Source organism: Antennarius striatus, chromosome 23 (assembly GCF_040054535.1).
Source record: "Antennarius striatus isolate MH-2024 chromosome 23, ASM4005453v1, whole genome shotgun sequence".
Taxonomy (NCBI): Eukaryota; Metazoa; Chordata; class Actinopteri; order Lophiiformes; family Antennariidae; genus Antennarius; species Antennarius striatus.
Genome location: NC_090798.1, coordinates 4566030 through 4709329, shown reverse-complemented (window position 1 = coordinate 4709329; position 143300 = coordinate 4566030). Strand labels below are relative to the sequence as shown.

The window sequence follows — 143300 nt, the reverse complement described above, 5'->3', positions numbered from 1 at the left end:
TCACTGAATTACCCACTTTTGCATGAGCAAGACAGGTGTAGTCATGGTCAGGAAAATCATTATGCATTTTGGATTAAAAAGGTTTGGACTGGTTGCTTTAAGAATTCTGATGGAAAAAAATGTCGCCATGATCCCATTTTTGATTGTCATTCCCTTCTTTTGTTGTAGTAAAGGAAAATGTGTTTTAACCATACACACTGGTTTTAATTAGAATTTAAAAATCAATCAAAAATTACCTGCTTATTAACTGATCAGTTCTAAAAACAGTAAGTGGTAATGAAATACAATTTTATTTAGATACCGTGACAACTGGTGGATGTAATCTACCAGTACAGGTATATTATATAGACAACACACATAGACCAAGACACACACACACGCACGCACACACGCACGCATGCACGCACGCACGCACGCACGCACGCACGCACGCACGCACGCACGCACGCACGCACACACACACACACACACACACGCACAAACTTCAAACACAATCCATGTCTTACATTTCCTTTTTATTTGGATACATTCTTAAGGACATTTCCCACTAAAATCCATCTTGTATGAATACATAAATTACTACTGTATAGTGTACATACTCTTTGGTTGCAGTTCAGTGTATTTCATTTTCATTCATATTATATTCCAACAAGTTTGAAATGGATGTCTTGTTAAACCAACCATTCCAAAGTTTTACAAATCCAAACAGTTATACAGCTGATATTGACCATTTGAACAACTATTTTTATACTTGTTTACATTCATTAATGTCTTCCTTAAAGCAAATGAATATTTAGTCAATACTTTTATAAATATTTACTGTTTTTGGCCTCTGCCAATGGGACCCTACCGGGCTCAGTACAAGAGGACGATGTGAGTCCGGCCTCCAGTGGACTCACCACCGGCTGAGGGAACCTGAAGTGACAGGTGCAGTATGCACTAGGCAGCAGTCAATGGCGAGGGGCTCAAAGATCAAAGAGGCACAGGTTGAGGGTTACAGTCTAGATATAGTCAGGTGACATGATTAGGCTGTGGAACAAACAGCTGAGTTGCCATATTGAGTCAGCAAGAGGAACAACAGGGTTGAATCCCTGCTCGTTTGAGTCAGGGACAAGCGTCACACTACTATTTGAGCCTACAGGCTAAACAGCGTTGCAGAGTACCTGGCCCTCTTGGACTCCTGGGGAGGGGCACAAGATAGTGCATCAACTGTGGGCAATGAAATTGAGAACCTGGATCCTCCCCGATCTGAACTCTAGTGAAGTTCTGATAGTGACCTTCTGTGCTAGTCACAGTTTATCCAAAAGTTTCCATTTCACCAGGAAACCCCCGGCCAGGTCTGTCGTAGTGAAGATGGAGCTGAGCCAAAAGGCAAAGCCCTCAGTTTACAAGTAAATCTACAGTCTTTCTCTTACCTATGGACATGAGCTTTGGGTTATGACTCACGATTCCCTTAATAGAGCAAATGAGGGTGTTTGGGGAGATGGAAGTATGGCTATCCCTGCTTAGATTGTTGCCTCTGCAGTACAGCCCATCATGAGCGGTAGAAGATGAGCAGATGATGAATGGTGCAAAGTTTGATAGAGCCAAATTTCATAGAAAAACAAAAAGATTGGTCCAAGGTCATTAGGGAGCAGAAGAGAGAATCAAGAACTTATGAGATTAACAGTTCAGCAATGATTCAACAATCGCATGACCTGATATTTCATGGTCTGATTTTTTGGAATGTCCTGGTCAGCCAGAGGAAAGTGATGCTGTTGAGATGGACATTTGAAATACCCATTTTAGCCTCCTGACCCCAAATAAGCAAAGACAAAAAACTGAATGGATTTCATTCACGAAAGTGTTTTTGATTTATTTGATGTTACAACATGGGAATACTGCTGCTCTGTGTAAAAACATCATAGGTAACATCAGAGTGGAAGGGAGATTCATAAATATTGCACTAAAGATTACCTCACAACTAATATCGAATGATGTAATAAAAAGAAGAAACCAAACAATGTTAAAAACACACCGCAACCACAACACTCCCATCATAACTGCAATGGTGTAAGAGACCCTTTTTTTTGACTGAGTAGCCCTGTCCCTGTCTCCACCTTTTTCCCCTGGCCCTGGACGAATCAGGAGGCAGATCACAGAAAGGCCGCAGAAGGAGATGACGAGTAAGGAGACAATCAAAACGAATGATTGAATTCCAAAAAAAATATGAGGCACAAATTTTGAGAGAATTGTTCCTACACAGCAATAAATCCAAACACAACCAATGATGATATTTCTGATTCCAATCCCCCTCTGTCCTCTCAGGCTCCGATAGGTGATGGGATGGACGGCAGCCAAGTAGGGCTCCAAACAGGCCAGGACATGAAAGCACGTCTCACCATACCAGCAGAAATAGGTAAGATGTTGCCCAAGGTCTGCTAAAACAGCATCAGCTTTGTATATACCACAGGAAGTGATGATGGAGCCTAGGACAGTTGACAGCTCCATGGTAACCATGTGGTAGGTGAAGGCGTCTGAATGACTCAACATTTCTGAAGCAGAATTGGAGCGCCATCGCTGGAGACCCAGGTAGAGGATGAAGATCCAGAGCGGAAAAAGGAGGACAGTGCAAACAACACTGATGACTATATAGATTGTGGAGAATGGCCTGATGAAAAAGCACTCGATCATGAAGGAATGGGGGGAGTCAGGATGAAGAAGGGGGTCATAGGAGGAGTTGGAGGAATTGTTTAGTGACATATCTGGAAGAGAAAAGACAGAACAATGTTGAAAATGTAGAAATTACATGTCAAACCAGAAGAGGGAGCTGGGCTTCTCTGTTTCCTAAAGTTTCAGATTTCAAAGTGGACACTTCTTTCAATTCATTGTCTGCCATTGATGTCTATAGACTTTTATACTAGAATACTGATCAACTGATCCACTGTAGATGGCAGCAGTGCTGTTTTTGGATAACAGATTAGACCAAATTCAGGTAGCTCTCACTTTGCAGAGAATGAGTTTTAATAATTCAGGGAGTAAGAGCATCACAATCATGAGAACAGATGAAGGAGATCATGTTGAAGATGAATCACATTACTTTCATTACAACCCTGGATGAAAGAGAGCTGCTGTGAAGCTGCATCAACAAATAAAAAAGTCTTTTCAAATGTAGATGTTAAATATATATTTTAAAAAAAACTTTTAACATTGAAATCCCTTTTCACTGATTTTATTGTTTGATGGAAAGAAATAAAGTCACTATTCTGCTGACACAGCTTCTCAGTAACAGCTGTTTTCTCTGATTTTTAGTCAAAAATGGGTGTTTTTTTAATTATCTCAGGCGTATATGTCAAAGTCAAGACTCCTGTGTGAGATTTGGCTTGTAATGAATTATTTATTGCCCGCAGGATGATTTTTAATTACTATTAGAAGGAAACTACATTCCCAACAATGCAACCGTAGGGGAAGTCAATGCAGCGTAGCAAGCAGGTTTTGGTTTAATTTTTTATCAGGAGTCAGAGCAGAGGTTGGAATTAGCTACTCTTCATTCTCAAAAAAATGGCTGAAAGGAAGGTGGACGCTGAGAGCAGGGGGTTTGAAGCAGGTGGGAGTCAAAATGTATGCTCAGAAAGGTAACAGGTAAACCTGTGTGTCTTCTGCTGAGTTTGCATGTTTCATCCTCGATGCAATACCCCAGCTGCGCACCCAAGCTGCTCGGACGCTCTGTATATAACAGACTTGTGTGAACAATATTTCTCTCTAATGAAGCAAGACAAAAAATTACACAGGAGCCGTCTGCCTGATAAATGCCTTCACTCAATCCTGAGGGTTTCCTCAGCTCAGTGCCCGACCTCGAACATCAATGGACTTGTATCAGTGGCAGTGGCTCAGTGGTAGAGCGGGTTGTCCAATGTTCCAAGATCGAAGGTGTGATTCCCGCCCCCGCCCAAAAACACCCAGAGTGTGAACTGACAGTGGGAGGTGTCAGCTCACCTCCAGAGCACTGCCAAAGCGCCCCTGAGCAAGGCGCCGTCCCCCTTACCAGATGTTCATTTGGGCGATCCACAAAGGGGCTGCCTGCCACTCTACTTCCCGTTGCAGGCTTTCAGGCCCCCTTGTGTGTGGTTATGTGTATTACAGTGGCCTGTACACACTAATATGCATGGGTTTGATTGATGACTAACATACTAGAGTGTGCGTTCTTAATTTCCAAGAGACTTCTTCAATTCTTCAGAACTTAAGAAGTTTCTTGGATGAGAGATGAAATATCTTCATGAATTTTAAAAAAGTCCCGTGGATTGATTTCAACAGCTTTGGATAACCATGACCTGGATAACTGACAACCAACACAGAAATAAATGATATACAATGTGTTTGCTAATCCAGTAATATAATTTACTTACAGACTTTTCTATGGTCTGTCACTAAAGAATGGAAGAAGGAAGAAGCAACCCTTCTTTTTTTTCTAATGAGAGAAGAGGGTCTTCCATTTCTTTTAGCAGTTTTGCTGCTTATGTAGTCATAGAACACAATATTTTGTGGATTGGTTAAAATACTCAAAAACCACTGGCAATGTGGGGATTGCTGCTCTGAAAATATCAACAGGTAATGAGATAATTCATGAAGGTTACCATGAATGAATCAATGTAATGGAAATCAACACCAACATGTTCTTCTAGTTTCTATCTGTCATTGTAATCACTAATTTTTATGATATGATGAGAGTATAAATAACTGAAAAAAACAAAACAAAATCACAAACCTTATCAATATTTTTTCTGATTTTCACCTTTGCTTCCTCTTGCTGGATCCGTGTGTTCCTGGGTAGATGTTCCAGATATGTTCTGTAAAGTGTGTGCAGTGTATGGCATGAACACATCCGCTCATTGTTGTCACTCACATGCTGTCTAATTTAAATTTGCATTCAAATACACGTCATTTGAATAGAAAAACATTGTGCCAGTGAAAAAGAACATCTGCAAGAGTTGGAAGACTGATCACCAGATTGGAATTGGGAGAAGTGTAAGGATTGGACATGTTATGTACAGAGATCAATAAACTTAATTTTGAGATTTTCTTTTGGAATATTTGTCAGTTTTATTATCAATCTAATAATGAATTTAATTCAGTATTTTATTTTGATATGAGTCTTCTATGAATCATGGCTAAGTGGCGGTGGTTCACTGAATTACCCACCTTTGCATGAGCAAGACAGGTATAGTCATGATCAGGAAAATCTTCGGGCATGTTTGATTACAGTAACAAGCTCTGGACTGGTCGCTTTAAAAATTCTGATGGAACAAAATTTCACCATCATCCTGATTTCGATTGTCATTCCCTTTTGCTGTTGTAACAAAGGGAAATGTGTTTTAACAAGATGTACTGCTTTTGCTTTTAGAATTTAAAGATCATTCAAAAATTACCTGCTTATTAACTGATCTGTTCTAAAAACAGTAAGTGGTAATGAAATACAATTTTACTTAAATACAGTCACAACTGATGGATGCAATGAACAAATGTATTACATCGACAACGCACACACACACACACACACACACACACACACACACACACACACACACACACACACACACACACACACACACACACACACACACACACACACACACACACACACAACTACAAACACAATCCAGTATTATAAATGTGTCCTACATTTCCTCTTTATTTGGATACATTCTTCAGGACATTTCCTTCTAAAACGCATCCTGTATGAATACATAAATTATTACTGCATAGTGTAGATCATAGTGTAGATCCTTCTCTTACCTATGGACATGAGCTTTGGGTTATGACTCACGATTCCCTTGATAGAGCAAATGAGGGTGTTTGGGGAGATGGAAGTATAGCTATCCCTGCTCAGATTGTTTCCTCTGTAGTACAGCCCATCATAAGCGGTAGAAGATGAACAGATGATGAATAGTGCAGTTTGACAGAGCCAAATTTCATTGAAAAACAAAAGATTAGTCCAAAGTGATTGGAGAGCAGAATCGAGAATCAATCATTTATGAGATTAACAGTTCAGCAATGATTCAAGAATCACATGACCTGATATTTCAAGATGTGATTTTTCGAATATCTTGGTCAGCCAGAGGAAAGTGATGCTGTTGAGATGGACATTTGAAATATCCATCTTAGCCTCCAACCCCAAATAAGCAAAGACATAAAAAGTGAGTAGATTTCATTCAGTCTTTTTGATTCATTTGCTGTTACAGCATGGGAATACTGCTGCTCTCTGTAAAAACATCAGAGGTAACATCAGAGTGGCAGGGAGATTCATAAATATTCCACTAAATACCAACTCACAATTAATTTTGGCTGATATCACAAAAAGAATAAACCAAACAAAGCTGGTAACACTCCTCAACCACAACACTCCCATCATAACTGCAATGGTGTAAGAGACCCTTTTCTTTGACTGATTAGCCTTGCCCCTGTCTCCACCTTTTTCCCCTGGCCCTGGACGAATCAGAAGGCAGATCACAGAAAGGCCGCAGAAGGAGATGACGATTAAGGAGACAATCAAAAAGAAGAATTGAATTCCAAAAAAAATAAGACGCATAAATTTTGAGAGAATTGTTCCTACACAGCAATAAATCCAAACACAACCAATGATGATATTTCTGATTCCAACCGCCCTCTGTCCTCTAAGGATCCGATAGGTGATGGGATGGACGGCAGCCAAGTAGGGCTCCAAACAGGCCAGGACATGAAACCATGTCTCACCATACCAGCAGAAAGAGGCAAAAAATTGCCCAAGGTCTGCTAAAACAGCATCAGCTTTGTATATACCACAGCAAGTGATGATGGAGCCTAGGACAGTTGACAGCTCCATGGTAACCATGTGGTAGGTGAAGGCATCTGAATGACTCAACTTTTCTGAAGCAGAGTTGGAGCGCCATTGTTGGAGACCCAGGTAGAGGATGAAGATCCAGAGTGGGAGAAGGAGGACAATGGTAATGGCACTGATGACTATAAAGATTGAGGAGAATGGCCTGGTGAATAAGCACTCCATCATGAAGGAATGGGAGGAATAGTCAGGATGAAGAAGGGAGTCATGGGAGGAGTGGGAGTAATTGTTAAGTGACATATCTGGAAGAGAAAAGACAGAACAATGATGAAAATGTAGAAATTACATGTCAAAGCAGAAGACGGAGCTCTGCTTTTGTGTTTCTTAAAGTTTCAGATTTCAAAATGGACTTATCTTTCAACTCATTGACTGTCATTGATGTCTATAGACTTCTACATTAGACTATTGATGAACTGATCAATACTGTAGATCAATACTGTAGATGGCAGCACTGCTGTTTTTGGATAACAGATTAAACCTAATTCAAGTAGCTCTCACTTTGCAGGGAACTGGTTTTAATAATTCAGGGAGAAAGAGCGTCACAATCATGAGAAAAGATGAAGGAGATCATGGAGAGGATATACGGATGGAGTTTTGAATCACATTACTTTCACTACAAACCTGGATGACAGAGCTGCCGTGAAACTGCATCGACAAAAAAAATGTCTTTTCAAATGTAGACGTTAAAAAAAATATTTGAAAAGAAATTACTTTACATTTGAAAGCCCTTTTAAACAATTTTATTGTTTGTTAGGAAGAAATATGTTTGAGGTGTGACTAAAGCAATAAAGTCACTGTACTGCTGACACAGCTTTTCAGTAACAGCTTTTTTCTGATTTTTGGTCAAAAATGGGTGTTTTGTTTATGTTCTAAGTCACCTATGTCAAAGTCAAGGGTCCCGTGTGAGATCTGGCCCGTATGATATGATATGATGAGAGTATAAATAATTGAAAAAAACAAAACAAAATCACAAACCTTATCAATATTTTTTCTGATTTTCACCTTTGCTTCCTCTCGCTGGATCCGTGTGTTCCTGGGTAGATGTTCCAGATATGTTCTGTAAAGTGTGTGCAGTGTATGGCATGAACACATCCGCTCATTGTTGTCACTCACATGCTGTCTAATTTAAATTTGCATTCAAATACACGTCATTTGAATAGAAAAACATTGTGCCAGTGAAAAAGTGAAAAATGGAGAACATCTGCAAGAGGTGGCAGACTGATCACCAGATTGGAATTGGGAGAAGTATAAGGATTGGACATGTTATGTACAGACATCAATAAACTTAATTTTGAGATTTTCTTTTAGAATATTTGTCAGCTTTATTAACAATCTAATAATGAATTTAATTCAGTATTTTATTTTGATATGAGTCTTCTATGAATCATGGCTAAGTGGCTGTGGTTCACTGAATTACCCACCTTTGCATGAGCAAGACAGGTATAGTCATGATCAGGAAAATCTTCGGGCATGTTTGATTACAGTAACAAGCTCTGGACTGGTCGCTTTAAAAATTCTGATGGAACAAAATTTCACCATCATCCTGATTTCGATTGTCATTCCCTTTTGCTGTTGTAACAAAGGGAAATGTGTTTTAACAAGATGTATTGCTTTTGCTTTTAGAATTTAAAGATCATTCAAAAATTACCTGCTTATTAACTGATCTGTTCTGAAAACAGTAAGTGGTAATGAAATACAATTTTACTTAAATACAGTCACAACTGATGGATGCAATGAACAAATGTATTACATAGACAACACACACACACACACACACACACACACACACACACACACACACACACACACACACACACACACACACACACACACACACACACACACACACACACACACACACACACACACACACACACAAACTACAAACACAATCCAGTATTATAAATGTTTCCTACATTTCCTCTTTATTTGGATACATTCTTCAGGACATTTCCTTCTAAAACGCATCCTATATGAATACATAAATTATTACTGCATAGTGTAGATACTACTTGGGTGCAGCTAAGTGTATTTCATTTTCATTCATGTTATATTCCAACAAGTTTTAAAAGGATGTGTTGTTAAACTAACCATTCCAAGTTTTACAAATCAAAAAGAAACACTTATGATCACAGCAGATATTGACAATTTGAACAACTACTTTTATACTTGTTTATATTCATAAATGTCTTCCTTAAAGCAAATGCATATTAAGTGAATACTTTTATAAATATTTACTGTTTTTGGCCTCTGCCAATGGGACCCTACCGGGCTCAGTACAAGAGAACGATGTGAGTCCGGCCTCCAGTGGACCTCACCACCTGTTGAGGGAACCTGAAGTGACAGGTGCATTGTGCACTGGGCAGTAGTCAATGGCAAGGGGCTCAAAGATCAAAGAGGCACAGGCTGGGGAGTACAGTCTAGATATAGTCAGGCTGGCCTCCAACCACAAGTTAGGTTGTGGAACAAACAGCTGAGCTGCCATATCGTGAATCAGCAAGAGGAACAAGAGGGTTGCATCCCAGTGTGTTTGAGTCAGGGACAAGTGTCACACTTTCGTTTTAGCTTACAGGCTGAACAGCAGTGCAGAGTACCTGGCCGTCTTGGACTCCTTGGGAGGGGCACTAGATAGTGCATCAACTGTGGGCAATGAAATTGAGACCCGGAGGGGAGTAAGTGGGATGGGTATCCTCCCCAATTTGAATTCTAGTGGAGTACTGATAGTGATATTCTGTGCTAGTCACAGTTTGTCCTGAAGTGCCCATGGCACCAGGAAACCCCAGGCCAGAGTTGTGCACGTCTGTTTTAGTGAAGATGGAGCTGAGCCAAAAGGCGAAGCTCTCAGTTTACAAGTAAATCTACAGTTCTTCTCTTACCTATGGACATGAGCTTTGGGTTATGACTCAAGATTCCCTTGGAAGAGCTAATGAGGGTGTCTGGGGAGAGGGAAGTATGGCTATCCCTGCCTACATTGTTACCTCTGCAGTACAGCCCATCATAAGCGGAAGTTTGACAGAGCCAAATTTCATAAAAAAAACAAAAGATTGGTCCAAAGTCATTGGAAAGCTGAATCGAGAATCAATCATTTATTAGATTAACAGTTCAGCAATGATTCAAGAATCACATGACCTGATATTTCATGGTGTGATTTTTTGGAATGTCCTGGTCAGCCAGAGGAAAGTGATGCTGTTGAGATGGACATTTGAAATACCCATCTTAGCCTCCAACCCCACATAAGCAAAGACATAAAAACGGAATAGATTTCATTCAGTCTTTTTGATTCATTTGATGTTACAACATGGGAATACTGCTGCTCTCTGTAAAAACATCAGAGGTAACATCAGAGTGGCAGGGAGATTCAGAAATATTCCACTAAATACTACCTCACAATTAATTTTGGCTGATGTCACAAAAAGAATAAACCAAACAAAGCTGGTAACACACCTCAGCCACAGCACTCCCATCATAACTGCAATGGTGTAAGACACCCTTTTCTTTGACTGAGTAGCCCTGTCCCTGTCTCCACCTTTTTCCCCTGGCCCTGGACGAATCAGGAGGCAGATCACAGAAAGGCCGCAGAAGGAGATGACGATTAAGGAGACAATCAAAATGAATGTTTCAATTCCAAATAAAATAACAGGCACAATTTTTGAGAGAATTGTTCCTACACAGCAATAAATCCAAACACAACCAATGATGATATTTCTGATTCCAACCGCCCTCTGTCCTCTCAGGCTCCGATAGGTGATGGGATGGACGGCAGCCAAGTAGGGCTCCAAACAGGCCAGGACATGAAAGCACGTCTCACCATACCAGCAGAAAGAGGCAAGACTTTGCCCAAGGTCTGCTAAAACAGCATCAGCTTTGTATATACCACAGCAAGTGATGATGGAGCCTAGGACAGTCAACAGCTCCATGGTAACCATGTGGTAGGTGAAGGCGTCTGAATGACTCAACATTTCTGAAGCAGAGTTGGAGCGCCATCGCTGGAGACCCAGGTAGAGGATGAAGATCCAGAGCGGAAAAAGGAGGACAGTGCAAACAACACTGATGACTATGTAGATTGAGGCGAATGGCCTGGTGAATAAGCACTCCATCATGAAGGAAAGGGAGGAGTCAGGATGAAGAAGGGGGTCATAGGAGGAGTTGGAGGAATTGTTTAGTGACATATCTGGAAGAGAAAAGTCAGAACAATGGTTAAAATGTAGAAATTTACATGTCAAACCAGAAGATGGAGCTGGGCTTCTCTGTTTTCTAAAGTTTCAGATTTCAAAGTGGACTCTTCTTTCAACTCATTGACTGTCACAGATGTCTATAGACTACAGTAGAATACTGATGAACTGATGCACTGTAGATGGCCTCAGCGCTGTTTTTGGATAACAGATTAGACCAAACTCAAGTAGCTCACACTTTGCAGAGAATGAGTTTTGATAATTCAGGGAGAAAGAGCATCACAACCATGAGAAAAGATCATGGAGAGGATGAATGAATGGAATTTTGAATCACATTACCTACCTTCACTACAAACCTGGATGGCAGAGAGCTGCTGTGAAGCTGCATTGACAAAAAAATGTCTTTTCAAATGTAGATGTTAAAACAATATTTGAAAAGAAACTACTTTACATTTGGACGCCCTTTTCAGTGATTTTATGGTTTGCTGACACAGCTTTTCAGTAACAGCTTTTTTGTCTGATTTTTGTTCATAAATGTGTGTTTTGTTTATGTTCTACGGCACATATGTCAAAGTCAAGGCAAACGTGTGAGATCTGGCCCGTAACAAATCATTTATTGCCCGCAGGATGATTTTTTAATAACTATTAGAAGCAGCCCGCAGGCTACATCGGCCCGCTCGTGTTTTGCACGTTTTGGATGCTCTACATTTCGAACAACAGACTTGTGTGAACAATATTTCTCTCTGATGGAGCAGAACAAAACATCACACAGGAGCCGTCTGCCTGATCAACACCTTCACTCAATCCTGAGAGTTTCCTCAGCTCAGAGCCTGACCCCAAATATTGATGGACTTGTATGAAAGATGAGACGCCATCAAATATCAGTGGCAGTGGCTCAGTGGTAGAGCGGGTTGTCCAATGTTCCAAGATCGAAGGGTTCATTCCCACCCCCGCCCAAAACACCCAGAGTGTGAACTGACAGTGGGAGGTGTCAGCTCACCTCCAGAGCACTGCCAAAGCACCCCTGAGCAAGGCGCCGTCCCCCTTACCAGGTATTCATTTGGGCGATCCATAAAGGGGCTGCCTGCCACTCTACTTCCCGTTGCAGGCTTTCGGGCCCACTTGTGTGTGGTTATGTGTATTACAGGGGCCTGTACACACTAATATGCATGCGTGTGATTGATTGATGACTAACATACTAGAGTCTGCGTTCTTAATTTCCAAGAGACTTCTTCAATTCTTCAGAACTTAAGAACTTTCCTGGATGAGAGACAAAATGTCTTCAAGAATTTTCGAAAAGTCCCGTGGATTGATTTCAACAGCTTTGGATAACCATGACCTGGATGACTGAGAACCAACACCGACATAAATGATATACAATGTGTTAGCTCTTGGTTCAATAGGCTACGTTCAAGTCAGCATGTTTTAATAAACAATGAACCAGTCCGGCCCTTGGATTGTAGCAAATTTGTGTTTTTGGCCCTCTGTATACACACACACACGCACGCACGCACGCACGCACGCACGCACACACACACACACACACACACACACACACACACACACAAACTACAAACACAATTTAATCCAGTGATATAATTTACTTAAAGACTGTTCTATGGTCTGTCACTAAAGAATGTTAGAAGGAAGAAGCAACCCTTCTTTTTTTTTAATGTAAGAAGAGGGTCTACCATTTCTTTTAGCAGTTTTGCTGCTTATATAGTCATAGAACACAATGTTGTATGGATTGGTTAAAATGCTCAAAAACCACTGGCAGTGTGGGGATTGCTGCTCTGAAAATATCTACAGGTGATGAGATAATTCATGAAGGTTACCATGAATGAATCAATGTAATGGAAATCAACACCAACATGTTCTTCTAGTTTCTATCTGTCATTGTGATCATTAATTTTTATGATATGATGAGAGAATAAATAATTGAAAAAAACAAAACAAAATCACAAACCTTATCAATATTTTTTCTGATTTTCACCTTTGCTTCCTCTTGCTGGATCCGTGTGTTCCTGGGTAGATGTTCCAGATATGTTCTGTAAAGTGTGTGCAGTGTATGGCATGAACACATCCGCTCATTCTTGTCACTCACATGCTGTCTAATTTAAATTTGCATTCAAATATATATCATTTGAATAGAAAAACATTGTGCCAGTGCAAAAGAACATCTGCAAGAGTTGGCAGACTGATCACCAGATTGGAATTGGGGGAAGTGTAAGGATTGGACATGTTATGTACAGTGATCAATAAACTTAATTTTGAGATTTTCTTTTGGAATATTTGTCAGTTTTATTATCAATCTAATTATGAATTTAATTCAGTATTTTATTTTGATATGAGTCTTCTATGAATCATGGCTAAGTGGCTGTGGTTCACTGAATTACCCACCTTTGCATGAGCAAGACAGGTATAGTCATGATCAGGAAAATCTTCGGGCATGTTTGATTACAGTAACAAGCTCTGGACTGGTCGCTTTAAAAATTCTGATGGAACAAAATTTCACCATCATCCTGATTTTGATTGTCAGTCCCTTTTGCTGTTGTAACAAAGGGAAATGTGTTTTAACAAGATGTACTGCTTTTGCTTTTAGAATTTAAAGATCATTGAAAAAATACCTGCTTATTAACTGATCTGTTCTAAAAACAGTAAGTGGTAAAGAAATACAATTTTACTTAAATACAGTCACAACTGATGGATGCAATGAACAAATGTATTACATCGACAACGCACACACACACACAGACAAACAGACACACACACACACACACACACACACACACACACACACACACACACACACACACACACACACACACACACACACACACACACACACTACAAACACAATCCAGTATTATAAATGTGTCCTACATTTCCTCTTTATTTGGATACATTCTTCAGGACATTTCCTTCTAAAACGCATCCTGTATGAATACATGAATTATTACTGCATAGTGTAGATCATAGTGTAGACCGTCTCTTACCTATGGACATAAGCTTTGGGTTATGACTCACGATTCCCTTGATAGAGCAAATGAGGGTGTTTGGGGAGATGGAAGTATGGCTATCCCTGCTCAGATTGTTACCTCTGCAGTACAGCCCATCATGAGCGGTAGAAGATGAGCAGATGATGAATGGTGCAAAGTTTGATAGAGGCAAATTTCATTGAAAAACAAAGATTGGTCCAAAGTCATTGGAGAGCAGAATCGAGAATCAAGAACTTATGATATTAACAGTTCAGCATTGATTCAAGAATCACATGACCTGATATTTCATGGTGTGATTTTTCGAATGTCTTGGTCAGCCAGAGGAAATTGATGCTCTTGAGATGGACATTTGAAATATCCATCTTAGCCTCCTGATTCCAAATAAGCAAAGACAAAAAACGAAAGAGAATAGACTTCATTCACAAAAATGTTTTTGATTCATTTGCTGTTACAACATGGGAATACTGCTGCTCTGTGTAAAAACATCATAGGTAACATCAGAGTGGCAGGGAGATACAGAAATATTGCACTAAAGATTACCTCACAACTAATATCGACTGACATCACTAAAAGAAAAAACCAAACAAAACTGGTAACACACCTCAACCACAACACTCCCATCATAACTGCAATGGTGTAAGAGACCCTTTTTTTTGACTGATTAGCCCTGTCCCTGTCTCCACCTTTTTCCCCTGGCCCTGGACGAATCAGGAGGCAGATCACAGAAAGGCCGCAGAAGGAGATGACGATTAAGGAGACAGTCAGAATGAATATTTCAATTCCAAATAAAATAAGAGGCACAATTTTTGAGAGAATTGTTCCTACACAGCAAAAAATCCAAACACAACCAATGATGATATTTCTGATTCCAACCGCCCTCTGTCCTCTCAGGCTCCGATAGGTGATGGGATGGACGGCAGCCAAGTAGGGCTCCAAACAGGCCAGGACATGAAAGCACGTCTCACCATACCAGCAGAAAGAGGCAAGACATTGCCCAAGGTCTGCTAAAACAGCATCAGCTTTGTATATACCACAGCAAGTGATGATGGAGCCTAGGACAGCTGACAGCTCCATGGTAACCATGTGGTAGGTGAAGACGTCTGAATGACTCAACATTTCTGAAGCAGAGTTGGAGCGCCATCGCTGGAGACCCAGGTAGAGGATGAAGATCCAGAGCGGAAAAAGGAGGAAAGTGCAAACAACACTGACGACTATGTAGATTGAGGCAAATGGCCTGGTGAAAAAGCACTCCATCATGAAGGAATGGGAGGAGTCAGGATGAAGAAGGGGGTCATAGGAGGAGTTGGAAGAATTGTTTAGTGACATATCTGGAAGAGAAAAGTCAGAACAATGGTCAAAATGTAGAAATTTTACATGTCAAAGCAGAAGACGGAGCTGGGCTTCTCTGTTTTCTAAAGTTTCAGATTTCAAAGTGGACTCTTCTTTCAACTCATTGACTGTCACTGATGTCTATAGACTACAGTAGAATACTGATGAACTGATGCACTGTAGATGGCCTCAGCGCTGTTTTTGGATAACAGATTAGACCAAACTCAAGTAGCTCACACTTTGCAGAGAATGAGTTTTAATAATTCAGGGAGAAGGAGCATCACAACCATGTGAAAAGAAGAAGGAGATCATGGAGAGGATGAACGGATGGAACTTTAAATCACATTACCTTCACTACAAACCTGGATGGCAGAGAGCTGCTGTGAAGCTGCATTGACAAAAAAATGTCTTTTCAAATGTAGATGTTAAAACAATATTTGAAAAGAAACTACTTTACATTTGGACGCCCTTTTCAGTGATTTTATGGTTTGCTGACACAGCTTTTCAGTAACAGCTTTTTTGTCTGATTTTTGTTCATAAATGTGTGTTTTGTTTATGTTCTACGGCACATATGTCAAAGTCAAGGCAAACGTGTGAGATCTGGCCCGTAACAAATCATTTATTGCCCGCAGGATGATTTTTTAATAACTATTAGAAGCAGCCCGCAGGCTACATCGGCCCGCTCGTGTTTTGCACGTTTTGGATGCTCTACATTTCGAACAACAGACTTGTGTGAACAATATTTCTCTCTGATGGAGCAGAACAAAACTTCTTCTTCAGAACTTAAGAAGTTTTCTGGATGAGAGACAAAATGTCTTCAAGAATTTTCGAAAAGTCCCGTGAATTGATTTGAACAGCTTTGGATAGCCATGACCTGGATAACTGAGAACCAACACAGACATAAATGATATACAATGTGTTAGCTCTTGGTTCAATAGGCTACGTTCAAGTCAGCATGTTTTAATAAACAATGAACCAGTCCGGCCCTCGTATTGTAGCAAATAGTTTTTTTGGCCCTCCGTATACACTCACACACACACACACACACACACACACACACACACACACACACACACACACACACACACACACACACACACACACACACACACACACACACACACACGCACGCACACACACACACACACACACACACACATGCACGCACAATTAATCCAGTAATATACTGTAATTGTGTCCTACATTTAGTTATAGACTGTTCTATGGTCTGTAACTAAAGAAGAAGGAAGAAGCAACCCTTTTTTTGATGTAAGAAGAGGGTCTACCATTTGTTTAGTAGTTTTGCTGCTTATATAGTCATAGAACACAATGTTTTGTGGATGAGTTAAAATGCGCAAAAACCACTGGCAGTGAGGGGATTGCTGCTCTGAAAATATCAACAGGTGATGAGATAATTCATGAAGGTTACCATGAATGAATTAATGTAATGGAAATCAACACCAACATGTTCTTCTAGTTTCTATCTGTCATTGTGATCACTAATTGTAGTTTAATGATATAATGACAGTAAAAATAATTGAAAAAAAACCAAAAATCACAAACCTTATCAATATTTTTTCTGATTTTCACCTTCGCTTCCTCTTGCTGGATCCGTGTGTTCCTGGGTAGATGTTCCAGATATGTTCTGTAAAGTGTGTGCAGTGTATGGCATGAACACATCCGTTCATTCTTCTCACTCATATGCTGTCTAATTTAAATTTGCATTCAAATACATGTCATTTGAATAGAAAAACATTGTGCCAGTGAAAAAGAACATCTGCAAGAGTTGGCAGACTGATCACCAGATTGGAATTGGGAGAAGTGTAAGGATTGGACATGTTATGTACAGAGATCAATAAACTTAATTTTGAGATTGTCTTTTTGGTATATTTGTCAGTTTTATTATCAATCTAATTATGAATTTAATTCAGTATTTTATTTTTGATATGAATCTTATATGAATTATGGCTACATGGCTGTGGTTCACCAAATTCCCCACCTTTGCTTGAGCAAAACAGGTATAGTCATGGTGAGGAAAATCATCGGGCATGTTTGATTACAGTAACAAGCTCTGGACTGGTCACTTTAAACATTCTTATCCAGCAATATAATTGTATTCACATTTCCTCTTTATTTGGATACATCATTAAGAACATTTCCTACCACAATGTTTCCTGTATGAATGCGTCAATCATTACTGCATACTGTACGTACTCTTTGGATACAGCTAAGTGTATTTCATTTTCATTCCTATAATAATCCAACAAATTTTAAACATATGCTGTTAAAATCACCATTTCAACTTTAACAAGAACCAATGCAGTCACAGACTGCAACATCCTGTGACACCCCTGAATTCAAAAATTTACCCTGACCTACTTTCATAGATCAAAGCAGTAGCTTTGAACTACAGTCTTATGATGACTTTCTCCCTCATCCTTCTACCTTATCCAGTTCCTGAGTTAGTGCTGCATGTGTCTGTTAGTGTAGTGTATGTCTTGTGGTATGCCCTGTGGTGTCAGTGTTTCTTTTTCTCCTGGTGTTTATCCAGTATGTATTCATTATGTATGTCTGAGCAGTGGATATGTGCAATTTCCTCCAGGAGTAATAAATTATCTATCTGTCTGTCTGTCTGTCCGTCCGTCCGTCCATCCATCTAGTGAAGCTCCATCGTCATGAAAGTAGAGTGAAGTTCTACCGTAGTCAAGATGGAGCTGAGCCAAAAGGCGAAGCTCTCAATTTTCCAGTCAATCTACAGGGGTCTCAAAGATCTGATCTCAGGACAAAGACACTGGCCTGAGAGGCACTCGTTGAGGGGCACAGTCTAGATATAGTCAGGCTAACTACAGTCCTACTCTTACCTACGATAATGATCTTTGGGTCAAGACTGAAAGAAAGAGATTGTGGATACACACAGAAAAATTCTCTTTATGAAGTTTCCTTTGCAGAGTGGCTGGACACATCTTTAGAGAACGGGCGATTAGCTCAGTCACCACAGAGAATCTCAGAGTACAGTCACTGCTCCTCCACATCAAGAAGAAGAAGAAGAAGAAGATATACTTTAAGAGGGACATCTGGGGTGTTTCAGATGTCTCCTGGATGTATTTCCACCTGGAGAAATATTCTGGGTATGTTCTATCGCAGGGGTGTCAAAGTCAAATACAAGGAGGGCCAAAAAAACAAATTTGCTACAAGCCGAGGGCCAGACTGGTTCATATTGAAATGAACATAGCCTACTGAAAAAAGAGCTAACACAGTGTATATCATTTAATGATATGAATGAATGCAGTGAATGAAGCAATATTTTGTTATGGCTCTGTCATTAACTTCAAGGAGAAACAATATCAAGATAAACGCATAAATGAAATTGCATGCAGTATAAACTGAAAATGCATTATTGTGCAGCTCTATGATCCTACCAATCACTGCTTTCAATTAGTAAAATAAAAAAAGAAAAATATATACATCAAATCAGTTGTGTTCTTTCTAATGCCTCCTAAAGAAGTTCATCAATGTTCAGGGTCAGGCTCTGAGCTTAGGAAATCCTCAGGATGGAGTGAGGGTGTTTTACAGTCAGACAGCTCCTGTGTGATGTTTTCGTTCAGCTTCATTAGACAGAACAATTGTTCACACACATATGTGCAACTAAACAGAGATCGTCCGAGTAGCTTGGATGTGCAGCTGAGGCTTTGTGTCGGGGATGAAACATTCTAACTCAGGCAGAAAACAGGTTTACCTTTGACCTCTCTGAACATACACTCTGGCTACCACCTGACTTGAAACCCACTTCTCTCAGCGTCAACCTTCTTTTTAGCCATTTTTTGAGAAGAGGGGAGTAGCTAAATTCAACCTCTGCTCTGACTGCTGATAAACAATGAAATCAAAGCACGCTTGCTGTGTTGCATTTACATCTGCTACCGTTGTACCGTGGGGAATGTAGTGTTGGTCTGTGCAAAACTTGAGCAGGCGGATGTGGCTTGCTGGCTGGTTCTAATAGTACAGAATTAAAAATCATCCCATAAATAATTCACCCCAGGCCAAATCTGTCCAGCGGGCCGTGACTCTGACATATGTGTTCTATCGGGAGGAGGCTTTGGTGAAGAACTATGACATTTTGAAAAAACTATGTCTCTCAGCTGGCTGGGGAAGATTCAGGATTTGCCTGGAAGAGCTAATGAGGGTATCTGAGGAGAGCAAAGAATGGATATCCATGCTCAGACTGTTGCCTCCAAAACACAGCCCACCATAAGAGGTAGAAGACGAACAGATGATGAATGGTGTAAAGTTTGATAGAGCCAAATTTCATGGAAAAATTAAACGTTGGTCTAAAGTTATTGGAGAGCAGAACAGAGAATGACGAATTTATGAGATTAACAGTTGAGCAATGATTGAAGAATCACATGACCACACCTTTCAGTGTGATTTTTTTGGAATGTCCTGGTCAGCCAGAGGAAAGTGATGCTGGTACAGTAGACATTTGAAATACCCATCTTAGCCTCCTGATTCCAAATAAGCAAAGACAAAAAGCTGAATGGATTTCATTCAAGAAAGTGTTTTTGATTCATTTGGTATTACAATATGAAAATACTGCTGCTCTCTGTAAAAACATCAGAGGTAACATCAGAGTGGCAGGGAGATTCATAAATATTGCACTAAAAATTACCTCACAAGCAATCACTACTGACTTCACAAAAAGAATGAACCAAACAACATTGAAAACACACCTCAACCACAGCACTCCTATCATAAGTGCAATGGTGTAAGAGACCCTTTTCTTTGAATGATTAGCCCTGTCCCTGTCTCCACCTTTTTCCCCTGGCCCTGGACGAATCAGGAGGCAGATCACAGAAAGGCCGCAGAAGGAGATGACGATGAAGGATACATTCAAGAAGAATAATTGAATTCCAACATAAACAAGCACAGTAAATCTCGAGAGAAGTGTTTGTACAGAGGAAAAAATCCAAACACAACCAATGATGATATTTCTGATTCTGATCCCCTTCTGTCCTCTCAGGCTCCGATAGGTGATGGGATGGACGGCAGCCAAGTACGGCTCCAAACAGGCCAGGACATGAAAGCACGTCTCTCCAAACCAGCAGAAAGAGACAAGATGTATCCCAAGGTCTACTAAAACAGTATCAACTTTGTATATGCCACAGCAAATGATGATGGAGCCTAGGAAATTTGACAGCTCCATAGTAACCATGTGGTAGGTGAAGGCATCTGAATGACTCAACATTGCTGAAGCAGAGTTGGAGCGCCATCGCTGGAGACCCAGGTAGAGGATGAAGATCCAGAGTGGGAGCAGGAGGACAACCGTAATGACACTGAAGACTACATAGATTAATGAGAAGGGCCTGGTGAAAAAGCACTCCATCATGAAGAAATTGGAGAAAAGGTCAGGATGAAGAAGGGAGTCATAGGAGGAGTTGGAGGAATTGTTTAGTGACATATCTGGAAGAGAAAAGACAGAACAATGTTGAAAATGTAGAAATTACATGTCAAAGCAGAAGAGGGAGCTCTGCTTTTGTGTTTCCTAAAGTTTCAGATTTCAAAGTGGACTTTTCTTTCAACTCATTAACTGTCATTGATGTCTATAGATTTCTACACTAAAATACTGATGAACTGATGCACTGTAGAAAATATGAAGGAGATCAAGGAGAGGATGCATGAATGGAGCTTTGAAACACATTACCTTCACTGCAACCCTGAACCCTTTCTGTCGTAAAGCTGCAACAATAACAAAAAGAAATTTTCAAATGCAGATGTTAAATATATATTTAAAAATAACTTACTTTACCATTAAAAGCCCTATCTTGCTGTTTTTATTGTTTGATGGAAAGACATTTGTTTGAGTTGTCACTAAAGTAACAAAGTCACTGTTCTGCTGACACAGCTTTTCATCAAAAGCTTTGTTCTTTGGTCAAAAATTTATGTTTTCTATGTTCTATTGTCTATCACTACAGAATGGAAGAAGGTAGAAACAACCTCTTTCTTGGTGAAAGAAGAGGGTCTAGTAATTTTTTTGGTAGTTTTGCTGCTTACACAGTCATTCAACACAATATTCTGTGGATTGGTCAACATGCTCAAAAGCCATTGAGGATCCACACCAACATGTTGTTCTGTTAAAATAATAAAAAAAACACAAACACAAACCTTCAATACTTTTTCTGATTTTCACCTTTGCTTCCTCTCGCTGGATCCGTTTGTTCCTTGGTAGCTGTTCCAGATATGTTCAGTAAAGTGTGTAGCATAACCACATCCCCTCATTCTTCTCACTCACATGCTGTCCAATTTAAATTTGAATTCAAATACATGTCATTTGAATAGAAAAACAATGTGGCAACTGAATAAATAAAAAATGGAGAACATCTGCATGAGTCGACATTCATTTTAGTGACTGATCACTAAAATGGAATTGGGAGAATTGGAAGGATTGGACATATTATGTATAGAGATCAATAAACTTAATTTTGAGATTTTCTTTTGGAATATTTGTCAGTTTTATTATCCATCCTATTGTGAATTTAATTCAATATTTTGATATGTAAGAACGGGCAGCGACACATCCACTCACCAAGCCAAAGTATAAAAAAAAAAATCTGGTTCTTTTAAGACGGAATGGCTGTCGGAGTATATGGAAATTGCAGAACAAGCGGTGAAACTGGGTGACAATTTTTTTTCTTTTTGACAAAGTTCAAAGCAGTATGAAGATGAAGCCATTAACCTGGACGAAGTATACGACCACGTGAAAAATAAGGTAAAATTTAAGTCAGATTTGCGCATTTTCTAATGACATTTATTAAGATTTTTTTATATATAGATATTAATCATTAAATGCTGTAAAAACTGGATATTTACAGATAAAGAGTTACAGGCATTTACACTGTATTACAAGCAACAGCACTTGTCAATGTACAAAATGTGAATGTTATGTTATGTCTGAAAGGTGTATATGTGTCATTTTTATCCAGAACACGACCCTAAGCCAGGTCAGAACTGGACCTCACCGGCCAAAGCAGCACTCTTCCATGGCCAAAATAATAATGGTAATAAAATAAAATTGTATTTAAATACTAATAATGAATAAATATATTACATAGACAACACACACACACACACACACACACACACACACACACACACACACACACACACACACACACACACACACACACACAATCCAGTACTAAAATTGTGTCATACATTTCCTCTTTATTCGGATACATTATTAAGGACATTTCCAACCACAATGATTCCTGTATGAATACATAAATCATTACTGCATTCTGTACATACTCTTTGGGTGCAGCTAAGTGTATTTCATTTAATAATATTCCAACAAGTTTGAAACATATGTTGTTAAACTAACTATTCTAACTTTTACAAATCAAGACAAACATATTTGATTACACAAGATATTGACAATATGGAAGACTAGTTTTATACTTGTTTGCATTCATAAATGTCTCCTCAAATCAAATTTATGCCAGTGGGGTTCAGTCCGAAAGGTCGATGTGGTCCCGGTCTCCAGTGGACTCATCACCTGATGAGGGAACCCTTAGGCACATTTGCAATGTGCACTGGGCAGCAGTCAATGGCAGGGGGCTTAAAGATCTGATATCAAGACAAAGACACTTGCCTGAGAGGCACAGGTTGCAGGGTACAGTCTATATATAGTCAGATATATAATCATATTGACATCCACCCACAGTTTGGGCTCTGGAACAAACAGCTGAAAAGCCATGTGTTGAATCCACAAAAGGAACAAGAGGGACATGAAGGGGGGTAAGTGGGAAGTGCAGCCTCCCCAATCTGAACTCTAGGGTAGATCTGTTTGTCGCCTTCTGTGTTGTCGCGGTTTGTCCATAATGAGCACCTCATTTGAGCACAGGGATGTCTGAGTGGGCATGGCACCAGGAACCACCAGGCTAGAGTTGCGTAGGTCTATCATAGTGAAGATGGAGCTGAGCCAAAAGACGAAGCTCTTAACTTACCAGTCAATCTACAGTCCTACTCTTACCTCTGGTAATGAGTTTTGGGTCATGACTGATAGAAAGAGATTGCAGATACACACAGAAAAAATCTCTCTAGAAAGTCTGGATAAACCTGATCAGACTGTTGCCTCCGCAACACAGCCCATTGTAAGCAGAAGAAGATGAACAGATGATGAATGGTGCAAAGGTTTATTTTTTATTTTTTATTTTATATACTGATTATAGATAGAGCCAAATTTCATAGAAAAACAAAAGTTAGGTCCAAAGTCATTGGAGAGCAGAACAGAGAATCAAGAATTTATGAGATTAACAGTTGAGCAATTATTCAAGAATCAAATGTCCTGATCGTTCAGTGTGATTTTTTTGGAATGTCCTGGTCAGCCAGAAGAAAATGATGCTGGTGAGATGGACATTTGAAATATCCATTTTTGCCTCCTGACCCCAAATAAGCAGACAAAACTGAATGGATTTCATTCACAAAAATCTTTTTGATTCATTTGGTGTTACAACACGGGAATACTGCTGCTCTCTGTAAAAACATCAGAGGTAACATCAGAGTGGCAGGGAGATTCAGACATATTCCACTATACATTACCTCACAATCAATATCTACTGACGACACAAAAAGAATGAACCAAACAACATTGAAAACACACCTCAACCACAACACTCCCATCATAACTGCAATGGTGTAAGAGACCCTTTTCTTTGACTGATTAGCCCTGTCCCTGTCTCCACCTTTTCCCCCTGGCCCTGGACGAATCAGGAGGCAGATCACAGAAAGGCAGCAGAAGGAGATGACGATGAAGGACAAATTCAAAAAGAAAAATTGAATTCCAAAATAAACAAATGCTATAAATCTTGAAAGAATTGTTTCTACACAGCAAAAAATCCAAACACAACCAATGATGATATTTCTTATTCCAATCCCTCTCTGTCCTCTCAGGCTCCGATAGGTGATTGGATGGATGGCAGCCAAGTAGGGCTCCAAACAGGCCAAGACATGAAAGCACGTCTCACCATTCCAGGGGAATGTGGTAAGACATATCCCAAGGTCTACTAAAAGAGCGTCAGCTTTGTATATACCACAGTAAGTGATGATGGAGCCTAGGACAGTTAACAGCTCCATAGTAACCATGTGGTAGGTGAAGGCATCTGAATGACTCAACATTGATGAAGCAGAGTTGGAGCGCCATCGCTGGAGACCCAGGTAAAGGATGAAGATCCAGAGCGGGAGCAGGAGGACAATATTAATGGCACTGATGATTACATAAATTGAGGAGAATGGCCTGGTGAACAAGCACTCCAACATGAAGAAGTTGGAGAAAAGATCAGGAGGAAGAAGGGGGTCATAGGAGGAGTTGGAGGAATTGTTTAGTGACATACTGTATCTGTCAGAGAAAAAATAGAGTTATGGTGAAAATTTAGACATTACATGTCGAACAACATGATGTATGTATTTGAAAAGAAATTACTTTAAAAAAAGCCTTCCTCGCTGTTTTTATTATTTGATCGAAAGAAATATGTTTGAGGTGTTCATAAAGCAACAAAGTTACTGTTCTGCTGACACAGCTTTTCCGTAAAAACTTTTTTGGTCAAAAATTTGTGTTTTTTATGTTCTATTGTATATAACTAAAGAATGGAAGAAAGTAGAAACAACCTATTTCATGATGATAGAATAGGATCTAGTATTTCTTTTGGTAGTTTTACTGCTTACACAGTTATAGAACACGATATTCTGTGAATTGGTCAAAATGCTCTAAAGCCATTGGGGATCTACACCAACATATTCTTCTAGTTCGTTTTCTGACATTGTGATCACTAATTTTTATGATATGATGAATGTAAAAATATTTTAAAAAAACACAAACCTTATCAATACTTTTTTCTGATTTTCACCTTTGCTTCCTCTCCCTGGGTCCGTGTGTTCCTGTGTAGCTGTGTGCAGTGTATGGCATGAACACATCCGCTCATTCTTGTCACTCACATGCTGTCTAATTTAAATTTGAATTCAAATACATGTCATTTGAATAGAAAAACAAAGTAGCGGTGAAAAAGTAAAAAATGGTGAACATCTGCAAGAGTTGTCAGACTGATCACCAGATTGGAATTGGGAGAATTGTAAGAATTGGACACATTATTTCCAGAGATCAATAAACTGATTTTTGAGATTTTCTTTTGGAATATTTGTCAGTTTTCTTATTCATCCTATTATGAATTTAATTTAATATTTTATTTTGATATGAATCTTACATGAATTATGGCTACGTGGCTGAGGTTCACTGAATTACCCACCTTTGAATGAGCAAGACAGGTGTAGTCATGATCAGGAAAATCATAAGGCTTGTTTGATTAACAAGCTCTGGACTGATCATTTTAAGAATTCTGATGGAAAAGAATTTCACCATGATCTCATTTTTGTCATTCCCTTCTGTTGTTGTAGCAAAGGAAAATGTGTTTTAACCAGACATTGCTTATAATTAGAATTTGAAGATCATTCAAAAATTACCTGCTTATTAACTGATCCGTTCTAAAAGCAGTAAGTGGTCATAAAATACAATTTTATTTAAATACAGTCACAACTGGTGGATGTAATGAACAATTACATAAACACACACACAAACACACTTAATCCTGTACTTTACTATAATTCTGTCATACATTTCCTCTTTATTTGGATACTGTTGTGTTTTCCAAAGGAACCAGGCACGGGAGTCAAAATGTCACAAAATCCAAATCCGTTAATAAGTGTTTTCAAAAACCAGGAAAGCTCTGAGTTTACAGCACCAGGGGAATATGTAGAATTGTGGTCAAACAGGCAACGGGTAAAAATCCAAAACAAGAACAGAAATGGCAAGGTTAACTTGAGGTCGTACAAAAAGCAGTCAAAGAATACAATAACTATTGGCATACGAGACGCTCTGCTCGAAAGAATACTGACTAATGCGGTGACAATGCTGAAGTGAAGTGAGGGGACTTAAATATACAGACCAGGGTGCTATACTAGTTGTAGGTGGAACTAATGATCAAGTAATTAACTAGGGGAAGAACTAAACACAGATTGGCTAAAGACCAAACAAAACAATCAAGGGAAACAAACCAGATGCAGCGAATCATGAATGGGGCAGTAACAGAAAACCATAAAAGTACATGAATCGAAAACCAATAAACAACAACAACAAAAAAGTCAGGAACCTTTAAATAAGGCAAAACAGAACATGGCAGATGCAGATCATCACAGATACATCATTAAAGACATTTTCCACCACAATGATTCCTGTACCAATATATAAATCATTACTGCAAACTGTTCATATTCATTGGATGCAGCTAAGTGTATATCATTATCATTCATGTAATATTCCAACTAGTTTGAAATGTATGTGTTGTTAAACTAACCATTACAACTTTTACAAATCAAAACAAACATTTTGATTACACCAGATTTGACAATATGAACAACTAGTTTTATACTTGTTTACATTAATAAACACCTCCTTAAAGAAAATTAGTACTCAGTAATTACTTTTATAAATATACAAAAAAGACACATTCATACTAAAAATATCGTCCAATTGGTTTAGCCTTATAATTTCAGCTGTGCCATAATCAACATCAGGAAAAGACTCAGAAAAAAGAAAAACTGTTTTGGGTCTGAACAAACCAGCAAACTACAGTAAGGTAGGAAAAAACTGAATGAAATCAGAAATACATCCAAAGCATTAGATTTATCAATTTAAATTCTTAATTTTTGGTAACAACAGCCCCTATATTGCAGCTATCAATGGTTAATTACTGCAAAATTATCAAGTATAGTGATGATATGGTGTAATAATATCAAAAAGATATTCCCCGCCTCACGCCCCAAGGCAAGCTGGGATAGGCTCCAGCTCCACGTAGCTTGCGCAAGCGGATGTATCGGGTTGAGAAAATTGATGAAAAAATGAATGAATGAATGAATGAATGAATGATCAGAAACACTTATTACAATGTAGTCTCTTTTTGTCTGTGTTTACAATTTAATTATCCACATGAGAAATTAATCAACAAAAAGTTGATTAATCAAAAGACTCCAATGGTTCTGTGTGGTTTTTACTCATCTTGCAGCAAAAGGGAACTACAAATCAGAGTACCAGGGCAGTCTGAGGTGATGTTCAAAACAGAGAGGAAACAAGACTTGTTTTTGAAATAAAATGTGTTTAGCCTCTGCCAATGGTGCCCTGCTGGGTTCAGTATTAAATTGTGATGTGGGCCCGACCTTTAGTGGACTCACCACTTGCTGAGGGAACCTTAAGTGACAGGTGCATTGTGCACTGGGCAGCAGTCAATGGCAGGAGGCTCAAAGATCAAAGAAGCACAGGTTGAGGGGTACTGACTATATAGTCAGGCTGACATCCATCCACACCTTAGGCTCTGATACAACAGCTGAGCTGCCATGTGTTGAAATCATCAACAGGAACAAGAGGGTTGCATCCTTGCTCCTTCGGGTCAGGGACAGGTGTCACACTAGGTCTATCATAGTGAAGACAGAGATGAGCCAAAACGCGAAACTCATTACATTATTCATTACCTCTGGTAATGACCTTGGGGTCATGACTGAAAGAAAGAGATTGGGGATACACAGAAAAATTCTCTCCAAAAATTTTCTTTTGTAGAATGGCTGGATGCATCCTTAGAGATTTGGTGACTAACTCAGTCATGAGGGAGGAGCTCAGAGGGGGCAGCAGCTGAGGTATCTTGGGAATGTCTCCTGGATGTCTCCACCTTGGAAAATATTTTGGGCACGTTCTATCGGGAGGAGGCCTTGGTGAAGACCCATGACATGCTGGAGAGACTCTGTCTCTCAGCTGGCCTGGGGAAGACTCAGGATTTCCCTGAACGAGCAAATGAGGGTGTCTGGGGAGAGCAAAGTCTGGGTAACCCTGCTCAGACTGTTGCCTCTGCAACACAGCCCGTCATAAGCAGCAGAAGATGAACAGATGATCAATAGTATAAAATTTGATAGAGCCAAATTTCATAGAAAAACAAAAGATTGGTCCAAAGTCATTAGGGAGCAGAACAGAGAATCAAGAAATTATAAGATTAACAGTTGAGCAATGATTCAAGAATCAATTGTCCTGATCTTTTTTTGTGTGTGATTTTTTTGGAATGTCCTGGTCAGCCAGAGGAAAGCGATGCTCGTGAGGTGGAAATTTGAATCACCCATTTTAGCCCCCTGACCCCAAATAAGCAAAGACATAAAAACTGAATGCATTTCATTCAAGAAAATCTTTTGGATTCATTTGGTGTTACAACACGGGAATACTGCTGCTCTCTGTAAAAACATCAGCGGTAACATCAGAGTGGCAGGGAGATTCAGAAATATTCCACTAAACAATACCTCACAATTAATATCTACTGACGTAACAAAAAGAATAAACCAAACAACGTTGAAAACACACCTCAACCACAACACTCCCATCATAACTGCAATGGTGTAAGAGACCCTTTTCTTTGACTGATTAGCCCTGTCCCTGTCTCCACCTTTTTCCCCTGGCCCTGGACGAATCAGGAGGCAGATCACAGAATGGCTGCAGAAGGAGATGACAATCAAGCAGACAATAAAAAAAAACAATTCAATTCCAAAAAAAATAACTATTATGAATCTGGAGAGAATTGTTTGTCCACAGCAAAAAATCCAAACACAACCAATGATGATATTTCTGATTCCGATCCCCCTCCGTCCTCTCAGGCTCCGATAGGTGATAGGATGGATGGCAGCCAAGTAGGGCTCCAAACAGGCGAGGACATGAAAGAACGTCTCCCCAAACCAGCTGAAAGAAACAAGACATTGCCCAAGGTCTACTAAAACCGTGTCAACTTTGTATATACCACAGTAAGTGATGATGGAGCCTAGGACAGTTGACAGCTCCATGATAGCCATGTGGTAGGTGAAGGCATCTGAATGACTCAACATTGCTGAAGCAGACTTTGAGCGCCACTGCTGGAGACCCAGGTAGATGATAAAGATCCAGAGTGGGAGTAGGAAGACGATGCTAATGGCACTGATGACTACATAAATTAAGGAGAATGGCCTGGTGAAATAGCACTCCATCATGAAGACACTGGAGTACAGGTCAAGATGAAGGAGGTCGTTGTGGGAAGTAGTGGAGGAATTTTTTAGTGACATATCTGGAAGAGAAAAGACAGGACAATGGTGAAAATGTAGAAATTAAAGAGAATAAGAAAATATGTTTGAATCATTCATGGACAAAGAGTATCACGATCATGAGAAAAGATGGAGACCATGGAGAAGATGAACAGATGGAGCTTCAAATCACAAGCTCCATCACAGTTATTGCAACCCTGGACCGCAAAGAGCTGCCGTGAGCTGCATAAAAAGTCTTTTCAAAATGTATATATATACACCGTATATACTGTATGTGTGTGTATATATATATATATATATATATATATTCAAAAGTAGAAAAACAAAACAAAAACCAAAACAAAGGTACAAGAAACAAGCATTTATGAAAATATATTTACAAATCGCCATCAAGATTATGCAATGTACTGTGCAAATTACTTTACCATTAAAATCCCTTTTTCACTGTTTTCATTATTTGATAGAAAGAAACATGCCTGAGGTGTCACAAAATCATCAACGTCACCGTCACAATTTTTCAGTAAAAGCTTTTTTTTTTCAGTGAAAAAATTGTTTTGTTTATGTTCTACGGTCTGTAACTAAAGAATGGAAGGAAGTAGGAGCAACCATTTTTCTTGATGAAAGAGAGGGTATACTATTTCTTTTGGTAGTTTTGTTGCTTACACAGTCATAGAACACAATATTCTGTGGAAGGGTCAGAATTCTCAAAAACCACCGGCAGTGTGGATATTGCTGCTCTGAAAATATCAACAGGTAATGAGTTAATTCATGAAGGTTACCATGACCTGGATGAATGGAATCTACACCAACATGTTTTTCTAGTTTCTTTTCGGACATTGTAATTACTAATGTTAATGATATGATGAGGTAAAAATAATAATAAAAAACAAAACAAAATGACAAACCTTATCAATATTTTTCTGATTTTCACCTTTACATCCTCTCCCTGGATCCGTGTGTTCCTGGGTAGCTGTTCCAAATATGTTCTGTAAAGTATGTGCAGTATATGACATGAACACATCCCCTCATTCTTGTCACTCACATGCTGTCTAATTTAAATTTGAATTCAAATACATGTCATTTGAATAGAAAAACAAAGTGGGAGCGAAAAAGTGAGAGTTACACAAGGGTCATGATCAGGAAAATCATCGAGCATGTTTGATTAACACGCTCTGGACTGGTTCTGACGGAACAAAATTTCCCCATGATCCCATTTTTGATTGTCATGCCCTGCTGCAGCCTTTCTGTTCTTTGTCCTTGTGGGTCCTGCAACAGGAGATGAGTGCAGAAACACGAGGAATGTTGATAATGTAAAGCACAGTGCGGGGTAGCTCTGTCGCTCTGCAGCAAGGCGGTTACGGAAAATACTCCCGCTCTTTGCGGAGTTTTCATGTTCTCCCCATGTCTGCGTGGGTTCTCTCCAAGTAATGCGGCTTCCTCTCACCTTAAAAACATGTGCTCCAGGTTAATTGGCTGTTACAAATTGCTCGTGGTGATTGGGTGAGTGTGAGTGTGCGTGGTTGCCTGTCACTGTGTGGCACTGTGGTGAAGGAAAGAAATGGCTTTGCTCACTATCACAATTGTAATTGCAATGTTGCTGTTGAGGTTGGGCAGATGGTTACTTCCTAGGGTTTATCCTTTACATTGTGCCTCAGTTTTAGGACACAAGTATAAATAACTGACCGTACTTTAAATTATGGACAGAATCAGGATGAGGGTCAAATTTCTATAAAAATTCACAATTTGCATTATGGCAAAATCAGTGGCTGCTCTGTGGCGGCCCTGCACAATACACAATGAATTATCAATCAAACTTATTGCAAATTGATAATATTAAGCTTGTTTTTTTTCCACCTTCTTAGTAGCATCATGACGATTGAGCATGTGAACTTTGATTGTTTAGACATTTCGATTGAAAAGCAATTCCTCTGTTTATGATACATTTGTATGAACTTTAACTTTGAAGATCAAAAATTGGAAAAAGTTAGTGAGAGGAATTCCATGTCCACACCATTATGAAAATTTATTTAACCATCAAAGTAAAATAATCTTTAGCAGTTTGCAATACAAATGTGATCAGAATTTAATAGTAATCAATAATAATTTCTAAAATAATCAATTCCTCTGCTCTCAGTAATTTCATAATTTTCCGACAACTCTTTTTAAGATAATAATGACAAACATTTATACATTGGCAAATAAACAGAACAGTAAGGCTACACAGCAGTTTGGCAGCAGATTTTTTTTCTGCTGGAAAATCTATCAGTTGCCTGGTTTGCTTAAGTATCCCTTGAAAATATGAAAGTTTTAAAATTGTTTACAAGCCTGTTGCTGCTACTATTATGTACTAATTACAAATCTGACATAATTTACAAGACAGAACAAAAGAATAGATAAAAATAATACATGCAAAATACATGCTTCTTGTCCAGAACAGCATGAAAATTGTGGGTAAAAAAAAAAACATTTAAAAAGCTACCTTTACAAAGTGAGAGCTACCAGAATACAACTGTTTGCATCTAGTTTAACCTTATATTTATTTTCCTTTTTCTATTTTTTAGGGTTTTCTGGAAAAATCATAAACCAGTCAAACTGAGATGTCTGAAGTGGACCTGGATAAATGCTCTGGTTTTTCCTGTTACATGCAGTGGATGGATGGATGGATGGATGGATGGATGGATGGATGGATGGATGGATGGACGGACGGACGGACGGACGGACAGACGGACGGACAGACAGACAGACAGACACAGACAGACAGATAGATAGATAGCACTTGTATCAATTACAGTACTTTAGAACTGAAATTGAAAAGACAATGAGTAAAACGTGGACAATGACAACTTGTATACAGGATCCATTACAGCACATAATATCATGTTACTGTACAAAAATACATAAGTATTCATATTTATGACAATGAATTTTAATACTGTACTTCCAATATCTAATAAGCATCATTTGTGATCCACGCAGTTTTTTTGATTTCAGATTAGTTCACAAACAGTAAACTTTTGCTCCTCATATTTAAGCTCTCGACTATATTTTAAATGCATCCAACAACAACAGAGTAAGCTGTTGATAAATTGCCACTGTATGGCAATGTAGCACGTAGCTTACTTTTAGAGCAAAGGAACAGCAGGAGGAGTTGTCGGTTTGTGTAGGTCCTTAGTTAACAGTTATAGGTCAGAAGCAAAGTTGTCATCGGAAAGAGATCGTCGCCTTGACCACGACCACCTGCCACTAGCTCTAGCCTTTGCTTTTTTAGCCATGACAAACTGTAAAATATCCAAGGTACAAAGTCTGATGTGCTGAGATACTCACAGAAACATGTAAAAGAATTAACTTGGGGAGATTAGGTGGAGATACGCATGCACAGTAGTGCTGCTCAGGGGTTGGGGCAGAAAGGAGAACTACAGCGGTCATATATGGCAGGATATTATTGGTTTCTACGGATGTTTGTAAGTCGTAGTGCCTTGAGATAGGAATTTTCCTGTGACTGAGCTTGTAAGTCACTCTACTTTTATCTCAAAGAAATTTTCCCCATTTAAAATAACTAAAATAATTTTAATCCATTCCAATCTTGTAAAAAGATTGGATATTTCTCTATATGAGGTGAACATTTAAAATAACAATCTTAGGCTCCTGTCACCATGACCCGATCGCAGAAAAACAGAGACCGCTAAATGGACGACTTTCATTTCTGACTCACTTGGTCTTATGACATGGGAATATTCCTGCTCTGTGTAAAAACAACAGAGGTAAAATCAGAGTGCTGGGGAGATTCATTAATAGTCCAGTAAACATTACCACACAATTAACTTCTGTTGACTTCATCAAAAAAATAAAACCTACAATATTGGAAACACACCTCAATAGCAGCACTACTGCTATGAATAAAATGGTGTAAAAACACCTTTTCTTTGAATGATCAACCCTGTCCCTGTCTACACCTTTGTCCCCTGGCCCTGCACAAATCAGGACGTGAATCACAGAAAGGCAGCAGTAGGAGATGAAAATCAAGGACAAATTCAAAATTGATAAATAAACGCCAAAAAAAGTAAGTGCCATAAATCTTGAGAGAATTGTTCCTACACAGCAAAAAATCCAAACACAACCAAGAATGATATTTCTGATTCCAATCCCCCTCTGTCCTCTCAGGCTCCGGTAGGTGACGGGATGGATGGCAGCCAGGTAGACCTCAAAACAAGTCAGGACGTGAAAGCACGTCTCACCAAACCAGCAAAAACATATAAGACATGACCCAAAGATTATTAAATCAGTATCAACTGTGTATATACCACAGCAAGCGATGATGCAGCCTAGGACAGTTGACAGCTCCATGGTAACCATGTGGTAGGTGAAGGCGTCTGAATGACTCAACATTACTGAAGCAGAGTTGGAGCGCCATCGCTGGAGACCCAGGTAGAGGATGAAGATCCAGAGTGGGAGCAGGAGGATGCTGATGAGGCTGAAACCTGTATACACTAAGTAGGCTGGACTGGTGGTGTAACAATCTAATATTGCTTGGGTCTTAATGTAGGAAAGGTTAGGATGAAGAAAGGAGTTGAGGGAGGATGTGGAGGAAATGTTTAGTGACATCTGGAGGAGAAGAGCATAAAAAACATTTATAAATGATATTAAATAAAACCAGAAGATGGTAAAAAATAAAAATTAAATTAATTAGTAAAAAATATTTAATTAAAAAAGTTTTTTTAACACAGTAATGTTGTATCCATTAACTATTTTCATTAACATAATTAAATAAAAAATGAATGGATACAGCATTTAATATCTGAATTAAAAGGTCTGATGTTGAGTTCAGGCAAATGTAATATTTTAATGAAGTAAAAACCGAAATATTGATAAAAAATATTACATTTGCCTGAACTCAATATCAAACCTTTCAATGCAAATATTCAATGCTGTATCCATTACTCAGGTTTCTCATTCTCCTGTACTGGTCTAAGAGGTTTCCTCGTATTTCTTTGCTTTATCTGAGGTTTTAGATCTCAGTTAATTCAGACTCGTAGTCTCAGAACGTCTACTTTTTTTGCGCAACGTCGTAGATCAGACTTGTTCCCTGAGAGCATGTGTCTACCTGCACAAAGGTCCACTCTACTGGAGATTGAGACTAAAAGTGATTGTTGTTTGATGAGAGGTGTGACTTTTATTTTGAAAAACCAGCCACAGGAAAAATGGACACAATCAATCACACATTCAGAGTTAAAGCCTATATTATTGAATAAAACCCAAAGTTAACATTTGTCATCACTCAATACTGTCTTTAAACATTCTGTTCTGAGATACTGAAATACATATAATTTACGACTATTTACACCATTTTGTTAACACTTATTGATTAAAGAAATGATGCTGTTTATATTAATTAAAAGAAGACAAACCTTTTGATATTTGATTCTGATCCGCTATACTTCCACTTACTGGATTCCTGTGCTCAAGTTGCTGGATTCCTGTGCTCGAGGAAGTGCTCTTCCTTGCACTCCTTTCTCATATGTGGTCTGATTCAAATCTGAATTCAAATATGTGTACAGTAATTTGAATAAAAAGATGAAGGGCAATGAATAACTGGCAAACGGGAAACATCTCATGTACCTGACATCGTAATCATCAACCAGGTATTTGAATGGAAACTCTGAGAATGACAATATTCAATGTGATTAATAACTTTAATTTTGAGATGGATTATTGAGTTTTACCATTAATTAAACGACCAATTTAGTTTGATATATCAAGATTGGGTTCACTCCTGCACTCCTCGGTGGTGCCCCATCTTTTGGGTGTATTGAGGGTTGGTGGTCTTATTGCCCTTTAGATTGTGCTCTAAACAACGCAAACCTCATCAGGCTGTGCTGATATGTTTGCATGATTGTGTTAACATAGTGATGGGAAAACCTCTTGAACCCCTTAACCCAAGTTTATGGAGGACCTTAAACTTGGGTTAAGGTCTACCATTACCTGGATTACTGGAAACTGAATAGTGTTGATGATGTGTAATGGAAATAGGCATTTTGTGTTTGTATGTTTAGTGCAGTTTGTGTTTGAATTGTATGCAAAAACATGAGTTTGCTCAACTTTTGCATCTTATTTGTGTTATTTTTGTCTGTTTGTTCAGTCTTTTGTTTTTTTCTTATTTGTTTTTTTTTTCAGACATGTTATTACAATAGACTTCATCACCTTTGTCTCATTTGCAACATCAACAACATCAAAAAAAAGGTCTGACGGGTAAAAACTGTCTTGGCTTGTTTAGTCTCCATCCCCAGAATTCAATTTAATATATAGATATTAATTAAATATTAAATTGTTAATAAAATGACAGGAATGGTGTACAAAACTGCAGTGAGACCAGCAATGTTGTTTGGTCTAGAAACAGTGTCACTGAGGAAAAGACAGGAGGCAGAGCTGGAGGTAGGGGAGATGAAGATGCTGAGGTTCTCTTTGGAAGTGACCAGGATGGATAGGATCAGGAATGAGTACATCAGAGGGACAGCACATGTTAGAGGTTTTGGAGATAAAGTCAGAGAGGCCAGACTGAGATGGTTTGGACATGTCCAGAGAAGAGATAGTGAATATATTGGTAGAAGGATGCTGAGTTTTGAACTGCCAGGCAGGAGGCCTAGAGGAAGACCGAAGAGGAGGTTTATGGACGTAATGAAAGGACATGAAGGTAGTTGGTGTGAAAGAAGAAGATGCAGAAGACAGGGTTAGATGGAGGCAACTGATTTGCTATGGTGCGCCCTGAAGGGTAAAGCTGAAAAGAAAAGAAGAAGATAGTTGATGTCTGTATTTCACATAAAACCACTGTGGATAATTTATTATTAGCTGTCCTGGTGTCATTAACGATTACGAGCAAATGAAGGCCCGTCCGTGAAAATATTGTCTTAGATGAAACCGGTCCGTGGTACAAAAAAGGTTGGGGACGCTGCCCTACATAACTGAACATTGATGAGGGTCACTTCTAACTTTAGTGTATTGTGTTTGCTTATTCTTTTTTAAATGAATGAGTTTTATTCCGTGGCTCACTGATGTGCTGGTGACACAGCCGGCTGGGACAGGCTCCAACAACACCCATGACCAGCAAGGTTGAACAATGGCTGAAGATAAGAGTCACTTTATTATCAAGAAATTGAATGGATGGATGGGTTTGATGCAGAAGTATGGTCATGGAAATTTGGCTGGAGGGTGGCTGTTTAAAGTCCAGTGTGGACCGCAGTATAGCATGTGGACTGATTGATGGAGCAGTGGTTAGGCATTTTGTGTTAAAACTTCTGTGAAAAAAATTGCATTTCTCGTCTGTCCAAAGCTGTTTAAATCAATTCACTGGACTTTGAGAAAGTTTAATGAAGACATTTTGCCTCTCATCCAAGAGGCTTCTTCAGTTCTGATGGTGGCTGTTTTTGTCACAGCTTATTAACACTCTGTGGTGTGGTCAGTGCTATTCATATTTCAACGACCGTAGTTGAAACTCGTCTGGCTCCTCAACAATGGTTGATGGGGGTGCCAGCGAGTGTGAAAAGGGAGGTCGTTGAAATGCAAGTTTCACCAAGTTTCAAGATCAAGAGATATAATCTCTACAGTGAGTTGTGGATCTGCTAGGAGACCCAGAGTCTCCTCCCAGATGTGCATGTCTGGATCACTTACCTAGGAAGGCATCCAGGGAGCATTCTGAATAGATGTTTGCATCAGCTGGCTCTGCTCAATGTGGAGGAGCAGCGGCTCAACCTTGAGACTCTCACAGATGTCTGAGGTTTTCAATCTTTCTAAGGCTGAAGCCAGCCACCTTGCCTCATCTTAATCAGGTGTGCTTGTGATTTTATCGATTTGGTCATTGCCCAGACCTCACAGTCATAGGTGAGAATTTTAACAGACAGAGCTATAAATGGAGAACTACTCCTTGTAACTCATTTTTCTCTTTATCACCACAGACTGGTAAAATGACCACATCACTGTGGACATTGCACTGATCCACTTATTTCCAATTCCATTTTTCCTTAATTTTTCCCCCTTATAAGGGCAATAGTAGCTTAATCCCATGGGTCTTGGGATGATAACCCAAAGGTTCCTCTCTGGTCCTCTCTCATGAAAGAATGGGAACCGCCAGTCCAGTCAGCCACTCCAGTGGCACTGTACCCATCATCCACGCAATGTTACAAAGATGAGTCAGCCATGAGATACTCAGAGTGGATCTCATTCACTTCTGTGCCACTAGAGACTGTACAGCAGTTGCAACAACTGAAGTCCCAGTGGTGAGTGAACCCACCTTCAAGTCCTTCAGCTGTTTCCTCGCTGGAATATGTGTCAGTGGGCTTCAGGAGATCCTCAAAGTATTCCTTCCACCAGCCGACTACTCCCCCACTTCAGGCCAGCAGACCCCCATCTGTCAAATAAATGGTGTGGACAATGGAATGCTTTCCAACGATAAGACATTGAACAGTTTACCAGAAACTCATCGGGGCCAACTGGAAGTTATTTTCCATAGTCTCGTCAACCCTGTCTATGACTAGATCTTTGCCTCTTTGATGGCTACAAAGTGGGTGGATACAAAAAACTGCATCAAACTGTTGTTCGATACATACATGCAGACAATAGTCAGAACCCGTTCCCCAACCTGAAGGAGCAGGGAAACAATCTTTTCATCTCCTGGGCGGGGCCCCAGTACTCCTGCCATCGTAGATCTTTTTTTTTACCACAGTTTGTCTGAACCTTCACCCAGAACCTCTTTGCCATAGTAGACCCTACCAGAACCAAACCACAATTGTAAATTTCTTTAGAAAACACAGCTCCTTGGATCTAATCACATTTCATAGGGGTTTATTCAAAACTGATCAGGAAGCAAAGGCAACATAACAGCAAGATGAAGCCAAAGGTATTCACGAAAATAACACAATGCAGGAGGAAACAACATGCAAACAATGATATGCAAAACTAAATTCAGGCATTTAACAAAAGAGTGTAGCAATCTACAAAAACCATTTTGTTTGTGCTTTGGGTGGCTATTCTTTATCTCTAATTGCAGTACATGACAAAAAAAAACACTTTAAAACTTAAGACTAATATTTACTTTACATACTGTAATTTGGAAGGAGGAATTTTTAACAAAAGATGTTTTGATGTCTGATTTCACTTTTACAAAGTTCAACTAATTCTTATCCTCATTTGTTGCTGTTCTTACAACAAGCTGGCAGTCCTGCTCTATGTAGGAACAACAAAGGTGACATCATACTGCAGGGGATATTAAACCAGATTCCACTAAAAATTGATGAGCACATACTTTCTGTATTCACATTATGAAATAACCAAACCAAAGTCCACATTACTCTGACCAACAGGATTATCAGTATGGCGGTAATATAGTAGAAAGCAGTCTGCTTTGATTGGTTACCTCTTACCATTATGCCTTTGCTTTGCCCTGGTGCTGAACGGTTCAGAACATAGAGAACAGATAGACTAGAGAATGTAATGATGACCAAGGATGAAACCATCAAACAGAGGAAACCATGTACGAAAACATCCTGTGCAAACATCACACCAGTTCCTCCGATAGAGAGCATCCAAGCACATCCAATGCTGAGATTTCTGATTTTGATGCCTCTCTCTCCTTTCAGTTTCAGGTAGGTGACAGGATGGACTACAGCCATGTAGCGATCCAAACAGGTGAAGACATGAAAGAAAGTCTCACCTATCCAGGTGAAGCTCCAAACGCTGAATCCCACAATTGACATATATATATTCCTTGTATACAAGCTACTTAAACAGAGAGTGCACCCTGAGACACTAAGAAGCTCTATGACTACGCTGTGGTAAGTGAAGATGTCTGAGTGACTCGTGGAGCTCCGCTGCTGCCACTGCTGGAGACCGAGGTAGAGGATGAGGACACATATGGGGAATAGAAGGACGACGTATGTAATGAAGAATGCAGTGAAGACTCGGGTGTGTCGCCAATCAAATAGGCAATGGATACCAAAAGGGAGGATTTCATCGGAGGAACTGTTTATTGACATATCTGGACAAGAAAACAAAAGAAAAATTTCTTAAATTAAATAAATCAGGTACTATCATATCAGACACTGTTATAACACAAGAGGACCAACCTTATCGAGCTTTGCTTGTGATCGTCCCCCTCCTGCTTGGACCTTGACGCCAGTGCTGAAATGGACTCTAAATTCATTCTGCACTTTTAAATTTCCACTCTTCATTCTCACCATATTCAAATGTTTGATTTGCATAAGCCCACTCTCTATTAAGATGTGTTCGAACCCTGTTTCTCGTCAATAAATTTTAAAACAGGTTAAATATGATACTTTATTTTGTTTTCATTAATGTATTGTTTGTATCTGTGTGGTTGGCACATACACACAAAAACTACTAAACTACTCCCATTTTCATTAAATTTTAAATTTAATTAAAAAACAATAAGTATATGAAAATGCTGGATATGTGCATTTAAGTTCCACAAACCTGTAGACCAATTATTGTACTAACCTTTCACTAGAGATGGACAGATGGGGTATTCCCAAAAAAATATTGTCTGGTCAAATATATTTCAGACATACAGTAGTTGGCATGAGACGCTTAATTCGATCACGTCACGTCTCTACTTGTTTCAAACAACCAAATTCCAATTCTTTCCTCTCATGTGCTACAGAGCAGGTATGAATCACACATCTGTAAGCTGGAAAGAAGCACGTGGAATTGAAGTAGAATCAGGCCTCATTTGTATGTGGGGAAAAAACAAATTATATGAATAGAATATGTGGATTTGCGTCAATCATCTAAGTGGAGAGATTGAATATTCCCCTTTCAATGCGAGTCGTATGTCATCACGTTCAAACTTTCATGAGAATTCTCCTCTTCTCCACTTTAAATGTAAAAGCAGCTTTTAAAGCAAAAGTTCTGACAAATATTCAATCACTTTTCTTTGTCCTTTTTAAGTAGAGCTGCTTTTCTTTCTATTTTGGCCCCAGCACTTCTGCGGGATGTTTGGGAAGAGAACAAGAATACACATAAAGAGCCAAAGGGGGCTGTTTGTGATGCTGACAGCAGTGAAGACTACTCACCTGATGCGGTTCTGATGCAATTCTAAACTAAATGAGGAGTCTTCCACAGCTTCTGCTTTATTGACACTTTTTCCCTCGACCAAGAGGGTCAGTTGTGTCCGATTATTGACTGAATATGTGGCTTATTAACAGGATTATGCTACATATCCCTGTCTGTGAGGGAACAGAGTTAAAGTGGTCCATATAAAACAGATTTATAGGTGTGTGGCATGTCTTATATTACTTATAAATATGTAAAACAAACAAACAAAAAAAACACTTTGCACCTATCTCATGAAACATGGTGAAGGGATGGCCCATGGACCAGAGTGAATAACCAGTACAGCCCAGTTTGATGAGCTGCTGACTAGGGTTAGATTGCCACCTGCAGAGTGCTCGGTTTAAGTAGCAATGATTCCAGACAGGTTCAGATTCACGGTCCAGCAGGTGTTTAACAGCAGTTCATTTGAATGAGCCTCAGTTTTAGTCACAGCTCATTTGAATCATGTTAGGCTGATGACAAATGAAGATGTGTTTGCGGTGTTGTAAATCTGTCAGTCCAACTTTTGTTACAGAAACCTAGAATTCAGGGTAGGTTTGAAAAATATGTGAAAAACAAACTTAATTAATGCTGTCCTAAGCTACAAAAGTCTTCCCCAAAACATAAGAGACTTTTTGGTTTTAATTCCCTTCCTCCTCCTCCTCCTCCTCATAAACGTGCACATCCATCTAGACCACTGGAATACTTTTTAAAACTGGACAATATTGTTTGTTTAATTCTCAGCCATTTTCAGTTGGTCTGCTTTTTATTTCTCAAAATATAAACGAACTTTACTGTCATAAAGTACCCAGAAAAACAGACATCTTCAGGATCACAGCAACTTATGTCATTTGTTCCTAATTGACTTTGCTAATATTTGACTCTGAGCAATAGAAACGCATTCAAGTTGCCTTTGAAGTGAGTTTTGTATTGATGACTCTCCTCAGTTCCTCGATTGTAATATTGAGGTAAAATTGTTTTTGTCGCCCCCTGGTGTTCATGTACTAGAACTGCATCTTCCTGATAAATGTTTGGAGAGCATTGCATTGAATTAAATATGAATTTTATCTAATAAATTACCGTCGACGTCACATGAACAATCACTGTGAATTTTCCCGTGATTCAATTTTTTTTTTTTAATGTTATATACTGAATTGATCCTCAAAAGGAATTAGTGGCACACTCTAGTGAGTCACATGCATAGATACTGCCCACCGTCGACTCACACTATGGGTGTTTTTTTGGGGCGGGAGCAGGAATCGAACCGGCGATCTTTGGACAACCCACTCTACCGCCCATTCTACCACTGTGCTGCTGCTGCCCCTGATGTCCACATGGCTTTTACCACCCTACCTCTCTAACAATAACTTCTCCTCCTGGGGAGAAGAACCTAATAATTTGCTCCTCATAATTTACAACCTTAATATCAGAGAATCGTAGTTTTTTTTTTTTTTTTTAAATTTTAATCTCAGACAACCACCTTCATGACACTGATGATAAATGGTGTAATAATGATAACTGTCTGATGAGAGTCATTAACATTTCATAGGAGAAGAAACTTAAGATTTTCAGTTCAAGACATGAAGCTACTTCAGTAAATCCACCAATAAGATTTCTACCTTCTGGACATTTTCATTGACCTTCTTCTGTTTCTATGTTAGTGTCACAGCCAGGTCATCGCTCTCTTTATGTCATACACTCACTCACACACACATACACACGCACGCACGCATGCACACACTCCATCTCCATACTTCATCGACCATCATGGCCTGGGGAGATGAGAAATTGAAACGGTATTCATCTGATGAAAAGCTCCCCTTCTCCTCCTCTTCATCTTTTTTACTGCCGTAATTAAATGTGGTGAGTTGGGGCACAGGCGGGATGAGTGGGTAACAGACACATGAAGTGGGGGCTGGTGGGTTTGGTGCTGCAGCGGTTTGAGGACAGGATGCTAATCTGTTTAGCAGCTCAGGTGAAAGGAGGACAGAGGCTTTTTTTGGGATGAGGCAAAAGCCAGAACAGAGGAGAACACAGTACAGCGTGTACTTTGTCCCTGTCTATCTTTATAATGATCTTCCCGTCAAAAATCAATTCTTCTTTGGGCGCAACATCAGCTACTGTCTCTATGCTGCTTGACAGTAAACCCAATAAAGGAAAAAAAAGGAGCGGGGTACTCAGCAGAGCACACAAATAGGATAAGATATAGACATTTCTTTGGTTTATATATTTTAGATATTTTAGAAAGGCATCATCCAAAGCTCATGTTTGACCCTCCCGCCAAGTGTGATGAAAATCAAAGAAATAGTTTATTATAATCCTGCCATCTATGATGAAGTCATATAAACTTTGTCTAAATTCACATGTACTCCGCAAAAACCTTATTTTAAAAAGCCCTTTGGCAAAACGTCACCAAGGATGTGAGAATATTCTCACAAATTGCAGCTGGAGCGAGACTGTTAATGCTTGTGAATCAATTTCATTTATTTATTTACCAGATGATCATAATTGTTTCACCTTCCATTGCTTATCAGAGGTTACAGGTCACAGGGTCTGCTGGAGCCTACACCAGTTGGTTATAAGCGAGAGGCGGGGTACACCCAAAATGAGACACCAGATCATGGCAAGGCCACATATAGACAGACAATCACCTATGCATACTCACAATGACCAATTCACCTTAGTTATAACTTCCTTTTTCAGAATCACGCATCGATGCTGTTCTATTCATTTGTGATCCATTGTTTTCTAATCTTGCTGACATGTTGTTGATTTTCATTGTGCTTTCCTTCGAATGTAAATACACATTAATATGGTCTTTTAAAGATGTGATGATGATTGTATTTGCTCTTTCTTATTTCAATAAATCAATCAACTTTTATTTATATAGCGCTTAATTACATCTGAAGACATTTCAAAGCGCTTTACAGATAGAAAGCCAACAATGCCCTCCAGAGCAAGCAAAAGCGACGGTGGTGGGGAAAAACTCCCTCATTGAGTAAGAAACTCCGTGAAGGACCCAGGCTCTGCAGGGCGGTCATCCGCTTTGACCTGTTATTTGTTTGCTAATGTCTGCTGCTGCACAGATGGTACTAGCTGATACATAAGTAATTTAGTCATCAGCATACATTTGAAAACCAGCTCCTATATGATAGAAAATCCTGTATGTTTGAGCTTAGAAGCAGAGACCCAAGTATTGAGCCTTGTGGAAGATCCATTCTGGGCCTTCTGAGAATTGGATGTTTTGAATTGACTGCATTCTGTTGTTCTCTATATTCTTCCTCAGAAACATTCAAATTCATTTCACACATGTGCACAGATGCTTTTTTCATGTGCTACCAATGTTTGTTGTTGATACATTTGAACAAAGCAGTTCTTAACTGCTGTGTGTTTTACTGTTATGCATGTCGTTCATGACGTGAACAGCATTAATATGAGTCCAAACCAAACCAATCGGATGAAAGACACCACAAGATCTCATAGAGCTAAGGTTGGTTGCTCATTGTCTCAATGGCTCAATTAGATGTGAGCACAAGTGGAGATCTTTGAAAAGGTTTTTGTGTAAAAATATCTTTCCATGGGATCCCAGCAGTGATTAAGCAAGACAAATACTGTTAAATATTCCTGCAAGAGTCTCCCATCAAGCCTAAAAAGACAGAAACAGTATGTGGAAATGCTCTCACCTACAAATGGACACACAATGAAATCATCTTTGCTCTTTTCTAAACCTTTGTAATCCCCCACCTTCATCAGGGTCACGCTGAACTCGTGCAGCCTTCTCACGGGTTGACAGGCAGGAAAAGCCCACACATACGGATAGAATGAGGGATGAGGAACGATAGAACAAGCAGTCTGAAAGAAAGGAGAAAGGAAAAGGCAGACAGAGGACGAAAAGCTGCTTCTAATCCTCTGACCGGCTGAATCTGCTTGTTAAGTCTTTTATTCACATGAGATCAGCTTTATGGTGTTATGTAAAGACGTCATGGAGCTCAGAGCCATTTCCTTCCACCTCTGCCCTCTGCTGAAGATACCAAGCTTGTGACCACTGAACGCACCCCCAGAGGCCACTTAGGAAGGAGATTATGGGCGAACAGCAATATGGAGAGAATCATGCAGCCATGAGCTGCTATTAAAACGGCACTGCAAAGCTATGATAAAAATACAGGATGAATGGAATTTGGGAATAGTAGTGTGAGTTAGTTTTCAAGATTACACAACGATAACTTCATTAAAACTGCTCTCTCTCTCTCTCTCTCAAAACACTGTCTGGTTTGATTAGTTAAGGGTAAAGAGAGAGAGAAAAGATATGTTATATATGATGGAGGACATACAGAACACCAATGGGTAGATTTATTGATTTTCTTTCCAAATCCAACAGAAAACACCAATTTTCTGAAATATCTGTGGATTCAGCACTAAAACAAGCCCGGTTATGGTTCCAGGAATTTTATGGCTAAAAAGAACAACTTTGTTGTTGTGTTGGTCGGCTTGGCCTGCTTTTAGCACCATCCTGCTGGGTTAGTTTGCTCACCATTACACCATCGGAAATTACCGGTAGAGTTGTTGCACTGAATATTATAAAACTACATAAATGCAGCTGAGTTGGGGAATACCATTCATTATTCTTGACTTACAGCATCTACCTTGTTTTATTGAGGACTGACTAGGGTTTGATGAAAACTGTATGCCTGCCTCCTGAGAGAAGGAAGCCTGGAACCAGATCCTTTGTTTAGTGTAATTTTTTTTTTATCCCTTCAATTATCCACCTTTTTATACTGCATTTTAAATCTGAAATCAATATCTGCACTACTGTCTTTAAAACCAAACCTGATAGTTCATTTTAAATCCAGGTGTGTGAGATGATCCTGTCATGATGATGTCATGTCATGCAAGGACAGAGCTCAGAGCTGAACCAGCCTAACTGCAGCAGATGCTCGCGTCACTTCTGGCTGAGCTCTTCTTGGAAGCTCACTGATGGCGCCATAATCACTGCAATGGAGATTTAATGGCCCCTCTGCTCCCTCCAGTCCACGTCAAACCATTTTCACCATGATTGAAATGAATTCTGACAGGGCCGAAGATGTTCTCTTCTCACACACATAACTATTGCCATCTAAAACTGCCATTCTTTTTCTATTTACACCATTCAGTCTCTGTCTTCACATTTTGACGTTCTACTCCATCATTAAACGACAAACACTTCCACAACATAGAAGACAAAACAATGGATGAAAAAAATCTATCAAAGCTCACTAATGATTAATAGAAACACTCAGAAATACACAAAACACAAAATGTTTAAATCTGACAGGAGATGGGAGGAAAATGAGGAATCAAAGAATGAGGACAAGGAACAGAGGTAAGGAAAAGGAGTCAAACAATAGAGACGTGGTGAGGAGCGAAATGAGAAACGCTGAGAATTTCAAGGCAAAAATCAGTGAAGAGGAAAAAAGAGAAAGGGAAGATGGAGAAGAAGAAAGGATGAGGAAAAAAGAGGAAGAAGAGCAGATACTGAAACTAAGCCAAACTGAAAATTATGTTTAAAATGTTTCATGTTAAAATACATGCAAACTTCCATTATCAGCAATACCCTGCATGCTTTTTCTTGCTTGCTGGACTGAAATGGACACGAAACATGTTTGTGTTTTCAGCTCCCAGAGGAGCTTCTGGTCTCAGGCTGAGGAGACAAAGTCTCTAAATGTCACCACACGTCCTAATGTACCGGATAATTGACCCAAACAACACCGCTAATGGATGACATGCCATTTGTGTGTGTGTGTGTGTGTGTGTGTGTGTGTGTGTGTGTGTGTGTGTGTATGTGTGTGTGTGTGTGTGTGTGTGTCACATTGCAGAATAAAGAATCATTACATAAACAAAAAGCTAAATATACAGGAATTATTTCATTAAAAAATAAAAAAATGGTTAAATTTTTTTTTAAAAATGGACACACACACACACACACACACACACACACACACACACACACACACACACACACAGTTTTGTTGAATTATGTGCTGCAGTGCACAAATCCGACCAGCAGGGGGAGATCGGAGCAGATCAAGTTTTCTGAAAGTCCGGTTTTCACAATCCTGTGATGCTGTGATTACTTTGATGGCTGCTGGGACAGACTGCCTCACACTGGTGAGTTTATTATCTCCTTTACTTCTTCATATACGGTAACACCTCCTCCATCCATTTCTCACCCTCCTCCCCGTGTCTGTTTCTCTGCAGCGTCTTTCACTTTTCCCCTTCAGTGATTCATAACTCTCTCCTGCTTTCCTTCCTCAGCTCTCTCAACCCTCCCTCCCCTCTCTGCCTCTTCATTCATCTCTCCATGCTTATCCCCTAATTGAATCAGGTGTCCCATGGATACCGGCGTGCATACACTGAAAGAACAGACCCCCCCCCCCCCCCCCACACACACACACAGACCAGACCCCACAGCAGTAAAATCAGAGGCACCAGGTGTCTGCATTATGATGGATTATACGTGTTAACACACAAACACACACGCACACACATTTATTTATTCTGTTTATTGTTCACATACTGTAGGTATCACTATTAGTTTAATATTGTTATTTGTTATCTAACACAGATTCACTTTCTGCGTCTCATAGATTTAATGTTCATACATATCATGAAAAACCCGACTACGAACATAAATAGTCCAGTTTTATCTCAGTTTCTCCAGCATCTGGTGAGCAAAGAGTGAAAGACATACATACAGAATAAAAATGTGATTTCAAATATAATTTTTTTTCAAATGTTTTAATCAAAGTAAGACTTTCATCAAACTAATTTCAAGCAACAAAAAAAATGTACCCACATACGCTGTACATTGTGTGTGTGTGTGTGTGTGTGTGTGTGTGTGTGTGTGTGTGTGTGTGTGTGTGTGTGTGTGTGTGTGTGTGTGTGTGTGTGTGTGTGTGTGTGTGTGTGTGTGTGTGTGTGTGTGTGTGTGTGAAGCCTACGGACTTGCACCAATAGCAATCATTAAACAGAGGGATGCGGAGAGAAGAGAGAGAGAAGATGCGACTCCTGCTGGTTCCAAACCAGTGAGGCCAGCCGCTCATACTGGTGCCTCACCAGTAATCCAGCGGTCTGTTCGGGTTAAACGCAACCTTCCCCACCTGTAGCTCTCGGGATCGATATCATCACAGAGAGAGATTCTCTCCTCTCCTCCTCCCCCGGTAGCCTCACATCAGGATGCGCCTCTCGGAGGGGCAGCATCAGCATCAGCACCACGAGCAGAAGCCGATCCGTTCCAGTCCAGGTGGAGCGAAGAGGACGAGCTGATCCTTCCCCGAGGTCGACGGAGGAGGAATAGAAGAAAAAGAAGAAGAAGAAGAAGAAGAAGGGAGGAAGGCGGAGGAGGAAATCCCGCGAGAAAAGTGGAGAGACAGAGACACGCAGAGCTCAGAGACGGAACAGAGTGGGAGAGACCGCCACGCGTAACGTGCGTGAGACGCACGGAGAGGGGACTAATCGCTACTTGGGGAGAAAAGCAACGCTTGTTTGTCCTTTTTCCCATCAGACGGAGCCTTTCTTGAAAAGGTAAGAAACAAACATGGACTCATTTCTCTTCCTGTGCCTTTTTGAATCCGAATCGAGCCCACAGAAGCGAACGGAACACCTGTCAGCGTCTTTAATTGATCAGCGTAACGTTAAAAAAACGTGACCGAGCGATGCATCCCGCTTTTTGGAAAAAAATAAAAATAAACGTCGACCATAATCAGTATTAAGATGTCAGTGATGTGTCTGTGGGCTTGTGAAGCTGCTGATGAACTCAAAGAAGTGCTTGTTTTGCTCCTGATGTGATCAACCTGAAGATGTTTCGTCCATCCCTCACATGGCCCGATCCATCACAGCCCCCGCTGCTTCACACCTGGATCTGGGGATGTTGACGCACTGTCGGCTTGGCTTTTGGTGTTTGGTGTGATGATGATGATGGTGATGATGATGATGAAGGTGATGGTGTAATGTTGAAGCTTGCTGCAGGTCGAGATCTTGCAGGCAGAAATGGAGCGAGGGAGAGGGTTTTGGATTGGAGGTGTTTAAGGTGACTGGTGGGTGGTTTGTGTATCCTGACTTTATTGAGTAATGCTGGAATGAGAGGGGGTGCAGAGAAAATGCGCACGGGTTTGTGTGTATGTGTGTATGTGTTTGAGAGGGCTCTGCAGAGTTTGTGTGTGTGTGTCTGTTTCTCCCTTCAATGCGCCTTCTTGCGTTTTTTGGGTGCGCAGGAGATGGAGGTTGTGTGTTTGTGTGTGTGTGCGCGCGTCTGTGAAGTGCAGCTCTCCTCCGCATGTGTTTATATATCTCCTGTGTGTGTGTGTGTGTGTGTGTGCGCGCACAGAAGCGCGTAAGAGAGAAGAAGGAACAAATGGATGGTTGGAGCTGCAGAATGTGTGTTTGCGAGCGCGTTGTTTTGGTTTCACGCATGCGCGTGCACCTCGAGGCGCGCTCACGAGTCCAGAGGGTTCGTCCTGCATATCAAATCCTCCCTCATCCCTCATAAGTGTTTCCCCCGCTCTCCACCTGAAGGAAAAGTACAGCCTCCTTTTAAATGTCAGCCAAAACATTAAGTTTCTGCTGACGCAAGACGCGCGCGCACACACACGCACACACATGCACACACACACACACACACACACACACGCACAGAGAGAGAGAGGGAGATGTAGCGCATCAGCACAAACAGCAAACCTCCAATCCAACAATACAGGGTTATACTGTAAGTTTCATGATCAACCACACGTTTTGGGACTCTGGAATAAAAATAAATATTTCTGATTGCAATTATACAAACTAAGATGTCTCCTTTTTGGGAGTTGGTGACACATATGTGTAAAAAGTTGACAGGTGGAGCATAGCCTGACATTTTAACATCAAACACCAAGCATTTCCTTGAAAAATCCCCCCATAGATCTGTCAGTAATGACAAATTGATCCTCCCCAACAAAACACAAGAACTGCATTGGCAATTGATGAGGAGACTCGCAGGACCAGATGGGAAGTGGATCAGCAGATGCACTTTTGTATTTTAACACGGCAAAAACATCCCATAAGACTTGTTGTTTTCCAGCTTTAAGCTTTCATCCTGCCGGCATCGGTTGCATAACGGATCACACTTTAGTGACCCACGACCTTCTTTCTCACCGTGTTGCTGTCGTACCAAACGTTACCGCGGCCGCTGCAGAGATGGATTCCAGTCTGGTTTGACGTTTTTCGGTGTGTCTTTTCTTCTTTCTTTTTTTTTTTAAAGCTCACAGCACAGGATGAAAGTGTCGTTTATGTTTCCCAGACATGAGATTACTGGAACAAGAGATCAGACAGATAACGTTAGGAGAGTAAATGCACATTGGGCTCCAACATGAAGGCTTGTTTAGCTAAGAGATTTTACAGGAGACGGGAGTTTAGCTGCCTCGGAATGATTCAACACGGCGCCACAAAAGGACATCAAAACTCCAACTCTAATTTCGATGGACGACTTTGCCGTGACCTTAACATTTCTAGAACCCAAGATCATCAACTTATTTGATCACTAGATTTTAATCTCACCAACTGGACCCTTTAATGGGATTCCAACATGTTTTCTGTTTTGCCGTGCGGCCCCATGTTTATAGAATCAACGGATTCCATTTTAAAGACTGGTCTCCAGTGGTGGTTAATCTTCGCCAGTTTGTTCCTCATGATGGGAAAATGTCGGCCCCCGGAGAGCGCCTGATGTCTCATCATCTGCGGCTCGAGTCGAACGTCCTTCTTGCTTCGTCGAACACCATCAGCGGTTCGCCGCGGCGTCGCTGCTGGTCTGAAATATTTAGATGTGAAGCGGGAGCATCTGGAACCTGGTGCATCCAGACGTTCAACGAACGTTCCCAGAAGCAAAGAAAAGGGAACCGCTGTAGTTTTTGCATTTGCACCATCAAGGAAGGGCCTGTGAGCGTGCACCAGCGCTCGCACGGTTAAAAAAAAAAAAAAAAAGTGGCTCGATGCTGTAACTTCAGCAGATCTTGCTGATCCAGTTTGAGCTGCAGCTTCAGATGAGTCAAAGCGTTCAGCTTAAAGGCTTCAGCGAACACTTCAGCTTGACAAGAGGCTTTGAAAAAAATAAGTTGGGATCTATGGGCTTCTGGAACCTTATGCCGCGCCGATAGGCCCATGAATCCTTCGATGTTTATTTTGGTGAAACTCGTCTCCATCTTCTTCTATTGTTTGAAATGGTGTCGACGAGCTCGTCGGTTTACTGAGAGGCTCCAGAAATGTTTGTCTGACTCCATCACTCCATCATCACGGATGTGACTTTTCTCTGTTATTTTACCGTTTGTTCAAAAAGGGATTGTTGTTGTTTTTATTGTTGTTGTTGACTGAAGACTCGCTGGATTCAAGCTGAAAGAGAGAAAGTTTAAAACACTTTTTTTCTCTCCTTTTTGTGATTTTTGCTCGACGCTGACCTGTGTGGGTGAGGCCTCTCTCTCTCTCTCTCTCTCTCTCTCTCTCTCTCTCTCTCTCTCCCTCTTTCGTCCTCCTCCACTCATTTTTGTTTTCCAGATGGATGGAGTGATAGCAAGAGAGAGAGAGAGAGAGAGGGAGAGAGAGAGGGAGAGAGAGGTGCTTGGCTGGTGATTGTTTTGTGCAGCAGAGTGAAACCGGCTCTTCATCCGCTGCGGACGAGCTGCTCTTTATTTTCCCTCCATCTTTCGTTCCTTTTCATTTTCGTTGCTCGGTGATGAGCTTTTTTACATACTCTCCTCTCTCACTCCGTCCCTGCTTTATTTCTCCATGTTTACCTAAGCTCTCGTCCCTCTTTTCTTTATCGTTCTTCATTTACTCCCCATCTCACGGCTCCACTCAGCGCCAAGTGTTTCGTCAACCCCAGACTCCTTCTCCTCGCTCTCATCTCTCTATTTCTGCTATCAATCTGCTTTTTTCCTCTCTATCTCACTTTTTCTCTTTCTCTTCTACAGTTTCCCTCCACTTCCACTTCTCATTCCCCTCTTCTCTCCTTTTCTTCACTTGCCCTCTTCTCTTTGACATCACCAGAGCTCGTCTTCTCCCCTCCTTCTCCTGTCTCCTTCTCTCCCCTGTCTTTCCTGAGTCTTCTCTTGTTTTTCCTGTTTTTCCTTGTTTCCTCTCATATCCTTTATCACTCCATTCTTCTCCTCCTCTTATTGCCTTTCTTTATTTCCAGACCCTCTTCTTCCCTCCCCTCTCTCCCCTTTCATCACCTTGCGTCCTCGCCTCTTATCTCCTTCTCTTTTTCACTCACCAGAACTCCTAATCACATCTCCTTCCCTGTGCTTCATCTCATATCACCTCCTACTCCCCTCTACCTCTATCTTTCCTCTCTGTCCTTTCTTCCCCATCTTTTCTCTTCTCCCACCTCCTCTCTGTATCTCCTCTCCTTTCCTGTACTATAATGAAAATGACCCTCTCAGGATGTAATTGAATAGCAAATGATTGCAACCTGCATCACTATAAAAGACATACACACGCACGCACGCACACACACACACACACACACACACACACACGCTGCTCTTGTTTTGATGATGCAGGAACTGGTTTCCATTAATCAGTGTGTTACATCACTGAACACTGTCGCTCCTCCACCTCCCTCTGTTGTACGTGCTTTATTAGCAGGTAGCGGAGTCACATTAATCAGAGAATGACATCATCACCAGTCCTTCCCAGCATCAACATCAACATGATCCCCTCTGAAGTGTCTGCTAATGAGTGCACACACACAGACACACACACGCACGCACGCACGCACGCACGCACGCACGCACACACACACGCAGTGTGTCTGTGACGTGAAACAATCTGACGTTTTCATTCCGTTGTTTTTCTTCATCGTAACTTTAAGCTGAAACTTTTGTTTTGATCTCAAACAATGCGGTTGTGTTTTTCTCTGTATCCATTTGCTGGTTGCTTGACAGCAAGATTTCCATGAATCCAATTGGAAGGAGGGGTTTCAGGTGAGAATAAACCCCAGTAGATATTAATGGGGCTGTTAAAGGCGGTTTTTAGTGTGATTTTGGTTAGTAATGACAATGTAAAGGTGTTTGTTCTGGCTGGAGATCCATCTTCCCACCAATTTTCATTGAAATCTGTTTCATAATTTTTCTGTAATTCTGCTGACATACCATGAAACACAGGGTCTTGATCTGAAAACATCAGCACCAAAGATTGTAGTGTTGAAAAGAAGATTCTATTACAAATATTAATCACTGTAAATACCTTCTTATTTAGGTTGTGTTCAGTTTTAACTGTAGACTCATTGATTGTTTTCCATTTAAATATGATTAAAACATAATGTGAGGTGCATCTCAGTATCATAGTGCAGTAATCTGCATCAAGCCAAATACAATGCTGGGTACTGAATGAAATGTTTTCAAAAGAAAAACCACCAAGTCCAGCCAAGGACTGTAAAACAGTATAGAGCATAGAATAAAACATGGAATTCAGAAATATGTTTTTAAAAATTTCAGGAAGGACCCAATGTGTCCAGTTTAATCTGCTCTTCCTCTCTTCTGTCCATCCTATTCGCTCAGTGTGATCCACAAAGTCGTCTGTCAACCTGGAAACATTAGCTAATTAAACCTGTTTTCAGGAAGCACGAAGAACGTCGGGACGCCTTCCTGCTGCCCAATGAGCACAATTTATTGGTGTTGTGGCCTTTTTCCTGGAACAGAACGGAGCCGGGACAGACTGAGCTGCTACATCATAAAGAAACAGCGCTCAGCTCTGCAGAGGAACAGTCAGAGGGATCGGTCGGCCCGCCCTTCGATTAAGACACAAACTGCAGCGTCCAGCAGTCAGCTGCAGACAGCCTTCTAGAAACAGCATCTGCACCACAGGCCCAGAAACAATATGTAGGGTTTTTAGTTGTTATTGATTCAGAACAAACATCCTTTTTATGGACGCTTTTATTATTTAGTTGATATTGCTGCAGTTTTCAATCCCCGTTAAGGGACTTCTGCAACGACGCAGTCCTTTTAAATGAAGTCACACTTTTGAAGTCGACAAGCAAATCCTTTTCAGGCGCCACAGTCTGCTGTAGTGTCACAGGAAACAATCCATCAGTGACTTGCAGTCAGAATCGGATGAATCAGTACCACCTTTACCTGATTTGAACGTTTCAACAATTAAATGTAAAAAATGTTTAAAAAGTACAATGTGATTTTCTGTAATACTTATGAGGTTGAGGTTTATATTGAGGATACATGGACCACTTTGAAATCTGCATTTGATTGCTAATGGTTACATTTTATTACTATGTGAACAAAGTGAAAACTCAAGTCAAAGTCAGCTTTATTGTCAAATGTACCATATATGTACAATAAACAGCACAGACGAAATTGCAGTCCTTTCAGACCCACGGTCAACAGGCAGTACAACAGGCAGTACAACATGGGTAGTACAACAGGCAGTACAACATAGGCAGTACAACAGGCAGTATAATAATTATAGTATAATAATTATACTATAATATAGTATATAACAGTATAATAAAATTATAACTAATTTTGATGCTGTCCGACGATGTCGGAGGCGATTCTTTAGACCTTACGGTCACATTTCAGAAACGTGTCTTAGAGTGACAATAAAGTGGATGCATTTGCCAGTAAAGTGAAAAGACAATCAGAACTTGAGCTTTAGAATATAGTCATCCCTCGCGCATTTGCTCATCAACACACGCAACTTCACCTCATTGCAGATTTTTTATAGGCAGTCACATGATACCGTACGTGCATTCAATTGGCTGATGGCATCCGGAAGTGTGCTACGTTTCGTGAGCCTTGGAAGGCAGACGCACACACGCACACACGCACGCACGCACGCACGCACACACACACACACACACACACACACACACACACACACACACTTTCTTGATGACTAAGCCTCAGAGGTCAAAGGCTGCACATCACATGTCTAGACAGAACTCTCCAGACAGTTTGACATTACACCCCTTGATGTTATTACAGGTGCCTGTGTGTGTGTGTGTGTGTGTGTGTGTGTGTGTGTGTGTGTGTGTGTCTGTGTGTGTCTGTGTGTGTGTGTGAGGGCAAGACAGAGACAGAGATAGAAGGGAGGGTGGTGAGGAAGACAGTGACAAAGTCTGTCTGTGTGAGAGTGTTATTAAAGTGTGACGGCGATCGATGCACTTGAACATTTTTCAGTTTGTTATGTTGGTACGGTGGTGACCCGACAAACAATTAACCCGCTCTGATTGGTCCAGAAATAGACATTATGAAGTCACTTTGCCTGAGGATGCAGGTTCAATTCCCAATGCGGACACCTATGCTAACGGTTACTAAAAAAAGACAGTTTTAATGTGTTATTTTCCAGAAAATGAGCAATGTAACAGACAGAGACATAATTACCTCCTGATTCTCAGCCATCTGTTTTTCCTCAGCAGACTGAAGAACTGATGTTTCATGACATTTCTACCATGTCATTGGTTTGAGACTACTGCCACATTGGCAGGAACTTTGAACTTCAGCCTGTTAATGTACCTTTCTTCCTATTTTACTTTCCACCATTGAGAATAAAATTTAAAAAAAAAAGAAGCAAAGGCAGCGAAAAGGATGAGGAGGAATGGAGATGGCAGTCGCTCATGAATTTCAAATTTAACTGTCTAACCTTGATTCTTTAGCCGGGTACAGAGGAGAAGTGTGGTAATCACAGTGGCAATCCCATCAGCCTGGACTCCATGTAATAGAAGAAGTGTAAAAGCTCTACTGTTCAGAGGATGAGAGGAACTCAGAGGTCAGTGAGGAAAATAAATGAGGTAAAGGAGAGAGGAAGGCTGTGCTCATTTCGGCGGGTCACCGTATCGTCTGCTGAGATGCAGGGAGAAAGTTGCTTTATCTAAAAGGTTAGAAAACATGTTTTTCATTAGAATAACAAGAAAATGGCGCCAGGGCCGTCAGAGGTCTCCGGTACACGAGTGTTTAATGTTCTTGGGATGTTCAGGATGTCAGGACCTCAGTGCTCAAGGACGCTCTGCAAACAAAACCTCTAACGTTCACATTGGTGTTGTTGTTGATTCGAATGTCGGTTTTTTGCGTCTGTCAGAAGAATTACAAGAGAACCAGATTTCTTAAAGTTTATCAGAGTGAGGCCTGGGATAAATGGTTCAGTGGCAGGAGAGCTCAATGACCTGTTTCTCTATAGAAGTCAGGTCACTTACAAAAAGTCAAACATTTTATTTTAAATCCACACACATAGTGGTTACACTTATTTGCACATCATAGAAGAGTGAACTACAGACCTGCAGAGGTATGGATTGGTATCGCTCCTCTAGTTACGGGATGTCGTTTTTTTCATCTGCAATCATTAAAAGTCAACAGTGTGCAGCGCTCAAGTGAACCAAAGTGATGTAGCTGCTTAACATGACAACCTTGCAAAAGCTTCAGAAGAGAAATCAGTCCTTTGTTCTTTGTTCAAAGCGAGTTGAGATGCGTTGATTATCACCGAAAGCAGCATTTTGTTTACCGCATGAACACACAGGCAGATGCATGAATGAATACTAATGGGGGGAAAACGTGCATGTGCAGGGAGGACGCATCAGTACAGTATATAAAGTCATGCAAAAATGACTGCACACGGTCAGCAGACGTGAGGACAACGCAACACGGCCATGAAAATGAGGGAGGCAAAACGTTCACGTGCAAAGTAGTCGATATTTGGGTTCGTCAGGGTCGATGTGAAGACCTTCAGCCGCCGTTAACCTCGATCAATACTTTCTGATACAGAGGGAGGGCTGAGTTTGCATACTTTTAGGTTTTGAAGCCATTTCTGACATGTTTTCAGCTTATTTTGTCACTGGATCGTTGAAGGGTCACTTCACTTTTGTTGTTTTGTCAGCAGGATTAGGCGCTGAACAACTGAACGGCTTTCTATTGAAGTTGCTGGACCCGATTAGGCCTCATTAAATTTGAATCAAAATCCCACATTTCTCAATATTTTCTTTTAGATGATATCACTTCAGCACACATTCACTCATATTTTTTGAAATAATTTGGAATCAAAACAAAAATTATTCACATTAAAACAAAAAACCCCAAAATGAGCCCTCATAGCAGATGCTAATGACTGTCAAATAAGCAAAATACTGAGAGGAGATCCAGATGCTGCTTAGTGCTTGAACTCAAACTGTAATTAACATGCTAATACTAGCATTTCAGCATCATATTTACTCAGTTAAACGCAGAAAAGGTTTAAGATATCACGTGTTCAGGATTGCCTGAATCTTCTGGCAGTTCGTCCTCAAACAGACGCTCTGCATTGTGAACGTTTGTCAGAAACAATTTTCCCACGTGATCCTCTTCAGAGCCGAGACGCAACGACTCCCGCCTAAGCGGAAAAACGACCCCAGTCCATTACTCGACAGACAAACCAGAAAGCAGGACAATGAGTGTTGTGTTGTGAAGAGAAAGCAATTTATTTTAGCATTAATGTGCGGCAATAGCAGTCATCCATGATTTGACAAACAATGAGCGCAGAGCAATTACAAAAACACAGCAATTACTTCCAGAGATAATGGGCTGATTTTATTTTTATGTGCTGCAGAGCGGCATCGTACCTGTTCGTTCTGCTCGTCTACCGTTAGCTGTGTGTAACCCAAACAGTGTGTGCCTCATGCAGTGAGTCGGGCATTTTAAAGAGGAAGATAAAGAGGGAGGAAGACAAATGGAACACTGGAGGGTCCATCAGCAGAACGGCCTCCACCAAAACTTTCATTAGACCTTGAAAATAGGGCTGGAATAAACTGGCATTGTGAGGGTGTGTTACTCATAGATAGAGTAAATTAGAATTCATCACATAAAATGACCTCATATTACCGATCTTATATGTCAAATTGGCATTCAATATGCACAGAAATGGAAAATCCACCTACAAGGAGGCAGACGGCGATTCTATTGGCTCTTCTAATATCATCATAAACTTTTAAATTCTGAATTGATCAGAAAATAATATTTAAAATTCAGCAGTTAGTGTTTTACATTCATGAAAACTCCATCATATCCATCCATTATATGAAAGGGGGGAGGAAAACAGTTTCAGATAATCCCAGCTCACTCCAAACAGATTTGGAATTTCTGCAATTTGAGGGATTTAACTTGAGAATGGGGGAGACTGGTGCATCCCTTGGTAGTTTCAGACTCATTCACTCCAGAGAGGAGCTGCAATGGAGGGAAAAGATGTGTCCTCAAAATGAATGGATAAATCCAAGCAGGGAGATTTAAGCTGTGGCAAGAGAGGCGAGTTCGGCAAGAGAGGAGAGGAGGGCAGTGAAATAGGAAGAGATTTAGGTGAGATGGTGGAATGAGAACGAGGTGACTTGTTTCAAAATGTTGGCAGGTTGAAAATTAAAAGGAAAGAATGGAGCCAAGGGGGATGAGAGAGAGAGAGAGAGAGAGAGAGAGAGAGAGAGAGAGAGAGAGAGAGAGAGAGAGAGAAGAGAGAGAGAGAGAGAGAGAGAGAGAGAGAGTGGTTGACATCATCTCACTGTTAGATGGATGATCGTCATCTTCATTATGTATACTATGTGTGTGTGTGTGTGTGTGTGTGTGTGTGTGTGTGTGTGTGTGTGTGTGTGTGTGTGTGTGTGTGTGTGTGTGTGTGTGTGTGTGTGTGTGTGTGTGTGTGTGTGTGTGTGTGTGTGTGTGCTTGTGTATATATAATAAATTGTATTTTGTTTATAAAATAAAAGTGTTCCGGAAAGTTTCTTGTTTTTCTGACGTTAAACATTCATCATCTAACACTGTATAACAACAGCTGTCATCTTCTAAACCCTCGACCGACTGATCGATTACATTAAGGAAAAGTTACTCATGTGATAGATGGCAGATGTCAGATCAGATGGCTTTCACTCGTTTCACTTTACAAAAGTATTTCCGAGCTGAAAGTGTTTTTTGTTGCAGATTAAGTCGTTTTCAAGCACAGTAATCATCTCTTTTTATTATTTGAGAAGTAAGATGCCTTCTGCCGCTGAATATCTACACACGTCTTATAGATCACAATTTAAAAGAATAGTTCAGGCTTCATTAAATTATCTGTACATTTTTTTTTTCCGCATTGCTCAGAAATTTTCTATATTTTTTTCAGAAATATTTCCAAAATGTGATGTAAATCGACAAACACATTTATTGTGTTAACATGTGTGTACGATGTGCTTCATTTATAGAGGCTGAACTTCCTTTAGCCGCTAAGACCTAAAACAGATGCGTTTTATTAATGTTCTGATGCTATTACTAAGACACGATGCATGCATAACAACATGTGGCCATTTCCATCGATAAATATCTCTGTGAGTGCAATACGCCCTTGAGCAAGGCAGCTGCAGCTCCTATTACAGCTCCTTGCTATAATGAACCAAAGTGAACGATGACTCTCATTAAAATACAGCAGCATATCTCCAATGCAACATTTCACAAGAAGCAGATCGATAACGCAGAGAGTGCAGCAATAACTTGTGCTTGTAGTCGTCAGGCCCACTGGGGGATTTTTCACGGGAACATTCAAAATCCTTTCCATTTACAGACCCCCATTTAAACAACGGAAATCAGTCAGCGGCGGTGATGGCAAACCAAAGGAGAATAACGTGACAGCTTAAGGAGAAGGAGGCGTTCAGTTGGAGTCTTAATCCATCTGGTTCAGTCTAAACCCCTCCACCTCCGCCCTGTTTCGTATTCTAGCAGCACTCCGACGAGCGGCTCGACAGATGTCACTCATTCATCTTGTCCTATTGTAAGATTCGAACCACCGACACTACAAATATACATTTCTCATCTCCCTGAAGATGAGATTTCTCCATAATACAATCCCTCCCACAGAGACGTGAGGAGTGTTTTGACAGATTGGTTCTGTGCCATCACTGTGATGACTGCACTGTGCTGTAATGGAAAGAAGTGACTGGACGGTTTTTGGTGATGTCATGCTTCGCTTCCATTTTATTTGTCAGTGTGACCTTCAAATAATCGATATGAGTTATTAGAGTCCACTTCTTTCTGTATTATGTTGACCTCATCGGTCCTTTTTACATTTAATTCCCTGGTTGTGTTTTTCTTCTTTTGTCGTCTCGTCTGTCTTCAAGTCTTTTTTATGTCTTGCAGCCAACGACATTGCAGCAACATGGTTTTCTGCAGATAAGCAACAAAAAAGGTTCATTTTTGGACCCAGCGTTACAAAGTACTCCTATAATTTTTGTGCAGCTCATTTTACAGTACATTAACAGCGTTTTATAATTAGCTTAACAGATCAGGGCTGTCTCTAGAAAGCAGGACTGGACCGGAACCGGTCACCTCTGGACTGTGATCGGTCATCAATGTATTCTAATGTGGGTCCAAACTCAGTACCAGCTTTCTATGGCCAATGTTTGAATGAAGGAGAGGTTTTATTTTTGATTATCCATTAGCGGGACTGCTAGTAAAGAGATGGTTATATTTTCGAGACATATTTTGTCTTGGAGAAAACAATCCAAACAGCAATCCTGTGGATGTGATCAGGGTTGTTTCCTGGCTGCTTTTGCAGAGGTTTGTCTAGTTATCTTTAATGTATTACCTCGTCCGTTAGGGCGATAGTTATAAATACTTTGATATTGAATGTATCTGTCTGACATTGTAAGTTGATTATCTTTGGATGAAGACAGTTGTGTTTTCAGGACAATCATGCTTCGGATCTTTGTCTCTTTAATATAGAATCAATGAAACTAGCTTGTATTGATCATTTCATGTGATGTGCATGCAGAGCTCCTCTGAGGCTGAACAATTCCATCACATGTGTTCATCTCGACCGACCCATCCCCCCCAAGAATGGGAGTTTATCTGTTTTTCCAGGTCCATACTGACAGTTAATGGCTCCTTCCACCAACAAATATGTAGCGTGGGATCACTCAATGTTTACGACAGCGTTAGAATAAAACAATCTAAGAATTTCCCCTGACATTGGCAGAAACAGTATTTTACAATTCAGGAGAAGCAGGATGGGACACCTGCACAATAAAACACAAATGGGAAACACTGAGCAGTAATTCTGCACAACACAAGATGTTTCCGTCATTTGTGCTTCACTCCTGTTTCAATAAGTTTCACCAAATTATGCTTTCAATTGGTTGGAAAATAAAATTATGAAATTTGAAATATTTTGTAAAATTAAATTCTAATTCCACTGTGGTGAAGTCATGACCTTCTCTTCTCTGCCTCTGAATGGCTTGGAGAAATGTAATTTAATGCCAAGCCAATCAAAAGAGATTATTACCATAATTTGATTGTTCAATTTGCCTCCTGGATCCATACTGTCGTCTGCGTAAGCCTCAAAATTCAATCACTGGTTCCTTGATTTTTGGATGTAATCTGTTCAAAGTTTTTGAAGCAACAAAATAAGGAAACGGAACCAATCAAACCGTCCCTCGACTCTCATTTGTGAAAATATACTCCATAAGTAGGTTGATTTTTCTTTGAAATCATACACGTGAGTCGTGCAAGATCTCTCCAGAGAAAGGCAGTGGAAGGGGGGGGGGGTGTACTGATTATTCCAGCCATGTTTCTTAAGAGCATTAATAGAAACATCAGGAAACGTGTCAGCATGTCCACAGAGCTCAGTGGAATCATCTCCTCGACATACTTCCTGTCAGTCGACTAATTGTTTCTCCCCCGTGGTGATACAAACTGTCACATGATGCTGAATCTACGCTTCAGATTAGGCATCATGCTGGTGGGGATTGTTGTCAGCATAAAAAGTTCAACGTACAAAGATGTGAGAACTCTGTCACATTTTATATTGAGTATTACCCTGTCTCATCATCTTCTCGGCCTGTTGCACCGTCGCTTCTCACACCTCAGCTGAGTGTGTGTGTGTGTGTGTGTGCCTGCGTGGGCGTGTGTGTGTGTGTGTATGTCATCATGGCCTACCTGATCGTTTCACATCTCTCGCCATATATCTCCCTCCCCTGCTGGCTCCTCTTGGACGGCTGCAAACAGCAAATAGGATTAAAAATTTGTGTGTGTGTGTGTGTGTGTGTGTGTGTGTGTGTGTGTGTGTGTGTGTGTGTGTGTGTGTGCGCGTGCGTGCGTGCGTGTCTGTGTGGCTAGAGCTGGAATCATTGCTTTCCACCTGATTTTGGAATCGTGAAGTTTCATCCTTCTTTTTCACCACCCCTCCCTGTGAGGTCATAAAATCACATAACCTAAGTTTGGTCTTTCTGGGGATCCATAGAGAAGCCAATAAATCCACTCAAGAGAGGTTTTGTTCACAACTACGTACTTTTGATGTGTAGCAAGTGATTTTTTTTTTAGATCAGTGTATTGAAATGAGATTAATTTTGGCCACAGATTATGTGTTTCTACTTCTCTGTTGAGTTGAGATGTTGGGTTGTTTTCTTCTTAATGAATTTTGTCAGATTGAGTTACTTTAAAAAAAGCAAGCAAATTGAATGTGTTGCTCTGGGTTCTGCAAAGAAAATTGTTTGAATTTTCATTTTGTCGTGGTTTTATCTCCACTCTTTTAATGGAGTAAGAGACAGAATTGGTGCCGAATGTATGACTGATTAAAGCTAAAACTTTGCAGCCCTGTTTTCTCAAAACAGATGTAATCATGTCAAATTAAAGTGAGTAGACTTTCCAGTTAAAGGTGAGTTTGTTTTTTTGCCTGAATTTACATTTTTTTGCAGTTTGCAGACACCACTTTATACTCACACATGTTACAATTTCATGATTTCTTGCACAGACTCAACCTCACCTGACAATAGAAACATGACAACATGCACACAGGACCAAACACGAGTTCCTCGTGTCACCCATGAATCAAACATGACTGAAATGGTGTAGACGTCCTTAAACTCAGGCAAGCTACAACCTCAGCTTCACCTTGCTGTCTCACTTCTTGTAAAATGTGGGACCATTCTAAAAGACATGTGTTGAAATGAATTTGGCTGTGTTGGGCGGATGAATATGCGAATATGACAAGTTCGGCTTCAGAACAGCAGGGACCCTGGCAGACTGACATGGTTGTAACTCAGCCGCTGTACCCATCATGCGCCTTCTTTGACTCATTTGGCTAATTCACAAAGACGTACAATGAGAGAACCTTGATCAGGAAGGCTCATTTGAGTCGATATTTCAGTCGGAAATCATGTCGACTGAATAAGATCATCTTAAAGACAGAGGATAAACCAGCGACAAAAATGCTCAGTTTCCACTGTGAAACTATATTTTATGCTACAATGATGCTGAATTTGACAAGAATCTTTCGCCATGATTGTACATTGAGCCCGTTGAAAGCTGTGATTAGACAAAAGTAAAATGTATTACATTTATTAGAAATCAGAAGTGCATTGATGCAGAAGTGGAAAACAAGTTTACCCACGCTGTGTGTGAACCCTGAGCTGACCGTGTGTCTCCTGATAATAAATTAATTTATAATGATTTCCAACATAGCTGTAATTTCCACAACAAGGCAGCAGTGGATGATGGGAATTAATGGCAGAAATAAACGTGAAAGATGGTTGGTGTCAGTAACTTTACTTATAACATGGGAGTAATGCAAGTAAATCTTAGTGAGCCAAGTGACGACAAAATTTGTGTTATGTTTTTTGTGAATGCTGCATTAACTCTTAGACCCCTGACCTGTTTTGGCCGTTTTTTAGTATCTGTGATATTTGTCTCTATATACCACATTAAAAATGATTCAACATACCCATGCTTGGTATGTTTATCTTCAGCACAACTTCAGCTATATGAAGAGATAATTATTATTTCCCTATAACTTACTATATTGACATATTGGGGCAAAAGAGACACACAGAATCAAATTTGAACATGGAACAAATTGTATTTTATTGCACATAAAAACCAAAAACATGCTCATTTAATTGATTTTGAACTCAAAAAGTTTGCCATAGGCTTCTAACATAACTATATACAGGAGAATCTGTGTGAGAAGAAGAGCAGCTGGCGTCAGTCGATTGGTTCTGTTAAGGTCCATTGCTTTTAGCCACTCATTGGACAACAAAACACTTTAAACATTATTATCAAGTGCCCCAAAAGCTGAAAAAACTCACTGAATGAAACAACAATGGTGTGCTCCTCATTATTCATCCAGCAGATATTAGTACCAGATGGCGTTGAAATGATTCTCTCCTTTTTGTCGATCACTTTATTTATCATTTGAGTGGTTTGGTGTTTTTGCCATCCTGAGTCCCATTACCGGTGCTCTCACAGAGACCGAGCTATTCTTCAGGGATCGATAGAGCTTCGTTTAAACTGATCTGAAGAGAGATGTTGCTCTGGTTTTGCAGCCTTTCACAGAAATACATCATGTTTCATGTCTCAACATCTGGGAAGGTAGCAAAACTCAATGTGTACAAGATTGAAATGACTCTTAATATAAAAGTATTGATCAACATTGACTTTGTTTGCCGGTGAAGATGTCCTCACAAACTTAAACTTATGGCTACAATACTTACTACAAATCCCTCCGACAAATTTGTCTCAAAGTTGAACTTAAACGAAGTGCATAACTAAATATATTCTTTTACTTTTCATGACAAGGTAGAGGCTCCTGAATCTGGATAATCGTGTTCATCAATCAACACCATTCCTGCTTCGTTCTCTCCACCACCACACTCTGGTGATTGCTGCACAGGACTGATTTTTTTTTGTACAATTATATTTACATTTTTCAAAATCAACCCAGCAATAATCTGTCAAAACAAACCAGATTTTAACAACAAGGCAGACAAAAAAAAAAAACCCAAATATAACAAACATCCCACAAATTTGACAAACAAAAATCTTAATTTTTTCATTGTATCAATTAAAATGAAAAAAAAAAATTGTAAAAGTCGGATGTCCTGTTTTTGTTTTTGTTTACGTTTTTGTCCACAACTTATGGTATATAATACTGATTTACGATGTGTTTAGTCTTTCACAGAGAACTGGGCCAATTCAGGATGAGTGTTAGATTATTTGTAATGCTCTGTTTCTGTTTTAACACAAGGTCCTCAAATGATTCAATAGCTTCCGAGAATTTAGAATTGTTGTCAAATTCCTGCTCCAGATACACTGATGTGTCTCATTGTGTTGTAAGCATGTGTTAATCTTTCATAGTTGATAGTGAATGAGCCGGCAGAGGCTTCAGTTATTATTCAAGGACTCTCACCACTTACCTGTTTGGCTTTTGAAGAAAAGAAAAGCGATTGCTCATCGACAGAAAAGTGCAAAACCACTTCACCAAGAATAAAACACCCTTGGTTCCAGTTAACTCCTTTACTTCTGAAGGTTGTGCTACTCTGAACTGCAGAAACACTGATGTAACATGACGCCAAAAATAATCTGATATTTTTGGTTTCACTTGCAAGTGAAGGCAGTGAAGCATCCTTTATTCTCTCATTCTCTGCCTCCAACAGGAAGGGTTCATAATGTCATTTCCAGCTTCAAGCGGCCACAGCAACAAACAATCATTTCCAAATGGAACATAATGTTGGTAAATCACTCGTGTCAGTTTAGGAGCTTTAGTGAGGAGGCTGAGGTTGTAAAAGCCTGGAGCGTTTGTGTAATTTGAATCACAGACAAATTTAAAAATGTCAGTTGTAATTCATTATGATGTAAATGAGGAGCGCTTAATTACAGGGATTTCAGCTCACAGAGATGTTGAACATTTTGGCTGGTGCTGCTTTCATGGTCACTGAATGCACCTCATGGTCACTGCATATTCAACTTTCCAGGGTCTCATTTGGCCTTTTTTCAATTTAGTTTTTCCCCTGTTGTTTCGGTAACTTAACTTTCATTCCTCTACCTTACGTGGATTTTCTGTATTTTAAAATATGGGAACATTTGATTGATTTCTTTGGGGATACATACAAATGCTTACTAATGACCAACACCATACAGGTCTAGTCTACTTTTTAACTCCATTACAGTTTATTATTGTGTTATTACTGGAAGAGGAGGTCACATGATGGCATTTGAAAAACAAAACACTCTTAAACCAGACACACGTGTGAGGAAATCTAATATACTTGTATGCTGGTGATAATTCAGGTTTAACAATTGTTCAGTGTGTAAATTATTATGTTGGAATATTGTATGAAATTACGATTGAAGTTCATTGAAAACAGCACGATAATGTCGACTTACATTTGTAGAAATTAAATCATACAATTTTGCCACAAATTAAAAAATATTTTTTTTTAGAATACAATGCGCCCTCACGCATTCGCGCACCAACACTCGCGACTTCACCTCATGGCAGATTTTTGGCCGGCAGTCACGTGATACCTTAGGCGCATTCTATTGGCTGACGGCATCCGGAAGTGCGATACGTTCCATGAGTCTCGTACTTGCGTGAGAAACAAAAGTGCTTTAAACAGTTGATAAGTGTGTGGGAAAAGATAATACAGATAGAAGGTGGTTTAATATCAGTATGGGGAGGGTTCATAAATGTTTAATTTACCGTAAATAATAAGATAAATCCTCTCTATATCGCAGAAATTTTTATTTTGGTGTGGTTCCTGGAACACATTAACCACGAGTAATGAGGGTACACTGTATTTTAGTTTACCTGTTTTTCCCCCTGTCTTGTTTGAGACAATCCAGTGATTCCCAGGAAGAAAAACAAAAAAAAGGAAAAACCTGATATTCTTATAGATTTGAGGGAGAAATTAAGGACAAGACTTATGACTAATGAATTTTACAGTCACCGGAGTTGTGATTTTAAAAGTTGTAAAACCAAACTTCTCTATATTTTGTGGAATAGTTGGGCTCAGGGACAAATGTTGGCTTTGGATTCTGATCCAGGATATTTTTTTCCACACTCTTTCCTTTGATGATTTTAAAAATATTCATGCTCAGGGAACCAATTATTAACTATAACTTGTATCTTCAATATGGTGAAATGAAATATATTCTCAGACATGGACTCTCAGGTTGTAACTGGAGCACTGTCGTCTCATGGTGGGGGTTTGCCCTTTACTGGTTATTGCACTTTGATTCTTGCCTGCTGCCTGTTGGATTTATATCCTTATCTTGGTTTTAGCATCACCTGTGCACCACCTCACCTTTTTTCTCCCTGCAACCCTTCATGTGACTGTTATAAGGACAATCGGCTGAAACCAAAGGTGAGCAGCTGTCGAACCTCCCGTTCTAAGCAGTTGGGGGGTTCACATCTGTTAGCAAAGCAGATTTCCTCACTAAGTGGAAACCCGGTGAGAAGACAACGTGGTAATGCGAGAAAAGAGACGACACCGAGATCTTTGAAGCTTTGCACATCTTTGATCATACGTGGTGTTCAGTTTTTATGACACCTCAGCCTTTAAGGACTGCTTTAGTAAGCAGCTGCTCTGAGAAGTCTATCATAGGGAACCACAGAGAGTCGTGACATTTAGGTTAAGTGTTGGCAAAATCAATATCACATAAAATGTCTCTGGGGTTCAACGTATTAATGCTTTTAACAACTGATCGTTCCTTGCATCTACCTGGATATGCATTTACACCTAAAATGGCAGTGGATTGTTATACAGAGTGTCTTCACTACAAAACAAATTACCATTTTCCTTCTATTCTAATGCTATTACATCATACAAGAGTAAGAAATTACGTAAGGAATAATTGCAGGCAAGAGGCAAGGATTTCAAAAAGTTTAAGAGGAAGCTGAAACACTCAGGCGTTCGTCATATTTGGTGAAAAAGGTTTTGCTGGATGTATTTATTGGCTATATTTTACAATTTAGTAGCATCTGATTATCTCAGCGTAGCAGAGAGACGAGAAGCAGATGAAAGGATAGTTTAGCTTTTTCAGTCCAACAGCCCCAAATTATAATGCTACCTAATAAATTGTGTTTAATTTTATTTAAACTGTCAATTAGCCAGACGCATGGTTTACTGTTTTTTTTTGGTGCTTGTTCTCTCAGCTATTTCACAACTGGTAGTGGTTGCCCAGCAACCAACGCTGGCTCCAAATAGTTACAGCTCCAGGCCAAGAAAAAGACTGTGTTTGAAATATAATCATATAATCTTATAGGCTAATGCAGTAAGAAATTTCTTTTAGTGGAAAAGTCTCAGATTAATAGTGAATGATATTCATATAATTATGCAAGCATTCAAACCTGTGCAGTAAATTATCCCACAATCCTGTTCGGCAAAAGAAGACAACATTGGACAGTGACTATTTTCAAAGGTTATAAAAGAAAAAAAGTTCTCCAGTAATAAGTCATGAGTTGCTCTGAGAGAGCAAATTATTTATGAACAGAAGTTTGAACATTTCACATCATCTGTCGATATAGAACTTAGTTTGACACACAAAACCGGATCAAGAGAAGTTGCATGTTGTTGACCTTTAAACAGAGCTACATGAGCTGATTATCCAATAATTCAGTTGTAATGCAAAGTTAACTGGTTGCTGTCTTAAGATTGACCCAATAAATAAACTTTTTGCAAAGCTGTCTTTAGACAAATCACTTTATTCACAATCAGGCAATAGTGTACTGACTTTTGATCAAGTTGATAATGAAAATAAAGTAAAAAAAATTTCTAATGTGCACCATTATTTGAATGTTTTAGTCCTTCAGTTTATGCAACGTATAAAGAGTTTAGATCAACTTCGATCTTGTTCAGCGGTCGTAATCAATAACAAGAAATATTGTTCCATCATTTAACAGCAACAAAACAGAAGCCAGATTATTAATCGTCCTTGCGTAAATGTTAAAATCAATAGCGACTGTGATTAAAAAGAATCTCAGATCAGTTGCTCTGCTTAATGAGCTCTCAAAATGTCAAACGCTTTCTTAATCGCCACAGTTTCAATTTTCAAGGACGTCATTTGTTAGGACACAAGTCGAGGTCTTTAATTAAAACAGGAATCCAGCCTAAGCAATTTCAACATTGTTAAATGAAAAAAAGTCTCGGGATCATTTTAAAAAATGTTCAAATAACAAATAGGTCATAATTATAAAACACATTTAAGGATTATAAATCAGTGTCCGGGGTTTTTAGGTTACCATATATCAAAATAATCAGATTAGTAAACCTGATCTATGTTCAAAGATGTCATTGGACCAACTGTACTGAGACATACAGTATGCCCCAGTATTGCTTTGAAAAGGAATTTATTTTGTACTTGAAGGTTTACCTGACCAACTCTCGGCCTTGCAAAACCACTACTGGTGCCTACTCACTTGTCTGAAGCGTCTTTAGGGAGCATCTTCCATGTATGCATCCCAAATATCCTGGAACATCTGGTGTATGGGTAGTGAACAGGGATGTCTCCATGTTGCCCCAGCGGTTTTATTCTCACCTCACACAGATCCAAGAGCTTGTCTTTGCATTCTGTTCAGGTACCTCGGCGGTTGCTTGGCTCAGCATTGTTTCCTCCGGCCTTTAGAGTAGGTGTTGTTGTTTAGCCTCCCACAAGCCTCAAATGTCGACCTCCACTGACACGTGTCTCACATCCAAGCCGCCATCCCAGCATTTTCATCAACAAATTCATCATACTAACTGTATCCGTCCATCTTTGGTGGGCTACCTCCACCCTATCTTACCACAGCACTGTCTGATCCATCAGATCAGGTTTTCTGGATCAGTTCAGGTGATGATGATGTCTCCAGCTTTTTCTTTCATGAGGAAGGGTCCCGGTCCAACCAGCCAGCTCCCCCCCCCACCCCCACCCCCAGTCAAAGACATTTGGAAACAAATATTTCCATTATTCCTTGATCAGCAAACAATGCGTTACTGGATAATGAATGGGTGGTTCAAAATGTGCTTTTTTTGTTACAGAAAACTAAAAGTTAATTTTTCATGATTTGCATCAGAACCATTGCCTTTTTTTTTTTGTCTATTGTGTTTTGCGATAAAATCATAAAAGCTTCTTCAACAAAGCAGAAATTATGACATTCAGCAAACTCATTACATCTTCATCCAACCTGAAAGGTATCATCTCACCGCAGTAACTGCTGACAGCTGTTCACTGCAATGATTGCTCAGCCAACAGAGGTGACAAGAAGTGAAGATTTAAGAGCCACTCCATGTCCTTCTTTATAGACAAAGGTGAAAAAAGGAGGGAAAGATAAATGGAGCAGTAAATCCAGGTGGTCATCTGACACTTCAGGTAACAGCTGGTGTGTTTCTGATCTTTCTTCTCCTTAAAATACTCTCAACCCAGGCTGTGATTTTTCTTTTAAGTCCTTTTTTGTGCTTCAACTGGCACATTAATGATATAGCTGCTTCTGTTTGGAGGCTGCTTGTCATTTACCCTCCCTGTATTGATATTTGACCTTATGCATTACGACCCTTCATAGACCATAAACCTGTCTTTGTAAAGTTTACTGCTGATCCACCAGTTTCACTCAAGAAAAAACCCCAAGCCCATCTCGAGGGTCAGGTGACTGCGCAAGATTGATCCACGTATTGATTAGAGTTCAAGAACTCACAAGTAGTCAGAAGACAGAGAGATGGAACAAATCGGATTAAAGCTGCAAAACAGAACATCGCATTTCCAGCCTGAAACATCTAGTTTCCTTTTTCATGGTGATGCTGACCCTCCTGAAGGTCTGATACTATACATAATTCATAGTAGCAACGTGCATCTATTCTTCATGGATAGTCAAATGAGACTTTGCATGACTTGTATTTTTCTGCAATGAGGCAAATTATGAGCATATTTTTAATATTCTTGATATTCTAAAATTTATTTGGAACATGAAAAGTTATTTTTAAATGTTACACGTCTGTGTATCAGGAGCATAATAATAAAGATGCAAGACATTCAATTAAAGCGAACAACAGACAAATATAAAATCCATTTGGCGAATGAAACAACATGCATGTTTTAAATTAAGAATTTATTTTAGACACAAACCTTCATGTTGCAGAAAAACCAAATAAAGAAATATGGAATAAATGAAAATTAAAAAGAACATCTTTGAGAGATTTCAGTATTGATTCCTTTTAGTTTTCGGCATTGATTCCTTTTATATGTACTAGTATTCTTGTGTAAAATACAGATTGCAGTTGAAGCTGGATCTTACTTGTTTTCCATTCTATCTGGATGAGCGGATTGCTTACCTTCCAGCACAAATGGCAGCATTTTATTAGGATTCCATGTGACATTAATCGACATTTCATTTACATACATGTTGAAAAAAGGAACCCTTAAAAATATGCCAAAAAAATATTGTGTGTGATGTGACGGTAAACTGAAGCTGAAGTCATCCAAACACTCCTTTAGAAAGTTGGCAGATGATATCAAATTAAATGAATCTGACTTGAAAAGAGCTGGAATCATCAGTTTCTTGCCAAAACTAAAAAAAAAAAAAAAAAAGGCAAATTTTGAAGCTGCCATATTTCTTTTAATCAGCAGAAATGTTCCTCTGATTCAACCTCCTCCTTTAATCTGTTTCTTATTATTTTGAGTAGCTTCTCTTTTACTCATCAGCGGCTGTCACCTGTGGTAAAAACGGATCTCGGTCCACCGTCTCTGACTGAAACGACAGCACAAATTAACCTTACAGCCGCAGGGCGTGTGTGTTTGAGTCAGAGAAGATGAATTTTATGCCTGTGACAGATTATATTTATTCAGGCCTCAGGGGAACATTTAAAGAGGAACAAAAGGTCAACCAATCTCTTTTTGTGTTCTTTCAGAAAAATGTTCAGGATATCATTTTATTATTTGATTAAAAGACTAAGTGAAAGCAAGCTGCAACTACTAAATTAATTTGAGACTATCAAATTTCTGGGTATAGTAAGCAAGCGTTGGGAAGAAAAAAATAATTAACAAGCAAGCAGGTCGTCAGGTTTTAAAGGCTGTATTCTTCTATTTTATTTTTACAGTTTTTAGTTTTCAGTGAATAATCTAGACGCCACAGTTTTCTGAAGTGAACCTCTAAATACTGTTGACCAGACAGTGATCATGAATATAATTTTAATTATGGAATATGAAGAGTCACATTAAGGATAAAATTTTAAAAAAGGTTAAAAAAAAAAAAGAATCAAAAATATCTTCACTGCACAGAAACAGTAGGAAGGACAGCAACTCCTTCTCAGTAACTTTGATGATAAAATTCCTGCACAGTGTTGGTTTAGTGCCACATGTTTGATCCCTCCCCAGGAGACACTTGAACGCAACATCTGAAATGTAAATGCTGCACTTCTGCTGGACGTGTCAGTGCTGCGGAGGGGTGGGGGATCGATAACCCCTCGACACCAGAGGACGGCTCATACATACTCATCCGTCATGTCTTCAATGCTGAACAGTTTTAGCAAAAGCACCCCAATAATTAGAATGAATTAAAATCTAATTTAGCTAAAAAATAATTTTTATCTAGTCGTGTGTAGAGTGGAGATTACCATGGTGTGTACTAGATTACAAGTTGTTGAAATGCTTTATAGGGAGACCGACTTCTAAATTCAGGTCCTGTCAACTAAATTTAGCCTCACACCTACAATGATTATGGTTGCTTGGTAGCACCATCAGCTGTTCTACTGAGAGAGAAATGATGTAATCTTCACAATTTTAAATCCTGAAAATGAAAACATGAAAATGATTGGTGCTGCTGATGGGTCTAAGAACGGTTTGGGAGGTGTTAGACTGGATCTGGACACCTCTGACACTGCTGGATAATCTCAGCTGATCAGATCGGATTTCTTCTCCATTGGTCAGGAGGTGTAAAATCCTACATTTATGTGATAAGTTATGTAAGGATCATAATATTGAGTGGATCCAGATTTTCCGTAGAGAGGCTGCTTAGCTGATGTCCCAGTAAGGATAGAAGAACAAGAACGCTTGCCTTTGTTCTTTATCCATTTAATTTCAACGGTCCGTGCACCTAACGACTTATCGACATGCAGAGCACAGCTAAGTGTGTGTGTCTGTGTCTGTGTGTGTGTGTGTGTGTGTGTGTGTTTCCCTACTGTTTGTGAGTCGTACCCCCAGGGACAGATCCATGATGTCTTTAGCGGGTCTACTTGACTGATGGACAGTCCTCTGAAGCCGCTGCTGCAGCACATTAGCTCTGATTAGATCACATGACCAGAGAGGGAGAGAGAGAGAGAGAGAGAGAGAGAGAGAGAGAGAGAGAGAGAGAGAGAGAGAGAGAGAGAGAGAGAGAGAGAGAGAGAGAGAGAGAGAGAGAGAGAGAGAGAGAGAGAGCAGGCAAGTTCTCACAAGGGAGAGCAGGAGAGAATTTGCCGTTCTCACTGAATGTTTTAATATTAATGTGTTTGTTCCTATTCTGCTGCAGTGGAAAGATACATGCTTGGACTGAATGTGCGTGTTTGTGAAATACACACAGGGGAAGTGACATTTGTCACCACTGATGGTGCATTTTATCATATGTGCACACATTTTGACTGTTTTTGTCTGTTCGTGCTCTATGATAGACAGTGTTCAAGTATTACTTGAGCCTTGAATTTTGTTTCTCGGCACCCTACCGGTTTTATTACATGGGAACATTAAGAGTGTGTTTGTTTATGCTAATGGGAACTAGTGTGTGTGGGTTTATATATTTAATGTTAAGACAGTTGGAAGCAAATTTGTTCATTCCCCATTGTATGTCAGGCTTATTGTGAAAATGAACAATTAAGCAGCTGATTCTAAAGTCCGAAATAAACAAGAAATAGACCAATTTAAGCCTTTTTCCTCTGCATGCTACACAAACATCTACTTTTACTAATGACTGCAGTCTTTAAAGCATTGAACTCCTCAATATTATACCTCAGCTGAGATCATTAAAATCAAATGTAGTTAAAACTCTGAGCACACTTGCATAGACTTCACCAGTAGAGTCCAAAATGTTTTCAGGGCTCCAAGTCTCAACACCAAGACATTCACCACTAATTCAAAAGCAGACCCAGTAGTTTTGGGATGCTGTTCCGTGGAGCTATGAAACCTGAGTGAACCGTTTGGAGCTTCTGGATCAGCTGGTTTTTGGAGGAAGAATGAAGCTGATGATGGAAAAAAACCCGCTTTGCCTCCACTGAAACATGGCGGTGGATCGGTGATGCTCTGGGGGCTGCAATGCTTTCTCAGACACTTGACAGGAGGTTCAGATTGATTCCACAAAGAATTAGGAGATACATCTCGTCTCAGTTATGGAGTGTATTTTCAGTATCAAAATCACTCTCAGGACTGTAGTTCAGTGCACCGCTGTCTTCCGGCTTGTTATTGGCATGTTTATCTGTGTGTGTGTGTGTGTGAGAAAGAGAGAGAGAGAATCGATTGCGCCCAGACAGATTGTCCCCAGACGGCGCTGTTCTGTACGACATGCCTCGTTTGTTGTCAGGACAGCCATGCTGGTAACCATGACAGCGCAGCTGTTAGACCCTGGAGACAGGAAGCGCTGTCACACATCACATCCTCCTGCTCCTCTCTCCACCATCTCCATCAAGTCATCTCCTCTCTCCCTCATTTCCTTCAATTATTTTCTCCCATCGTCTTTCATCTCTCCGCATGTGTCGGATTTAAAGCCGTGGTTTGACGTCTCCGTGGGGACAGTCCGCCCAGCGGCGGTGTTGTTCACCGTAAGCGTGTCGTGAAGCCCCCCAAAGGCTGTGATTTGGGTTGTATGAATAGAACTGACTTCACTTGACTGAGCATCCGTTGTTCCTGAGACAGATGCAATAACTCCCCTTCATTGAAAATTAATAATTGAAGATATTTTAGTGGGTTTTTATTTTTTATGCTTAAAGCCACTCTCTGCTTTCAGCTTTTAGTGTGCAATTCAAGTTGTTTTTAAAGTATTTTGCACAATTTGATAAATTATCTTTTACAGTAATCTACTAAACACATTTCAATAAATCTACTATATTTGACACCAATGTTTATTTCCTATTTGTACTCATTATTCTTATTTTTGTTCCCTTGTGAGGGTAGCAGATAATTTATGCGTCGAAAATTGCACATCTGTGAATTTTTTTTCAGAGCCTTTGGACCATTATATGAACACAGCTGTGGTCAAAGCTTGTGGTATTTAATTTTAGTGTGAGATGTGCTCACTGTCTGGATGCCTGCACCACATCCTGTCGTATCTGTACAGGTGAAGACAATAATTTATACTGAAATACATGTTCTTTAATTATTTTCTCATGGCTTTCTGTATTGTTAATTTACAATCACGATGATCACAGATGTGTTGTAAGTCAATTTACTCATTAAATAAGGGCTTATTATTACACCAAAGCAACATCATTCTGCAGGAATGAACAGTTATGGTCGGTATCAACCTTCTGAAGACTGAAATGTGGAACATAGCAGAACCTGAACTCATGTCAAGATTGTTTTTCTACTTCATCTTTAATCTGTTTGATCAGCTTATGAATCATTTCTCTCTGTTTCTGTCTGTATTTATTTATTTGCTTATTTTGCTTACCTCTTAAAGCCTCACTTGCTGTCAGTGTTTTCCTGATGAGTGTGTATAGCTGTCCATTTCTCACAAGTTGAGGAACATTAGTTCAGAGTTATTCACTGACTCAGTGTCTTCATTGACAATTTTTTTTTTTCCCTTAGGACTTTTTTTCCATCGGCGTGAATAATATTTAGGCACCATTTCTGCTCATCTCCCTGTCACCTCTCTCCCTGTCTAGAAAAGCTCATCTTCTCTTCATAACAACAGTATTTTTGTAAACCGCTGGGGTGTTCTGTAATTAAAGATATAAACATTTAAAGTCATAATTTTGTCAAAAACAGACTTTAGTTATCTCTTCTTAAAATGTATATTTATGTTCTTATGTCCGCTGCCAACAACATGTTTTCACACAAATCGACGGTTGGTTGGTTTGTTGGTTGGTCGGTCGGTTGTTTTCATTGGTTGAATTGACTTTGTTCAAGGCCAAAGAAAAACTTGTGGATGAATTTCCACAGAATGTGGTTGAAGGAAGGGAGGAGACGGCTCAAGAGAGATGATTTTAGATTTGATCAGACCTTGAATTTTAAATCCACTTTTCAACCATAGCTGAATTAATGCGGCTTAAACTTTGTGAAGGAGTGGTTCATTGGTCAGGAAAGGTAAACTAATCTAAACTAGTGGAGACTTGTTGGGCCATGCAGGAGGTCTGACCTCTGCATCAGATCCTGATTTAAACTGGCCAACCCGTTTTTCCCACATTGAAACTTGTTTCAAACAATCGTTCTTGGAATGCTGTCTGTGTCATGATGGGGCAGTTTTACTTTGACACTTTTGACAACAGCAGGCTGAGAGAACCTCAGCCTGCTAAAGGACAGCTGACTCAGTGCATCTGTCCCTCTTCCTCCTTGATAGTTCTATTTCTTTCTGTTTTCCCTTCTGTCTTTGGTTGCGTCTTACAATCAGGATGTGATGTTTTTTGTCGTTTCCCTGCCAGCAGCGTGTGTAATGAGTTCCACCGGGCTAATAGCTACTTAATGGACAGAGACGACCACATCACTTTACTTTTGTAGGGAGGAAAGAGGGAGAGAATTCAATCTCGAAGATCGGCTTCATTAAAAGTTAAGCCGATACAGATCAGGGTTATGAAAAACAGCCATCAACACCATCATGCATCCTTTCCGCTGTAACAGGAACAGACTGTTCACACACTCATAACACATTCAGGCTGAAGATGTATTGGTTTAATTATTCATATTATTTGTTTTGTGTATCGTAACATCATTTCAATTTCCAGCATAACAGCTTAAGGGAAATTTTCCTTCAGGTCTTCAATCACTTTTTCCTCATTTACAAAAACATCATAAATGCAGATGATGTTGAGACCATTCTGTTGATTGATGTTTCTTGGAAAATTTAAGCGATCTAGACAAATAAAATAATTTCTCATTAAGCATCCCAAATTCTGAACCTTTATCCAACCTTTGTACATGGTGACATCACCAACCCATCGAATTTTATCAACAGGACATCTGCTTTCGCTCGTCTCATGTCATGAGCAAAGTAAAGGTAGCAAGAAGAATAGGGACAGGTTTTTTTTTGTTTGTTTGTTTTTGTTGCCCTTTCTTCTAGCCCTCTTTAATGTCCTGCAATGTACTGATTATGGATGGGTGTGTCTGAGGTTTGGGAAGGTCATCATCACAGCGACGACAACAGACTAAAAATGCCAGAGGAAGTTTGTTGTTGTTTTAGCTGACTTCATCTTTCTATCCTCTCTCTCTCTCCCTCTCTCTCTGTCTCTCTCACACACACACAGACACACACACACAAACACACACACACAAACACACACACACAAACGTGCCAAGAATTTAGATGTATTAATGTAATTTTAAGCATCTCAACACACATTAACACAGAGACAAACTACACAACACATTCTGTTACCTCACTTCAGTGTGATAATAGTCCAATTTATCACTGTTTAGGAAGGTTCCGTGTGTGTGTGTGTGTGTGTGTGTGTGTGTATACATCTCAGTCCCTTAACGTCAGGTCCAATGACGCAGATCGCAGCAACCTCAGACACAATTCGAGACACACACTTGACACACACTCACCGATACTTGCAGCAGTCATTCACATTTGCATGCAGAGCCACACAAACACACACACACACACACACACACACACGCACACACACACACACACACACACACACACACACACACACTGAAACATGCCGACCAGCCCAATTAAGAAGACTGATGTAGCGCAACAAATTCAATTATAGCTCATTGTGTAATTACGTATGACTGAATTAAAGGGGAGAAGGATGGAGTGAAGGAAGGAGGGCGATAGAAAGGACAGAAGGAGGGGTGAAACGTCTTTACAGGTGAAATATTTATTGTTCTATTTATTATTGAATTTAGAGTACGGGTTAAAACATTTTCTTAAAGAAGGGGTTAAAGTGGGTCAGACTGGTTTAGAAGGATACATTAAAAAAAAAAACTACAACAGAATTCATATTTATGAAGGATTTGTAATGAGCCTTTACATCTGAGTCAATCCTGATAATTTTGACTGTCATTCTTTTTCTTCCTTGTGTAGGATAATGGGTTGATTTAAGTTGTGTTCACTGAAGAAAACATGATCACGGGTTGACTTCTGATTGTGGACATAACGTAATGTCAGCTACATCCTATATATAGTGAAAATCTTGCTGGAGCTTTTAAAATACAAGGTAGCAGAAGTGAAAGTGACTCATCTCAAGCTCCGCCAACAGCATCCAAAATTCAGTTTTTGACTCTTCTTGCCAACTGAAAATCTGCCAAGATTTCTTTTTAACTTTTCCAGCCAGAATAAATATGTCACGTCAGGAAGAGAGCGGAACCCCCCCCCCCACCCCCCCAGATGAGCAGTCAAAGCATTTTAATTAAGTCCTACTATGACAGAAAAGGTTCCTTCAAGTGCAACAGAATTCAAACGAGAGCAGAGATGATGGTGTTGATGAACACATGAAGTACTCGAGCATTGTTAAAAAAAAGATTTTTGTTGTTTGTTATTTGTTTGTCGGAGGTGTTTATTGAAATCAAGCTTCCATATGAAGCCGTTGGCATAAAAACTAAAAAAGGAGAAGAGAATAATAATGGAGAAGAGGGAAATGCTAACTCAATTAAACAGGCTGGATGAAGGAGAAGACAGAAGATGAATGGATTCTTAGAAAGACGAGAAGACAGAGAGGAAGAAGATGAGGAGCGAGAAATGAAGAATTTATGGAGGAGAAAGGAGGTGGAGCAGGTGTGAGGAGGGGACAGCAAAATGGGTGAGGCGATGGGATGATGGATGGAGGGAGATGACAGCTGAGATAATGGACACGATGGAGAGGTAGAGGAGCAGGGGTGAGGAGGGAACATAAAGCAGATGACATGGTGGGAGGTGAAGGATGACAGAAGAAGAAGAAGACTGAATAGTCTGGCAATCAAAGCGGTAGAAAAATGAGAAGTAAAGGAGGGATGGTTGGATGGAGGGGTGAAGGTGCCGCCAGAGGGATTATGGGATGACAGAGAAGGATGGATGATTTGAGGTCAAGTGCTTCTGAAGGACTGAAGATGACAAAAAGAGGCACGAGGGAGGGGAAGAAGAATTTACAAAAAAAAAAAAAGAAAAAGCAGATTAGAGGAGAAAGGGATGAAGGAAGGTGAAATTAGTCACGGTGAAGTGAAACCAAAGGCGGGCGACATGGAAAAAAAAAGGGGGGGGGGCATGAAGAGAAAGGACGGGACGGCGGGATTAGAGGCAGGGGGAGACGCAGGCAGATGCTCCTCCAGGATTTGAGGTAACGCTGGGGTTGGGATATTTTCAGCTCAGCTGGCGGTTTTGTCTGAAAGCTTTTGGATTCTATATTTAGAGCATTATATAACTAAGAGTTGCATCATCATAAACCATACTTTTTGTTTGCCAGAGTTTCTTCTGTTGTCTTGGGATAAGGTTGTTTAATTATCTCGCCCCGTTAAGCGAAGGTTAAAGGAAAAGAAATGCTGCTTACATGTTTGAGAAAAACCTAAAGCGGTTTTATTTAGAGTATCTATGAGTTACTGAGCAGCAACCAAAAGGATTTTATTCAGTCAGCACGAAATAACATTCATTCAAATAACAGGAAGCGGAGGTAATACATGCATGTACAGTCATGTCATTTAGTATGACGGAGGAAGTCTCTTAATGTTCTTAAAACATTGATTTTAACTTTCCCACAGCCACTACATTAAACTCATTGACTTAAATGAAGATTGAAAATGCATCCATGAGTAGTTCAGATCCGAATAAGAAGCTTCAAGGGAATCATGTTCATGAAAGAATTAAATGGAATTCTTACAAATGTTCAAATATCCTACAAACCATGAGAGGAAGTCAGTTTTCTCTACAGACGGATGATATGTGGAAAGAAATCCAATCCTTTATTTATGCGATGGACCACAAAAGGCCCAAAGTTCGAGTTTTTCTGTTTGCATGTTGGATCCCGCTGCTGCTAAACCTCCTGCTGATGACACCAAACACGTTAAACCCCTCAATCAGCTGGAGGAAAAACCTCCACGCTGTGCTCAGAATCCCCTCCATCCTCCATCAAAGCTGCGGCTCTCCACTGACGCAGAGCGGATTCAGGCTCGCCGGTTTGGTTCTCAGTGTTGAAGTTGTTGTGAGACTTATTTAGATTCCAATTAAGATCCCCCCTTGCCCTGCCTTTCACCAGTTTTGCCCTTTTGCTTCTTCAAAGCGGCTATAAAGTCCTCGAACACAACTGATTTTTTTTATTTCTCCGCGGGTTATCTCTCCTAAACAGGAAGTGGTGAGGCTCATTAAGATTCACCATCACCTTTTCTTTTCTTCTTCTTCTTCTTCTTCTTCTTCTTCTTGTCCCTTCCCCGTAGAGAGTTTAGTTTTCTCTTTGCTCTAACGACTCCGTCTCAGACCCGATCAGCCTCAGTGACAGTAATGGAAAAACATGTATAAACTGATTTTAAACAATGATAAACTTAAAGATCGAGTTGACACCATGGAGTATTCACCTTGGTGTGGCGACGGGTGTAACCCCTAATGGGGGTATTTCTACAAACCACCGTTAATAAAAAGAGTTGGGGATCTCCAATGGAGGATTTTACATGGCGCTGTGGCTGCCTTGTGTCGGATTTGAATCCAAATATGTCAGAAAACTGTCCGTTTTGTTCTTGCAGAGAAACTGTTTTTCGCTGCTTCCTAGACTGTCGGAGACTCGACAATCTGTTCCTGTTTTTAGAGAGAATCTTTCTCTCATTCGATCTTGTTTTTGACAAACAGATATACATTATTAAAACGCAGGAAGAATCAAAAAAGGGATTGGCAGATTCTAAACTTTCTTCTGGGCCAAGCAAAGATGGCGGATTTATCTAAGCAGGAGGAAAAAGGTTGTCTTGTCCGACTGTAGTGCAGAAGTTATTTTTAGACACTTTTACGGACCTGTAGTGTGTCAAAGTGTTATTTGTACATTGGTTTCAGCTAAATGTGAGCTTTGAGAAGGATTTGAATAAATTAATAAAACAGAACATTGCTTCAGATAGCTCAATTTCCTCTCTTTTGTTTTTTATTCCCTATCATTCTAACCTCCTCACGTTGTCATCTCATCTAAAATCAGCCTTCTTGCATTCTTGTCTGTCTCCGATTGTTCCAGTTAGGAAATAAAAATCCATTCCTCCTCAACCCAGTAGCTGTTATTTCATTTCATTATGTTTTATATTGATAGCTTAGTCACAGGAGGTTTTGCCCTTGATTCATAAAATGGGCAAGGACTATTTCTGCCAGAGGATCGATAAAAAAACCTTACATTCATATCAGGACTTATGTGGCCGTGTTCCTCAAGGTAAAGTAGATGAAGTATAAGCCAACAAAAAAGACCTAGCATGTTGGACATAATGGCGTAGTCAATGAGTCAAGACCTTGTTTGGGTGTCGACACGTCACCTTGAAGGTGTGAATACTGGTGTAGGAACTGAAACAACAACTAGTGGAGTTTTAATGTCGGTCCTCTGTGGCTGCTGGACCTGAAATGATTCTCCAAGATAAATGTTTCCTTAAGCCACATCAGAGGACTGTCATCAGATTCTTGGACAACACCGTCTTTAAATACATCACTTTAATAAAGCACCGTGGTGTCGTTTCCTGCGTCCTCTCTGTTATACAGACACACTTCCTTGTGGACGAGAGGAAAATGGTAAATTGACAAAGAGGAGTGGGGAAGACAGAGGGTCCTGGAGGAATGAAAAGAGAGTGAAGAAGAGAAGGTTGTGAGAGGAATTCAATATCGGGAGAATCTAAGGATGGAAAGACGGAGAGAGAGAGGGAGAAATGTGGGGAAAGAGTGATCAAGTGTGAGATTTAAATGAAGAAGGAGAAACTTAGTGAAGACATTGGAAGAGTAGAGAAAGCAGATTCGGTAGACCGGGTAACATATTAGTCTTCAGTGAGCCAGAAAGAAAAAGAGGAAGTAAAATATTGAGAGTTTGATGAAGTACATGAAAAACAGAAGTCGGCAGTGGCAGGGGAAAAAAAACAAAAAACTACCAGAGGGCACCAAGAGTGATGGAGTGGAGGTGAAGAAGGCGAGACAAATGGTCAAAGTAATGGGAGAATATTGCAGGGATGTATGAAGAGATAATAAACGTGGACAAATCTGAGGTTCAAGATGGGAGAGAGATGGAGAGAGAGAGAGAGAGAGAGAGAGAGAGAGAGAGAGAGAGAGAGAGAGAGAGAGAGAGAGAGAGAGAGAGAGGGGAATCAGGATTAGGACATGAATAAGACTGAGAAAAAGATGAGGTGGAAGATATTTCAGCTGGCAGAGGAGTGGAAGTGAAATGAACGAACATTGTAACCGAGGATTCTTAAAATTCATGCATTTGATCATTAAGATGCTGCTTGCGTACAAACGCACTGATGGAAATAAAGGAAGGAATGAAACGGTCGAGAAGAGAGAGAGAAACAAAAATGAAGGCAAGGTGAAATGGAAAAGAGAGGAGTGTGGGAGAGACGTGTGATGGACGAGTGTTGAGACTGGAGGGAAACATTAGAAAGAGAGGAGAGGTTGTTCATCGAGGAGAGCAAGAACCACCCACATGTAATTAAAAGCAGTAAATGCTTGGCTCTTAAGTTCTGTTCACAGCACTTTCTTTCATTACACTTCCAGCTTTATTGCTGAGTGGTCGAAGACAGAACGACACTTTCCGCTTATTCCGCTGTTTTCTGCTGCCGTTCAGCCCTCAGACATATACCTAATGTCCGCTGCTGATACATGCGTTTAATTAAAACGGTAATGCAAATTAAAATCTACCTCCCTTTTAAGGTGATCCAAAATTCTGTGCTGGAAAGGATTGATGTCTGCTGATTATCACCAGATAATATTCTAGTGTATTTTGAGTGAAAAACGAATCTGGGAAAGATTGGAGTGGCATGAAGGTGAAGTGGTTACAGGTGCCTTTTTTAAGGATGGATGGATCTGATCTGTCAACATCCTCCTGGATTTAGGCATCAGTATAAGCATCAGAGGAAGTAATAAGAGATTGACAGGAAGTCAGAGCAGCAGGCAGGTCATTGAAACCCTCATCTGTTTCTGTCAGTCTTACCAACCCCTATAGGTGTCTCAAGAACTCTACAGATTGATCCCTGGAGCTGGTAGTTGTTTAATTTGTGATGTGTTTTTTTTTTTGTCGTGGAACAGGCCGTCTTTTTTCCAGCATGTAGAACAGCTGGATAGCCGCTGGACTGTCATGGTCTGTGGTTTTATTTGAGTCATTTCCTGTTTTATTTTGTAAGTTCACCCCCCCCCCCATTCTCTGTCACAATGCTTTGTTCCCTGTGTAGATGTAATTTTCTGCAGTAAAGTCTTTGTGATGTTTTTATCTGCGCAACTCCATTGCTTACTTGTTCGGCGCTTTCACACCATACTTACAGGATGGATTTCTATGAAAATGTTAGAAGGATGGGTCACTAGTTAGAATAAATGTTTTGGTTTAGATCAGATCAAGGAGATCTTTAAACATTTATCAACTATTATCTATTCTTTTGCAAAAAAACCCCAAAAAAACAAAAACTGAACCAAACTGATTGCCAAGAATTTTTTTTTGCATGATCAGTCAGGCTTGGTGAAGTTTTGTCATTTTATCTTTTATCATGAAGCTATTACTTCATAATTAAACCTATTGTGCTACACTCTACTGGTGCACAATCAAGTAATTCATTTGGTAAATGATTTTCTTTTCAGTTGATTCCATATTGAACGTGGAGCTGTTGATCTTTGGGTATCGGCCTTGCTTCCATATGATTGATGAAATTACATCTGACATGTGAGTGCAGCAACCTGCGAACGCTGGACAATATTAATCACTTCCCAGAGGTTAATTTCCCCATGAATGGCAGCCACCATTGTCTGAGCCTGTGGAACACACTGATGGAAGATAGCGGCATTATTTAGCACTGACACTGGTGCAGGATACGTCTCCATCCTGTTTCACCTACTCTCAATAGATTCCTCCAGACAGTCAAAATTTGGCATTATCAGCAGATTGTGGCAGCTTGATGTCTTTTCTCTGTAATGCAACTTCTTTTATCAAATAATAGCACACTCTGCAGCCAGAGAGTTTAAAGTATAAAATCCTTGTATTTATTTGAGCTGTGACTGACCCCCTCCAACCATTTATGGTCTCTGGATTATATTTATTTTTGGAAGAAGTTGTTCCCTGATGAGGATTTTGGCAAAAGGGATGGGATTCTGACATTCTGTGCAGTAAATAACCACTGATGTTTAAATAATGCGTGAGGAGAACAGATGAGAACAGCTGACGGGGACTGTTTCTACTGCAGAGGATAACAAGTAACAAAAAGCAAGAAAAGGATGGATAGAGAGGAAAGATGAGGCTTATGAGGGAGAACAAGTGCAAGACGGAGATTTTTTTTTTTTTTTTTCCCAAGGAGGGAAACAAGAGACAGAAAATAGAGCAGAGAATTTGAAAGATGTAGAGTGAAGGAGGAGGATGCTTAGGCTGGAGAGATTTCTGAAGTAAGACAGAAGAAAGGGAAAAATATAGAGCGGTGTTATTCCAAATACACGTGTGAAAGCAGACAGGAGAGCAGATGAGGGGAGATGGGGCGAGACTAAAATAGGACACCGTGTTCAAATTGGAGGGAAATGGAGGTAAGACTTGCAAAGAAATGGTTTCATAATCGGGAAATTTTTTGATGACCTGGAAAGATTGTTGCAAAAAATGAGGAAAGTAAGGACAAGTTGGAAAAGAGTAGAGTGAGATAGGAGGCGAGTGGGGAGTGTATCTGCATTGCTGTACCACAGTCAGTGGAGCATTGTAAAGCCGTCAGCACAAATTCTCCTTCGCTATGCAGATCTTAAACGCATCTGCATTCCAGCAACTTCACAATACACCACTGCAGGACTAATCTCATCCATATAATTCAATCTGGTCCACATAATTTACACATCAACAAAGACTCAACAGCCCAACCTGCAGGCGTGAGCAGATCTTTATCGAGTCCAGACGACAAAGTCCAACCCTAGTTTTTCGAAGAATAAAGAGTTTACCATAAAATGTACTCTTTCAAACTTTTTTCAAAAAATAAAAAGAGGCTGATTGAATCAGAATATACAGTAATTAGCAAAATGATGATTATAAAAGTCACTCTTTTTGGCGTTTGTCACTTATTCATCAATCGATCCATCCAACATTAATCGTAAACCAAAGCAGATGATGTAAAGAGTTGTGTTGCACTTCAGTTTCTTATTTCTGTTGTTAACTTTTCTGTTTGCTTTTTTGTTTAAGGCATTTTAAATCTTCTCCTGGTCCAGAAGTAAAGCCTTGTCCTTCACACCACAATGTAATTACTGGAACCCAATCTGAAACTGTCAGATTAAATAATCTGTTGAACAGCAGTTTCAGTAATTTCAGTTTGTTAAGTCTGATCTTATCATGTCTGGTTTAGTTGAAGCCACTTCAGGTCAGTCCCATTCCGGTCCTGGTCACTGAAGGTCACCCAGAAAATGAATTCATTTACTGGGAAAAAAAATGCTAAATGAAAATGGCAAAGTGCTGCTGGTTACAGAAAACATCAGATTAATACAGGACGTTGGGGTCACAGTGTTTCCTCTGTGATTTATTCAGATTAGCCAGCCACATTATTCCCGAAATAATTATAATATGGTCATCATAAGTATTAAAGTTCAGCGGAGGCTGCCTCAGAGTCTGTGTTTGATCCCGTTACCGGGTGGCTTTTTTCGGTCAGCTGTTGATCTGCTGATAACTGCTGACAACAAGCGGATTTAAAGGATCTGAACCTAATGTCTGACCTTAACAATGCTCTACAATATGTTAGCAGAAATAACCTGACAGCCGCTCTGATAAACAGCAGACTTTAGTGAATCAGATTTAAGATTCAGGACCTGGATTAGAGCGTTGTCAGTCTTCAGAAGCTAACCTTGTTGCTTCACAGGATGACAAGCTTCAGGTATGTCTAGCTGCTCGTCTTTCAGTGTTTCAACTGTGTCAGCTTGGAGTTCAGTTAAAACAGTAGTTCAGAACTGAAGATTTTCAGCTTCTGAGGCTGTTTGACTGTAAGAAAGCAACGAGGAACCTACCTCTCTCTTTAAAAGAAGTGTAGTTTGATTTTTAAAGGAGTCCCATTATTTAGAGAGTTTTTGTGATATAATATCACAAAAATTCTCTAAATAATGGGACTCCTTTAAAAATCAACTCCATGACAGGAATATCATATTCCTGTCATGGAGTTGAGAGACGATTTCAACCTGACAGATAGATTGATCATTAGCTGCATTAGATTTACATGGCTATGTGATAATCCCTTAAATGCTAGCTGTGATCTTAATCTATATTGGATTTATTTTATTTTTTCCAGGTCTACTCTAAAACTTATAGCTAAAATTTTGGGAGAATACGTTTCAGCAAAGTTTCATTATAACCTGACAAAAATAATGCAGTATTTTTTTAAAAAAAGAAAGAAAAATCTTGATGTCGTCCATTTATTTGGATCCATTCTGGACTCAACACACACTTGGTCATTCTGAGATGGCTTATCCGTATATTTTACATGATCCTGTTAGCAACACACAAACATGTGGTTTCAGTCAGCAAGAACACAAACCTAAACCTTATTTTGAAGAACATCCAGCAGTACTTCCTGGGAGACGTAACTATAGTCCCCTGGCTCTGACATTCAAAACAGCAGCTTCAGTAATTAGCTCTTGTAGAATCAAGCAGATGTTAAACAGTATTTCTCTACATCTGTATCCATTTGTTAGGCTCCCTACAGCTGGAACATTAATCCCACACTGTGTCGGAAAATGTGAAACAATGTGCGTTGAAAAATCAACAAACGTAGAGCAATTATGGGGCAATAAGTCAGCGTGATATAACCTACGCAAAAATAAATATAAAAGTGCACACATGCAGAGTTTCCAAATAGTCTGCAGGAGGCTGTGGTTTCAGGGGATTACATGGATTAATAATATGAGAGTGGCTAATGCTGCAGGAGGTAGCGTACCCTTAGTGTGTACTCTGTTGTGGCAAATGCACATAAAGTCACCAGTGTGCACGGCTTCAACTGTCTGCCAATCCATCACCGTCTCACTGCAGGTTCAAGGTGGGGGGTTTCATCTAAAAATACACTGATAGTTGTCCTGCAGCCTGTTGTCAGGTGTCGTTTACATTCACTCCAAGTTAGGTTTTTACTCAGGTTTTTGTCTGCTCACACTCGTGTTACACTAAAAGTTACCGCTTATTACATTCCGCTTCAAAGCGGGGATGTATTGTAATTGTCAGTGTTCGTGTGTTCGTCCATTTGTCTGTTCATTCATCCGTTCGTTTGTTAGTCCACCAAATATCTTCACAACCGTTGAAAATAGACAGATGCAACAAAAAAGCACATTACTCGTGCGGCAAAGGCGATGAAAACGAGATGATGGACCTTGACCTTGAGAAAACTAGATCAAGGTCACATTTCAACTTTTGTACACCCAGGAACCTGATCAGATAGAAAGACGAGGGAGAAGGCCGGTGTGAGTAAGACCATAGATCAAAGCTAGTGCTTTGATCTACTCATGCACTAGCTTTGATCTGCAGGGTACCCTGACCTACCCTTCATGGGACGTTGCAGTCTCTGTCCTGTTTATCTTTGTTTATGCTGCAAATGTGATATTGGTTCAAAGTTAATTACAGGTAGAATTACCTTTATTTGTGAAATTTTGAGAGATATTTCACAGGTTTAATGTGTATCCCGTCATTTTCAACAGGATTTCTTAAAAAAAACCTGGAACATATTGCTTCTCTCATTGGGGGAGACAGATAATCATAATTTTTGGTGAATATGTTGATGTTGTTTTTCAGTTTCTGTAACTGTTTAATGCCGTTGTAAGATTTGTCGTATTTATGCATGTGGTGTCTTTGAGTGTGAATACTAATAAAAATTCAGACCAACAAGATTAAACTGTCGCTTTAAATTATGGCTACACTGAGCACCGTTCTATTTTGTTGGTTGTTTAGTCAGCGGAAAATTACTTGATGTGTTTTTATGAAATTTGTGGAATGATGGTTGAGGAACCACAAAATAACTTTGCATTTTGATGCAGATCCTGCTACAGACACAACCTGAAATTTTTACTTTTGAAATTTTGTTATAGATTAGAATTTAGAGTCATCACACAACAGTAAACATTGCAATTTTTGTTCGTACTATTGAAAGTCCGTCAAGTTAGCCATTAGCTCCTGACATTTGCAGCATTCTGTTGGGTGTCCTGGTCAAACAATTATTGCCTGCCTTCTTTGACACCAAATAAAACTTTATTAGTAGGTTATTTGGAGGTTTGATAAAGGTAGATGTCGGAGATCAGTTGTGTTAAAGTTATGACTTCAGATCAGACTAAGTCGTTTGGTTTGGTTATGATTCAACGCCGCCTTCTCGTCCTCTCTCATAACTTTACGAGGCGTTTAATTGAGCTTCATCTGTGTCTGCTTCACATTCTGTTCTTCGATTACTTTTGATACTCCTGGGCTTCCTAATAAATCCGTCTGTCTCTCTTTCTTCCACAGTGACAAAATGAATCCCATGACACAACTGTACTACAAGAAGGTGAGTCCAAAACAAACTTTCACTTCAAGGTTTTTTTTTTTTTTTTGTTTATACCTGTACATTTTTGTAATTACTATTTTTTTGTCTCTTCTTTCTATTTTTATTTTATTTTATTTAACCTTTATTTATCCAGGTTAGCCTCATTGAGATTAAGAATCCCTTTTTCAAGAGGGACCTATTGTTTTCTTATATAATTGCTATCCCTACTTTGAGCTGAAGTAATTTTATTCTGTATATTATTTTTATAATAATTATGGGATTCTGTTCCCATTCTTTGCGTCTTCATCTTGATGTCTTTGAGCTGTGTGTCTGTGTGAAGGTCTGTGGCCTTGTTGTCATGATGTTTACCTCTTTGTTTCACCTCGGGTCGCATCACTTTGGATCTCTCCAGATGCAGATAAAAGTTAAAATACTCTTAACTTTTCAGCGCAGGGAGTCGCATTCCTTTTTCCATTCACTACATTTGATCGTTGTGCAGCCTGCTCCACAGGTTTACCCCACTATTCCGTCGCTGTCCTGCTTTTACAAGGTATTACAGGGCCCCTTTAATAGAGATGAGTCCAAATGTGACTGAGGTCTTCATTTTAGTTTAAAAAAATTAATCTGTCGGTTTATTCATTCTCCTGTTTTCAGTGTTCAGTAATGAAATGTTCCATGACTGTGTCAAATTCCATTTCCAATTACTCGCTGTTTACTTTGAGACCAACTTCGAAATGATGCCGACTTACAAAATATAAAGAATCCAATATTCACACATTTAGCCCTGTGGCTCTGAGGACTAAAGTTCATGTGTTTCAGAACTTTTGATCAATGTCTTTCTTGCATGTTCCCACCAACGTCGGACTGATCGATTCACTGGTCACTCCAAAAGTTTTTCTCTTGACTTGTGAAAAACCAGGAAACTAAACTACATTTGATCAATCGTTCACGCTGAGCTGTCTCACACACCTGGTGACTCATCTGTATTGATGCACTTTCTATTTTTGACCTCAACCATCATATCATGATGCACACTCCCACTTCCTCTGAAAGTATGTACACTAATTATAGTATTTTCTCATAGCAGTCACCATTTCAAAAAGGATGCCTGCTGAATGAAACATGATTTCCTACTGTGTCTCTGTGATTCAAAAACATTTTTTTTCCATTATTGATTGCATTGTTTCTTTAGGCGACGTACTCGCCGTACCGCGATCGCATCCCGCTGCAGATCGTCAGAGCTGAGGTGGAACTGTCTGCCGAGGAAAGGGCCTACCTCACCGCTGTGGAGAAAGGTACGGTTTAGTACATGAAACCTGACCAGACAGCATTAGACATGTTGAAATCACATCTCCACAACTAATTTCCCTGTGGGGATTAATCCAGTATATAAAATTAAAATTAAAATTAAAATTAAAATTAATAAATTTAATAAAAAAATAAATAAATGTAGGAAAAATATATAAATATTATTAAAAGTTACATATTTGTCTCTCTGATTTTATGATTAGTATGTTTTTATGATTATGATGTTTAATATTTTATTTCAGATTTCTTTATCTTGATTTGACATTAATACTGTGTGACAGTTCTTGATAGACTCCTGGTGGATAGGGCATAATTAAAATAGTGGATTAAGGTGTTTTTTGGGATTGCAATAGGGTTTGGTGAGGGTGTTAGATTACGACCGGGTTAGTATAATCTTGTTCTGACATGCAGTTTTTGTCAATACAGTTTTTTGATCCTCCAAGGTTCCTGTATTTCTGGTCTTAATCAAAAATATGTATTATGTCTCCCCCATCCTGCGTCCCCTCCTTTTCTCTCCTTCTGCCCCATCAGGTGACTACGCCGGCGTCAAACATGCTCTTCGCGAGGCGGAGGTCTACTACAACATGGATGTGAACTGCTTGGATCCTCTGGGTCGCAGCGCGCTCCTCATTGCCATTGAGAATGAGAACCTGGAGATCATGGAGCTCCTGCTCGACCACGGCATCCACACGGGCGACGCCCTCCTCTACGCTATCAGGAAGGAGGTGGTGGGGGCCGTGGAGCTGCTGCTATCACACAGGAGGCCCAGCGGCGAGAAGCAGGTGTGTAATCTGTAGCATCTAGACACATTCTTGCATCCACATCCATGTTTGTGTGTGTGTTTGTGCATGTGTTAATGAGTGCTTCCATTCTTCATGCCAAATTCTGCTGTGAGGAGGAACATTTAATGGCTGGTTTTATAGACACAATGTGAAATAGGATTTGGAGACACACAGTGTGTTTGTGTGTGTGTGAGGAGTGAGACAGATTTAAAATCGCAAGGGAGGCTAAAGAGAGGGAAGAGCCACATCGAGGAGAGGGTGAGAGACATGAGACAAAAGACAGACACAGGGAGAGAAAATCAAGGAAATATTTTCATATTGACAAAAACAAGGAAATAAGACTTCTTTTACATTATTTCCCAGAGCCTGGGGCTGTGAATTTCCATGTAACCATGGAAACCAACCCTTGGCCGAAGCAGGGGATTGTGGGAAGGTTTTGGTTGCTTCTCAGTTGGATGAGGATGGGAACAAATCTGCTATTCTCTTATATGCTTCCATTTATTTTTTTTTCCTTGTGTGTTTTTAGATTTGGAAACATTCAGCACATCCTCCATCTTTAAGAAATATATTATTATCAAAACATTCTAAACATTTAATCGTTAAACTTTTGTCTGATAAGAAATTGTATAAAGTAGTAAATTATTTAATGATCATTTATTGTTCTTTATTATCATTCAGTTATTAGCCTCACCATAACAGGGACATGATTTTTTTGCAGAGTAGCTCTAACTGTTAATGGGTTTTTTTGTGTTTTTTTTGTACAGTATGCCCTCGTTACTCGCGGTTAATGCATTCCAGACGCGCGTAACAAATTCCGTGATATAGCATACTATTTATGTTATTATTTTTGGTAATTTAAATGTTTATGAACCCTCCCCATACTGATATTAAACCACTGTCTATCTGTTTTACCTTTCCCCACACTCTTATCGACTGTTTAAAACACTTTTGTGTCTAACGGAAGTCCGAGACTCACGCAACACGGCGCTCTTCAGCCAATAGAATGTGCATACGGTATCACGTGACCGCCTGTCAAAAATGGGCACCACGGCAGTGCTCCAGAGGTGAGCTGGTACCTCAAACTGTCAGCTGACACTCCAGGGGAGCGAGTGGCTGACGGGGAGCAGGAAAAGAACTTAGGAACAACCAACCTTACAACAGAGCCACTGCTAACTTTCGTCCCTGGGTGGGCTTGAACCACCAACCTTTCGGTTAACAGCCGAACGCGCTAGCCTATTGCGCCACAGAGACTCATACAAATGTGATGTAAAGAGATTTATGCTAAATCAGCAACATGTATGAATAGATTCTCTTTACAAAGTGATTCTTCTGCTGATAATGACACTAGCATTTCAACATTTACACCTAACTATCATTATTTCAACGGGACATTATGCGTGCCACTGTGTGTGTAGGGTGAGGTGTGTGTGTTTTGCAAACAGACAACAACAACAACAACAACAACAACAATAATAATAATAAAAAATAAGGGAATTATAGTGACAACAACATTAATAATAATAATGATCATTAAAGTACACTGTCCGCAGAATTCAGTGGTTTCAGTTGTGTTTTTTGCCACTGGTATTTTTTCCTGTCGTTATGGTCGACCCGGATCGTTTTAAATCCATTGAGGTCCATAATGGATTCAAAAGGCTTCTTTTCCATTTTGGGGTGATTGAGAGATTTAATATTTTCATTTCATGGATAATGTCTCCGATAATTGGAGAATAATTCCATGTTGACATCCTCATAATATCATGGAGTTTGAGCAGAATCCAAGGACTCTGTTGGATCTGGTGATCAAGATTATTTAAATATGTAGAACTAAGCTTTTGGCGTCCGTGTATTTTTACTTTCATTCCTGAAATGTCCATGTTGGCATGTGATAGGAACTGGATGTGTGTTTTCTAAACGTGTCAGCTGACAGGTGGGGTATATCATCCTCTATAGCTCTCATCCCATCTCTCTCTCTTCTTTCGCTCCATGATTTACCGTGTTCTAATGTGGGTTTCTACGTCACCAGCTCGTCTAAACGTGAGAAAAGAGGCAGCAGGGAGAGATAAAAAGTGAGGAGGGTAAAATATGAAGGTCTTTGCCCTGAGCATGCACAGAGGAAAATAAGTTAAGTGAGTAAGAGTAAAAAGATGGGTGGATAGATGGAATCCAGATGGGTTAAGAAATGAGGGACATCAGGAGTGACAGATAGAGGAAAGGAGAGAGATGGAGTGATGTGCAGATAAGAAAAGGCTTCTCACACCTTCTAATGTGTGAAGTGGCTGAAAAAAGGATGAAGTGTGTGTTTGCCTCACTGTGTCTGGAGATAATTTTCAATCCTCATCTGTAAATTTTTTCCCCGTCAGTTTGGATGTTTGTATAAATTAAAGGTTTTCTCAGTTTTTCTCTACAATGTGTAACAATACATTTTTAAAGCTATTGGAAATTGAGTGACAGAATGCTTCCAAGCACAAACTTATTATTTTCTTTCTGTCGATTGGAACTGCAGTTCTTTTGTATTCGTATGTAGAATATTTGAGCCTTTGTATTGTATATATACAACCATAAATTTCTACTAAACTTCCTGCTTTTCTTGACACCTTTAGTTACTAATTTTCGTAATAGAATATCTCATTCCTCCCCTAATAATAATAATTAAAAGAAATTTAATCTTCCATTGCATGTAAATTTCATTAAAAGTTTCTTGTTTGTTTGATGTTTACACAGATTAATGTGGAAAAACTGGAAACTCGTTTTAAGGAACAGTGCTGTAAATGGGTCTATAAAATGTTAAACCATTTTTAGGCTCATCACAGTTAAATGCATGATGGGATTCAGTGCTGCTAATTATTATTTTCTCATAAAGGTGAGTCTTTACTGAAGCGCGTTCTCAAAACAACAAAACAAACACATTTCTCCGTGAGTCGACTGCCTTTATTCCGTTTTTAATCCTGTGATGTCCAACCGGCGGCAGCTGGTCTCATGCCTCATAACGCCAGCGGAGGAGACGACGACGCAGATAGATGAGAGGATAGACAGCGAGGGGGGCGGAAGAATGTGGGAGACTGAGAGGTGGAGAAAGAGGAGGAGATGAAGGCGAGCAGGAGGTGGGAAGGACGGAGGGACGTGTGGTTCGTTCTCCCTCTGAGAGATGAAAGAGTCGACACGTGTTCGCTCCTCTCCTCTCCATCCCCTCGTCTTCCTCGAGTCTGCTCTTTGCTGCTCCTTCTGATGATCACAGAGCGTGTGTGTCTGTGTGCATGTGTGTGTGTGTGTGTGTGTGTGTGTGTGTATGTGTGTGGTATATGGATTTGGATGCCATACAATTGGTGACATTTCTTCAGTAACATCTCAAAGGAAATACACTTGTTTTATGTTAACTATCTATGAATGGACGATAATGAAAGTTCGCTATGATGTAGTCCCATCTCCAATTGGAAGCTGTTAACATCCAGTGTATATTTTTAGTTTTTTAGATTTCACTGTGATTTCATATTAATTTTTTGTTTCATACATTATTACATGACATTGTAAGACACGGAACAAATAAGGGGCCATGTGTATGAATGGATGAGATTAATAATGTCTTTGGTGGATTTTGCTTTGTAACTTAAATGATTTGTTATACAGTGCGCCCTGGTTACTCGCTGTTAACGCGTTCCAGGAACCACATGCGAATAATGAATTTTTTGATATAGTGACAAACTATTTATGTTATTATTTACAGTAATTTATAAGTTGATGAACCCTACCCATACTGATATCAAACCATCTTCTATCTGTATTACCTTTTCCCACACTTTACCGACTGTTTAAAGCACTTCTGTGTCTCACGGAAGTCTGAGACTCACGGAACCGAGCGCACTTTCAGATGTTGTCAGCCAATAGAATGCATGTACGCTATCATGTGACTGCCTACCAAAAATCCGCGATGGGGTGAAGTCGCGACTGTTGATGAGCGAATGCGCAAGGGAGCACTGTATCTTCTTTTTCAGGCAACCATTTGTTTCCATTTTTATGACTGTGGGTTAATAATTGTTGAAGGTATAATTAGTTTGTTACTAGATCTGTTTTAATGGCTGCTTTAAAAGGAAACAGTTCGGGAACAAAAAGTTAAGGCTTTTAAAGCCTTTTACTGTCCTATGTATGATATATCTCCTATCCTGTGTCTCTCATCCACCTGTTTTACATTACGGTAGTAGAACACCTTTTTCTAAACTACAGAAGCTGTTCACAGGCCTGTCAGTGAGGCTTGTAGATAAAACTTTAAATAAATTCACTTCTGCAGCTTTGTTGACCGGAAACTTCTGTTGTCCACTGCATTACACTGATTCAATTTGTTTAATCCCACTGGAGTGAGTTTAATTCAATTCAGTGCCGAAATCATGGCTTTTTAATTTCACCATAAAAGCTTATTAAACTTTGACCTGTTTTGTTTTACCTCTTTAACATCCAGTCTTAAATGCATTATTTCACTACTGGATTAACTGATCTGAATATTTGTTCTCCTGCAGGTTCCCTCACTGATGATGGACAGTCAGTTTTCAGAGTTCACCCCTGACATAACTCCCATCATGCTCGCTGCTCACACCAACAACTACGAGATCATCAAGCTCCTTGTCCAGCGAAAGGTGATTGCACGAGTTTCATCCATCGTACAGTAAAATGTGAATCCTGGTTTCTCTTTATTAGAATTGATGATTTATCCTTCCTCTTTTTTTGTTCTGTGTAGGTCACCATTCCCAGACCACACCAAATAAGATGTGACTGTGTTGAGTGTGTATCCAGTTCAGAGGTAAGTGATCTTCATTTGCAGGAAAATCAATATTTGTCAATAAAGTTTTTCCTTCTGGTAGAGACATTTCTTTTAAGCACACTGGTTATCCCCAGTTTTCCTCCACCACCAATCATCATCTTGTAATGAGTTTTCCTTTTTTTTTTTTTAATCATAACATTTTATATTTTGAACTTACTAACTGCTGAGGATTTAATTTGCTCCTTACAATATTTGTCCAGAATGGAACCCTAATTGTAAACATTTGACATTCCCCATGGGCATCCCGTTTAGATGACTTAACCTTACCCTCTGGCAAATTCTGGATCTGCCTCCATGGGGAATGCCTCTGAGTTGGATATGAAAAAAATTCCAGAGGCAGTCATCTGAACCAGATATTTGATGTGAAGGAGCAGCAGCTCTACCCCGAGTTCATCACTTTCTCAAAGGCTGAGCTCGGCTTCCCCACAAAGCCTGTGCTCTCCTCTCACATCCATAATCTCTTTGCTTTCAGCAACACGGCGACGAGGATTGCGTCATACGTGAAATTGTTGTGACTGGATCATGGAGTGATGAAACCAATGGTACCACGACATTCACTGTCACATCATCTTATCTTCTTCGCTTCTACAGGTCGACAGTCTTCGGCATTCACGGTCTCGACTCAACATCTACAAAGCGTTGGCCTCGCCGTCCCTCATCGCGCTGTCCAGTGAGGATCCCATCCTCACTGCCTTCAGACTGGGATGGGAGCTCAAAGAGCTTAGTAAGGTACGGCTATCCACGCCTTTTTGATTATGTGTTGTGGGTAGAAGAACTGAATAGTCATTATTAAGCGCAGAGGGGATGATAGACTCCATGAGTTCTGCTAGTTTTACATAACATCAAATTAGTGTCACATTAAATTAATTCGCATTGATTCCCAAAGTACTCAGCCGAATTTATCAAGAGGGTCACCACATCTTATGGAAGCAGCACCATCATTATTTGACTCCGGTGTTTATTTTGTTTGCTCACTGTGGGAATTCTTTTAATCTAAGAATACATTTAATCTTGAATAAAAAGCTCATCCACTCCTCTGATGCATCTGTGTTTCATTTATATATGGTAATACACAGGAGCTGTTGCAGAAAAACAACTTTTTTCATAAAGTTCTAGTAAAACTATAGACCCATCATGACTAAATTAGAGGTTTCCCCCCTCCTGTCTAACACATACCGTCTTCATCTTTTTAGGTGGAGAATGAGTTTCGTCAGGAATATGAGGAGTTGTCGCAACAGTGCAAACGCTTCGCCAAAGATCTTCTGGACCAGGCCAGGAGTTCTAGAGAGTTGGAAACCATTTTAAACCACAGAGACAATGACCAAAGTGAGGAACTAGACCCCAGACAGTGTCACGATCTGGCCAAGCTCAAACTGGCCATCAAATATCACCAAAAAGAGGTAAGCTCACCCGGTCGTACCCTTAACCTCTGAAGTTATTCAGCTGAAACTGGAGGAAAAGGCAGGACAGCCCTGTCAAGTAGATATTGATAAATACTGTATATACAGTACATACATAAATCCCCTCTGGTTTTTACATCTCTACCTCTGGTGAATCACAGAATGAATGTCTGAACAGTCTTACTTTCATCGCTGTTAATGGGCCAGACGTGCGTTCATTCCTGGCTCAGAAGTTCACAGAGATGTGGATAAAAGAAGGACAAAACTCTGAAGATAACGCGCCAACAGCAAAGACAGAAGGCCACATGGATCAGAGCAAACTGTTCACTTAGTCTTATATTTGTTGAGCTACTTTGACATGACGTGAAATCTTAATCTATTGGGTGTAAATGTTACCATTCGCATTGCGCTATATATCCTCATGTTCTCGTGATCGACTCTCATCCATGAACCTGAAGCCTAACCAGGTCATCATGGTATGTAAAAGTATTAGTATGCTATTATATGCTCAAACACTACTGTGTTAAATATTGAATGCAAGGAGTCTAATATGCTATGAATGAGACATAGGCTGCCAACAAGACCGTCTGAAAACATAATATTATAGCAATCATTTATAGAATGATATGCTAATGACATAGAAATTGCATTTTAGCAGACTTTGCTAATGTCATAAATGCACTGCATATTTTATATACTGAATTTTATATTGTAAAACAATTTGTAATATTTAGATGCTACAGTGGAGCGCTCATACTCTAATATGCTGAATGATACATACGACTACGCTAACATTCTAAATCCTACACACACACACATACACACACACACACACACACACACACACACACACACACACACACACACACACACACACACACACACACACACACACACACACACATATATATACAGTATATATATTACTAATTTCATAATATTGCTGCTATAATGATTTATAAAAGTCCTGTTGCTTTCTCTATAGAACCATTTGAATCAAATGGACCAGAACCATCTCTTAGTTGCATCCCTTAAAACATGTGCATGTACACACACACACTGCAATGGTCCCAATACTTCCTTTTCTTTGTGTAATTGGGGGACTTGTCGCAAGAGACGTGTCGCAAGAGACGGAGAAGTGAAGTGGATGAGTGCAGTAGAAAGAGGGCAGAGAACAGAGGGAGGGCAGGTGAGCCGGTGGAATAAAAGAGGGAGGATGAACGTTGCAGAGAGGAAAGCTTTAGACTGAGTGAGATAATGAGCTGCAGAAACTGCGAGGGGATAAGCGAGAAAGCACGAAACCGAGATCTTAATGGGACGGAAAGGGAGGAGAATAGAGCGCTAGAGGATGAAGCGAGAAGGAGATGGAGATTTGATGTGGTAGATTTAGAGAAGGAGTTAGAAAACCTCTAGGTAATCTCTCCATCTTCCTGTGTGAAACTGTTTCCAGCTGTCTGGGATAGAGGGATGCTCGGAAAGATCTGTAAGGACAGGGAGAGGTGAGGAGAGAGGAGATGACAGCAGCCACGGGGTAGATGGAATAAAGGAGACGGACATTAAAGTGAAGTGCTTTTCCTCTCGTGAGGACAGGTGACGGTAGAGATCTGAAGATGGGCGACTGGGGAGTGTGTGACTCACTGGCGGCATGTTTTTGTTGCGCAGATTTCAAGATTTCAAATTCTTGGGGAGTTGATTTCACTATGAACTGAAATTTCATTCAAATTGCATGTATTTGTGTGCCAGCATACATTTTTTTTTATTTTTACACTTCAGTAGTTTTTCCTTCCAAGTTGAAGATAAATGTCCTAAACAAATAAACCATCACCTCAACTTTACTTTTCAACAGCTTTCCAGCATTTTGTCGTAGTGTTTTCATGTTAGACTCACTTATATATCTGTTAAGATCTGTACAATGAACACGCTGCTGCTATTCTAGTTGTATTTCTACTCCATTACAGATTGACTAATGATGGAAAACAGATATCAGCACCTCCGGATGTGATAGAGACACATTTTTTTTAGCTCCTGATAAACTCAGAGAGGATAAGGGAATGACTTTTTCGACTTTTAAGGTTTAGTGATTTAGGTGATAAAGATGATGAATAAGGGATGATGTGGGAAGTGAAGCATTTCCTCACATTGAGGAGGATAAAGGGAAGGAAGGAGGCAAAGTGAAGGTAGATGGAGCAGTAAATGGTGTCTATTTTGAGTGTCTTCCTCAGCAGTGAAGGGAGGGATGTAAATCAGTTACCTGTCCTTATGTGGTGGCGACGGCGGTGATGTTTTCAAACCTCGTGCAACTTTTGGTGAAGTGGAGGGAACGACTGATGAAACCGGCACATAAATTAAAAATCATCATCTAGTGGTTAATTTATGGTCACCCCTTCATACTTTTGCTGTTCTGCAGCCTTGATAGCCGTACACGCATTAATCACGCTTTCCTGCCATGTGACCGAGAGGAACCAGACTGCCTCTGCGTCTCCTGCAGGAGGTATAATTGGCTGCAAAACCGTCCCGTGAGTTGGATTCATACACAAAGTCTTATTTTTTCCAAACATCCTGCAGTTTTCAGGAGAGCTGGATCGACTGAAGTCAGACACACATTCATCATAGAACAGGGAGAGGAACTGAGGAGCGAGATCAGGAAGCAGGGAGGAACGGAGTGCCGTCATTGGTTGAAATTTTTTTTTTTTTTTTAACTTGCTGAGAAGTGGAGGAGGTTGTTACCATGGCAGGAAATATTCACACTGTTACTGCTGAGGGCCTCCAACATGGCTGCAACATGCTGTCATGTCACATGACAGCATTCCTTTGAGCATGTGTGTGTGTGTGTGTGTGTGTGCGTGTGCGTGTGCGTGCATGTGTGTGTTTGTGTGTGTGTGTGTTTTAACATTCTCCAGTTTGATCAATGCTTATTATATTTTCAATATACTCTGCATGTCTCAGCTCAATCAATATCTGCTCACACACACACACAGACACACACAGACACACACACAGACACACACAGACACACACACACACACACACACACACACACACACACACACACACACACACACACAGTTCTGACCACCTCAGCATTCCATACACTCCTCTCTTGCTCATTCCTCTCCTTCATTAAAGTCTCTTTCTTCACCTCCCTCTCTTCTTTTACCCTTGTCCTTCTCTCCTGGGAATCCTGGTGATCCATCTGACTTGTCATCCATTGTTTAATTCCTGTGTCACCTTATTAGCTCTCCTCTTCATTCTCCTCCTTCTCCTCACTCTTCCTGTATCCTCCTTACCTTCCTTTTTCACCTCCTATTGTTTCATCTCCATCTTCTAATCTCATTGTTTTTACTTTGTGTTCCTTCTTCCTTTTTCTCCTCTTTTTTCTCTCCCTCTCCTCCCACCTTTATTCCTTCTCCATTATTTTCTATCAACCTTTTCCTTCCCTGTCCTCTCCTTCTGTTTCCATTTTTTTCTCCATTCGCATCTCCTTTCTTCTCCATCCCCTCCTGTCTTTTTTTAGTCCTCCTCCTACTTCATTTCATCTTGTAGCCCTCAGCTCCTTTCCTCTCATCTCCTTCTTTTCTGCTTTCATGTCATTTATTGCTCCTTATTTCTCTTGCTTTCTTCTCTTCCTTATCTCCTTACTTGCCTCCTCTCCTCTTCTGCTCCATATGTGTGATCACAGAAGTGATTGGTTATTGAGCCTCCAAACCTCCTGATCGCCTGTGCTGAAGGAGACAAGGGTGGAAGGGATTCAAGTGGGGGAGTTACATAACACCAAAGAAACTTTGGGTTCTAAGTAAAGTAAAACCACACACACACATACACACACTTTGCAGTTACCCATCATACTGAGAGCCTTAAAAACTGACATACTGGCTCTTTGCCATGCAGGAAGTAATGAACTTTGTCCAACCGCTGGCACAGATGTCAGGACGATGCAGATATTTTTCATGATACCTCAACATAAAGTGTCATAAACAGGCACAAAAGGGGAATGTCTGACCAGGTGGAAGAGGAAGAGAATAAGAGGTGTGTAGTGAGGAAAGAAGGAGGGAGGAGAAAATATAAAAGAAGGAGAGAAAGGGATGGAAGAAGAGAACAGAATGGAGGAGAAGGAGGAGGAGGAGGAGGAGGAGGAGGAGGAGATAAAAATGGATATAGCTGATTGCAGGCTTGTAGACTGGAGTGGTGAAAAGAGTGACTGGAGAATATTTTAATTGCTTATAAAAAAATATTAATTAAGACTAATATAAAGATATTAGACAAGGTCAGTTTGCACATATTATGATGCGATAATGTCCTGATAAATGCAAACCCCCTGCTGACCCATCCACCAGCCTCCATGTTGCTTCAGGGTGAAGTCACATGACACGACTCGTCCTCCTTCCCTTCAGCGTCTGTGCGGCGTAGACTCATGTCTAGACTCCAGAGCGTACTAAGCCGTCAACGGCACGCCATCCCCTTTAAACACCGTCGGCAATCAAGCAGCCAATTAAATTCTGTCGACGTGCATTATCAGCATTTATTAGGCACCGAGGCAGGGATGAAGTGACGAGATAAACATGTGCATGTTTACATACATCAGACGCGAGATGCAGATCAACACAAACACAAACTGAACGCCTTTTTTCCGACTGAAAGTGAAACCCTGCATGCAGGAAAACCGACGACCTACTTTTTAACGCCACACACACACACACACACACACACATGCTGCCTCTGCTGGCTGTGGCGATCAGCTAGATCTCAACAAAGAGTGGAGAAAGAGATGGAGCAGCAAAGGTCAGAGGTGAAAAAGGTGATGCCTGCACTTTAATGAAGGGTGAAATAGAAGGAGTGGAGACGAGATGAGAGCAGACATGTCGGGACACATACGGTGTTAAAACCAGTCACACAAGAGTACATTTCTCTCCTGTGTGATTCATTGCTGTTCTGGGTTCAGCGCTTTTTCGATCCTGACCCAGTCTTGTCACGACCTCCACCTGATCCTTGTCTGATCAGATCATGACCTCTGGTCTGTCTAGACTGCACAATCTGACCATATCATCATGTGACCCCATACAAGATTTCAATGTCATGATCCCAGACATCATAAAGTGATTTTGCCTTGATACATTGCTCATCTTTAATCAGAGTTTTGCCAATTTTTGCGCCAATTTTTATAATATTTTAACCTTATTTTTTTATGTTATTAGTCCAGTTCTGGCCTTAAGTAACTAAATTGTCTGTGTACAAGTGTATGCATGCATGTGTGTGTGTGTGTGTTACTTATTATGTCACATAGAGGCTTAACCTCCTCAGCTAACAAGAGACAGCGTTGCTGAATGTGTTGATCAGGAGATCCTGGAACACAGAGAAGGTTTTGTTGCCGTGGGTTGTAGAGAGAAACAGCCACACAATGAATCCAAAAGCATAAAAAAACAAAACATCTTTGCCTGCTTTCAACACACGATGCTTTTAGATACTGTAAACAAATAACCTCCAAGGAGAGCAAATAGGTTGCTCTTTTTCCTGGAACAAAAGTTTTATTTACTACAATTAGTGAAAAGGATGCAGATTAACCAACCGACTGATGCATTCTACCTGTCTGACAGTCTCTTGTTTGTTTATTACGGAGTCAGTGTCACACACAGCTCATTATTTAGCCTCATTTCATCATTGAACAGCAGAAAGTCGCCCCTGCTGATGGAGTGTCCAAAGATTTTCATGTCACAAAAAATAACCTGCTTTTTATCTTCGATTAAAATTAAATTCAAAATCCCTAAAACTGAATTCCACTAATATCACGTGTATTTTTTTTTGAGCACGTGCTCTTCGTGATGCAGCGTGTCAGGCAAAGGAAAAAAAAAATTGAATTAATTTGAAAGCTGAAACAGATTCTTCATTTCTGAAATCCCATTGAAGCTAATATTCACTTCAGTTAACCAGCACATGAAAAGACGGGACTTCTACATGTATGTTTGTTTATTTATTTCCTTACTCATTTGCTGTTTGCATGTTTACACAGTTTTAGTTTACATGTAAGCGGACGTGGACAGCAGATGAGAAAACGTGTGGGTGAGAGCAGAAGGTGAGGCTGAGGGGACGGACAGACCGGCGCTGCTGGCAGCTGGAGGAAAGAGATGGACTGTGAGAGATGAAAGAAAAAACTGAGTGAGGTGGAGTGACAGAACAGAGGAAACGGCTCAGAAATAGAGTCAGCAGAAGAAGTAGTGAGTCACACACAGCGGGGCAGAGGAATATATCTCTTTGTTTTCCTTCCCTCTGTGTGTCCCCTTTTTTTTTTTTTCAGCAGAAACATGGAGAAAGATAAATAAAGATGAGTGGATGATTTATTGAGAGCAGCATTCAGTGAACGAGTAGGAAGAGAGGCAGAAAAGTACAGATGCAGAAACAAGCAGGAATAGAATGCACAAATAGGAAGGAGAGCAGTCAGAGAATGACGGTGAAGGACAGAAAAGTCTGAATTTTGAAAGACAAGTTAATTTGAAAGAATATCAAATGGGACAAAAAAAAAACTCGAAGTAGAGAGAAAGCCAGGACTGAGGAAAGTATTTCCTTTCAAAGTTCTAAAAAAAGATTACATTTAGTCTCCTTCAGGTTTTGATCACTTTCTTCTCCTGAGATGACGTCAAAGGCAAAGAGCTTTCACTTGTTTTCACCACTTAACCAGCGATTAACCCATGAAGAAACGCCTGGAGCATCGACGTGTCAGTGTGAGAGAGATCCGTGTGTGTGTGTGTGTGTGTGTGTGTGAGAGAGAGGGAGAGAGACAGACAGAGAAAGAAAGAGTGTGTTTTCTATTTGTGTGTTTTTGAATCATTTAAATGTCTTTTTTTTGTCTGTGGGCTTGTGATACCTGCAGTCCTGCTAAATTTTACATTAACAGTACTTTCAATAAATAATGAGTTGCGTATGTGTGCAGACACGTGTGGCGACTCAAGTTTGTGTGTGTGTGTTTGTGTGTGTGTGTGTGTGTATTTGCGTAATCCTCACCAGCTGAATAATATATTCAGTCACTGATGTTTTATTCACCTCGTCCAAATGAATTATTGCTTTAATTAATCTATCACCTCACATTCTCAATTAGAGTACTTCACACATACATGCTCACACTCACACACACACATGCACACACACACACACACACACACACACACACACACACGCACACACATTTATAAAGTGCTCAGCAAGTGTTTTTGTCTCCCTGACTTATCATGAATCATTTGTGTTCATTTCCTTTCCTCAAAATTTTCTGCAGCCATCTCTTCGCATACAACCTCACTAATGTCACTGTTCAAAGCGCCGCACTCAGTCAGTTTCCTGTCTATTTACTCCTGGATTTTCATCCTTGGATCAGCAGCGGTTGTTTCATGAAGAAGCCAGATGCTTTTTGGACACATTCCATGTCATTTGCTTACTCTGACTCTTTCTTGATTTATAAAAGAAACTCGCCGGCTTGAATCGGCGCTAAGGTTCAGGTGTTGGAATCCGTTTGCTGGATCACCTCTAACTCAATAATCTACCATCTCCTATTCGTTCAATTTTTGATAATTAACCTTTTTATCTATTGCCAGTTTTACATCCTTTATATTATTCTCTGGTGGTTTCTCCTCATCATAATGTTGATACTCTTTATCTTGGTGCACGTTTTTTTTACTGAAGCATCACATCAAGTTGAATTCTTGTTCGATTAAATTGAAGTAAATTGAATAGAGATGAGGATGAGAGCAGCAGGAGAAAGACAGAGAGGATTTATGAGACGGATCAAATACAAGTGGAAGTCAGAAAGTTAATGGGTTCCGCAGAATACATGTGATTCCATATTTACATGTAAATCCTTCAGTATGTTCACAGACAGATTAGATTAGTGTTAGAATATTTTAGGTTAAAATATTGCCTTTATGGGCAGTTAGGGTAGATTACATCAAGCCGCAGATACAATTGAATTAGCTAGCGTGGCATAGCCTAGCTGTGGTCCACATATTTTTTAGTGTAATTCCAAAGCAGATTGTTCAGAAACTGAATTATCTTAACATGAGATCAAAGTTGCAGATTGTGGTTTAGTGTCTGAGGCAAAATCCAAAGGAGGAAAGAATAACCCTTGACACCAAGCTGATGAGTAGACATAGAAGTTCTCCACAGAGTGGAGAAGCTTTACTGGTAGTATTGGCTGTGGACTTTTCTAGAAGGTTAATGTCACTAAACAGATTTACAAAAGATGAATTTTATGATCAAGGATTAAACTCTGCCTTTATTTGAAAGAGTAGATCAGAATCAGGTATGAGGGCCCATCTGGGGTCTTCATCACCTGCTCTGCAACAGAAAGAGTTTTCCGCTCAGCTGATTTCTACATCTGTGAGCTCCACAGAGCTTCAACTGAATGAATGGGTTCATTTTGCGAGAGATTAAAAATCGTTATCGCTGCTACTGGTACAGAAAATGATTAGAGATGAAGAGTTTTTTTTGTGATTAGTAGAGTATTCTCAACTATTTAGGAGCAATTTTTATTTAGAATGATTGAGCCTTTATCAGTTCCTACTGATGCTTTTACCTCTTCAGTTTAATCATTCATTCTGTGTTTGGTGATTGATTTTAAACTCAGTGGGCTGCCAGCCGCCCACATTTCATGGTGTATTTTGTTCCAGATATTGTGATTGTGGGAGTGTGTGTTGCTGTGTGGGAGCATGTTTTTAGTGTTGTCTGTAATGTTTTTGAAAGAACGGGGAAGTAAAATCTTTCACACATTTGAAGATAGAGGATTGAGCTCTGCCATCAGAGGCTGTCTGTTTCTAATCCACTATTACTAATTTATTCACAAGCATCACTTTTAAAGAAACATAAAACAACAATTATTTACACGTAGGCGATATACTTAAAGATACGACTTCTTTGTTATTACATATAAAGATATATAGTCAGATGATTCTGTCTTTTGTCTAGCTTTAGCTGAGTAAAATTTCCAGATGTCATTTTTGCAGTCAAAGAAAAATAAATATTTTAGCTAATTTTGAAAGGAAAGTGTTTTTTTTAAAGTAATCATTCACATTTAAATCAGTCCTCTGGATCAAAACAATATTTTACTCACAAGTTACTTAATCCACATCAGATTAATTTGATCATTCCCTGATACAAATAGTCTTTCCCTTTTAAGGTTAAATAATGTTGAACTGTGGGTTGAAATGGTTTCATCCTTAAGACCTCTAATCACTGGTTTACCAGCAGAGCCTGTGAGCCTCCGTCTATCCTGAGGGACCAGATCCCGACTGGTTCCATCTGTCTTGGTTTTAGAGCCAAAGGTTCTTAGAGCTAAATGCTAACATTGATGCTCCATAATGTCACCACAAAGCATTTTGTTTGATGGAGAGATCATCACCATGAAGCCTTAGCATACTGTTTTCTTTATTTCTAAGCCCTGCGGCCTGTCTGGAGTTTTTCCTTCTGTTTGCTGCTCTGTTGGGTTTAACTTTTACACATAAATAAATTGCGGAGCTCAAGTTGAGGCAGGAAATACTTATCAAAAAAAATTTGCTGAAATAAAGAGACACCATATTCAGTGTGTTATCCTGATAATCCTGTTGAAACTGGCTGATTTCCACACACCATTCCAGCTCTCGCTCTTGTGTTACATAATTCTAAAGGCTTGCTGTTACAATATTTTACACTTTCGATGTCTCAGTTTGTCCTCAGTGATGTCAAACCTACAAAAAAAGAAAAACAAGACTGTGTCACTCTATACCCCCTTGGGTTTTATTTCCCTCTTCCCAATCTAATCCCGTGCTCTGATTGGTTGGGGAGCTGCTTGGATCAAAGCGGTTGCGTCAACATGAAGTCTGTAACGAAGATATTTGCAGACAAAAGCTTGACACTGAAACAGAAAAGGGGAGAAAAGAAGCAGACTGCTGTCGTTTGGAGGAGCCCAGAGATCAACTCCCTCATTAGCATGCTGCTGCCATAGCAACAGGAAACCAAACCAGAGCTGAGCAAGGAATGGAAAGATGAGAGGAAGAGAGAAAAGAGGAGGAAAATATGGAGGGGAGGAGTGGGGAAGTGCTTAAAAGGGAGATAGAAAAGAAGAAAAAGAGAAAATTAGAGAAAAGAAGAGAGACCAGTGGAAATAAAAAGAACAGAAGGAGGAGACAGAAACTCTGGTTTAGAGGAGAGAATTAAAAAGGAAAAAGGTGAGGAGGAAATAAATAGGGTGACAAGAAAAGGAGAAAGGGATTGGGATGGGATCAAATCAGCAGAGCAATGTTCTAAAGATTAGTTAAAGGAGAGAGAGGAGTGGTTGAAGAGGTAGAAAAGGAGAAAGGCAATCAGGAGAAAAGAGAAGAGACATTTCTCCTCCCCTCGTTCCTCCTTATTTTCTACTTCTGTCATTTCATTTGTATCATTTACAAAAGTTATTTATTGTGTTTTTCAGGTAAAAAGCAGGTCAAACTAGGATTTTAACAGAACTGTCAAATAATTTTTAAAAGTAAACTAAAAAAACAGGAGTCAGGTTGTCTTTGCAGCTTTGACACCGACAGGAACTACATCACTATGAGGAGCTGTCCGATGAATTAGGGCTTCCTGGTAAACAGGAGACCTCCCCTTTAGGGATCCTAGACACTGGTGGTGGGGAGGAGTGCTGCTTCACATTTGGATGACTCTGTGAAGCAGACCTCCGGTGGGGAGGATGTGGTTGGAGGTGCCAGGCGTCCTCGGTCGAGGTGGAAGATGATGGAGAGGGCTTTCAAGTGATTGGTTCTCGAGAAAAGGTGACAGGTTGATGCTGCTTAATTGATAATGAGGTGCTAAGTGCTGATATAAGAGTAAAAGATATACAGTGGTCTTGTCTGAACTTTCACAAAGTTTCATCATCATCCAGAATAACATTGTGTGAACAGAATACCAACTTAACCAAAAGTGTGTGCGTGTGTGTGTGTGTGGAACATAAATCTTACTTATTCATTCAACTGTGAAAGACTATAAGGCAGAAACTTAAGGTTCCATAAATCTTCCTCACCTTAAAGTTCCATAAATCATTTTTACTGCTGATAGATTTGTGAAAGCAGACGCTAGAACATCCTGTCCTGCTTTAGAAATAGAAACTAGAGCTTTCATCTCTTTTTATGTTGCAATTTTTTTTCTAGAACTACGTATTTTTTTTAATGTGAAATTCATTGTGTGATTTTGTTATAAAACATTTCATCCTGTGTTTGAACATCCCAATCATTCCCGCTACATTGTAGTAGAAGATCTTATTTTGGGGGGCTGTGCTTATACAACAGTAACCAGAGCATTTCCTCTGAGACCCGGATATGGGCCGTGCAAATGAAGTGTATGAGGATGAATTATTTATGAAACACTTGTAAGAAAACAAGGAAGTGTGGAAGTCTGCACCACCGCTAAGTGTTCAGAAAAGAAGCCGAACATCCTGCGTGATTGACTGCTTCAGCCGCATATTTTTCGGAAGTTTGCCACTTTAAGCTTTTATCCAAATGTTTGGTTGATTGCAGCGGTGTGCCCTTGTGTGAGGTTGGGTGAGGCAGATGTTTATTTAACCCATTTATTTAATAGGATGTTTGTTTGGGAATAAAATCACTGGTGCTATAAATAACCCTAAATGTCTTTTTTGGAGTACAAGTTTAGAATGCTCAAACCACAATGGACAATGGAGGGAAAAGGGAAGATGTGAATTTGTAGGATGACTCAGAGGGCAGCTGAAGGGCTGAGCGGGATGAGCAGCGTTTTAATGAACGGGCTGTAATGAGATGTGAAATGGAGCGACGTACGGGGTAATGGTCAACCTCTTGTTCGTAGAAGCAGCTCAACTTGGATAGATTCACCTGTTTGAGGCTAGTTTTGGTTCGTCCGAATAAACAAAGATGTGAGGTATGGCAACAGAAAAGCATCGACACAAGTGGCTGCAGAGAATCCTGTTCCATCTGGTTTAATATGTTCAAGAAAGATACTTTCCTTGCAACACAAAAGAGGTTGAACGGAGTTTTTTGTTCTCAGGGAGCAGGTCAAATACAACACTGTGTGAAAACAATGAAAAGCAAACCATCCTGAACCTTATTAAAAACACTCTATCTTCTGTTACGACCCCTTAACCCACCTCTGACAAGAGAGATCAAACTTAATCAAGACCAACCAAACTTGCAAAAAGAATTTATTGAGTCAGCGTACGAGTCAACTTGAAACCTGGAGAGCCTAAGAAAGTCTAATAATTCATACCTCCTCCTGAACTAATTCAATACTTGTGGGTCAGCCAAAAAAAAAAGAGCAAAAAAAAAAAAAAAAGACAAAATCATGACCACACAAGGCCAATGGGACAGGGTTCTCCCCTCTACCCTAACAGAAACTAAACTCTAAACAACAGAAAGAAATAAAGCCGCAAAAACTGAAGCTACCAGAAATACAAAGGAAGAAAAAACAAAAACACATGTGGTCTAACATAATCACCATTATAATCGCTGCTCCTGAAGGCCAGAGTTAGAGGAAAGAGAAAGAGACCAGCCGTCCTTTCCTCCTCCTCATAGGTTCCAGGAGTGCTGAACAACCACTCCTGTTGTGAAGAAGGCAGAAACAAAATGAGTGACGGGAAAAATACCTCCCCGTGTTGAAGAATATGAGAATATTTTACATCCAGATATAAATCAAAGCGTGGTGAATTTGTCCTTGGCCCCGCGTAAAGGTAAATAAAAGCTCCGTCATTGGATCACCAACGAACAGCTTCAGCTATCAGATAAAAACAGTTGGAGAAAGGATCTGCAGAATCTGTTATAACTGATTTAACCGGGACCGACTTGAAGATCGTACGCAATGACAAGAAGACAAAACCATTTTTGCTGTGTGTTGAAGGGTATTCTATTTCATCTCTGAGCTCTGAATGACAAATATTGGACTTTTCTAAGTGCTTCTATCCGGACAGAAGACCGATGCTGTGGTTAATGTTTATTTTCTCATTTTCCTGTCGATAACTGTTTCCTTATTTTATTCTACAATAAAGACACAAAGTGTTTTTTCCTGACCGTCCCTCTCTTTACAGTTTGTGGCCCAACCCAACTGTCAGCAGCTTCTGGCCACACTTTGGTATGACGGGTTCCCAGGCTGGAGGAGGCGACACTGGGCCGTTAAACTGGTCACCTGCTTCATCATCGGACTCCTGTTTCCAGTCTTCTCGCTGGTAAGGGGGGATGAGGGAGAGCAAAGGAGTGAAGGGATAAAAAAAAACAAAGGAATAGAGGGACTGAAAAACAATTTTTTTGAATGAATGACAGGAAAAGCAAAGGAGTGAAGGAGGAGAACAAGTTCAGTGAAAGAACAGTGAAAAGAATCGTGGAAAAAGACAATTAAAGATGAATAAAGAATGAAAGAATACCAGAAAATACAGAGAAAAAACAAAGTAAGGAATTGGACAGAGGATGAAAATACAATATAAGGCAAATAGAAATGTAACTGTCGTTGCTTCCTGACTGTAAATTTGTTTGCTAAACAGTAAAACTCTTAATCTGTTAGCTGAAATAGCTGTTGCCAAGAAACATCAACTGGAAAACAACAAACAGGAGAGAACGGAAGGAGCTGTTGTCATGATGTCATACCAACATTACCGCTTCATCATGTTAGTTTCATATAATTATTTCTGGATGTTGGAGAAAAAACATCCAGAAAATCCTAAAATTGAGGGGTTTTTTAGTTGTTTGTTCCAAATTTTTTACATGTTGAAAAGAAATGTGTCTCGTCTGTTCACGCAGGATCTTTTATCACAAGATATTTGTTGTATTTTTCTTTATGCTTTCTTTTTTTAATTTCTAAGTTAAATTTGTAACCTTTGTGGTGAATTCAGGACCCCAAATACAGACCAGACTAAATCATTCTAGTCCAGTCTTACGGAATCATCTCATCGTCCGTAATGATGAAGTTATTGTGTTAATTCCATTCGTTTACATGCCTGTCTAATCCTGCGTTTCTGGATTCCTTTTTAAAAACCTCGCTGGCGTGACTCAGAGTAATTTAAGGTTGCCAGGAGCGAGTAGATGAGCAGAACAAGTAAACAAGCATCAGAACCGCAATAACACAGGCGATAACAGTAACAGCTCCGTCAGACGAAGCCTTCCAACAATACGAGGTGACGCCTGGCTGAACATGAGCGGCATCAGCTTTTGCACATGGGTTGAAATGAAAAGGCTGAGGAGACATTACAGCCAAATTTATGTGATAAAAAAGCATTTGAAGGAGCTGACATTTTTCTCCTTTTAGGTAAAATATAATATTTATTATTCAGATATTATGTAATAACTGGGTTTTTGTTTTTTTCCCCCTGCCTTCATCTTCATCCTCCTCAGATCTACCTGCTAGCTCCAAAGAGTGCTCTGGGAAACTTCATCAAGAAGCCCTTCATCAAGTTCATCTGTCACACCGCATCCTACCTGACCTTCCTCTTCCTCTTGCTGCTGGCTTCGCAGCACATCGCCCGGACCAACCTCCACATGCAGGGACCCCCACCCACCATCGTGGAGTGGATGATCCTCCCATGGGTCCTGGGTACGTCCAAAAAAAATATGTACACAAATGAAAAATAGCCTCGTAAACTCTCAGTAGGTTCTCTTTTCATCATTTAATGTACGTCATCACCTGAGAAAAGGTGAGTAGGGGTGTGTTTTAAGCTGATGGTGTGTGTTTTTGTGGTCAGGGCCATTCAGACAGAAGAAGAAGGTGACGGCAGAAGGATGATCAAGTGACGTAAAATCTGTTTAACGCTCAATCAGTTTTACATTCATCATTAGTCTTTTCATATTATATGGATTTTACGGTCATCATATGTTCTATACAAAAAGCACAACCAGATTTTTGAAAAAAAAATTGTAAGAAAAACTTGTTATCTCTTTCTTTTCACTTTGATTTCTATTCATCAAGTGGACTTTGAGTGTCTGCATAAGTGCTGCGTGCATTTGTGTGTGTCTATGTGTGTGTGTGTGTGTGTCTGAAGGTGGGTGTGAAGATGAGTGATTACATCTCCATATTCTCTATTAGAGCTGACACCATTCATCTCCAAATCATAACTACAGCAAAAAAAAAAAAAAAAAAATCATCGCCATCTGTCCTCCGCAGTCGTTTGTCTTCTTCTGCCTTCTTATCTTCGAAACACTACAGATTAAAGAAACATCACACTGAACATTGTCTGCTTGTGTCTTTTATTGTTCATTCAATGTAGATAAAAAGAACACCAGGCTAATGTCGCTGTCTGTCCATTGTTGTATCTTCATTTTAAGCCGGACAGGTCGAGGTCACATGACATTCACTTTCTTTCTTGTATTATGTAGGTGACAGGTTAGAAATGTTTCTAGTGCATTTGCAACTAATAGACCCCGATAGCTCAAAATGCTCTTAACCTTGGGATGAGTAATAGCTGATTGGATTTTGAGGTCATTCTGATCCTGGAAGTTTTGTTGCATCCCTGGCAGAAGTCTGTACCCAGCATACATACCTACAGTGTTTGGTGTTCCTTCAAATATAAAGGACACTTGTATAAATTTTGTTTCAATAGCTGAAACATGCAGCTATGTTTTTTCCACAAAATGCATAAATCAGAAGAACCCATACTTTTTATTGGAGTCCATCACTTCCCTCATCGATCTCAATGCTCATTCCACCTTGAAAACTGCAGAATGCTTCTGTAGGGCAGCTGGATTGAAATTAGCTCATTTTGAAATATTATATAGATTTCTTTTGCTAGATTTGAAGAGAAGTGGGGTTGTGAATAAGTGATTATAGAAAAATACAAATTGATTTTGAAACAGATATATGCAAGCCTTTCTTCCCACCCCCCCATTACACCTAAACATAATCATGAAATCTCAGGAAGGCAGGTTTTTTTCAGGATAACAGATGAAATACAAATAAGACTCATGAATTATTTAGATTAAAACCTTGACTTTGTCCAAAGTCAGCCACACAGAATGAATGTGTTGGCTCTCCAAACTCTAAGCTGCTGCCAAGAGAAAGTATTCAACAATGGTTTGGTCATAGTGAGGAAGCCAAGCAAACAGAAACCACTGGTGGATGGCAATGCTCACACATGCATGACTGTGTTTGTACGTGTATATAACCTTCATGACGTGTGCGTGCGTGCGTGTGTGTGTGTGTGTGTGTGTGTGTGTGTGTGTGTGTGTGTGTGTGCGTGTGTGTGTTTCAGGCTTCATCTGGGCAGAAATTAAAGAGATGTGGGACGGGGGATTCACAGAGTACATCCACGACTGGTGGAACCTGATGGACTTCGCCATGAACTCGCTCTATCTGGCCACCATATCGCTGAAGATAGTGGCCTATGTTAAGGTAAACAGGAAGTAGAAGGATGCATCATCTGCCTTCCAAATAGTTAAACCGATAAAAGTGACTCATTGAAGTTCTGAAATGTAATCTGTGTGGAATTTACGTAAAGCAACATGACTGAAGACAAACTTAAATTCAATATCCCTGGTTTTCACCAGTAGTTGTGTTTCAGTACGGACCTGGAGTGACTCCTTGTTTTGGACTTGATACCCTTAAAAGGATATGTTAAAATTCATCAGGGCTTTTATTTTGTACAGGTAGGCATTTATTTCTTATATTGTTTAATAATTAGATTTGTTATTGCAGTGTTGAACTTCCTTATAAATTTAAAATCTACCGTTGTTTGCCCAGTCAAATCTAATGTACACTCTAGGAATACAAACACTCACTGTGTCTGTTTCACATTAAAAGACCTTCAGCTTTTCGGCAAAGAGAATTCCTTAAGTTTTAAGTAAGGATTTTATTGTGAAACATTTTCAGGGTGTTCCAATTCCAATATAGTAATGTAGAGTGCACTGTATCTCAGGACATGTATTTAATTCAGACTCACACCCTATGAATATATCTAAATCTGATGATTTACATCCTCTAATTTTATAGATGTGAATCTATAAATTACACATCTTTTCCCCCAAAGACATCGCTGTGTAAATTAATGACCAACATGTAGCAGAAGTTTACTGTCTCTTGGTAGCTAAAGCTGATTCAGTTAGGAGTCAGATTTGAAGCATTTTGTAAAGTACTTGATTCAACACTAAGTTCCAGTTCTGACTTTTACAGCTTTGGCTTTAATAATACTTTGTTTAACTGCATCTTCTGTATGCATACGAGATTAATCTATTGATTAATGGTGAATTCATGCAAGCACAGCAGACGGCAGGGCCATCTGCAGCAGCTGTGAGTCACTGATGGTGGCGGGTGGCCCTCCTACACAGGTCCCACACACACACGGTGTTATAATTACATACATACAGGCAAACAGACACACATGGAAGCAGCTGTTGTGCAATATATTATATATTTTTTGTCTTTTTCATCGTCTGACATAAAAATGACGGGCTGTACGTCTACACATAGTAATTTTTCTGTCTTGTGAATTATACTTAAACTTAACACAAACTGATTCCATCACAATTTGGTACAACTTTTGACATTTTGAATTTTATACCAAGGTTATTTTGTGTGGCTTTCAAGGAAAACTGTTTTAGTAGTAGGTGTACATTTACTTAATTACATTTTTCTTTGAGTGTTTTTTTTTTTTTTGAGTTGTCCTCAAAAGATGATTTTCAGAGATTGATCCTCTTTTTTGTAGAATATGCCATCATAATCTACGATTTATCTTGTGTTATAAAGAGAGATGACAGTCCCTCGCCAGATTTTGCTGCGTCATTGAGCATCTTCTTGTGAGACAGATATAGAGACAGACAAACAGACTGAGTCAGTGTATGAGCGAAGACGAAACAGAGTCTATAAATTAGCGAGTGTGCATCTGCGTGCTTTGTGTGTCTGTTGGCTGAATGCTAATAGAGGTAGAGCTAACAAGACAGACGTTCTGTGGAAGTCTAATGGCTGAATTTAGAATGAGGAGGAAGCCAACCATGAGACATCTGAGAGAGATGTGGTGATGGGATGGACTCAGACAGATACATGAATAAAAATAAAAAAAAGTCACAGAAACTGAGAATGCTGGGGGGAAAAAAATCTATAAATGTGTTTTTTCCTTCTTTCACGCGTTTCTGCCCTCCTCTTCCTCCCATCCCCCCCCCCTTTTTTTTTCCCAGTATAACTCCTCACGTCCCAGAGAGGAGTGGGAGATGTGGCATCCCACGTTGATAGCCGAGGCTCTGTTCGCCATCGCCAACATCTTCAGCTCCCTCAGACTCATCTCTCTCTTCACCGCCAACTCCCACCTCGGGCCACTGCAGATCTCGCTGGGCAGGATGCTGCTGGACATCCTCAAGTTTCTGTTCATTTACTGTCTGGTAAGACGTGATGTGTTGTGGCATAAACCATAATGCATGTAAAACACACTGATTGAATGAATTAATGCTAAATTCTTACATTTTTAACACAGGTGAAAATGTGAATTCCATCCATGTTAATCCACTTGAGCATATCCTCAATGATTATGTTTTTTTTTAATCGATTTACTATACAGCATTTGTAATGCAGTAGGTTTATTTTATATACTTTAAAGAGCTACCATGTCAGCATGGTGGCTAACCATGTGTCCAAGCTTTTTCTACTAGAGTGCCTCAAATATAAGACGTTATTTTTTCAAAAAAAATGTTTTGGGGTTTTTATGATTTAAAATCATACTAAATCTCTGTATTTTTTCAAAATTTAGAATATAAATTGTCCCAGAAAATAGGATGCATTCAAAGGATTCATAACCCTCATCGAACAGAACAAATCAACAAATTAAACGGTGGAAAAATCATGACTCGGCACACTTCAAAATGTGATTTGACAGGAATCAAAATAGAGCAGCAAACATATTTCACGAATAAAACAGTTCTTCTGTTTTCAAACAGCATTATTAATGAGGATGAGAAGGAGAAAACCAACAACACGTTGCTTCTTCCCTGATAGAAGATGCTCATTTCATTACATCACACTCATTAATCTCTTCTCCAGAGGACTCCTAACCTACAAAACGATCCACATGAGAACTGCTTCTCTCCCTGAAGTCCTAAAATCAATCCCAGTGAATCCAAGGAAGGGCTTTAGTGCAAAGCTGTTGTCCTGTTGGATGATAAGGGCGTATTATAAAATGAGCAGGGGGTCGGACTCTGTCACAAAATACAATGTCAGGCTGAGAAACTCTGACCAGCTTCATTTTATAATCCTCATGTGAGAAGTCTTGTTTCCATAGATACGTCTATTAGGACTTATTTCTGTGCGCCTCACCAGGCTTAACGCGAAATGGTGTATTTTCTCTTTAGGTCCTGCTGGCTTTTGCTAACGGTCTGAACCAGCTGTATTTCTACTATGAGACCAAGGCCTCCGAGGAACACAACAACTGCAAGGGCATCCGCTGTGAGAGGCAGAACAACGCCTTCTCAACGTGAGTACCATCCAGAGCGTGCGTGGTTCGGTCTATGAACGGTGCCTTGAGTCTCTAAAAGAAACACGAACGAGATGACAGCTCACAAGATTCTATTTATTTAATCCGATGAAACTATTTTAATAATCTTAAAATGGTTCCTAGATATTTGGTTTTTAACCTGCTGGTACATTTAAGTGTTTCTGTTTTGTGTTGTTGTTGTTGTTTTTTTATTGTCATGTCTCTATTTAGCTTTATGTGTATATTAGTTAGCAGCAGGACATCTGAATGGGATTATATATTACAGTTAAACAAATAATTCATTACTTTATAGTTACAGTTTATACAGATTATATGAAAATGAAAAATAAAGAATTACATAGATACTCAGATAGGACTTAGTTTTCAATATATGCTCAACACCATTTAATCTGGGTTGACCAATTTTTTTTTCTCCAGATGGGAAATAAACTTTACCAGGAAGAAAGTTTTGTTTTTGTTTTGTTTTTTCTGGTGTTGCCATATTTACGCTCACAAATGTGAAGAAAGCATCCATTAAACACCGTTCTGATCGATTAGTAGAGATTTTGTCACTTGCATCATTCTGACAATCTCATCATGTCTAAGTCGCACACAGTCGGGTTATTACCGCGTGTCGTTGCACCACATTAATGGTATGCAAACGATTCTGTCACAATGAAGTGCCGGTTCCTTCAATAGATTAATGTGCATGGGGCTTTTTTTTTTTTCAAGATGGGAAAATTTGCAAATATGGAGCGTCGGTCAGCGGTTGAACTCATTGAGAAGCCAAGTTTAAATTATGACTCATTTGGCGGCTCTGCAGAGCCAGTGTGACTTTGCTGAGGGAGGCAAAGTGACAGCCAAGCCGAACCAGTGGGACGAATATTGATGAGGCATGCGGTTTGCGTTAGATAATAACTGTATTGATTTGTGATGGATTCCATTACGGTCAAGCACTAGGATCAGCGATAGGACAGAGAGGAGAATAGATCACACTTCTAAATTTCTGCTGTGTTTCATTTAAACTGATGTTTGAGATATTCATCGCCAGATTATCAGTCGGTGTCTTTAACGCTGATCATCTTTTAAGCTGAAGCTTATGAAAAAATACCCAATGGGTGAGATTACGGGGACTCCAGAACTGTATTTATTTTTTAAGGACTGGCTAACATGTTTTGCATAATGTGTTGATCAAGATAAAAAAGGAACCTCGAGCAAATACTCTTGCAAATATATATTTGAAGTGCTGCTAATCCTACCCAATGGCTGTCTTTGAAATAAGCATTGTTGTTTCTGGTTTTCTCTGCTGTTGATGATGTGCTTCTGTTCACTTCAATGCACTGCAGCAATTTGCAACTGAGAACGAAAATTCCTTCCCACATTTTGAAGACTTTGTGCACATTTGATAAAAGTTTATCCTGCAATAAGTAACCCGATTGGTGGAGTTCATCCAATGTAGCTTCATCAAATACAGTGCTGCACAAGTTTAAGTATGAGGAAGTTATTTGCAAATCTTTGAACCATATATCCTCTTGGATCTCCAAGCTAAGCCAACAAACAGCAACATAAATCATGCCGTGATTTCTCAGCTGTTCTTCACCCCCGACGTGCTTCCACTGGATAAATGTCTGCAGCAGAGAAATCCGCCTCACGCCGGAGCTAAATGAGCGAGTAGATCGCCACGGCGACGCCTGAGAAGATACATTATGAAAACAGAGGGATGGATGCCCCGCAGGCAACCCAGAATGCATCAGCGTTTATGGGTTTTCAATGCATAGATCTGTGTGTGTGTGTGTGTTTGTGTGTGTGTGTGTGTGCGTGCGTGCGTGCGTGCGTGTGCGTGTGCGTGTGCGTGTGTGTGTGATCCTGATCCTCTCTGCTATAACTCACTCACACTTATCAACATTGATTTGGAAAATTTCCTGTTTCCGCTGGGGTGTCGACCCCCCCCCCCCCCCCGCAACTCCTCCCTCGTCTTCTCGCTCATCTCGACTTCACACATGCTTTATGTGTTGATCGTTTTACACCATGCACGATAAGTGTGTGCAAATGTTCCTCCACTTTATTTCACGTACTACAACATCTGTGTTTGTTCTCCCTCGGCGTCTATTCCGTATCTGCTCTCCTCCCCAGTATTTGTTCTCCTGCTATGAGGCTCAGTCACATCTGATGTAAAGACCTTTGGAATGAAGCAGTCGCACTATCTGAATCTAAATCGGGACACAGTAACGGTCACTTTTGAGTGTTTCCATTGCACTCACAGGTTTTAATGTGTAACTACAAGTTTTCCGACCAAGAGATCCGATAATAGCACCACAGTGAAGACCGTTCTCTGCAGCACCTTCTGTTCATTATCTTCAGCAAGCCAACAGCATCATGATGCCGCTCTAGTATGTTATTTTGGATAGCATGCTGACCTTATGTGTAACACAGATTCTGCATCCAATGAGATATTTCACATATGAGTTGATATTACATCGCAGCAACAGTTGGACGGCAAGTAAAATCATGTTCACTTCATAGAGTAAGGTTCTTCCAGATCTCACACCGTCTGCGCTGTTGGACATTTTCAGCTTTTTTTCTATAGTCTTTTTATCTCTGTTAGCCGCCGCTATCTACCTGTCCAAACTAAAAAACATAACCACCCTGTTATATCTGTATAGAAATGTGTTACTTCACTACAAGTATGCATAATTTTAACTAGGTTTGATTTATTTCTTCCTCTCGGCATATTAGCTTCACCCTGACAGGTCGTGCTGTATTTTTGGGGATCAGCTTCATTAAAGCTTTGAAACACAAGAAAATTACATCATGACTCAAATGACGACCCTGATATTTCTTTTTTGAATCGTTTCCAAACTCTTGTAGTTCCAGGATAAAGCAGGTCACTCGTCCGCTGTTATTTAAACGCTAAGTGTCTGCAGTCGGTCATATTCTCTGCGGGCTGCACTTGTGCTTCTGTTCACCACTGCAACTCTCAAAGAGGAAGATTAGCACTATGAGAATGGTTTAATTACACACTGTCTGGCTGCCAATGCTAAACTCAGAGAAACACTGCAGACGCCGTGTCACACAACAACACACACTCACACACACACACACCTAAACACACACACACACACACACACAAACACACACTCTGCCTCTCTCCTCCTCTCACTCAGCCTTCCTCCTACACAGCTGCATAAAAGCCAGCAGCCGATTGGCTGTGAGGATTAACTGTAGCGGCTAAAGACTCAAACCAGTGGACAGAGGGATGAGAGAGAGGAGTGGACGGAAAGGGACGAGGAGACAGGGAGTGAGGAGAGGAGACACGAAAGGAAGAAGGAATGACGAAGGAAAGGATACTAGAATGGAAAAAGGAGGAAGAGGAGTAGAATGACAAGGAGATGGGGGAAGAAAATAGGTAAAGAAGGAGTCAAGGAGAGGAGAAAAGAACAGGAGAAAAATAAGATGTTTGAAGAGAAGAAATGAATGAATACCAAATCATCTTAAGTTACAGTTAAGTTATTTTAAGTTAAGTTTATTAATTCATCTGGAGGATTTTATTGTTTTGTAAGTTTGGCTTTTAATGTTTATATTTTTTTCCTCAAATTTTTGTATTTTTTTCAATTGATCTTATGGTCTCTTTATGAGTTAAAATAAAGGAGTTTATAAGAAGATCTTTGTTTTTATCAGTACAAAGTATTGAAGAGGATCCAAGAAGAAGTGTATGTCACATACAGAACAGAATGTGAGGCGGTGAGGAAAGATAACATGAATCAATGAATGGACACTTACGATTGATTAAATTGAGCTTGAAAAAGATGACATCCTTACATTCTTTGTTCAAGTCCTCCATTTTTCTCGTTTCACCTTGCACTCGGTTGCTTCATTCATTTGTGATTTTCTCCACTCCCACTCCCACGTCACAGACATACACCCCTCTGTCACACTCTCTGATTGATACAGTGATTGTTTGCTGCCACGCAATTTATAGCACCACACTCCGACGCGCTGCACCAATAATAAACATTGGGCTGTTGAATATTTTATGCAGCGCAAATATAAATAACAGCCTGCAGACAAAGCTTCTCTCTGCCCTGACGGGTTCTGCCAATTGTTGCCTCATCAAATATTCAATAGGCTCTGTTGTAACTGTGACGGTTACACAAACAGGAGACGGATCAGAGCAGACAGCAATAAAACTAGGCGAGGAAGATGGAAGATCGTCTTCATCATTGTGCCAATGTGATGTTGGTGAAAGAGTCACTAAGAGGCAGGCAGGAGAGAAACACAGAATTTAGAGGTGAAATGTCAGCTGCTCTTTGACCTCGTCCTTAATTCTCCAACCGGCATGCTGGGCCAGTAGGTGGCGATAAAGTGTTTGTCAGCGATATGCCAAACACCACAGAAGAACATTCTGAACATACTGTATGTAGAAAGCTACTCTGTTTCAGTCAAATGATTCCTGTAGAATATTGGTGCATCAACCAATAGTCCGCTAAAGAAGAACATAACATTGGTGCTGACATAAACCAACCAATCACATCAAATGTTTTCATACAAGACATAAAAATCACTTTCAAAAACACATGTTTGTTGGGATGAAATGTTATGTTGATGTCAGGATAACAAATTTTAGTTTAATTGTCCAATTCAAACACAGCTTCCAGCCAGATATGGGGTGTAAAGTTGAACGCCTCTATTAACTATTTGAGCAACTGAATAAGTTGTGCTTGTCTTTCCTCTCCCTCCACAGGTTATTTGAGACACTTCAGTCTCTCTTCTGGTCCATATTTGGGCTGCTAAATCTCTACGTCACTAACGTGAAGGCCCGGCATGAGTTCACAGAGTTCATCGGGGCGACCATGTTCGGGACATACAACGTCATTTCTCTGGTGGTTCTCCTCAACATGCTCATTGCCATGATGAACAATTCTTACCAACTCATTGCTGTAAGTCATTTTCCAGTAAATCCTGAACATACGCAGCTCTTTAAAGTTTAAATTGGGGGAAAATTGTTGTGTCTTGCAGGACCACGCAGACATTGAGTGGAAGTTCGCCCGAACCAAGCTGTGGATGAGCTACTTTGATGAGGGTGGCACGCTACCACCACCGTTTAACATCATCCCGAGTCCCAAATCCATCTGGTACCTGCTCATGTGGCTCCACAACAAGTTGTGCAGACGGGGTCAGCCACCCGGGGAGGACACGCACAAATGTGAAAACCTCCGGGAATTCACGGTAAGGGAGGACACATCACGCATTTCACAGTGTTCCTGATCTTCATTGACTTTGTAGTGATTATATTAATGTGATAAACGATGGAATGATATTAGAGCTCACAGAAGTGATGACAAACTGTAACAAACCTATTATTAGTTAGTGCTTCTGTCGCTCTACTTTTTTATTTTCCAGCTGAGCGTTGCTGGGGTGAGATTAAACTAGACTCAGAGTAATTTTTGTAATTATTTGAGTCTCTACTTTTTATAAAACTGCTAAAGTTTTATTTGTTCATGCATAAACTTGAGTGCTGGCTGGAAAATATGTCTGTCATGGAAGAATCATACAAACAAGCTGTGAAAATCCCTGTCCGGGTTGCATGGGCCATATGCTGATATTCATGTTAAACAAGTCACCCGAGGATTCACAGACGGTAAATGTGACCCGAGACCCGGTTATATACGAGAGAAAAGAATGTTTTCTGGCCAAGAAAGATCAGTTTGGGTTTGACAGGAAGACAAGAAGCTGATATAATTACAAAAACATATTAGAGCTCCTTAGACTTCTTATACATTTTTAGGTCCCATATTGTGCTTTTTTTAATTCAGGTCATTCACCTCCCAGGTGTCCAACTACACTGTATCTGAGATGTATTGCCCTAAAGTGATCCGTGGTACTCAATATCTTTGATTGAATATGGTTAAAATCATTTCCGCTCTGAAACACACTGTATTAATGGGGCGTGCACGACAGTTGTCATGGACAATGACAGATATACTGTAGATAACACGTGAGCTAAGCTAATGCAAACTAATGAAACATGGGATTTTATCAGTAAGTTTTTTTCTCGTATTCTGTGTGTGTCTGTTCTGTGTGGGATGGCCACACCCATATCCAGGTGGACAATCGAATATGACTCAGGATAGGTCAATTTACTCAATTTATCAATCACCCCCAGAGATGACATAAGGTTCGACGCTTTATGAATCTGATCGTTTTTGATCATATCCAGCCATGAATCCCTTAAGATTCAAAATATCTATTGAAGCAGGAAGCGTTTGTTTTCCAGATTTGGTCGGGTTAGTGAAGACCACTATGTGTATGTAGAGACTTGAAAAACAATTATTTCCTAATAGGACCCCTTTAAATATTACAGAGTGACATTGCTGTGTTCTAATGAATGGCACTAGAAGACATTGAAACTCAATTTTTGACCCTCAAATTTCAAAGTCTGTAAGCGATGCGTTTCATTGATTTGAGTGTATTGATCAATGGTGCCAATACACTAGCAGGGTGACTGAGAAGTCTAATTGGAGGTGAGTCGCTCCACATGTTGCGTCGTCTGTCTCCTTGGGGATCTCTCCTGTCTGCCTTTACTTTACGTCTCTTCGTTTTTTCCAATCACAAGGTAAATTGTAATAACAATTTAAGCCGTTATTTAAACAGAATAAAATTCGACAGGTGCCTGTGGGAGTCAGTTGACTATGAAACATCTAAGGACATCTGGCGGGCAATGTCTGCAGAGAGGAAGTCTGGAGAAATGCATGGTGGGAAGTGAGAAGTGCGTGTAGACAGGGACAGAGCAAAATCAAAACAACATCTGTCATGATAACTGATGCTCTCCGAGAAATGTAGACATACACTTCGACAGAACGACCTTTTTATCATGGAAAAGGTGCTGGCCAAAACATTCTGCAATTCATTCTGAAGTTTAAATCTGAAATAACTCTTGTATTTACATGTAATCTATGAATTCTCTGAATGGGTAGTTTTCCATTCCCAAACTGTCGGTCTATGAATTGTATGTATGGTGCGCCATTGTCATTGTTACAAAATTTGAAAGTGAAACTTGATTTAATTTTAATTAGTGGGTGTAGGAATCAGTCAGCTTTTCCAAGAAATACCCTCAAAAAAAAGCATCAGAAGAACCAAAATTACTTCTTTGTCTTGATCCCATGTCATTAGACAAAAAAACATATTTGTTTTCACAGTAGAAAATTTTTTTCTGTTTCACCCAGAAAGACACACCTTATTTTAGCGTGATTAAAGTTCATGGGTTTGGTCAAGAAGAGATTGATTTTGGTTTATATTTAAATAAAAAGCCAGAAGGTGCAGAATAAATGATGTGGGAGAGAGATGCCTGTGTCTGATTTTCTACTTTACCTAGACTGAAGATCTAAAGACAAAAGGTTTAATATGCTCCACGGTTTATGAAATTGTGCAATTTCAAAGTCAAATCTGCCTTGAAGTTGGAGACGAGTGCTTGGGCCCGGTCTGGCAGACATGTCTGGAGAGTTCCTGCGAAATTCAAGGTGACAACTGTAACATTTGAAGAAATGTAGTGAAGCATAAATCAGCGTAAAAATAGATTTATAGCCCACAATCATTCAGGGCAGAAGGACTCGTGTTCCATTCTGCACAGAATAACACAACAATGCACAAGTGAAGTGGATGCTACACAAGGAATGCAATAATACAACTCAGGGATGGACATCAGCTGTTTGTCTGCAAGCACAGAAGCAACATGAGTGGAAAAATGCATTCTGATAAACACATTTAACAACCCGGTCATCTGGAGAGAGGCTCCGAGCCAGCAGTGAGGAACGATAAGGCTTCTTTATGCACATACACACACACACACACATACACACACACAGGGTGCTGCTGCCATGTTAGTTATGAGTTATATAACCCCCCCCACCCTCCCCACCCCCAGCCCACATAGGTTCACGGAGCCATTTACTGCAGAGATCTGATCACCGGTTAGAGTCGGTGTGTGTGTGTGTGTATGTGTGCAGAAAAACAGCGTGATATATGGTCAACGGTGGCAATGACTCCGAAGATGGGGGGGATGGATGAATCCAGGTTTGTGTGTGTGTGTGCGAGTGTGAGACGGCAGGGAGAGCGAAACACAAATGAGAAGCATGAATGGAACCGAAAGAGTGTGAAACGCGCCGAAAAGGAAATGGAGACAGAGAAACATGAATACAAGACCGAATGGAGAGTAAAACCGATAACGCATGGAGGGGAGATGAAGCAGAACTAGAGGAGATGAGAAGATGCTGCAAATATAAATGGAGTGGTGGAGATTATTAACTGTAAACTGTTAATAGAAAATAAAGAGACTGGAAGAATTTGAGGATCAGAAACGTCTTTTTTTTAAATGAAACTGCTCAAGTAACACGCTTGAATACGTTTTGAATTAATTTTTGTCTTTTTCAGAATAAAATCCTTCTCACTAAACAGTACAAGAGCATAACCCTCTACCAAGTCAACTCAATTTCCTCCATTACATCCTCACCTGCAATTTAGATTATCAAAAGCTGCTTCTACAATATGAATGTAAACAGAGAAAAACCTCTGTTGGTGTTAATAATATTCAAGATGGGTAAAATTAAAATCAAATATTTATTACAAAAAAATCCATATTCCTGGATGGTATCTTCTCCTCTTCAAACATATAGAGACACAAACCTGACATTCCCTCGTGTTCTTTCTGTGGTATCAGTTGATGCGTGAAAACGTGGAATTATAACCGCCTGCTTTGGCGCTGCAGCTCAGTTCTGTGAAAATAACCAGAGTTGCTCAGAGTGCACTTGAATAAATTGGCTCTGTCGTTACTATATAGATAAAAGAGACACTTTTCCTAATATTCATGCCTCGGATTCAGATTATAAACTGAATCTGACAGAGATTTCTCTCTCTCTCTCTCTCTCTCTCTCTCTCTCTCTCTCTCTCTCTGGATGATAGTATTTTTTATTATTTTAATAATTTTAGTGATAGTTTTGTTGTTTTCTGTGGTTGAATTTTTGTTTTTCTACTTAGTTATCAAGTGGATGTGTGATTGAAGTAGGTGATAATGTTCCTCAGTGAACTCTACGAGATGTAATAATGGTAACATTGTGTTTTTGTACCCAGTGCCTTTTAAATAAAGAAAATAGATCCTAAACAATTTCAACACAACAGATAAAAATGTGAAGTTTTCATGAATATAAAAACATATAATATGAACTATTTCTCTTCTTTGCAGGAACGCCACGCTGACAGTCTGATACAGAACCAGCATTATCAGGTCCGTACACCAACACACCTTCCTGTTTATATGTTTATTGCGTCATAACATTCACCCTTACTCCCTGCTTCAAAAATTCCACAGGGTTATCTTTGAGCTCCAAAAGATGTGAGCAACAAACACATATATGAACTTTGTCACGCTCATCCTAAAGTCAAACAAACATGAATAAGTGAGGTTCATCATAGGTTTGGCATGGAATCTATTGATATTCTGGTTTTGGAATTCCTCCCAAACATTCCCCCCCTAATTTTAGTTGAACTGAGAGAGAGAACATTTAATAAACTCTTCTGTAATATTATTTTGGCTGCTGTGAATGTAATTTTGATTTCTGTCAGAATTTGTGCGACGAATCAAGCGAGATGGAGCCCTTGTATTCTGACACCTCAGCTCTGGCAGGGACTGGAAACCCAGCAGTACTTTGTATTTGGCAGCACTGATTTTTTTACATCCATGCTTTAAGGACTGTTGTAAGAACCTACCCTTCACTTAAACTCAATGTGTGGTGGTGTGTTTTGGCCGAGACGGACAGCGACAGCATGCCAGACCGTTCCGTTTGGCAGTGGCAGGTGTCGATTGTGGGAGGACGCAGTGTGTGAGCCTGTAGCAGTGTGTCAGGGTTTGAATAGTCGCCCACTGAGCACCAAATGTTAGTGAAATCGTCTGTGGTCATTAAATCAATAAGGGTTACTCGCCTCATTGGTTGATTACTAAATGAAAGTGACATTTAAATGAATCAATTCCATGCAATGATTCTGCATTTATGACAGCAAGAGAAAAAAAAAAAAAAAAGAACATTATTTAAAAACTCTAAATGGGTAACTACGGTAACGATAAAAGTTTTCAAGAAAAAAAAAATGTGTAAATGAATATTTATATGAGCATATTACACAAGTGTGCACAGGCTCTAAGACATCACTAATTCATAGAGACACTGACCATGTACTGTATGACACTACAAACAAACAAAAAATTCCACGCACACAAATTTTCCCTTTTTAAGAGAGCGGCGCTTATTTGCCACTTGAATTAATTATTTTAATTACCATAATTTAAATGTCCTCGTGACCTAAGGTATAATACCAATTATTGCATGCATATTATCTTTAATTTTGGATTTTGCCCTTTTTTCTCACTTTAAACCTGGTTTATATTACAGGTAAATAAAATACACTAAAGAGACCAATAAAATAAAATGAGCGTCTTTAGTGACAGTTGCGATTTGTTTCTAACAGGAAGTGATCCGGAACCTGGTGAAGAGATACGTGGCAGCTATGATACGTAGCGCCAAGACGGATGAGGGACTGACAGAAGAGAACTTTAAGGTTTGTAAAACCTGTATTTGATCCTCTGTAAATACAATTTGTGTTCAAGAAAACCCTGAACATCCTATCTTGTGGTGTATAAAGAAATTAATCCAATTTGCAGACAACTTTTATGGCTTAGAAATGGACCAAACATCAATCAGTGTATGTCAGTGTAGAATATGTATCTACATCTACAACTCTGACTAACAGATGCAATAATGGTCCTTCTGGAGAATTCTCTGGTATTTCCAATTAATCGGAGCCATATAGTCTTCTGAGCTCTTTCTACTCCATAGTCTGTTTGCCATGATGCTTTCTGAACACTGAAGTGGAAAGTTTCTCAGGGCATTTTAATGAAAAAGCATCAGGTGCACATGGAGCTAAATTGCTCACAGCCTGTGTGTACATGCAGGCAGTCATATGAGGGATGGGCGGTCACAGTAAATGAATGAACATTACAGCATAAATGACATCAGGTGCATGTCAGTGTTCTGTTCTCTGAGCTGCAATCAGATCCCATATGGTGAGTGAACAGAATAAAACATACATTGTATGATCATTATGTGAAATTATTTCATTTGACAGAGCCACGTCTGTATTATGGTAAATTTGTTTCATTAAAAAATACAGATTACATTCAAAGTGTGCATGAACTGAATGAGATTAAAAGTAAGTGTTGCTCCACCAGAAGAATAACAACACATTTGGATTAAAAAAAAAAAAGATCTTCGGATGCATTTTGGATAATTAACACCTCTCCATCTTATTGGGTGGAAGTGGTCAGGGTTTTACATGGTTATGTATTAGTAAATAAATTATTTTCAGTATCAAAAGCCCTTCCTTAAAGTTTTTTTTTTCTTATTTTATCAAAGGAAATATGTTTGAGTCACTGTTCTGCTGACAGAAGCAGCAACAAATGCTTGTTTTCAGTTTCAAAACTCTTGTTGAAACTAGTTATGTTCTACTACAGAAACTTTTCATGATGAAAGAAGAGCGTCTACTTTCTTTTGGTAGTTTCAGTTTTACATCGTCATAGAACACAATATTATGTGGGTCTTGAAATATTCTCTCAGACCACTGATCTCTGCTCTGAAGACAGCCAATGTGTTAAAAACGAGACCAAGAATTCAAAATGAATTTATTGTAAGTGAATCGAGCAATTAATTTAGTCAAAGCAATTTCCTTCTCAGTCACACTTGCCCACAGTTTCATCTCTCTTTTTCGATTCTGCTTGTCTGTTGATCTTCAATCTCCGGAGTCCTCACCCTCCTCTTTGCCCTCCACGCCCCCACCTCAAAACGCACACACACACATACACACACAAAAAAAAACCCACACTCCTCTTTGTGTTTTGTCTCTCGTGCTTTCTTCTGGATATCCGATTTACACTCCATTTAAAGTTTAGTCATAAGATTTACAGTGTTCCTGATGACTGGAATTCAATTTCTTGGCTTAACAAGACGATTTTCTTACAAATTGAATTTGGACTTTCTTAGTCAAAATCTGTTCGTTTTATCGTTCAATTTCTTAATCTTCCCCCTCTTTTATCTGAGCTCTTTGAAATTATTTCAGAGAGATTTAATTTCACTGAAACAGCAGCACATGAAATAAATTTTCTTATAATTACTTTATTAATTCAATTCAATTCATAACTGTCTTCTTCTCCCAGGAGTTGAAGCAGGACATCTCCAGTTTCCGCTATGAGGTCCTGGATCTCCTCGGCAACCGACGTCCTCCCCGGCGACATTATTCCTCATCCAGTGAGACGATGAGAGAGGACGGCGCCATGGCCTCGGAGGATGACAGCGAGTCAGGAGATGGCTGTGGAGATGGGGGCCAAAGGTCAAAGGGCGTGACCTTCATGATGCCACTGGATGAGGACACAAGGCCGACGCCAACCTTCGGTGTTTCGGCCTTGGTGCGCTCCATTTCTGGAATTACCAAGACGGAAAGAGAGGGAGAGGTTGATGATGGGGAGCTGGAGGAAGGTATTGCATGGGGGGAAGAAGAGGAGGAGGAGGAGGGAAAACCAAAGAGCAATGGGCTGAAGACAACCGTCATCTCCCCGTCCTCCACCACCGTCTTGCCCTCCCCGTCTTCATCGTTCTCCTCCTCTTTCTCCTCATCCCTGGCTCGAACGAGGAGCTGCCTGCAGCGCCTTTCCTCTCCAGCAGCTAAGACGGACTCTTTCAAGCGCCTCTCTTACCTGTTCTCACGCTCCAAACGCAAAGCTCCACCCATGCCCCTCCCACTACAGTCCCCGCCCTCCTACACCATCTCTGACGGGTTGCTCCGCCCCCTAGGGAGCCACAGCCACTCCGATTACGGACTGAGCAAAGTGACCAGAAGTGAGACTCACCTGAACGAGGTGGGACGCTCAGGCGACATCAATAACCCCTCGTTCTCCCCGCGAAGAACAAATGGGCGGGACTCCCTCCTGACGCTGCCCCTCCCACCCCAGTGTCCCTGCCAATCCCTGCACTGTGCTTCCAACATGTCCGAGTCCAGCTCGCGCCTCCTGGACTCCAGCGAGGACGTTTTCCAGGGCGGAGGCGTCGGAGGAGCGGGTGATGTCAGTGTGGACGGTGGAGGGGGAGGAAGAGGAAGGGTGATGATGATGGGTGGGTGGGTGGGACCGTGCGAAGATGTCATAGAGGACAGCTGTGAAGTCATAGAGGACTCGGTCACCACACAGCTATAGGAGAGTCGGAAAACCAAACTGTTTTTTCTTTATCTTTTTCTTTTTTTTTTTTTTGCAAATGACTGAGGGACAGACAGAGAGAGAGGTGGGGCGGGGAGGGGTGGGGGGGTGGATGGGAATCCAGCAGAATCTGTTCAGGAACTCAAAAGAATCGACTCTCAAAGTCTGCAGTGGAATTCTACAGGCCAGCACTTCCATAGTCCTCAAATGGTAGATGTTTATCAAGACAGTTTGGCATCACTTTCTACTCCAAAATAACATCAAACTTTTTCCAACTCATCAAATAAGCTCTACTCAGTTTTTTGTTTTTTGTTTTTTTCATTACATTAAAAATAGCTGGATTTGGAATATCTTGAACAGCACTTTCTGTGGTCACTGTACTGAGTAGGGGGACATTTTCCTCTCTTTGATAGCTAATGACAAGATCGTGAAGCGTTCAAGAGGCGTGTGTCCCACTGAAGATAACACCACAGCAGTTTTGTGCAGTATTGCTATAGAGACCAGCTTCACTGAGGCAGTACTAGTTAAGCCTTGTAACTTTTTTATTTTCACCAAAAACATGATCCACATGACATTTCTAAATTGGATGGATTCAGGTTTTTTGAAAATCACGATGTTGGATTACTTAAAACTTGCTTCCACATTGTGAAACCTTTGCTGTCTTTTCGATATAGTATCATAGAAATATCCTTTCTACTGCAGTCTGTTACACTCATGAAAAACTCATAGCCAGTCAATGACAACAAAAAGAAATAATAAATTAACAGTTTTATATCTTTTTTTATGGTTTATGAGGTAAATATTATTGAGCTTTGACTTGTCAAAAACATAAAAAAATTATGTTTTTGACAGTTTGACTTGTGTTTCCATTTCAGCATCATGTTCACATCATTGACTTTTTTTTTATGGGCAAACTGTCTTTCTATACATCTACCTTTTGGATTTTTTTGGAACTTCATTTTTAATTTCTAATCCCTAAGCATTTCCTTTGGAAAATTCAAAAAAGCATGATTATTGTGGAATTACAAGGAGCCGAGGTGACTCGTCAGAAGAAAATTATCATCAAGTCCCAGTCTGGTTTTCAACACATGATGCCATTTTTTTTTTCCTTTGACCAAACTTCAAATCTGAAAGAGTGGAATTTAAACACTGGAATATGATTGAAACTACCCTCAAACTCACTTTCAGCTCCATGAATAGGAAATAACTCCACTTACCAATGAAGTGCTTCTAAAATGGCAAAAATGTGACTGGACACATGGAATAATCTTCCCTTTAACCCTGATGGATTTAACTTCGACCGAATCACTGGAATCTAAAGGAACCGCACATAAACATGCTCCTCTGTTGATAACCGGCACCCTCTCTCTCTGTGTCAACAAGGGCCAAGGAACTTTTTTATTTTATTTATCCTAATAACAGTTATACTAGTAATAATAATAACGATAATAATAATAAGACTTCTAATAATATTGATGAGGACTATTCTGGTTTCTAAAGACTATCTTTGCTTCTATTTGAGTTGCCTATGATATGCTGGCTTCTCATTCAGCTCTTCCTTAATAAGTACACTTTATCCTGATGAATAAATATATATGATGATATTTATTGTGAGCAGGACGGATGGGTGATGTGTGAGCGGATGGAAATGAGAAAGTAGGGAAGGAGTTGGTCATTTTTCTGGATGAAAATTGAGGAATAGAGTGAAGATGAAGCGAGGATTGGATGGAAAAAGTAGAGATGGGGGGTTTTTTTTGTTCATCTGAGAAATCTATTTTAAAGGGAAATTTCACAAGAATTTCATCATGGTTTGGTTTTTTATTTTTTTTTCTTCTTCTTGAAATTGCTCAGCACCGTGACTTCAAAAGGGTGGCATGAACAGAGGCTGTTGAATTTTCCTCTGGTTAACATACCACTGGCAGCGACGAAGAGGAGAAATTATGCATGTTAGATAAAGAAATAAATAAAAACACAGTTACCTGCAACACACATGCACACAAACTCACATAACACCTGGTGTGGTGAGTAGCTTCTGGCCGAATCTTTTACCCTTTATGAGATGCCTCTAGAGTCTTGGTGGGATGACATTTCATCTTGGCCTTCTTCGTCTATTTATACTTTATTACACATTTGCCACATTAACTTTCCTAACCTCTACCAGACTCTGGCAGACACCCCACCGTGACCACCCTAACAGCTGTTTCGCAGTAACGGCTGCGGGATCCTGTCAATGAATCCCAAAAGGTCACAATGTAACCATGACTACCTGCTCAACATCCTGTAATCATAATGTGACATCAGCCTGCAGGCTGTTGGAGGGGTGATGTCAAACAGAATCCTGGCACTGGCAAGAAAGTGTTTGGTGATGACAACATAGAGAAACAAACATGAAAGAATGGGCACGACAAACTGAACATTAAGCCCTTTTTATTTTTAAAAATATGACTGTTTTCACAGGACAAATCACAGAATTTATTCATTCTTAAAAGCTTTAAGTTAACTTTTAGTCACCTTAGAAAAATCTCATCACAGAAAACTGTCTGAAACGATATATACAGTAAGAAATAATCTTATCCAACAAGCTTGAATGAGTTTTAGCGTCTTAGCTTTTTTATTTGTGTTTAGTTTTTTTTTTTTTTTAGTAGTCACTCATAATAGTTGTTCATAATAAGTAATCATGTTGTTTCTCACCTTAAATGCTACAGATGTCGATGCGCTGTACGTAACACCACCATGCTATCTGAAATCACCCCCCCCAATCCGTTGCTGTATAAATTAACACTGTATAAAAAGGGCTAATATAGCTGTTAAATAATGAACAATGTACGAGCACTAAAACAGAGGACACTGGAGGATTAACCATGAACCCAAATTAGTTCCTGAGTAGATCTCATTCTGCTCAGCTTCTCACGCAACCAGAAAAAAAATCCACTGGGGAAACGTGGATTACCATTTAAATTATGGTGTGATCAACTGCAGGGCAACAGGCATTTAATAAATCAATGTTTTGACCTGGGAGCTCATTCACACATGGAACTAGAGGGGTTTGGGGAGTTAATCGATTTTCGAAACTCCTTCCATACAGATCACATGTGGTCAGCTTTATTGATAAAGAGCAAGTGAAGAAATCAAAGCTCAAGGGTGAGATTTGACGTCAACAATAAGCAGCCTGTGAAAAGGCAGTTAAGTTTGAATTTAGAGGGAACCTTATTTTAGTTGTGTGAATGAAAGCTAATGCTACCTGTATCCCAAGATATTTTAATTAAAACATCTGATTAATAAGATTCTACATGGTGACATTAAAAAAGAAGAACGATCAAACAAAATCCTTCTGAATTCCATTAAAAATGAATATTTTTATAGTTTTAAAAAAAATTAGTTCATGTTATAATTCATATGTTCAACTAAAATGTTTACTTAATTTACAGTAAACACTTAAATCAAGCCGGACACAAAGATTCTGCAACAATGCGCGAGAGTTTGATAATCACATTTCATCAGTTCCTGTGGAAGCAGATGGTACAGGATGTTTAAGGGATGATAGTCAATCAGGTAGATCAATATTGGTAATACTTAGGTCTATTTAACCCACGGCAGGATGTGAGCATGTCTGTTGTGGATTATCGATCCACCCAAAAGCCATAATTAGATTCTGGTGATTGATACATATTTATTAAAATGACACTGGTGCACAGTGTGTGTGTGTGTGTGTGTGTGTGTGTGTGCGTGCGTGCGAGCGTGCGAGCGTGCGTGCGTGTGTGTGTGTGTGATCGAGAAGATGCACTGGATGTGGGGAGAAAAAGGACAAATTGAATATCTTTGAAGACAAATGTGTCTTATCAAAGGAAGGACAAATGGGGTAACAAACACACACACACACACACACACACACACACACACACATACACGAGGTTCATTACATGCATTATTCACACAGGCTGACTCATGACCAGTGGCCAACTGCAGGTTTGACAGCAATTGGTTTGAGGTGGCTGCAGTCCACTTTAATAACAGTGTGTGATAACAGTAATGTGGATCTCTCCCGCTCTCTCTCACACACACCCACAGAGATGGGTAATAGTCCTTTGTGGCTTTACTCTACCTCCAAGGCATCTGCAGACAACGGTTAAGTGTGTGAGTGTGTGTGTAGTGAGTGTGTGTAGGGAGTGTTATTAGGGATACATGTGATACTGAATCAATCAGAACGGGCCACCTTCTACACATTAAATGTGAACCCAACATACAATGAAAGCTTAAAGTGCATTCATGAAATTGCACAGGAAGAATTTCCTCCCAATAGGGAGGAAATGTATTTGAATATTTGGATGACTAAAAAAAAAAGTACACATTTCAGAGGTGGGTTGAACTTAATGGTCGGCCTTATATATATATATATATATATATATATATATATATATATATATATATAAAATTTTAATTTTTTATTTGCTTTTGCAAAATTATTTGTACAGGATCAGAATTTCTAGGAGACATGGCCGACCTTGTCAGGTCCAGCTGAGGGACCAAAATGTGATTTATTCCTGTGAATAATTTGGCACGGCTACTCATCACACACACACATACACACACACACACACACACACACACAAACATACAATACGTATATGACGTCATTCAGGTTGCCCTCTCACCTTCTAAAGGAGCTTTAAAAATAAAACGTGTCCTTGTTTCTTCTTTGTTTTCTGGATTTTCACATGGATGAATGTATGACTGTCTTATTTTTCTAGAACTGGATGGCTAGCGCACGTTGTTGACTCTTTAATAAAGGCATCCTTACAAAACAGGTCCGTTTGTTCATTTGCATCTTGTCTGTTCCTGCTACCTGACTTTAGAGTAATATATATTATACATACAAGATTTGAATTACAATACTTCCAATTAAACTCTTTTTATTCCTATTATAATTTTTTAGATCATGATAAATATCAGCTGGAATCTTATTCTGTTATGGTTTAGGGATTTATTTTGCTTGCTTCCTGTTTTATTTTGAAGGATTTGTTTTTTTACTTTACCTGTCTAACACTTTCATCCCTTTATACCTTCCCCTGCTATTGCTCTGAGGTCCCTTCTCACTTCACCTTCCTAACTTGCGTCAATCATTCCAGCCTTTCCTTTTGTTGCCTGCTCCCTGTAAGATTTGCTTGCCTGTTGAATGTCTTTCTATTTTGTGACCCTTTCCTGAATGCCTGGGCTTCTTCAGCTTTTCTTCTCACACACAAGACATTTCTTTGCTCCTGTCTGATGCCGACTGGACCAGTGGGGTTCATTAAAAGTTTTTCATCATTAGACGTGGCAGCAATAAACTGATTTTGACAATGAAGAGCAGTTTGGAGTGTCGTCCCGTTGAGTTCTGGCCAAACCAATCATTGATTTAACTGCTTGACAAGAGCAAGAACCTGTTTTAAATTTTAAAGCGATGGTTAAAAGACTCATATAGCCACTCCCATGTGTTTGGGACCCAAACACCTGCTCCAGGTCTTTAAGTGGTAGACATGAATTTAAATTGCCTGCTCCAGATCTGCAGCTCAGGTTATTTTTAGACCCATTTTGAAGCGCTCTGAGATGCCTGACTGTTTCCTCTGAAGAGTGACTGCAGCGACTTGTAGGAAAGCTCTTCACCATAAAACTGTGACGGTGTGTTTCTAATGCAAATATAGGCCAGATCCATGTGAATCAGACTTGAGTGCTGCAGTTTCCTCATGCGTGCAGGCAGTGGGCGTTCTTAGTTTAGAGCTGCATGTACTGATTTTTATTTCTCTTTCAGGCGTAATTATGAGAACAGACACTTCTAGGGATGAAAAGGAATAGTGTCTTCACTTTAATGAATAAAAATCAAAATGCAATATTTAATATTATTTCAAGTGGAGCATGGCGGCAGGCGGTGAATTTATGGGTGTTAAGAAGGACATTCTAGCTTTTTTAAGATTCGTGATGTATTTTTCCACACACATCATCCCAGCATTAAATTAAATCATTGCATAACAATGTTCTGATATGCTCCAGTAAGACCATTACGTCATATCCAGTGTGTTACTGGTAGTGGATCCTGCAGTTCCATCTTAATATTAGTTCAGTGAATTCTTACTTCTTAGTACAGACATCAAAAAAAAGGATTTTTGAAAAAAAATACATATATTTTGAGCCATCCACAGTTTCACTGGAAATGGTCGTGTGTACTGAGATATTTCATGGCTTAATCCTTGAGAGAATGATATGCTACTGGTACGATCAACCAGGTAGCCTCGCACTATATACAAAAACTTTTTTTTTTAGCTTTTTAGATGATTTTTATCAAGTTTAGTAGTGAAAAGAGATCAATTATTGTCATCAATTCTATTGACGTGAATATTAAATGACTGAAAACGCACCAGTGTGCGTGTCAGGCTGCAGGATAAGTTTGCGGCCTTATTGTTCTGACTGCATGAATGAGTCAATCTGGACATTCATTAGACGTGCAAATCTGTGTCGTCCTTGTTTTCAGAGGGTTTGTGATTTACACTGGAAATAGCAAGAAAGTTTATGATTTCAGTCACGCCTCGAGGAGATTATTAAAGTGAGATTAGCTATCGTGAACCTTCAAACTAAAGCAATGTTGAAAACTTGAGAGAAAGTGACGTTCATGTGTTCATGAGGATAGAGGAGCTTCTCCTCTCCGTTGAGCCTCCTCTTCCTCCCTGATGCAGAAGATGGATGGATCCACCGGCACCTGCTCGCCCTCTGTATTTGTCTTTTCTGCGTTCTTTTCTGTCAGAAAGGCCCAGATGGATTTTCACTTCCAGTCTGTCTGAAAACACGCTACACAAAGCCTGTAATCCCAGGTCCCTCTCTTTTGTCTCTGGGATGCATTCAGATGCCAGGTTGTTGTCACTGCTTCACTTTTGTGTGCATGTGTTCTAAACCATTAGAAGCCACCTCTTTTTATACCTTGAGTGTGCAAGCTTTGTAACAAAACCCTATATATTCTGAAGGTATTATTAGTTTATTGAAGGAACAGCTGAAAAGCAGAGCAGTGGAGAGACAGAGATGAGAGATTTTTAACAAAGCCGTCGCTCGCCCGTTGTGTGGGCTGAACCGCTGAATAGAAACCAGTTTTTATTTCTCTCTCTCTACATCAACCTCCCCTCCACCAACTCAGTGTCAAGTTCTGCTATGAGACACACACTGATCTGTGTGTGCTGTGAAATGAGAAGCTGGCTGTCCCTTTGGCAGAAAGCGGTATTCTGAAGCACCTCTTTGGAAAAACTGTACTATTATTGAACTACTGTGAAATGCTTTTATCTCGCCGTTAGTCGCATCTCTCTTTTTTTTCTATGTCTTTCTATCTCGGACGGACATTCAAGCACAAAGAATCACAAAACGTTCAAGTAGGAATGAGCACAAATGCTCTAATGTTACTCTTCCACAGAAAATAATCTGCTCAAATCCTGCAGACTTTAGCAGATAAAGATGTTACTCAGATATTAAAAAAAATAAAAAAATCTAGAATTGGTTTAATTTTGCAGACCTGAAGATACAAAAGTAAAAGAAATAGACACAAAAAATAAAGGAATACAGATGAAGTCACAGTCTGATTGCACAAATGTTTCATGATTTGTGACTCTGACTGTCATGACTGTTGAATTTGTGTGTCTGTGTTTGAATAGTTGCACCTGAGAGCACTTGAACAGCTCTTAAAATATAAAACACGTGGGAGACACACACACACACACACACTTTCTGAGTTCAGATCCTGGCCTTCCTGTGTGGTGTTTACATGCTCTCTATGTCTTAATCTGTCAGGCATTTTTGATGTAAATGACATGGACATGTTCACACAGGTTGAAATAATTCCACTCATTCACTTGGATTCACTTCAAAATCTAGCAATTTTTCCTTACCTCGTGTTCAACATGTTTTTAATGTGATTTTAAAAAATTATTTTAAAAAATCAGGTTTCCAAAATAACTACATAGCAGTCATTTTACACTCTAATTTATATCATTAATTGATGTTTTATTCTATTAATTAGTTGGAGAGGATAGTTTCACAATTAAAGGTTCCCATTGCTGGGTGGGAAATTTTTGCCCACTCTTCGTAAACTTGTTTCACTTCAGCCACACTGAAGTCTTGGGGGTCATTACAATTTTTTTTTGGAAAATATGATCGGAGTCTGATGTTGATGATGAAGATGATGATAATGATGATGATGATGATGAAGATTATGAAGATGTAGATTATGACTCTCACCGTGGTTCAGGGGTTTGTTTCAAACAAAAACGTAGAAATGACTCTTTCCAAAAAAAAACTTATAATGAATATAATGAAGAGAACATAAACAGCATTGTTCGTTAGCACACACACACACACACACACACACACACACACACACACACACACACACACACACACACACACACACACACACACACACACACAAACACAAACAAACTTTATAAAATCAATGTTACATAACTTGTGACATTTTACTGTTAATACGGCTATGGCGCCATCTGTCGGTTGAAACATAAAAATGCACCAGGACAAAATCAAAGATTCCCTGTAACAAAAAGAATAGCCACTCGAGCCATTTCTACTTGTTTAAAACTTCTGTTCAACATAAAATGAATGTTTTTGACTCTTTGTCAAATTATTGTTGGCATGATAGAATGAATGAATAAATGAATGAATGAACGAACGAATGAATGAAGGAATGACGTGTGGCTCCCCATAGGGAAATTATTTCAGAAAAAATAAAGTGTTTCTTTCTTTCTTGACAAATAGGATTTTGATGTTCAAATAGCATTATCAAGGGAAATATATATGCTTCTACTGTTAATATTATAAGTAGTAATAATAGTAGTTGAGTATAGTAGAGAAGAGTATAACTTTATTTATCCCTTAAGGAGGGAAATTAATTTCCTCCGTCGCACACATCACAGTGAGTACACAAAACACAGCACAGTGAGTACACAAAACACAGCAAAATACAGCACAGCGAGAACATAAAACACAGAAAACGCACACAGAAAGCGCAGTAGTACAGTATTATTTGTATTGGTAATAAATATAATATATCATATTAACACATTCACAGTGAAAATCAATGAAACGTTCACTGTCTGTTTAGCTGTCGCACATAATGGGAACAGAGTTATACATCTTGTCAATGATAATCGCTATGATCTTCTTCCGCCTCTCATTGGTCCAACCAATGCCACCTTCTCCTCTCTGATTGGTCCAGAGCTGAACGTGCGTCTGACCAAGAAGGAAGTATTTACTCTCAGGTTTTACATGTCAGTGCAATTTGAACATCATGTAGGCAAAGAAATATAACGGTTTCAATACCTTTGTAACAACAACACGACTAATATAAGTGGTTAATACTCCATAAGAGCTGAAGATATGATTTCTGTTAGATTGTTATCGATTTTCTTGACAGTTTTGTCGGTCAGAGCAGCCAAGGATGGAGGGGACGATGAATGGGTTCATCTCGCCAACAAATGTGAAGGTATGGCAAGACAGACCGACAGATCGCTCTGTTTTCTCTGCCTGAAGACTCACATGAAATATAAACCTGGAGTGTGCGAGAATATATCCAGCTGTTACCCTTTGTTTACATCGGGCATAATGTGAATGGCGTCATACAAGAGGTTTAGATGTAATACAGTATACACGACAATCCTGTATCTCTTCTGTGGACTGACTCTATTATGCTTCTGACTCTAAATGTGTCTGTTATGTTTTCAATCTGTTCAACAAACCATCAAGAACAAATGTGAAATTTGATCAAAAGTAGCAACTAGCAACAATTGCGAAGCAGTTTTAAATATATTTTGGTGTTATGGATGAGAAACATCCTGTGAATGAATTGTCAAAGAAATGTTCTCTTTGGACTCTTCAAATCTCAATGATCTGAACTGTTTTGCATTCCTTTTTCTGATACTATTTGCGTTTATATCCACCAGCACTGATAAACATTTTAACACACTTCAACTTAATTCCCCAGTGTGTAAATTTGTCAGCATTGAGATGAAGTCGGCCTTCCATGAGACGGGGAAAACCAAGGAAGTCATCGACAGGAACTATCGCTTCATTGATAGCAAGGGAGCGCCGCCAATCAAATATGTCAAGTCGTAAGTATGTGTGCTCTTTTCAGTTTGTGGTATTCTACATCAATTCACAGCTGCAGCCATCCGTGCTGTCTGTGAATACATGATTCTGGATCTTTCTTTCCGACACATACAGACACACACACACACACACACACACATACTGACTGTGTGTCGGGGAACAGGAACTTGATCGAGTCCCAGTTCCTGTTGAGGGACTGAATATAGAACTGGGTAACAAGAAACATCGGTATGTGTATTAGGTCTACAAGAGTTAAGGATCTGATGCCAGCACTCATCCTTTTTCCTCTATTTTTCCACAGAGACCTCCGTTTTATTGAGGTGATAGAAAACGTGTGTCAGAGGCTGCTGGAATACAACCTGCACAAAGAGAGAAGTGGAAGTAATCGCTTTGCCAAGGTCAGTCGTGTTGTGAAGCAAAGGTTTGAAGTGTTGTATTCAGCGTTTTGGCGTCGTTTTCCCCCATGTTTTCGTGTTTCTTCTAGAAGTTGCACATGCATGCCACACAGCTGTGTTAAAAGGTCCCATAGCTTGTGGAAGGTTTGCGTATTTTGTGACAACGCTGTTGCATCTCCCTATGTCCATCTGCAGGGCATGTCAGAGACCTTCTCCACCCTTCACGGTTTGGTGAATAAAGGTGTGAACGTGGTGATGGATATTCCCTACGAGCTCTGGAATGAGACGTCAGCAGAAGTGGCCGACCTCAAAAAACAGGTGATTGTTTTTTTGAACACAGAAGATTCGACATCTATTAAAATCATCAGTTTTGCATCACTTTGACTGTTGAAATTTCCAAAACTTTGGTTTTGGAACTTGGTTTGCCGATCATTTCCACGCCTTGTGAATCACCATGAATCTGAGTGATGTGTGCAGTGACTGTGTATTTGTGTGTTTTTGTGTGTCAGTGTGACGTGCTGGTGGAGAAGTACGAGGATGTGATTGAAGATTGGTACAAAGGGAGCCAGGAGGAAGACCTGACCATGTATTTATGTGAGAAACACGTCCTCAAAGGACAGGATGCAGGTATCTCCATGTTTCTGTTCTCACATCTTCCAACATCCTTTTCCTTTCATCATTTATCAATTTATCTTTCTTCTGATTCTGTCATCCTGACATTCCTCCTTCCTTCATTTCATTATTTTTTCCCCATCTTCTTTCCTCTTTGCCCAGCCTGCCTGAAGGAGGAGTGGAATCCAAAGAAGAAGAAGGGAGACCAAGCAGCCATTGCAGAGGGCAAGAAGAAGAAAAAAAAGAAGGGAGGGAAGAAGGGAAAGGGTAAAAGTGTGGAGGGAGAAGAGGGAAGAGACGGCAGTTCAGACGGAGAGAAGGTGAGCAAAAAGAAGGAGAAAAAAGTGAAGAAGAAGAAAAAGAGCAAAGCTCCAGTGGAAAAGACGGATGGAGGGGTGTCGTCGGATGAGGATGTCCAGCCACAGGTGCCTCTGACTGGGCCGAAGACCGAACTGTGAGCCCCGGTTCCCCTCTGGAGCCTAAAGAAAAGTCAACTGAGAGAGAGCAGCTGGCTGTGTTACATGCAGTAGTCAGATTGAGTCTGAAGTGCGTCCCAGACGTTCCACAAGGTGTTACGTAAAAGTTTATTCCCTTTTCCTTTTTTTTTACAACAAACTTGTGTTCGTGCTTCTGTTGTTTTATCTCCTCGGTTAAGAACAGTGTTGACAACATCCCGCTAAGGGTTGTGTGTTGCTTTTGAAGATGTTTATGGCAGCAACAATGCAGGATTTATTTTACTTTATTAACTAAATAATGCATTAAGTGATTCAAGACGTGAAATTTATGTTTGATGTAGAAAACAGCAGTACTGGATTAGGATTAATAGTTGAGTCTGAATAGAGTTTCATGACAATGAACACTCAAACTATGGAACAGGGTCAATTTCATTTTTCTGTTTCTTTTTGTGCTCTTTTTTTTTTTCTGAAACATTCCTTCCATCTGAAAACCTGCGCTTGAATGTAATTTATAATTTGTGAAATATCAGATTGTTTCAATACAACATGAAGCACGTTTTCTATGTCACTGATCGTTTCTGTCAGTTTGTTAATCTGTCGTTTATTGATTTGTGTGTGTGTGTGTGGGAGTGTGTATGTGTGTTCTGTGCAGAAGCTGCTATTTAAATTTAAAGTGTGTCGTTTGCTTGCTGACTCCTGATCCGATGATGAAGGTTTATATGTGTTGGATTTCTGTGTGCTTTTACAAGTTTTTATCCTTCAGTGAAACACTCTCTGTCATATCGGAGCTGTCATATCACAATAAACACAGTTTTAGAAACACTCGATTCATTTCCAGGAAGTTTTTGAGATCTGCTTTTGTATTTCTGATGCTGTCTATCAAATTGAACATTGGACAACGAGAGGGAGGCAGAAAATCCAACGCTTTAGCAACGGCAGTAAACTGATTTTTAACTATATCCCATTTTTTTAAAAACTTTAAGTCAGTCTGTCATTTGACAAATCAGATTTTTGTTCAAACTTTTCTTGCTGCATCCACTTTTAAATGAGTTAACAGTTAACATGTGTAGGAAATACTTTTATTATAAAGCTGCAGCAATTTTTGCGGTTTTTAACATGACAGAATACAGTCTGTAGCCACAGGATAAATGAATGATTAACTGACAGTGAACTGTAATATGACAAACTAGTTATTATCCTCTCTAGTGTGTTATATTTACACTTTTATTATGTACTGTACATAAATTATTTATAGTGAGTATTTGATTTTATTTAACGAACAGATTATTTTGAGATGTTTTGGATAACCAGACCATACATCCAAAATAAGGTTACTACAATTAAAGTATATAATGTTCGGTATTGATTTTTATATTTACTTATGTTCTTTTGTTAGATTGATTCATTTCTTGTGGATTCTTTTTCAGATAACTTTGATCTATTTATGTTAAACAGTTAAAATCTTGAACAGTAAACAATCTTACTAGAGTTAGCATTAACCCTCCAAAACTCCTGAATAATGGATTTGATGCACCCTGGGATGATGTCAATGATGATGAGGATGATAATGATGATGATGATGATGATGATGATGATGATGATGATGATGATGATGACATTACATACCTTGCGAATCAGAGCCGAGTGTAGTACCCGGACCCACCTGTAGGTGTCACCATTTCATTCACATTTGATTCACGTGGTGGCGTCACCTTCCTCTGAACTGACCAACAGCCACATCGTGTGTGTGTGTGTGTGTGTGTGTGTGTGTGTGTGTGTGTGTGTGTGTGTGTGTATGAGGGCTGTCGTACAGTATGAACGTATTGGCCATTGTTATTGGTGGAATAATTCAAGCTGGTTCATAGATGACCCTGTGATCTCTGACTTGACCTCAGTATCAGTTTTCTTCTGGTGAGATCTGACAGAATAAAACCTGTTCATAGTGAAACGTGGTTAGGGTTAGGCGAATGATAGTCGCATAAATAAAACAAGATGGGGAAAACCTGTAGATTTTGAATTTGATTTAGATTAAACAGATAAATCAGGATTATTATTTTTTTACTAACTTTCTCAAAAGTTGGAGGGTGTATTTCTGTAATCAGACTAAAACAACTCAATGGATTTATTAAAAAAAGTTTGTGGACGATTATGACATGTGGGATTATTCCTCCTTGGCGGAGTATCAGATGAAGATTCTTATTAAATCATATTCTTGCATCCCTGTGAGGATAATGGAGAAAGAGATACATGAAAGCACAAACACACACACATAATATATACAGCAGCATGGGAGTGTGTTAGCTGATCAGTGGTGGAACAGAGAGGAACAGTCTCCTCTAATCTGCAGAAAATGAAACAGGCGTTTGAATGGAAATATTGATTCTTTCTCCCGTTTCAATCTTCATCTGGTATTATCTGTCCTGTGCGTGTGTGTGTGTGTGTGTGTGTGTGTGTGTGTGTGTGTGTGTGTGTGTGTGTGTGTGTGTATGTGTGTTTGATACAGACACACCACACTGTCCATCTCTCACACACCCTCTGAAATGATTTTCTGTCCTCTGGAACAAGTGCACAGTAACTGGTAAATTATACATATACACAACCGCTGTGTGTGTGTGTGTGTGCGTGCGTGTGTGTGTGTG

General features: G+C 39.8%; 2 protein-coding genes and 1 non-coding gene across 3 annotated transcripts; 2 read left to right on the top strand and 1 right to left on the bottom strand.

The window, feature by feature from the left end:
- The first annotated feature begins 47965 nt into the window (after nt 1–47965).
- Nucleotides 47966–129068, top strand: trpc5a (transient receptor potential cation channel, subfamily C, member 5a). Its single transcript, XM_068308593.1, has 18 exons — nt 47966–48155; nt 88075–88114; nt 89286–89388; nt 89933–90183; nt 94695–94811; nt 94913–94975; nt 95588–95725; nt 96190–96396; nt 109433–109570; nt 110730–110928; nt 112580–112719; nt 114498–114698; nt 115662–115783; nt 120525–120720; nt 120800–121009; nt 125019–125060; nt 126296–126385; nt 128037–129068. Exons 2-18 carry the CDS (start codon nt 88082–88084, stop codon nt 129066–129068), a joined length of 3282 nt encoding a protein of 1093 aa, XP_068164694.1. The 5' UTR covers nt 47966–48155; nt 88075–88081.
- trnan-guu (transfer RNA asparagine (anticodon GUU)) lies at nt 91361–91434 on the bottom strand. The gene has a single exon. It is a non-coding gene; the product is annotated as a tRNA-Asn (tRNA).
- Nucleotides 129069–138327: 9259 nt separating the features above from the next.
- cnpy3 (canopy FGF signaling regulator 3) lies at nt 138328–141465 on the top strand. Its single transcript, XM_068308183.1, has 6 exons — nt 138328–138576; nt 139075–139201; nt 139501–139597; nt 139790–139912; nt 140104–140221; nt 140369–141465. The coding sequence occupies exons 1-6, from the start codon at nt 138471–138473 to the stop codon at nt 140662–140664; spliced, it is 867 nt and encodes a 288-aa protein (XP_068164284.1). The 5' UTR covers nt 138328–138470; the 3' UTR covers nt 140665–141465.
- Nucleotides 141466–143300: the final 1835 nt, after the last annotated feature.

What these genes read in the sequence shown, in the direction of transcription:
- trpc5a (XM_068308593.1), top strand. Translation starts at nt 88,082, where the DNA reads ATGAATCCCATGACACAACTGTACTACAAGAAG. An exon ending in AGCTCAAAGAGCTTAGTAAG is followed by an intron (nt 95,726 to 96,189) that starts GTACGGCTATCC and finishes TCATCTTTTTAG; the next exon opens with GTGGAGAATGAGTTTCGTCA. An exon ending in TACAGAACCAGCATTATCAG is followed by an intron (nt 125,061 to 126,295) that starts GTCCGTACACCA and finishes TGTTTCTAACAG; the next exon opens with GAAGTGATCCGGAACCTGGT.
- cnpy3 (XM_068308183.1), top strand. Translation starts at nt 138,471, where the DNA reads ATGATTTCTGTTAGATTGTTATCGATTTTCTTGACAGTTTTGTCGGTC. An exon ending in CCAATCAAATATGTCAAGTC is followed by an intron (nt 139,202 to 139,500) that starts GTAAGTATGTGT and finishes ATTTTTCCACAG; the next exon opens with AGACCTCCGTTTTATTGAGG. An exon ending in TGGCCGACCTCAAAAAACAG is followed by an intron (nt 139,913 to 140,103) that starts GTGATTGTTTTT and finishes TTTGTGTGTCAG; the next exon opens with TGTGACGTGCTGGTGGAGAA.